Source organism: Anolis sagrei, chromosome 4 (genome assembly GCF_037176765.1).
Source record: "Anolis sagrei isolate rAnoSag1 chromosome 4, rAnoSag1.mat, whole genome shotgun sequence".
NCBI lineage: Eukaryota > Metazoa > Chordata > Lepidosauria > Squamata > Dactyloidae > Anolis > Anolis sagrei.
The window spans coordinates 168,891,877-169,031,329 of NC_090024.1; the positions used below are offsets into that span (position 1 = coordinate 168,891,877).

General features: G+C 41.4%; 4 protein-coding genes across 4 annotated transcripts; all 4 read left to right on the plus strand.

The window, feature by feature from the left end:
• Positions 1-3,825: 3,825 nt before the first annotated feature.
• On the plus strand, positions 3,826-12,397 carry LOC137096976 (cytochrome P450 2J1-like). The gene is made up of 4 exons (XM_067467860.1): positions 3,826-3,929; positions 4,457-4,644; positions 6,859-6,997; positions 12,115-12,397. The coding sequence occupies exons 1-4, from the start codon at positions 3,905-3,907 to the stop codon at positions 12,288-12,290; spliced, it is 528 nt and encodes a 175-aa protein (XP_067323961.1). The 5' UTR covers positions 3,826-3,904; the 3' UTR covers positions 12,291-12,397.
• Positions 12,398-30,001: 17,604 nt separating this feature from the next.
• On the plus strand, positions 30,002-64,635 carry LOC132773987 (cytochrome P450 2J2-like). Its single transcript, XM_060773608.2, has 9 exons — positions 30,002-30,288; positions 32,308-32,470; positions 35,577-35,726; positions 40,517-40,677; positions 43,865-44,041; positions 46,302-46,437; positions 46,897-47,084; positions 48,791-48,929; positions 64,329-64,635. Exons 1-9 carry the CDS (start codon positions 30,088-30,090, stop codon positions 64,502-64,504), a joined length of 1,491 nt encoding a protein of 496 aa, XP_060629591.2. The 5' UTR covers positions 30,002-30,087; the 3' UTR covers positions 64,505-64,635.
• Positions 64,636-88,214: 23,579 nt separating this feature from the next.
• Positions 88,215-94,611, plus strand: LOC137096977 (cytochrome P450 2J2-like). The gene is made up of 5 exons (XM_067467861.1): positions 88,215-88,404; positions 89,933-90,068; positions 90,528-90,715; positions 92,429-92,567; positions 94,305-94,611. The coding sequence occupies exons 1-5, from the start codon at positions 88,252-88,254 to the stop codon at positions 94,478-94,480; spliced, it is 792 nt and encodes a 263-aa protein (XP_067323962.1). The 5' UTR covers positions 88,215-88,251; the 3' UTR covers positions 94,481-94,611.
• Positions 94,612-99,011: 4,400 nt separating this feature from the next.
• LOC132772700 (cytochrome P450 2J2-like) lies at positions 99,012-129,537 on the plus strand. Its single transcript, XM_067467098.1, has 10 exons — positions 99,012-99,209; positions 104,226-104,388; positions 108,769-108,918; positions 111,132-111,292; positions 114,269-114,445; positions 115,072-115,207; positions 115,722-115,909; positions 118,419-118,557; positions 123,922-124,017; positions 129,269-129,537. The coding sequence occupies exons 1-10, from the start codon at positions 99,012-99,014 to the stop codon at positions 129,373-129,375; spliced, it is 1,515 nt and encodes a 504-aa protein (XP_067323199.1). The 3' UTR covers positions 129,376-129,537.
• The last annotated feature ends 9,916 nt before the right edge of the window (positions 129,538-139,453 follow it).

Consider the following 139,453-nt stretch of genomic DNA (forward strand, 5'->3'; position numbering starts at 1 on the left):
CCTGTTCCCTTTACCTTGACATTGATTCCTCTGAAGAATCACTTCAAATCAACCCTCATTTATACTTAAGAAACTATGTCTTTTTCCTTGAAAACTCTGAGGAGGGACCCTCTTAGATAACAGACTCTGAGAGCGGTGGCTCCCTTCGGCCACCTATCTCTGCTGAAAAATTTATTCCTTCTATCTAACTCAGGGGAGTCAGATGGATCTACATCCGACCTAGGTTCTCTTGGGAAAGCTAGCTCAGGCCTGTCAGCCTCTGAATCTGTCTAACTGAACATCCCCTATTGGCCCAACAATCCCAGAATCTATTATAGAAGACTTTCATGGCCAGAATCACTGGGTTGTTGTAGGTTTTTTCGGACTATATGGCCATGTTCTAGAGGCATTCTCTCCTGATGTTTCGCCTGCATCTATGGCAAGCATCCTCAGAGGTAGTGAGATCTGTTGGAACTAGGAAAATTGGGTTTATATATCAACATCAGGAAAGAATGCCTCTAGAACATGGCCATATAGCCTGAAAAAACCTACAGCAATCCAATCCCAGAATCCTCAGTGCCATTAGGAACAACACCAGACTTCTGTCTAGAATCCCCATTCTCAGACTCCTGTAGGTCTGCAGAAGTTTGTTCACTGTTCTCTAAAATCTCAGGCAATGAAATAATCACAGTCTGAACCACAACAGAGCACTCCAGAGGTCTCCCAGCCACCACATACCTACCTCGCTTGTCCTTTCGGCATAAGGACATGGCAAACAATGGATGGGGAAAATTCGAAGGGCAGGGCATAAACATCCAGAGGACCGTGTCCAGCCCTTGGGCCTTAGTTTGCCTACGCCTGCTCTAGGTTCAGGGCTTCCCTGTTCTTGGTTTCTTTTATTTATCATATCAGCAGCAAACCAATGTATTTGAGAAAACATAAAGTTTAAAAACTTGACATTCTATTAAATGTCCTTTGACCAGTAGCTGGCAACTTGGAGTGCCTCTGGTGTTGCTATAAGAAGGTCCTCCTTTGTGCATGTGGCAGGGCTCAGTCTGCATTGTAATAGGTGGTCTGTGGTTTGCTCTTCTCTACACTCACATGTTGTGGATTCCACTTTGTAGCCCCATTTCTTAAGGTTGACTCTGCATCTCATGGTGTCAGAGCACAGTCCGTTTAGTGCCTTCCAAGTTGCCCAGTCTTCTGTGTGCCTAGGAGGGAGTCTCTCATTTGGTAGCCATGGATTGAAGTATTGGGTTTTAGCCTGCCACTTTTGAACTCTCACTTGCTGAGGTGTTCCTGCGAGTATCCCTGTAGATCTTAGAAAACTATTTCTTAATTTAAGACATTGACATGCTGGCTGATATCCAAACAGGGAATGGCCAAGTGGTGTTACTGCCTTGGTCCTTTCTTGGTGTTTATTTCACATTTTTTAAGGTTAGCTTTAAGAACATCTTTAAATCTCTTTTGCTGTCCACCAACATTCCATTTTCCATTCCTGAGCTGCTTTGAAGGACAGTTATCAGACATTTGGACAACATGGCCAGTCCAGCTAAGTTGATGGCAGAGAATCATTACTTCAATGCTGGGTTGCTTCTTCCAGAATACTGACATTTGTTTGCCTGTCTTCCCTGGATATTTTCAGGATTTTCAAAAGCAATGCTGATGTAATTGTTCCAGAAATTGAGAGTGATGTTTGTAGATGGTCCATGTTTCAAAAGCATACAACAGAATTGGGAGAACAATAGTTCTTTAAACAAGCATCTTTGTGTTCTAATAAATCATCTCATCAGCATCTCATCTTTAATTACTTATTAATCGCCCTCTATCTGAGATGCTCCAGGTGATTTACACTGCAGAAATTACACAGGATAAAACACATACATACAAATATTAAAATTAACATGAGTCAAATGCTCCAGTAAAAAGCCAGGTCTTAAGCGCCAGGACAAAACACCCCAAGTCGCGCATGGCTCTCAAATAGGGAGGCAAGGAATTCCACAAGGCAGGGGCAGAAATAGAGAAGGCCCTGTGTCTGGTGCTTTCCAAGTGCACTTCCCTAGGACCCAGTATATAGAGCACATCGCATTGGGATGGTCGTGGCGACCTCTGATGATGGTAGAAGGAGAGACGGTCTCTAAGATACAATGGACCCTGGCCATATAAAGTTTTAAAGGTCAGGACCAGCATCTTATACAAACCACGATACTCAATTGGGAGCCAGTGTAGATGCCGCAGCACTGGTGTTATATGGCATTTCATGGGCGTTTTTGTGAGTAACCTGGCTGCAGCATTCTGGACAATACAGGGCTTTCGGGTCATAGAAATAGGAAGGCCAGCATACAAGGCATTACAATAGTCCAACCTAGATGTGACCATGGGCTCCAAGCACAACAGGAGTTGGGTGTCGTCCGCATATTGATAGCAGTCCAGGCCGAATCTCCGAACCAAACTGGCAAGGGGTCTAACATAGATGTTGAGAAGAAGAAGGGAGAGAATTGCACCTTGGGGTATCCCGCATAGGAGGGGGGAAATTTCGGAGACTTGGTCCATATATTCCACGCACTGACTCCATAATGTGCCAATCCTTGAACACTCTCTTCTTCATTTGAAAAAATGCTGTACTCACAGAGCTCAGACGGTGTCATATTTCAGCATCAATTTTTTGTGGAAAGCTGGCTGCCTAGGAAGCGGAAATGATCAACATTTTCTAGCGTTACGCCATTAAGTTTTATTTCTGGACTCCCACATGCAACCACTGAAAACAGTTCTGCTTCATTAGATAGGACCCATGGGAGTCCGTCTTTGAAGTGTGTAGAAACAGAAGAGGAAAAGAGTCTGATATTGTCTCTTTCTGCTGGCTGCTAATTCCATTGCAACAGACTATGCAACTTTGAGGGAATACTCTCAGGACAAATGGAGGAACCATTTTATTTCATTCCCTACCACTTTTCCCTGTCCTAAGAGAAAATAAGGTTTCCTTATTTTCTCTCCTGCACATCATCTAATTTTTCTTTTTGTCTACCAGCTGTACAATATTTTTCCAGCTCTCATGAAGCAATTGCCAGGACCCCATCAAACTATTTTCAAAAACCAGGAACAATTGAAATGCTTTGTGAGAAAAATAATCAAAAAGCACCAAGAAAACTGGAATCCACCTGAAACAAGAGATTTCATTGATGCTTACTTAAAGGAAATGGCCAAGGTAAATAATAAATTAGTGGGTGGGACAAAATCCATTTCTTAATTTTTAGGTGAAGATAGACACACACACAATCTAAGACACTTATCAATGCTATTGCAATGCCTTCCAAGTTGAGTCTTTGAAATCACATAGTATAAGCGTATAGGAGGGTGGAAAGGTATGTACAGTACATGCATATTAAAACGTATTATTTAGAGAGCTGCATTGTTTATGTGGTGCCATTTGTCCACCACAAATATATCATCTTTTGGTTATTATGTTTCAAAACCAACAATTAGAGAACACAGCTGGTAAACTTTGGCCTGCATAAGAATTTCCATCATCTCTTAGCATTTCCCGTGCTGCCTGAGACTTCTGGGAATGGAAATCCAAAACAGCTGGGTGTTTTATGTAATCTGCAATCACATGTGTTTTAAAATACCTTCTCTGGGCCTTGAAGTCCCCATATTCATTCTTATTTCAAGCTTCCATAATAACGAGATTTGATTTGATCCTAGGAAGAGAGAAATTACAGAGACTGGAAATAATGTGACAAATTGACAGATACTACTGAGATTGAAATAATAATTTCACTTAAAATTCAGATATTCCTTCTTACTTTCGTTTAAGGAGAAAGTTTCTTCCAGTTTTCATGAGGAAAATCTCCTACAGTCAGCAATAGATTGGTTTATTGCTGGAACAGAAACAACTTCTACAACCTTGCGCTGGGCTTTGCTATACATGGCTATTTATCCAGAAATTCAGGGTAAGATTGGAATTTTTCTCTGTCCCGATCTACATCTTACTTTGTAAAAAGAGCAAATAGTCCTTAATTTCTAGGCTGTTGTGATAATTTCATGACACTTTGAAAAGGTTTCTTGTAGTGACTCAGGAGAACAGGATAACCTAAAAGTAAGATAAGTGAATTTAGTTCCAGGGTTAAACTTGGATTATTTTTCAAGCAATATAAAGAATGTCTTAAGCATTTCAGTGCAATATTTTGTTATTCTTGCTTTTCACCCCTCTACACAGAGAAGGGAAAACGTTAAAGCACAGTACTCACATTGACATGTGGATAAGTCAAACCAGTTTTTTTTTTTGGGGGGGGGGTGATTTTTTGACTACATTTTTTAGACTTATACATGAGTTTATAGGGTACCTGTTTTACTCAGATAAAATATGCATGGTATAGATCCAGCACTCTTGACAGTCCTATATTTCTTGGGAAATCAATGCTTGCAACAATGTTCATATTAACCTTTTTTGTACTGACAGTAAATATTATTTTTTTAGCAAGAGTTCAGTCGGAAATAGACTCTGTTATTGTCCAGTCTCGCCCCCCAGCTATGGCTGACAGGGACAACCTGCCTTACACAAATGCAGTTATTCATGAAATTCAAAGAATAAGTAACATCCTGCCTTTAAGTGTTCCTCGACTGGCAACTAATAACACAGAGATAGCTGGGTTTCATGTGCCCAAGGTAAGGAAATATATCTGCTATATCTTTGTTTCCCTCCCCATTTCCCTTTTCCAGAAACAAAGCCTAGTTTTTATTCCGAATTACATCACAAAACTTGTCAGTGATGAGGATAGTTCCATTGTGTTGGTTTAGTCATATGTAAACACATGGGATTACCACCTCATCACCCATCTCAAATTAAGTGTTCTAAGACACTTAGAGCCAGCTTGGGGGCTGGAGCACCACTGCAGCAATCAGATGACATTACCTGTGGCTCCACTCCCAACATCCCTCAACAAGGGTAAAAGTGTTACCAGACACTTTCCTTGGTCACACGGGAGAAATGCCGTGTTGCACTGGCTCTATTGGAACCAACATGGGGTGTCCCTGAGAGGGTGGCGCTTTCCCACATATGATGGGGAAAGCATTGCAAGAGGGAGCTGCACATGCGGTGACATATTTGCCCCACGGTTCCCTCTTTCCTCCCTTGGTTACTTTGCATCGACTTTATGATGAGGTCATTAGTGGGAAGGAGTAGTTTTCTTCCCCTGGAATTATTATCTACATAAACTAATGAAATCAGTGCAATGGAATGTGCAGCCTTTCAAGGTATGTGTGTATAACCTTCTAGCCTGTGTACTCTTGGTTTATATCCTGTGTTGCTCCACTGAGATGAATGTGATAAGAGATTGATGTAAGAAGGGCATGGCTCTCCCAAGTCACTCCTGGGACCTACCAAACATGCCCAATAATGCAAGGCCTGTTGGGCTTTTACTGGAGGTGTCCAAACGGCACATCAGGTAAGCCCTGTTTTGTCCCTAATTAATTAGATACCCCATTAGATCTGAGCTTTCTTGGGTCTGTTCTTATGGCCATCTCGAATCTTTTGGGCTCCTGGAGCTCAAAGGTGCAAGATGGCAGCTAACCCTTCCCCAAAACCCCCCAAATAAGCTCTTAAAATCTAAAAAACTGACCTGGCTGCCATTAAGGTAATGCCAAAGTCCTCCTGGCACATAGAAATGACACGCCTTGAGATAGTGGTGGGGGGAAGAAAATTGTTATTTTCCGCCTCCCCCAATCACCTGGCATGTCATTTCTATGCTCCAGAAGGACTCCAGCAGTACCGTAATGGCAGCTGGGTAAGTTTTTCTTTCTTTTAAGGGCTTGTTTTTGGGGGCTTTGGGGTGGTTCCATTCCATGTCCATAGTTACTGCAATAGCATGGGAACACCCCCACCAGGAAAGCCCTGGTTTTAGTGTGTGTACAGGGACTCAAATACATGCCAAAGTGGCTTTAAAAAACCCACTTTGGCACTGATTTGAGTGCTGTCTGGAAGCACCCTCTGACTCCGTTACCATTCCACTGGTTTTCTTGAGGCTGAGAATGGCTGATAAATCATAATCATAATCATCTTTATGTATATCCCACTTTATCTCTCCCACAGAAGACTCAAAGTGACTATTAAAATATGAACACATAATTTAAAATATACAAATATGCAAACATTAAACCAGAATTAAACATAACAGTATTGAAATTCAAAGTTTAATTCCATTAAAACATATACAAAACTAAAAATCATTGTACCCCCTTACTTGCTCTTAAAATCCATCTTCTTTAAAAGCCTGTCTGAATAAGAAGGTTTTAGCGTGCTGCCAGAGGAAAGCAGGGAAGGGGCCATTCTGGCTTCCCTGGGCAGGGAGTTCCAGAGTTCCAAGAAGGTCCACTCTTTCGTTCCCATGAACCAAGCTTGAGATAGAGGTGGGCCTGAAAGAAGGGCCTCTCCTGAAGATCTCAGAGTCCAGGCAGCTTCTTACAAGTGTATGCAGTCAGCCCAATAACCTGGCCACAAACCATTTAGGGCTTTAGTGGTGGTAACCAGCTTCACCTCATGAGTTTCAAAAAAATAGTGGAGACTTGGGCATGGCTCTCTCAAATCCCCCTCTGATTGTCTAACCACTTCACTGGTTCTCCTGCAAACTTTTTATAATGGACTGTTTCAATGGAAAGTCTGTGACTTATCCCCCCATGGATACAGGGGTCATCCTATGTATCTTATAGTTATCTTGTAAACTATTTCACTGGAAAATAAATTAATACATTACAAGGAAAAATGAATAGATTATCTTACATCCAGAAGATATGCTTTCTCAATGTGCTGTAGAAACAGAGTTACTTTCACATTTAGGAGGCTTGTTGTATTGTAAACTCAATGTTTCTATGTTTCATTTACAGGGAACTATTTTAATCTGCAACATGGCATCAGTGTTGTTTGACAAAGATGAATGGGACACCCCACAAAAGTTTAATCCCAATCATTTCTTGAGTAATGGTCAATTCAGGATTAGGGAAGCCTTCATACCATTCTCTGCAGGTAAGGGTAGGGGAAGGAATATCAACAGTTTTCTTAAAAGTTCCGCCTGCTTACTTTTGAATAAAAAGAAAAAATCATGTAAGGCTTGAAGGTTCCATCCTATATCTTTCCCTGATTAGGCTAATTGGTTTGAAAGACAAGCTTTTATTTGCTTTTGATAGAGAAATAAATCTGTGTTTTTCTGCTTTGCACATATTGAGCCAAGCCTCCTGCAAATGTAAAGGGGCGGGACTGAGTGCATTCCACTCTATTAAAACTGTCAAGTGTGGAGGAGAGTTCCCTCTTGTGGTTATCCTGTGTTTCAATTCCAAAGAAAGAAATGGTGTCAGCATTAGAGCCCCGGGTGGCGCAGTGGGTTAAAACCCTGTGCCGGCAGGTCGCAGGTTTGAATCCGGGGAGAGGCGGATGAGCTCCCTCTAACAGCTCCAGCTCCTTGTGCGGGGACATGAGAGAAGCCTCCCACAAGAATGATAAAAATATAAAGTCATCCAGGCTTCCCCTGGGCAACGTCCTTGCAGATGGCCAATTCTCTCAAACCAGAAGCAAATTGCAGTTTCTCAAGTCACTCCTGACACGACCAAGAAAAGTTCACAGCTATAGGGTTTCCATTCCCTGGAGAGCTTGTGGTTGCAGAGACTTTGATTAAGCCAGTTATGTGCTGCACTGGGCACAACACAGCCTATGAATGCCCGCTACAAACTGTTTTTGAATGGGATCCAGGCTGGTTGTTCTACCAACAGCAAAGGAATTCTGCATTGATCCCTGACTTGATCTTCATCAGGTCCTTTTTCTCCTAGCTTCTCCTGTTTGGTTTTCCACTCCACTAGAATGCCTTTTCAGAAATCATGGGGCTGTTGGTGCAGAGAGATATGGTAAAAAATAGTGAACCCATTCTCTTCCTCTATTACAAATGGAAGACATCTATTGCTAATGTAGATTCATTCTCCTTGATCTTGATCTTCATCAGGTCCTTTTTCAAATACTAATATATATTAGCTCTTTTCCATAATTTTTTTGTGAAATCTGGGGAATGAAGACCAGAGCCATGGGATAAAAACTTTAAAATAATAACAATGACATTTTTTTACCCGCCTCTCCTCATGACAGGTCACAACCAAAAGTACACAATCTTCTAAAACATTCTACAAAACACATATTAAAACACACAGAACAAAGATTAAACATGTTGCAAGTTTGAAATTCATGATTAAAATTGGCTGGGTAGACCTGATAAAAGAGTTCGGGTTTTGAATGATTTTTAAATTCCGAGAGCTCATTTAGCTGTTAAAGCTCTTCCAGCAGATCATTCCACAATCTTAGGACAGCTGATGAAAAGGTCATCTGAGTGATTGTTGCCAGTTGGGTTCTGGTAGGCTAAAGTTGACATCCCCCAGAGCAGTGGTTCTCAACCTGGGGTTCCCAGATGTTTCTGGCCTACAACTCCCAGAAATCCCAGCCAGTTTACCAGCTGTTAGGATTTCTGGGAGTTGAAGGCCAAAAACATCTGGAGACCCCAGGTTGAGAACCACTGCCCCAGAGGACCTTAGTGTTTAGGGTAGATTGTATGAGAGAAGGCGATACTGTAGGTAATCTAGACCCAAACTATGGAGGGCTTTAAAGGTCAATACCAACACCTTATATTTTGTTTGGAAACTAATAGATCAATAAGTGTGCACAACATATTTCATGCATCATGTTGGCCACAGGCATCAATGTGAATTACCCCACATGTGCATCAGGTGCATATTTGCAAATCCAATAGCATTGTCCTTTGCAGTCTTGTTGTGTTTTAAGTATTCTGCTAGCCATGTTAAGTAAGGAATGCATGTCATGCATAAGAGACCAAGGGGGGCATGAGAGAAGCCTCCTCACAGGATTGCAAGACATCCGGGCATCCCCTGGGCAACGTCTTCGTGGACGGCTGATTCTCTCCCTCCAGAAGCAACCAGAAGCGACTTAAAACATGCAAGCAAGCAAGCAAAACAACCAACGGACCTTTTCAGGACCAACCATGGCAATAATCTCAATCAACATTGAAGGCATGTCAGCTGCCAAAGAACAACTGCTCTATGAAGTGTGCTGAGATCAGAAATGTAATGTGCTGTGTGTCCAAGAAACACACAGGGATGAACAACAGAAACGACCAAAAGTTCCAGGAATGGTCTTAGTAGCAGAAAGTCCACATGTGCATTATGGAAGCATTGTCTTTGTAAAACCAGGCCTCCAAGTCAAAACTATACTTCGGATTGTTTTTGATGGATATAATATAATATAATATACAATAATATAACATAATAATCATATTATAATAATATAATATATAATAATATAATATAATATAATATACAATAATAATATAATATTATTGTATATTATATTATATTATGTTATTATATATTATGTTATTATATATTATATTATATTATATTATATTATAATTGTATATATTATATTATATATATTATATTATATATTATATTATTATAATATTATTATATTATATTATTGTATATTATATTATATTACAATTGTATATTATATAATATATTATATTATATTGTATCGTATTATATTATTATAGTATTATTATATTATAATATTATATATTATATTATTATTATAACAACAAAAATAGCTAGAAGCACTTAATTCAGTGTATCTTCTTCTAGTATCAAGAACTAAAGTCTGTAGCAAATTGCTGTGCCAAAAACGTAATTTAGCAAATAATCCAGATTATCCTGGTATATAATCTGGGATAAGAGAACGTTCAAGCAAACTGCTTCAGAATCACAGGGTTAGAAAACACAAGAAACATTGGGTGGAAGCAAGGAAAAGTGTTCTCAGAAAACTGTCCCAAGCCCATAGCATGCCCAAAAGCAGAAGATTAAGTCAGAATGAGATGTCCATCCAAAAACAATCCGATGTAATTATATTAATATAATATAATAATATACAATTAAAACATATAATGTAATATAATAATATAATATAATAATATAATATACAATAATAATATTATATTATTGTATATTATATTATATTATGTTATTATATTTTATATTACTATATTATTATTATACTATATTATTATATTATATTAATTGTATATTAAAGCACCCCTGACATATGTCCATCCATTATTAATAATAATGATATGATATGATATTATATTATATTATATTATATTATATTATATATTATATTAGAATAGTTTTAAGCTGCTGGCCAAGGAAGACGTTTAGCTGGGTTAAGACAAGCCGTTTCAAAGCGGTTTAAAGACTGGATTCTTACTTCGGATTGTTTTTGGATGGACATCTCATTCTGACTTAATCTTCTGCTTTTGGGCATGCTATGGCCTTGGGACAGTTTTGCATAGAATTATGGAAAAAATAGACCCATGTCTGATTCCACAGCAAGCTGGCTTCAGAAAAGGCAAAAGCTGAACGTCGCAAGTGCTGAGCCTGACTCAGCACATAGAAGATGACTTTGAAAGGCAGCAGATCACAGGAGCTGTCTTCATAGATCTGTCAGCGGCTTATGATACCGTAAACCACTGCCTCCTCCTAAGAAAAATGTATAATATCACAAAGCACTACCGTCTCACCTGCCTCATAGAAAACCTGCTACAAAAGAGGAGCTTCTTTGTTGAGTTCCAGGGCTAGAGAAGCAGATGGCGGAAACAGAAAAAAACGGCCTGCCTCAGGGAAGCTTGCTTGCCCCATTCATGTTCAACATCTACACAAATGACCAGCCACTGCCAGAAGGGACAGAGAGCTTCATGTATGCTGATGATCGTGCCATTACTGCTCAAGCAGGGAGCTTTGAGATGGTTAAACAGAAGCTCTCCAAAGCTCTACCTGCTCTTACTGCCTATTACAGGGAAAACCAGCTGATCCCTAATCCATCTAAAACACAGGCATGTGCCTTTCACCTTAAGAACAGGCAAGCATCCTGAGCTCTGAGGATCACCTGGGAAGGAATCCCACTGGAGCATTGCAGCACACCCAAATACCTGGGAGTCACTCTGGACCATGCTCTTACCTACCAGAAGCACTGCCTGAACATCAAGCAAAAAGTGGGTGCTTGAAACAATATCATACAAAAGCTGACTGGCACAACCTGGGGATCACAACCAGACACAGTGAAGACATCTGCCCTTGTGCTATGCTACTCTGCTGGTGAGTATGCATGCCCGGTGTGGAACACATCTCACCACGCTAAAAGAGTGGATGTGGCTCTTAATGAAACATGCCGCATTATCACGGGGTGTCTGCGCCTGACACCACTGGAGAAATTACATTGTCTAGCCTGTATTGCACCACCTGACATACGCCAGGAAGTAGCAGTCAATAGTGAAAGGACCAAGGCAGTGACATCTCCATACCCATCCCTTGTTTGGGTATCAGCCAGCACGTCAATGACTGAAATCAAGAAATAGTTTTCTAAGATCTACAGAGACACTCGCTGGAACACCCCAGCAAGTGAGTGTCCAAAAGTGGCAGGCTCAAACCCAGAACCTCAATCAATGGCTGATACCAAATGAGAAACTCCCGCCTGGGCACACAGAAAACTGGGCGACTTGGAAAGCACTGAACAGACTGCGCTCTGGCACCACGAGATGCAGAGCCAACCTTAAGAAATGGGGCTACAAAGTGGAATCCACAACATGCGAGTGTGGAGAAGAACAAACCACAGACCACCTGCTGCAATACAACCTGAGCACATGCACAATGGAGGACCTCCTTGCAGCAACACCAGAGGCACTCAAGTGGCCAGCTACTGGTCAAAGGACATTTAATCAACTACCAGGCTTGCAAATTCTGTGTTTTGTCTGTTTATTTATTTGTTTTTGTTAAAAATGTAATACAAATCTCTGGTTGCTGATGACATGATAAATAAATAAGAGACCAAGAGGATTACAGCCATATTTCTGCAATACAAATATGGAATCTGGGCTGAAATGCTATTTTTAATCTCAACAAGAGTAGAACATTCACTAAAAATGTTTGTTTGCCATGCAATTTAAAGATATTTTAAAGGTATTTTGCTCTGGTTTACAATAGTGACTTGTCAACATCTCATAAGTTTTCTGTAGCCATTTTTTTCTTCTCTTCCAGGAAAGAGAGCCTGCCTTGGAGAACGGTTGGCTAGGATGGAACTTTTCCTTTTCTTCACAGCTTTGATCCAGAAGTTGTCTTTCCAGGCTCCGAAAGGCGTGAAGCTAAGTCTAGACAACAAGATGAACATTACACTGAGTCCAAACGAATACCATATATGTGCCATCTCACGTTAAAAATATTCCATGTTGCAGTCAAAATAGGTAGGGTTAGGTTATAATAATATGGCTATTAGACCTGTTGGTTTTTTTTTTTTTGGTTTTTTTACGATACTTGTTTTACTAGCATGGCTGTTTGTGGCACTTGTGATCATTACACATTTGCCAAAAAAAAAAAAAACCCAACCAAACTAAAAGTTTCTGCAGCCCTGCCTATTTCTCATAATACACCAAATGTCACAAGAAGCTGAGTGGAGATGAAAAATCAAGATATTACACCATGCATTTTGACTTATTAAGGTCAAATCGTTAGTTTAGGTGTGCCACGAGCAAGGCGGTTTTTTTTGTTTGTTTGTTTGTTTGTTTCTAGTAGTATTTTTTCCAGGTTTTTTCTGCATAGCAGCAGGCAAGACATGGGTGGCAGGGAAGTGGAGTTCCAGAGTTCTATCATGATCCCATTCCCATGATAAGACAGAATAGGGCTTCTATTGCTCAACAGTCTCCCTTTTTGAGCTATCTGGAATGGTCTCTGTAGATAACCTGGACCCAAACCATGTAGGACTTTAAAGATCAAAACCAACATTTTGTGCTGGTCCAAGATCTGAGGCTAGAATGTTAATTGGGACTAGTTGCAGGGAGGGCACAATTCCCCTGTTGCAGCAACTGTGGAGTGATTAGGATAGGTGTAATATGCACACTCCTGGGTGTTGCTGTGACCAGTATGGCTCCTGTGTTTTGAACTAATTAGAGTTTCCAAACTTGGTACAGAGGTAGCATTGCAGAAATCCAACCTTGAGGTTACCAGCACATGCACTGCCATCTTTAAGTCCTCCAAATCTAGGAAGGAGCACAGCTGGCATATCAGCTGAAGCTGATAATAAACACTCCTGGCCGTCACTGCTACCTTGGCTGACATTTGGAGAGATAGATCCAGGAGCACTCCCAAACTGCTAATAGTCTTGAACTGGTTGACACACCTCCTGAGAGGTATGACTGGAACCACTGCAGTACAGTGCCACTGATTCCCAACCCAGGCATTTCAGAAAGATACCATGGCCAATAGTATCAAAAGCCACTGAGAAGTCTAAAAGCACCAACAAATACATACACCCTTTGTCAGTGTTAAGACAGGGATAATCCACTAAGGCGACTAAAGCAGTCTCAACTCCGTATCCTGATCCAAAGCTGGTTTGAAATGGATCGAGGAAATGTGTGTTACGCTGGAGTTGGAGGCACTATTTCACAATTATTTATTTATTTATTTACAGCATTTATATTCTGCTCTTCTCACCCTGCAAGGAACTCAGAGCAGATTACAATATACACATATATGGCAAACATTCAGTGCCAATTAGACATACAACGTATATAGACATACACAGAGGATATTTTAATTTTCTGGCCGCCAGCGGAGCTGTCGCTCTCATCGTCCATCTGTGACACTAATTAAGTACTTCCGCATTCCCCGCATGCTTTTCTGGAGTGCTTTTTGCTGGAGTCTTTTTTATGGCATCATAAATTAGTTAAATTAGTCTCCCCACACATAGATGGTACCTAATTTTTCCTACTTGACAGATGCAACTGTCTTTCAGATTGCAAAGGTCAATAACAAGCTACACAATTGGTCGGACACTCACTCCGGCCCGGGCCGGCTTCGAACTCATGACTGGTCAGAGTGATCTTAATGCAGCTGACACTTAGACAGCTGTGCCACAATCCCGGTGCTTGGCTTCCTGGCAGTGATAGTGATAGGGATTCTTGTTCGAGCCCCTGACTCTTAATTCTGTTGCTCTATTTTGTTCCCCATGCTTGAGATCACCTGGACTTTTGGGGTGTGGCAGCATCTATTTGAAGCTGACATCCAGCTTTACTGAACCTTTCTACCTAAAACTGAGGAAACCATCCTAGTCTTGAAGCAGTGTCTGTCATAGAATCATAGAATCAAAGAGTTGGAAGAGACCTCATGGGCCATCCAGTCCAACCCCCTGCCAAGAAGCAGGAATATTGCATTCAAATCACCTCTGACAGATGGCCATCCAGCCTCTGTTTAAAAGCTTCCAAAGAAGGAGCCTCCACCACACTCCGGGGCAGAGAGTTCCACTGTTGAACGGCTCTCACAGTCAGGAAGTTCTTCCTCGTATTCAGATGGAATCTCCTCTCTTGTCGTTTGAAGCCATTGTTCTGCGTCCTAGTCTCCAAGGAAGCAGAAAACAAGCTTGCTCCCTCCTCCTTGTGGCTTCCTCTCACATATTTGTACATGGCTATCATATCTCCTCTCAACCTTCTCTTCTTCAGGCTAAACATGCCCAACTCCTTAAGCCGCTCCTCATAGGGCTTGTTCTCCAGATCCTTGATTATTTTAGACGCCCTCCTCTGGACACATTCCAGCGTGTCAATATCTCTCTTCAATTGTGGTGCCCAGAATTGGACACAATATTCCAGGTGTGGTCTAACCAAAGTGGAATAGAGGGGTAGCATTACTTCCCTAGATCTAGACACTATGCTCCTATTGATGCAGGCCAAAATCCCATTGGCTTTTTTTTGCCGCCACATCACATTGTTGGCTCATGTTTAACTTGTTGTCCACGAGGACTCCAAGATCTTTTTCACACGTACTGCTCTCGAGCCAGGCATTGTCCCCCATTCTGTATCTTTGCATTCTGTTTTTCCTTCCAAAGTGGAGTATCTTGCATTTGTCACTGTTGAACTTCATTTTGTTAGTTTTGGCCCATCTCTAATCTGTCAAGCTCGTTTTGAATCCTGCTCCTGTCCTCTGGAGTATTGGCTATCCCTCCCAATTTGGTGTCATCTGCAAACTTGATGATCATGCCTTCTAGCCCTTCATCTAAGTCATTAATAAAGATGTTGAACAGGACCGGGCCCAGGACGGAACCCTGCGGCACTCCACTTGTCACTTCTTTCCAAGATGAAGAGGAAGCGTTAGTGAGCACTCTCTGTGTTCGTCCACTTAACCAATTCCAGATCCACCTCACCGTAGTTTTGCCTAGCCCACATTGGACTAGTTTCCTTGCCAGAAGGTCATGGGGGACCTTGTCGAAGGCCTTACTGAAATCCAGGTACGCTACATCCACGGCATTCCCCGCATCTACCCAGTTTGTAACTCTATCGAAAAAAGAGACCAGATTAGTCTGGCATGACTTGTTTTTGATAAATCCATGTTGACTATTAGCGATGACTGCATTTGTTTCTAAGTGTATGCAGACCACTTCCTCAGCAATCTTTTCCAGAATCTTGCCTGGTATCGATGTGAGGCTGACCGGACGGTAATTGTTTGGGTCATTCTTTTTTCCCTTCTTGAAGATTGGGACCACATTGGCCCTCCTCCAATCTGCTGGAACTTCTCCCGTTCTCCAAGAACTCTCAAAGATGATTGCCAATGGTTCTGAAATGACTTCCGCTAGTTCCTTCAGTAGTCTTGGGTGTAGTTGATCTGGCCCTGGGGACTTGAACTCATTTAGAGTGGCCAAGTATTCATAGACGACTTGTTTCCCAATTTGGGGTTGGATGTCTTCTAATCCCTCATTCACTCCATCTTGTCATTAGTACTGAAGTGGATGAGTGTAAACCATTTGAAACTTAATCCAGATATTCTTCATCAGTTGGAGTACAGATGAGGGAATGTAACCTCATTTAGCCTGTTCTAGATGGGGTTACATTCTCCCTGAAGACAGTCCCACTACCACTGCAACCACAGTTGGTGGTGTCACAAGATAAAGCCTTCTTGGTGGCTGCCCCTAGTCTCTGGGACTTTGTGTCTTGAGAAGCCGGAAAAGCCTCTTCCCTGCTGTCCTTCTGATGCCAGACTAAAACTTTTTTATTTAGGCAGGCTTTTAAAGGAGGAGGTTATAAAGAGTAAATTATGTGCATATGTGTGTACATGCTGTAATGTATTTTGATTAATTTAACAGTTTTAAGTGTTTTTAATTGAATTGTATGATTAATTATAGTCTAATATTTGTATGTTGTGATCTGCTTTCTGCCTCAGTAAATAGATAAAAGGGAGATATTAATAAATAAAAATAATAGGTGTACTGTTGCCACATCTGTTTTATGATGCCATTATCATCAACTGTCTTTATAAGTCTACATTAAATCATAAAGTTAAGTGCAAAATATACTTAGTCTTATATTGACCTTAGCAACGCTACAGATGGAGCTACTAGTTAATTATGTAAAATAATTACGTAAAATTATGTAAAATAATGGAAGACAACAAAATGGTAAAAAGCACAAACAGCAAATTAATACGATGGAGTTTAACCTTGCAAGACTTTGATTTTGATGTTAAACATATTAAAGGTACCCAGAATGTAGTTGCTGATGCTTTGTCAAGGATAATTGCCTAAGGTATGCAGGTAATGAAAACTGTTAATGGAAAATGGTAAAGTATGCATTGTATAATGTAATGTAATGTTTTGAAATGTTTAACCTGTTTTATTGCAGCTATGCGAAATGTATTTTGGGTAATTGCATTATTGAAAAATATATGTATTCCTTGCAATATGTGTAATGTATGAACGCAATTTATAGAAACGTGGTAGGTATATGTGTTTTGCAGTAAGGTATTGTATTGTGCAAAGTTACTGTGTAAGTATAGGAATGTTTATGTGTAAGTATAGAAATATTTAGATTGATTGTTTACAGGAAAGGGAGACAGTTAAAGTAGTCAACTTAGCAATAGCCCCTTTGTCTACAAAGAGAAGTAAAACCTCTCTTTATCCAGAAAGGTTTCTTAGGGCAGGGAGGTAATGTAATGACTCTTACCTAGTAGGCCGGAGTAGAAGCCTGGGATAACAGTAAGGCAAACCTCCATTTTGAGAGGGTCTGCCAGTAAAACAGCCATCTTGAGAGAGGAAAATTAGAAGATGGGAGGAGCTGGAGGTCTCCTGGGATTGGCTAGAGCAGATGGGAGGAGCCAAGTCTTGGGAGGGAAAAGGTTTCAGCTTCTGAGAGAGAAGTGGAGTTGGGATTTGAGAAATGAAGGAAGAAGAAGTGCTTTTGAGACTAGGTTTTTCTGAGAGAGAGCATTTGTCTCAGGCAGGGCTGCATAATTGGCAAGAAGGGTCAAGTGGCCTCCTGATTACTTGTGGGAGACAACACAAGGGGTTTGCTCTCTAGGTGGAGTAAATTAGCTGTAAAGAGTTAGCTAATTGCTCAGAAGACAGCCTGGGATAGGTTAGTCAAGAACTCATTGCTATTTCACTGAAATAGAGTGAGGGATTTTGTTTGTAACCAAGTCAAGAAACTCTTTTTAAGCAACCATTAAGATATTGTACTATAGTAACAAGTCAAGCATTTGTGCCTCTTAAAAGAAGAAGTCAGTTGTCTGTTTGGTCTTATAAATAAATCTTTTCTCTATTCAACTTTTGAAGAAGCCTCTATTGTTACTCATTCCTGTGGGATAATTCTAGTTTCTTTAACATCCTAATATCACAGAAAGGTCTCTTATCCAAACAGTCATTTTAGGAGCTAAGGGAAGAGCTGTGTTGGCAGAGAAGGGAAAAGGTTACCTCAGAAACTCATTTTAAAATCCTAAGGCAGCTTGGGTGGTGGCAACAATAAGCCAAAAGAAGACTGAAGCAGTGTTCACTCTACCAGTACACATCTAACATCATATCGCTACCACAATATAGATCAGCTGGGGCCTGATTGTCCAGTAGTGTGAGATTACATATAATCCTGTATACTGGTGTCCAGCTGCGCAATATACATTGATATCTGATGTTAGATCATAAGGGGGATTACCTTGTTACGTTATACTGAAGGCAAATGATGAGATTCATAATAAGGTAGTCCTTAATCCTTTACAGTATACATTAGAGAGGTTATTCTAACTGGAAATATAAAGCATTTGACAATATAAAGCTAATTCTAAACTGGAAATATAAACTTACATCTACCATTTATTCTTATTAAAAGAAAATGTGAATATTGCCTACAGTTATATGGCCCTAATCAAATTCTTACTGGAGAAAAATGGACGTTTCATTTTGAAGAGAAACATGTCATTAATTATATTGGATGTGTTCACCTGGTGACAAAGATATCTTAACCTAAACTCTTTTTTCAAAGTTCATGGTTTTTAAAAATAATTAAAAGTACATATCACATCATAAGTATAGCATCAAGTCATAAAATTGTTACACAAAGAATGTGCTTTTGAATCTAATGGGAAGAACCATTCAGTAGATACAGGAAACAAACGCCACCTGGATTAAATATTCTGTATAAAGCTAAATAATATAGATTTGTTTCATAGTTTAGACTAATTCATGTATTTTGCTTTGCAAACCAAAAATTTCAGCACAATTTCTTTTTACCTGATTACTAGCCTACAAAATCAGTTGGTAACTTTTAAGATTGGGAACTACTTATGAACTGCATCCACTCTGTAGAAGCCTTAACTGATGCTAACGAATCATCCAGTGGCAAAGTGCCTGTAACTTTTTTCTGCAAACACAAAAAAAAAAAACAATATAATTTTGTATAAAACTCTTATAAGTAATACACAGAATCCATTCTAAGCTTAATACAGTAATGCATTATTTTTTCATCCTAAACATTTAAATTCAGGACAGTTTTTTCTGGAGTGAACCATTTTTAAAAACTTTGGTGGCAATAATCAGTAGTTGTTCATTCGTTCAGTCATCTCCGACTCTTCGTGACCTCATGGACCAGACCACGCCAGAGCTCCCTGTTGGCCGTCACCACCCCCAGCTCCTTCAAGGTCAGTCCAGTCACTTCATGGTCAGTCCAATCAGTAGTATAACAAGTTTAATGGATGATTGCATGTTGTTGCCAGTCTTTTTCCTTCACTGGACCACAGATAACCCCTAAAACTGTGAGTATATATTATTTTATTTTAACCTAATGACCACTAGATTCCTGGATGAAAAGAAAATCAACGGCACCTCATTGTCATCTAGTTGGAATACTGTAATTATGTACAATAGACTTGCTCAATAAATGTTAGATTTTAATTAAAAGTGTCCTGCTTTCATTGTTTCTTAAGTGGAAACCCTTTAAAATTCTGGTTTCATTTCTGTCAATCATATGTGTATAGAGAGAGCTATAATTTTTCTATTTTCAGAAAAGGCATTTGATACTGTTAAAACTCACCAGTGGAATCCTAAATGATACTTTAAAAATCTTATTATTTAAAAATCTAATATTATTTTTACTGGACATTGATCAGATGCCCAACCCTACCCGTCATGGATGCATTACTATTACATCTGTTTTATGAAGCCAAAACCAGCAACTGTCTTCATAAGTCTATATTTGTGTTTTTATACTTTCTCCTTGTACTCTAAATTAGGCTTGATTAATGTATTATGCTTTACAATACTACAGATGGATCTACAAGTTCATTATGTGAAATAACTAAAAACTACAAAACTTATGTCAAAAACTTTTGATGTGAATAAAAAATAATATTTCTTACATTTTTTTCACATTTTTACAAATGTGCAAAATTGTTTTTCATCTTTTTATACAGCATGTTTGTTCTTCAAAAACTTAAGTAGACATTAAAGAGACAAGACTTATCACTATTCTAATCAATGTAATCTCAAAGCTACCACTACTTCTTATTAAAGGAAATATTTATTAAAGGAAAACATTACCATCACTTACATTTTGTTCCTAGAGAAAAAAATTACATCCTTAATTGTGAAGAGAAACATATGTATTGTACTGAAAGAGTTAGCCTGATAGCAAAAAGCTCTTAAATGAAATTCTTTTTTCCATGTCCATGATTTTTTTAAAATACGAGGGGTATTTTTAAAGTAAGGTCCGTTTGAACATAAGTACACAACGAAAGTTTATTTCAAAAAAGTGAATTTATTTTCAGAAAGTACATACTTCACTCTATTTTTTGAACTAGTTGCCGAATTTGTTCAAACACTTATCATACCTCTGAACCAATTTTAAAATACCCTCTTCATAAAAACTTGCTGCCTGCTCCGATAACCAAGAGTTCACTGCCATTTTCACGTCGTCGTCATTGACGTTGTCACAGCCATCTTTGAATTGTCGTACCCACTTACGCACTTTGCTTTCACTAATAACAGTATCACCGTACACTTCACAAATCTGTCGATGAATTTCTGCAGCAGGCAGGTTCCTTGCTGACAAAAACCGTATCACTGAGTGAACCTCACATGCGGTGGGTGAGTTGATAGTCTTAAACAATTTTAAAGCACAGAACAGAACTGAACAGGTTAGCTACAGAGTGGAAACTGAGCACAGTTGTTCCTGAGGCATGCCGGTACACGACACACATGCTCGTTGCGGTATGTGTGTGAACTACTAGTGTCTCCAACAAAATGGACCTTACTTAAAAAATACCCCTTGTAGTTAAAACCACATATGCCACAATTAGGTGTAATATCAAGTCATACAATTGCTATACAAAGAAACTGCTCTTGAATCTAATGGTAAAATGTTGAATTGTCACAGGAAGAAATCATTACAATTTTACCTTGCTATCAGCCTGCCTGCAAGAACAGGAGAGGGTCGGCGTCCTGGCTGCATCTCCCCCACACTGGTGAGAAAGCAAGCCAGGAAAGGAGGCTTTAAGAACTTCTGTCTCCCAGCTACACCCTGCTATCAACCTGCCTGCAAGAACAGGAGAGGGTCGGCGTCCTGGCTGCATCTCCCCCACACTGGTGAGAAAGCAAGCCAGGAAAGGAGGCTTTAAGAACTTTCTGTCTCCCAGCTACACCTTGCTATCAGCCTGCCTGCAAGAACAGGAGAGGGTCGGCGTCCTGGCTGCATCTCCCCCACACTGGTGAGAAAGCAAGCCAGGAAAGGAGGCTTTAAGAACTTCTGTCTCCCAGCTACACCTTGCTATCAGCCTGCCTTTCTAGGCTCTACTCGTGATGTTGGCCTATGTTGTTGCTCCCTGGAGAACTATTGTGTAGCTGCTTTTTGTGAACACAAAAAGCCCTGCTGCGCCGAGCTGCCGCGACCTCGGCGTCCCTGCTGCCGCGCGGCCGCGCCTGGTCTTCCAGAGGAGGCGGGCCGCGATCCTCCATCTGTCGCAGCCGGGGCCTAATGCGTGGTCCGGCCTGCTCCGCGGCCCGTCTGCAGTGAGGCGCCCGCAGCTGCAACTCCGGTATTTTCCGGCGTCCTGACGCCCTTTGAGACCCCCTGTCCCCCGACCTTCGAGACCCCCGTCCTCCATCGCACCGGCCCTCTGCTGGTTCAGTTCGGCCTTCATCGGCTCCGGCTTGAGTCGGCCCTGTTTTGATTGAACTGTGTTGTCATCATCAGGCTGTGTGACTGTGTTGATTGAGTCTGTGTTGTACTATCTGGCTGACTATTTGTTCTGACCAAGTTTGTGTTGACCGAGCTATATTATTTCCATCTGGCTGACTGACTATTTGTGCCGACCGAGTTTGTGTTGATCGAGTTGTATTATTTCCATCTGGTTGGCTGACTGCATTCTCCAACCTCCTGTTACTGGCAAGTTTGCCTTAGGAAGAGTACCTACAGCAGCCCTGTGCCGACCGACTATTGAGACTCCTATATTCTTGTGTTGATTACTAAAACTCTCGGCCGAGTATTGTCATCCTGTGAGGGGGGGAGGGGTGGTCTGCCCGCCATCAGGCGCGAGCCGCCCACCATCGCGGCCGTTAACTTAGAGCCCACCACCTCCGGAAGACTGAGTCGGCCACCTGTGACCAAATTACTGCCACCTTGCATCTCGCTGATCCAATCCTGGACAAACTGTGCTGTTTGTTGTTAAGCTCGAGTTTTCACCATCTCGTCGAGCAATCCATCAAATTCGGAAGACTGTGTGGGCCACCCTCTGTTTTGGTTTGATTATTGCCATCTCCCGGCATCTCACGGTCTCCAATTTTGTGGGATACTAGTATTTATACTATCAGCACTTTAATCTATTACATCAGTGGACTATTACTTTATTGAGCCTAAGCACCTTAATCCTTTTAATTTTGTCAACCATTTATTGAGTGTGTTAATCATCTCTGATGGTGCTAATCATCTCTGCTTTTATTGACTACTATCGGAATCTATGCTGATCATCTTAATTGTGCTGACTGCTCCTGATGGTTGCTAACTAATTTTGACTCCATGACCAGTTGGCTACATCGAGTATTTTATTAATTGTTGTGATCTTAGCACTTTATGCCATTAGCACTTTAAATTACCTTTTTGTGGCACTTAACCAACTATAGCACTTTAATTGATTTGATAATTGATTTGATACATCCAGTGTTGAATCAGGCCTCCATGACGCACCTTATCTAACACCTTGGGTTAACTGTCAAGCCATCGCATTTAATTGTTGTTCTACTGTGTTGTGCTGAATAAGTCTCCATCTGTACTCCAAGAGCTTATTCTTGCCCCTGACTGTGCTTAACAACTACTACCCATGTTACCACCCACTCCTTGGCATCTGTTAATTTGGTTGCTAATTGCATATGTGGGTCATAAGAAATGGAATAGCACGGGGGAACTCGAATATAATTCAACAGGACCGGGGAACACTTGGAAAACAAAGCCATGGCAAACTGAAATTGTAACATGGCATGCAAACCGCAATGATCCTTGGTTTATTATTATAGGTATCAAATGCGTCATGGAGGAGGGAGAGGCTTCCGTTAACCGAGGAGTCCCCATAGAAGTCGTGGTGGGGAAGGGGAGATACGGGAAAGGGAGACCTTTAATTCGGCCTAGGGAACGTAGAACAACATTAGTAATTCCAAATCGGTCTCCTGATACGGTAAGTAGGTGTAACCAGGATGGCGGTCCCTCTGGATTGAAAGTGGTGCTGTTGAACGCCAGATCTGTCAACGGTAAAACAACTTTCATCCAGGACTTAATTCTGGATGAACGGGCAGATCTGGCGTGCATCACAGAGACCTGGCTGGACGAAGCGGGAGGTGTAAATTTGACCCAGCTTTGTCCACCCGGGTTCTCTGTGCAGCACCAACCGAGATCCGGAGGGCGGGGAGGCGGAGTTGCAGTAGTCTACAGAGATTCCATTTCTCTGACCAGGACCCCCATCCCGCAGTCAACAAATTTTGAATGCGTCCACCTGAGGGTGGGTGACCGGGACAGATTAGGGATTCTGTTAGTGTACCGTCCACCTCGCTGCACTACAGTCTCCCTACCTGAGCTAGCGGGGGTAGTCTCGGACCTGGCATTGGAGTCCCAACGGCTGCTTGTGCTGGGGGACTTCAACGTCCACGCCGAGGCTGCCCTAACGGGAGCGGCTCAGGACTTCATGTCTACCATGGCGACCATGGGGCTGTCCCAACAAGTATCTGGCCCCACCCACAGTGCTGGACACACATTGGACTTGGTTTTCTGTCAGGGATGGGAGGAAGGTGGCGGTGTTGAGGAGTTATCCATCTCTCCGTTGCCATGGACCGACCACCACCTGGTCAGCTTTAGACTTACTGCACCCCCTAACCTCTGCAGAGGTGGAGGACCCATTAAATTGGTCCGCCCCAGGAGGCTTATGGATCCGGAAGGATTCCTGATGGCTCTTGGGGATTTCCCCGCCACCTCGGTTGGTGATCCTGTTGATGCCCTGGTCACTCTCTGGAATGGGGAGATGACTAGGGCAATAGACACGATCGCTCCAGAACGTCCCCTCTCAAGTAGCCGAACTAAACCAGCCCCTTGGTTTACTGAGGAGCTGGCGGTGTTGAAGCGAAAGAAGAGGGAACTAGAGAGCGTGTGGCGTTCGGATCCGAGCGAGCCAAACCGAACACGGTTTGTGTCCTTTTTAAGGTCATATGCCGCGGCAATAAGAGCCGCAAAGAAAACTTTCTTTGCGGCCACTATTGCGTCTGCAAAGAACCGTCCGGCTGAACTGTTCCGAGTTGTCAGAGGCCTATTAAAACCCACCATTCAGGATGGGTGCCCTGATGACTCGGCAGCTCGCTGTGAAGCTTTTGCTCAGTTCTTTGCAGACAAAGTCGCTTTGATCCGCTCTGGACTGGACACCACATTAACGGCAGTCTCTGAGGATGTAACACGAGCATCTGCTTGTCCAATTTTGATGGATTCTTTTCAATTGGTTCAAACCGAGGATGTGGACAAGGTGCTTGGAGGAATGAGAGCTACCACATGCATCCTAGACCCCTGCCCATCCTGGCTTCTAAAGGAGGCCAGAGGGGGATTGGCCGAGTGGGTTAAGGTGGTGGTTAATGCCTCCCTTCGGGAAGGCATTTTTCCAGCCAGCTTAAAGCAAGCTGTGATAAAACCGCTGTTGAAGAAACCATCACTGGACCCCACTCAATTGGTAAACTATCGGCCTGTTTCCAATCTTCCCTTTTTGGGCAAAGTCATGGAACGTGTGGTGGCCTCACAACTCCAGGCATTCTTGGTAGACACGGATTATCTAGATCCGGCACAGTCTGGCTTTAGGCCGGGACATGGTACCGAGACAGCCTTGGTCGCCTTAGTGGATGATCTCCGTCGGGAGCTCGACAGGGGGAGTGTGTCCCTGTTGGTGCTACTCGACCTCTCAGCGGCCTTCGATACCGTCGACCACGGTATCCTTCTGGGACGCCTCGCAGGAATGGGTCTCGGAGGTACTGCTCTGCAGTGGCTCCGGTCATTCCTCGAGGGTCGGTCTCAGAAGGTGTTACTGGGGGACTCCTGTTCTACCTCACAACCTTTGTTTTGTGGGGTTCCTCAGGGTTCAATACTGTCCCCCATGTTGTTCAACATCTACATGAAGCCGCTGGGCGAGATCATCCGGAGTTTCGGGGTGCGGTGTCATCTGTACGCAGATGATGTCCAGCTCTGTCACTCCTTTCCACCCGCTACTAAGGAGGCTGTCGAAGTCCTGAACCGGTGCTTGGCTGCTGTGACGGTCTGGATGGGGGCGAACAAATTGAAATTGAATCCAGACAAGACAGAGGTACTCCTGGTCAGTCGCAGGGCCGAACAGGGTATAGGGTTACAGCCTGTGTTAGACGGGGTCGCACTCCCCCTGAAGACACAGGTTCGCAGTTTGGGTGTGATCCTGGACTCATCGCTGAGCCTGGATCCCCAGGTTTTGGCGGTGACCAGGGGAGCATTCGCACAGTTAAGACTCGTGCGCCAACTGCGACCGTACCTTGGGAAGTCTGACTTGGCCACGGTAGTCCACGCTCTGGTTACATCCCGCCTTGACTACTGCAACGCTCTCTACGTGGGGTTGCCTTTGAAGACGGCCCGGAAGCTCCAACTAGTCCAACGGGCGGCAGCCATGGTATTAACAGGAGCAGGGCGCAGGGAGCATACAACTCCCCTGCTGTACCAGCTCCACTGGCTACCGATTAGCTACCGAGCCCAATTCAAAGTGCTGGCTTTGACCTTTAAAGCCCTAAACGGTTCTGGTCCTACATACCTATCCGAACGCATCTCCGCCTATCAGCCCACCAGGACCCTAAGATCTTCGGGAGAGGCCCTTCTCTCCATCCCGCCTGCTTCACAGGTGCGGCTCGCGGGTACGAGAGATAGGGCCTTTTCTGTGGTGGCCCCGCAGCTTTGGAATGCCCTCCCTACTGAAATAAGATCAGCCACCTCGCTAATGGCATTTCGGAAAAAACTGAAAACTTGGATGTTCCAGCAAGTTTTCGGCTAACCCGACGTGATGATGTTTTGATCATGGATTAGCAATCTCGGACAACGAATTGGATTGTGACTTTAATTATGAGATGTTCTGGTCTGTATTGGTGGCCCAATACTATGTATGTATATGTATGTATTTTATATTTTAATTTTATATTTTAAATTGGAATATTGTAGTTTTAAATATGCTGTAAACCGCAATGAGTCGCCGTATAGGCTGAGATATTAGCGGTATACAAGTGTACCAAATAAATAAATAAATAAATAAATTACACACCACCTGGAACAAATATTTTGTATTAAGTGAAATACAATATGTTTAATCCATAGTTTAGGATAATTCGTATATTTGTTTTTCAAAAACACAACTATTTCAGAACTGAAGAACAATTTCTCTTTACTTTAGCTTGTTAGCTAAACATATGCTGGTGATCCAAATATGGTACTGCTATTGATTCTTATTAGTCAAAAAAGTGGTTTGAAATATGGACAGTTGAACACCTGTGCTATACCAATTAGGCAAAAACCACAAAGACTATTGCATCTGGAGTTGCTAGGTCCAGTTACAAATGTATCATAGCACACTTGTAATATTGTATTATGTTGAGAAACAATTGCATATGACTGTTCAGCTGTATAGCCTGTGCATCTGTTCCTGGTTTGCAAATCTGCAGTAATTATCACACTTATAGTCAATATACTGTATTTACTCAAGTATAATATACCATAAGTGCGTAGTGCAAAAAAAGAAAGGAAACATTTTTGGTCAAATGTAAGGCATGGCTTCTCCTTTCCTGTCAGCTGTTCCACTGCCTGCCTTAGAATAACCAAAGGGTAAAGGGATGCCATGTTTGTCTGTCAGGCCAATGCTACCCAATTGGCCTCATTCATGAGATTTTTGAAATCCTGAGTGAATGAGGCCAATTGGAAAGCCATGGCTCTTTATCAAGTTGAGACTAGTGAGTTCTAATGTGCACCTCACTTTGGGCCATGTAATTTAGCCTTAAAAGGTGAGCATTAGATTTGTGCTGATATGGTAATTAAAATGAAGTCTTGATTTTTAGATATATCCTTAGCAAACTCTGCCCTGGATAAAGACAGGAAAAATATTATCACTCATTTCTTAGCCAAAAATGGGTCTCCTGGGATTTGGGAAACTTGGTTAGGAAGAGTAACACAGAGGTAAGTATTTATCTGGCAACACCTACCTGTTAGGTCTTAGGCTGGTTGTTACAGCATCTTAACAAAACCAGTAAATCATAATGAATTTAATTTCTTTTCAAGGACCTGGTGACAACTACTTGAGATCAACATGGGCATTGATGTCTGACTTTCTTGTTCTTGTAGAAATCGTACATAGTGTATTACTAATAAAAATTACTAGGAAATCTTCTTATACTTATGAATAGCTACTCATTGCATTAATTGATTCTAAGAAAATATAAAATTATCCTATCATTTACCACTACCACAAACTCCTCATTAATGGTTTCTCCTTGAAAATGCAGACTAAGGAAAAAGTTCAAATAGCAGTTACACACACAAGGAGTACAGATATTAGAACAGAACCAAATGAAAAATCAGGCATAACCAACACATACAGAAAATGCTGAAAAACAGAAGGACTGCATGCTCTGTCAGTCCCATGCTTAGCTGTAAACCTAAACACATTTAGGTCCTGAAGCCAGGTGACAGCAGGGGCTTTGCCAGGCAGGGCTTGTGAGAAGGATGAAGATGAAAGGGATTTTCACCAGCATCTGAATCAAAGGCAAACATAGAGCAGCCTGACACTGAGAACTTACAGCAACCTCAAGGAAGTAGGGATACAGAGTCAGGACAGGATCAGGAGCTTCAGGAAACAGAACAGGAGCTAAGTATTCCAGCTGGGCTGCACTAAGTACTATGCTATTCAACTGGGGAGATCTAATCTGTTGGATCGGAAGAGGGGCAACAGGCAAAAGCACTTAGGAAGTGGCATATGTAGTGGGAGTCTGGATCAGTTAGCGGTTGGGAGTCATGCTGGTATAACTATTACAATGGGAACCTCTGCTATTGAAGTTTTTATTTTGGTGAGTGGATTACATTTCGGATTATGGTTTCTGTGTTTGGTGAGATTGCTTGGGAATAATGTTGGTATAACTTACAGCTGGAACCTCTGCTGGTGAAGTTTTGATGGAATCTTGATTTTGGTGAGTGGAATACATTTTAGTTTACAGCTTCTGTGTTTGGTTAGATTGCTTGGTATTGCAGTTATTGGAAAGTTATACTCCCATGCTTCACCCTTGTTTGAACTGACTACTGTGTATGACTGGACTGCCTTTTGACTATGAGATGGCGAGTGGCTGTTTTAGCAATAATTCTGAGAGGAATTTGACAGGCAGTGTGGTGAATCAGTGGGGCAATGGGAGAAACAGTTGCCCCAATCCCCACATCGCAATCTGCTTTCTCCATTACACAGAAGAAAGTGTCACTGCCCTGCTCCCCTTACCCCCTGCTGTCCCCATTCTATCTAATGAGAACACGGGAAGTCTCCCATGTTCTCTAGGCAGCATCCTAGGATGCTTCCAGCAACCCACTGGAAGTGTCCATGTATTGTATGATGGCCTCCAGCAAGTCCGTCTTAGAAGTGTCCTAGGATGCTTTCTGAAGTCAATGTGATGAGGTCCTTACTTGGAATCAAGTTCTACTGAATTTAGTAGGACTAACATATGAGTAGACTTGGATAGGCCCACACTGTGATATAACAGCAACAAGAATAGCTGGATGGAAGTAATACTGCAGTTTAAAAAACCTCATATTTTAGGTCAGTGTTAATAAAATGAAAACTCTGAACTGTAGCTTCACATTATTTTGAGTCCACCAAGCTGAGAAGAAGAGAAACTCTTCATGATTCAAGCTCTTATCTGCAGTTGTTAAGCAAAATTGCCATATTTTATAATATAGTAGGGCAAAAAAATTACCTGTAATCGAGACCTGACAACTGATACTTCAAGAGTGTGATTTAATGTTTACAATAATCTTGTAACAAATGCCCATCTGGAATACCAGTTAATCATTAACATGTGTTATTAATCATTTCTTGAAAATGACAAGAAGAATGCTTGCAGCTTTCAGACTGGAGAGATCAGCTTATAAAGGCAACTGGTTGCAAAAAACAAAATATAGCATCCGTATCCATGTTTGTGGGCTGCACTAGGTTGTCCAGTTTGATTCTTTGTTATGCTTCCTGCCCAATACAGTGAAAATATAGGGTTAATATTATTTACAGGTATCCAAAGGAGGTCTTGGGAGTTATCCTCCCATCGACACAGTTGTACTGTAATCACTTCTTGTTCACCACTAAAAAGGCACAATAAGATCACATTACAACAAAAATGTGTAATTTCACTAAATGGTGGGAGAGGAAAATCACATGTGTCAAATCATGACTTCTACCATGCCTTCCCTTGTTGCCTTCTGCCCTGATGTGAGCACTAAGGCACTGGTGGACAGAAGCTCCTTCACACAGGTGCCCTGTTTGTGGTATATGCAGGCATGAATTCTTATTATGCAAATATATGTTCTTTGAAGAGTGTTGCAAAACAAAGTGACTTTGTGCCAAAATCACTCTCCTTGCATAGTTAACCAATTGGCTTTTGGTGTACTCTTTCTAAAGGCATAGACTCACAGGGAAGATAGGGCCACATGGTGCACTGGGTCATATTTCTGTGGTTGGATGCAGAAAAAAAATTGTTTCTTCCTATGGGAGGAAGTTTAGGTACAGTTCCAACAAACTAATGCAAGATCAAGGTAGTTTTTTTAAAAAAATGCAAGTAATTTTTTTTTTAGAAATGGGAAACTGAAAACAACATTATAATGCAACTATAACAGCAGGCCATTATTTGGATCTTGGAACAACCTGCTTTATTAATTAAGTTTGAAAGATCACTGTTGAAGCTGTAAAGTAGAAAGAAGAACATCCAACCACAAAAAAGCCTTCTCTCCCCTCTCTCTTCAACATACTAAAAACAGAAAATCCCTTTTCATATGTCAAACTCCTAGTTAGACATTCTCAATTACATTTGTATTTGTGCTATATTGATCTGTGGCATTTGAACTTTGACCTCGTTTGTTTGAACAGTGTTGAGAAATCAGGCAAGCTGACTAAGAGAGACATCAGTCAGTCCCAGCTTGACAAGATTAATTGAGTCCGATAATGTTGTTCCATTGCTTTGCTGTCTTGTGGAAGTCTTTATCCCTGAAGATTGCTCTTGTGTTCTTTGCTACATTTCTTATGGTTGCTGACTATGTAAGACGGAGACGTTCCAGGGACTTCCCTCCAGGGCCCATGCCTCTTCCTTTTCTGGGTAATCTGCTTCATCTTGATGCCACTAAGCCTCATTTCTCTACACAAAAGGTAAGTAGGAAAACCACACTGAGCACCCAGATAGTGCCTATCTCCTTTAAGCCCACCTGAAGGCATCTCCACTATTGAAATAGTTCTGAATATTGCTACATGTTGGTTTGTGCTGTCAAGTAGGCTTTGGTGTATAATGACCCTATGAATAACAGCCCTTCCAAAGATACTGTTATTAACTGCAGTGTTTGGTTCTCACAATATTAGGGCTGCAGATTCCTTTATTCAGTCAATCTTGCTGCAATGTAGTTTTCTTTTCTCCTGCTGCTCATTTCTCATTTTATAATGAAACAATCAAAAGCCAAGTTCTGGGTTCTGTACTTTAAAAGGAATGGCACAAGTTCATAGAAGGGCAGATAAAAAAGACAGAAATTTGGAACATTTGTCATGACCACTTGAAGAAGCATTTAAAAGCTTCATTTTAAAGTTATTTCATTCACAACGAGAAAGAGTATACCACAGAGCAATTCAGAGAAAGGAAGTAGACATACCGACTATATACTCCTTTAGCCCTTGAAGACTGCTCAGAAGCTTCAAATGGTCCAGCGCTCGGCAGCCAGATTACTAACAGGAGCGGCTCTCAGGGAGCATAGCACTCCTCTGTTGCGCCAGCTCCACTGGCTGCCAATTTGCTACCGGGCACAATTTAAAGTGCTGGCGTTAGCCTATAAAGCCCTAAATGGTTCCGGCCCTACTTACCTCTCCGAACGCATCTCCACCTATGAACCAACCAGGACATTAAGATCATCTGGGGAGGCCCTGCTCTCGGTCCCGCCTGCATCACAGGTGCACCTGGCGGGGACGAGAGACAGGGCCTTCTCGGTGGTGGCCCCTTGGCTGTGGAATGCCCTACCTGCAGACATCAGACAGGCCCCTTCGCTGTTGGCGTTCCGGAGGAAGGTGAAGACCTGGCTCTTTGAACAAGCGTTTGGCTAATCAGTGCAATGGAATATAGGAACACGGTGGAATCGAACATAGGAATATGGAACAAAGGATTACGAGAATGGATTCTGATTTGTTGTTGAGGCGCTATGATTATGATAATGATTGTCTTTTGATATTGATTGTTATGTAGAATGTATAATGTGTTTTAATCTGCCTATGATATTGTCTTGTGATAATTTGTATTATGTAAACCGCTTTGAGTCGCCTAAGGGCTGAGAAAAGCAATATAGAAATAGAGTAAATAAATAAATAAATAGGATACACAAACTAAGGGAATATTACATTTTAATTCAGTGATGGTGGTGGTAGAGAGAACAGGGGAAGGTAACATTTGTTTTCTTTTGTCCCAGAAGTGATGATTAAATCTAATGTATGTAATTAACAGGAGATAAGGTTTCATGTAAAATGAGAAAAATGTTCAATCATAAGAATATTTCATTGATGGAATTAATGCTTACAGAAAGAACTGGCTTCTCTATTCTACAGACAAATCTGAGTAACCATACTTTGAGAACATTCAAGAATTTCTCCAAAGTGGTAGGTTAGCTAAACATAAATGACCTCCAAGATTCTTTTGATGTCCTTGATTCTACAAACTCCCTCATTCAAGCACTTCATGAGAACCAAGCACATAAATTTATAAAGAAGCTGAGATTCTGCATTATGAGGCATCTTGGAGTGTTCCACTTGGACAAAAGCAATACAACTTTCATTTTGCATGATGCACTTTCCTCTGCTTAGAGCCAGAAGAAAAATTAACAGCTTTGGAAAATTATTTAACCAAGTCTAAATGGCCAAATGCCAATGATTATGTCACCTTTTGGGACTTTCAGATAATCCCCAAGAGGTTTTGAAGGCTGTTTTTGTCATAATTGAATCCTCTGGTATTCACTGACCACTAAATGACTATTTAATCCACACAGAAGAATGGTGGGTCATAAATGATTTTGGTCATGCATGAGGGAATCAACACCTCCTCCCTCTGGAATGACCAAAAGTTCATAACATCTTTCTTCAACAGGAAGTCATCAGTATTTATCATCTCTATTACATTCTGCTCCATTCTCCTTGCAGCTTACAGACATATATGGCAATGTCTTCAGCTTGCAGTTAGGAAACCTTCAGTTTGTAATTGTAAGTGGACTGGAACTGGTGAAGGAAGCTCTTATCCATCAAGGTGAAAACTTTCTAGATCGACCAAAATTCCCTATTATATATGACTTTTCTAAGGCATTTGGTGAGTGTTTTTTCCTAAAGTATTCCTCTTTCATTTTTTAATTTTTACAAAGGATCTTTCCTAATGGGGAACCATCTTTAAATTAATTCACCAGATTAAATACTGAAGGGCAGTGCTTCGATTATAGTTTGTATTACATCCATCCATAAATCAGAGTTGTTTTTGTAGGAATACACCAACCTAAAATCTCCAAATGGCTGTTTCTAAACAATTTAGTATATAGTGCCAGCATTTTGAGAATAAACAGTAGTTATGTTACAGGTCTTGAATAATTTTAGTTTACAACTCCTTATCCAGCGCATAAACAAAGTATTTTTATATTTTTAAATAAGAACCTATGATTAATGACAGTGTTTGCCCATTTTCCCATCTTAGAATATTATTATTTATTATTTATTTACTTACTTTACTTCTATACCGCTGTTCTCAGCCCGGAGGCGACTCACAGCGGTTCACAGCACACAGGAAACAGCAAAATTCAATGCACCAATATAAACCTAATCTAATACACAGTTAGTACACAATTACTATAATAACCATTCACTAGCATCTCATCACTAAAAAACACGATCCAGATTCGTCATCCATTGTTCCATTCCTATGTCATTACCAATCATTGCACTAAATTATTCGAACGCCTGCACAAATAACCAGGTCTTTACTTTTTTGCAGAATACCTTTAGAGATGGTGCTAATCTAATGTCTGTGGGAAGGGCGTTCCACAGCCGGGGAGCCACCACCGAGAAGGCCCTATCTCTCGTCCCCGCCAGCCGTGCTTGTGAAGCTGGCGGGATCGAGAGCAGGGCCTCCGCGGAAGATCTCAAAGTCCTGGTGGGTTCATAGGCTGAGATACGGTCGGATAGGTAGCATAAAAGACTATAGGTACATAAAAGACTATAACTTTTAAATTTTTCAGATAAGTAAAGAATGTCAGGTGTTTCTTAAAGTAAGCCAAAAGCACAAAGAATTATCTCAGGTTATCATGCAAGTAATTATATAAGAGAATGGGTGGTAGGATGTCTGCAGAAGGTGGGGTATACACTAGACCAGTGGTTCTCTACCTTCTTTTTGATCAGGGACTATTTAAACCAGGGACCACTCTCAAAGATAGTACCAAAAAGATTACAAATCAGTTTTTGGTCAATTTTAGATTTGGTTTGGTTATTTGGGGGTGATGATTTAGAAAATTGAATTGGATCAGCTCTAGATTCTGATATAGAATGTATACCATCCAGTAGTTGCCATCTGTTCACCCACAGAAAACCATATTTAATATTCTAGATCTGATGTAGTCTATCCCATGCCATTTTCTGAATCAGCACCCCAAATAACCCCAGAAACAGGCCTAAAATCAAAGACACAAGGCGACCCTGCTTCCAGGCACCACATGGAATAGCTGTGCTCAGGGGAAGGGAAGATGAGGACAAGCAGCATTCAGGAGGCTTGCTGTCATGCCTTTTGTGGATAGTCATCCTCTTCCCTCCCGACACTCCTGTTGACTCGGCAGTAAGAGGGTTTTGCAAGACTTTCATTGCAACAGTGTGGTAACAGTGAGGACACAGACCATATTTTAGTTCTTGGGCACCACTGGTGGCCCATGGACCATAGGTTGGGGACCACTGCACTAGACTCAAGAGTCAAACAAATATGCAGGATACAGATATTTGATTGGGTTACAAAGGCACTAAATGGGTTTCCAAAGAGAATAAAAAAGCTAAATTAGAATCATGTAGAAGGCAATGATGAGCCCTTCCTGATAAGCTCTGAAATGCTACCCTAAAATTCTACCCTAAAATGCTAATTCTACTAAAGGTAAGAGAGAGGACCCATCTACACTGCCATATAATCCTGTTTCATAATGCAGATTAACTGCATTGAACTCATAAAACCCAGTTCAATGCAGTTTATTCTGCATTATATGAGTCTACACTGACCATTATAATGCAGTTCAAAATGGACTATATGACAGTGTAGATAGAGCTATAAATACTTAATGCAGTTAAGACTTGTTTAAGAAAAGATTATAGCTTTACCCTTGAATGCCTGTGTTTCACAAAAGCCTTTAGGGATTGTCTTTATAACGAGTAAGCAGATACAGTGAATCAGTTATATGCCATTTGACTTAGAAGGTTACTATCCCGACATGCATTTCACTTTGCCAAGTCTGGGTTGTTGTAATTACTTCGGACTGTGTGGTCATGTTCCAGGAGAGAATGCTTCTGGAAGATGACCATACAGCCCAAAAAACTTACAAAAACCCAGTGATTCTCAGCCATGAAAGCCTTCAACAATACATTGCCAAGTCCCTCCATGCATGTCCTGATAAACACCTAGATTGCCATATGACCTAATATAAAAATGCCTTATGGAGTTTAATGGAGCTGAAATGCAAGGTCTTTAACCTGCTCTGCCAAATATTGGTGGCTTGTCAACAAACTACAACTTAGGTGATTCCATAGCTCTGATCCATGTCAGTTAATGTGCTGTCAAACTGAATTAACTTTACAGTATAGATTCAGTACAGACAGATATCTGTTAAAACAGGAAGAAAGCACCTATGGAAGCAACACATTTTAATTTCACTACCAGCTCATTGTGAAAAAACAAAACAATTCCCTAGCAGCACCGAAAGAATTTGTCATGCTATTTAACCGTAAATGCTCAACACAGAAGCAAATTCACTATTTCCCAGGTACCTATGTTTAACAAGTTTTAGCAAATTGTGGCTCCATCTGGCCCACATGGCCATTTCTTTTGCCCCCATGGATTCCCCCTGATGCCCTACAGGTAAAATAAATAATTAAATAATAGATCTGTCCAAATGTTTTTCTTTGTTGTTTTCTCCCATCCCATTCAGTGCTTTATTCAGTGGTCATTCAAGGATATTTTGGTGGCTTTTACAGGTTTAGAGGGTAAAGCTTTCAAGCTTGTCTGTTGCAGGCCAGGCATGCACTGGTATAAAGAGTACAGGAATCCTCCTTATTCAAGTATATAAGATGTACAATTAACTATGCAGGGTTTCTGGCTAATATTATTTTGTTATTTTAAAAATTTACAGGAATTTATTAGAGTGCTTAGTGATGTTATGTTAACTTTTCCCTTTAAGGGTTGGTCATGTCTAATGGACTTCCCTGGAAACAACAAAGACGATTTGCCTTGTCAACACTAAGAAACTTTGGTTTGGGCAAAAGAAGCTTAGAAGAACGAATACAGGAAGAGAGCAGGTTCCTCACAGGTGCTATTGAAAATGAGAAAGGTAACAATACATTAGCCATGCTTAAAAATTCAACGATCCTTCATTGAGGAAATGTAGCTTTTCCTGAGCTATGAGGCTATTACAGAAAATAAGTAGAAATCTGTACTCTGGCACATACGACGTAAGGTGTATATACCTTTAGTGTATTAAAAATAATAAGAAAAAATAATATGGAGCACACAAACATCCTGTAATGTTTTTTAAGAATCTTGTGTGTGTGGGAGGGGGGGATACTAAAAAGTTGTATCTCTGCCCATGTAGTTTTAATTTACAGATGCTGCTGGGAAAGCAAGAGTCCATTCGTAAGTATTGATGATATTGCTCCAGCAAAGGATCACTGCCTTGTCATGGTGCAGGAGCTTGAGCATCTCAATGATGCCATGAACGAAACTGTGAAGGGACACCCAAGACGGGATGGTCACGGCAGAGAGGTCAGACCAAATGTCGATCCCTGGAGAAGGTAATGGCAACCCACCCCAGTATTTTTGCCAAGAAAACTAAATGGATCGGTACAACCAGAGATATGTCGGTATGCCATTGGGAGATGGGGCCCCCAGGTCAGAAGATGGTCAAAATGCTACTGGGGAGGAGCAGAGGATAAATTCAACCAGCACCAGATGTGATGATGCAGCTAGTTCAAAGCCGAAAGGAAGGTTAGTGGCCGATGGTGCTGGAGGTAAACAACAAATCCGATGCTCTAAAGATCAACACACCATAGGAACCTGGAATGTAAGATCTATGAGCCAGGGCAAACTGGATGTTGTTATTGGTGAGATGTCAAGACTAAAGATAGACATTCTGGGGGTCAGCGAACTGAAATGGACTGGAATAGGCCACTTCACATCAGATGACTACCAGATCTACTACTGCGGACAAGAGGAACACCGAAGAAATGGAGTAGCCTTCATAATTAATAATAAAGTCACTAAAGCAGTGCTTGGGTGTAATAAAAAAAATGACAGAATGATCTCAATTCAATTTTAAGGCAAGCTATTTAACATCACAGTGATCCAAATATACGCCCCAACCACAGCTGCTGTAAAGCAGAAGTAGATCAGTTCTATGAGGATCTGCAGCACCTACTGGATAATACATTATTTTCATTACATGCTAAGGTGGGTAGTAAAATGACAACTGGGATCACAGTCAAGCATGGTCTGGAACAACAAAATGAAGCAGGACATAGGCTGATAAAATTTTGCCAGGAAAGCTCACTGCTCACGAACACTCTCTTCCAACAACCTAAAAGAAGGCTTTATACATGGACTTCACCAGATGGTCAACACCAAAATCAGATTGACTACATCCTTTGCAGCCAAAGGTGGCAGACATCCATCCAGTCAGTGAAAACAAGACCTGGGGCTGACTGTAGTTCAGATCACAAACTTCTTACTGAACAATTTAGAATCAGTCTGAAGAGATCAGGGAAAACACTCAAACGAGTTAGATATGATCTCACTAACATTTCTAGCAAATATGCAGTGGAGGCGAAGAACAGGTTTATAAATAGAGTACCAGAAGAATTATGGACAGGAGTCCACGACATTGTTCAAGCGGTGGCAACAAAGTACATCCCAAAGAAAAAGAAAACTAAGAAGGCAAGATGGTTGTCTGCTGAGACACTGGAAGTAGCCCAAGAGAGAAGGAAAGCAAAAGGAAACAGTGACAGGGGGAGATATACCCAATTAAACGCACAATTCCAGAGCTTTACCAGAAGAAGAAATTGAACTATGCAAGCAATGCATGGAAGTGGAAGACAACAGAATAAGAAGAACAAGAGACCTCTTCCAGAAAATTAGAAACATTGGAGGTAAATTTCAGGCGAAAATGGGCATGATAAAAAACAAAGATAGCAAGGACCTAACAGAAGCTGAAGAGATCAAGAGAAGGTGGTGAGACTATACAGAAGATCTGTATAGGAAGGATAATATTATCAAGGATAGTTTTGATGGTGTGGTGAGTGAATTAGAATCAGACATCCTGAGGGGCGAGGTTGAATGGGCCTTAAGAAACATTGCTAATAACAAGGCAGCAGAAGACAATGGGATTCCAACTGAACTGTTTGAAATCTTGAAAGATAATGCTGTCAAGGTGATGCATGCCATATACGAACAAATATGGAAAACACAAGAATGGCCATCAGATTGGAAAAATCAACTTACATCCCCATACCAAAAAGACTGCTCAAACTTTCATACAGTGAAACTTATTTCACATGCCAGTGAGGGAATGCTCAAGATCCTGCAAGACTCCAGCAGCACATGGAGAGAGAGCTGTCAAATGTACAAGCTGGGTTTAGAAAAGGCAGAGGAACGAGAGACCAAATTGCCAATATCTGCTGGATAATGGAGAAAGGCAGGGAGTTTCAGAAAAACATCTGTTTTATTTACTATTCTAAAGCCTTTGACTGTGTGGATTATAATAAATTGTGGCAAGTTCTTGGTGGTATGGGGATACCAAATCACCTTTTCTGTCTCCTGATGAATCTGTATAATGACCAAGTAGCAACAGTAAGAACTGACCATGGAATAACAGACTGGTCCAGGATTGGGAAATGCGTATGGTTGTATACTCTCACCCAACCTATTCAACTTGTATGCAGAACACATCATGTGATGTGCGGGGCTTGACGAATCCAAGGATGGGGAGAAAATTGCTGGAAGAAACATTAGCAACCTTAGGTATGCAGATGACACCACTTTGATGGCCATAAGTGAGGTGGAGCTGAGGAGCCTTCTAATCAAGGTGAAAGAAGAAAGTGCAAAAGTTGGGTTGCAGTTAAACATAAAAAACATCAAGATTATGGCAACAAGAATGATTGACAACTGGAAAATAGAGGGGAAAAATGTGGAGGAAGTGACAGACTTTGTATTTCTAGGTGCAAAGATTATTGCAGATGCAGACTGCAGCCAGGAAATCGGAAAACATTTACTTCTTGAGAGGAGAGCAATGACCAATCTCGATAAAATAGTGAAGAGTAGAGACATCACACTGGCAAGGAAGATCCACATAGTTAAAGCAACGGTATTCCCCATAGTAACTTATGGATGTGAGAGCTGGACCATAAGGAAGGCTGAGCGAAGGAAGATAGATGCTTTTGAACGGTGGTATTAGAGGAAATTTCTGAGAGTTCTTTGGACTGCAAGAAGATCCAACCAGTCCATACTTCAGGAAATAACGCCCAACTGCTACATTGGAGGGAAGGATAGTAGAGGCAAAGTTGAAGCACTTTGGCCACCTAATGAGAAAGCTTAGAGAAAACAATAATGCTGGGGAAAATGGAAGGAAAAAGGAAGAGGGGCTGACCAAGGGCAAGATGGATGGATGCTATCCTTGAAGTGACTGGCTTGACTCTGAAGGAGCTGGGGGTGGTGATGGCCGACGGGGCTCTGGCATGGGCTGGTCCATGAGGTCACAAAGAGTTGAAAGTGACTGAATGAATAAACAACAAGAAGATATTCCTCAATGAAAGCATCTGCTACTTTGGCACAATCTCTGTACAAATTCTATCAGAATTGTTATGCTGTTGTGTGACTTCTTCTCATTTCTGATGTACAGATGCCAGGTTTTCAGGTTTTCTTGTCCTTTGACATCCTCTAAGGATGAGACAATGTGACTTTCCCAACATCATCCAGTGGTTTCCATGGCTGAGCAGAGATTTTTAACGCTGTCTCTGAATCCAGTATTCAAACTGCTACACCACAAAGGCCCTCAATAAAGAGATTTGCTTGAGAATAAAATTCTGGAGAATGTCCCGCCCACAAACATATATTGGTTCTCAGGAGTCTGTCCTACAACGCTTCCAGGACGGAACCCTGCCGAAAGTAGCCCTGTGTCATGTGAAGGGCCCTGTTGGGCTCCGTCCTCATATGATGAGGTCCTTAGAAGTCTGAATTTAAATTATGTACTAGTAGTAGTTCATGTGAGTGTGTGTAGTATGTTGTTTTTAATTTAATTTAGTATTTTTTTGTAATTTTTAAAATCATGTTTACATAATATTTTTATGTAATTCTTTCTAAACTTTTCTAAAATAAAATTTTAATTTAATCTTATTTGAAATTACTAGAAGTCATCCTGGTTTCTATTTCAGGTCATGGACAGGGTATACATGGGATAAAAATAAAAAGTTAAGGAATGGCAGTAGGGTTTCAAGCATAGGCAGACCACTGATTCACAAATCAACACAACTGTGCTAATGAAGAGAGGTGTTATATCAAGGTCACTCAATATTGTATATATCCACTATCAATGAAAATGAGACTGAAATAGAATCATGTAATAAACCTGAGTTTGTATAAACTCAGGTAAAAATATAGAAATGTTATTCAAAAATTGACTCAAAAAGTCTGAGTTACAACTCAATGTATGTACTGTACCTTAGGAATCATCTCATGGCTTGGCCTTGAGAGAACCCAAAGTACATTTCCTTTTACTCTCTCTGCCACTGAGCAATTTCTGGCAATTTTCAATACCTGGGGAAAAGACCAGTTGCCGCTGAGGTGATGACTCTTTCTCTTCATCCCAGAATGACTCCCAACTCGTCCACAAGTCATAGCGAAATCCATAATTCTGGGCCAAAAGCCATCCTCACTTACACACAAGGTTAATTTATGTATGGAAGTTGTTTTTGCAGAAATATATCAACACTGCAACCTCACACTGCTAGTTAAAATACATTTACTCATGCTTGTTTCAATATAAAATTTCCCCATGTTTTCTGATGTATTTTTGTAGCATAAAAGCTGTAATTATTCCAATTCTTCCTCTGCCAACATTGTTTTTCTTTCCAGGGCAGCCATTTGACCCACACTATCAAATTAACAATGCTGTTTCAAATGTCATTTGTTCTGTCACTTTTGGGAACCGCTTTGATTACCATGACAGTCAATTCCAGAAGTTGTTGCATTTGATTAATGAAACAGGAGTGCTCCAGCGAAGTATTTGGGTCCAGGTAAGGACTGCTTGTGATCTTATGGGAAGCAAGGGTCAAAACTGTCTGCTTCTGGATAAGATTTTGTAATCCCAACATTTGGCTGCTTTCTTCTTTCGTGGGTCATTCAGTTATCTAATTCTATATACTCTTTCCATCTGATTTTTTATTTATTGTATGGGTGTTTTGGGGGCCCCATCTACACTGGCTGATAAAATCCAGATTATCTTCTTTGAACTGGATCACATGACAGTGTAGATTTATATAATCCAGTTCAAATTAGGTAATCTGGTTTATCTGCTTTGATAATCTGGATTATATGGCAGTGTAAATCTAGGCTCAATTGATAAATGGATTTGGGTGCAGTGTGCCTGGATGGAAATCGTATTGTACTGCATTGCATTGCACGCCCCCTTTCTCCTGAAGCGGAGCATGAAGAAGATCAGAAATGAAGGAGGGAGGGGGGAAATTCCAACCTTACAATTCTGTTCTGAAAACTATTAAAATCCTCAGTCTGAAATTATTTTAAAACATATAAAATGTTGAAAAAATAAAGAAAAACATCTTTGCAACCTCTCTTTTTATACATTAAAGTCTTCTGAAGCAAAGGCATCTTAGCCTGCCAGCAACAGGAAAACAGGTAGGATGGAAAGGTGTTTGAAAGGGCAGGAGTCACCATGAGAAGGTTCCCTCCTACGTTTTCACCAAGTGAGCAAGTGATTGTGATGAGACTGAGAGAAAGATTTTACCCATGTAATTTAAGAGACTAGCAAGTTCACATAGGAAGGTACACTCTTTTGGATAATCTGGATTTAAGCCATATAGGGCGTTATAGGTCATAGTGCACTTTAAATTGTGCTCAGAAATGAACCAGTAGCCAGTGAATCTGTATTAATAAGGCACTTGTTAAATGTTCTTTTTGTGATATGGTGTTGGTGTCTGTATTAATGTAAGCAAATAGATATTTATTACAATTGTATGGAAGTATGGCTATGAAATTGATGTGTGTGATTTTGATGATATATAAAAAGGGCAAGGGGAAAGCAGGACAAACAGAGAAACTGTCTTATTTCATTCCCTACCATCTTTCCCTGCCTTCTGGGATGGTCGGCCTTCCCACGTCATTTCTGGTTGATGGGGCTCTCATCACGAGGGAATGAGAGAGAGGGCCTTCTGATTGCTCCTTGGCTCTGGAACTCCCTCCCTACAGAATTAAAAAATGACCCCTCCCTCCTCTCCTTTAAAACTTCTAGAAACATACCATTTGCACTTTAGTTTATAGAGAGGAGGACTAATTACACTTTATATACACTCCACCTGTTTTGTTGAACATCTACCTTTGTTAATCTGCTGTGTACCATCTTGCTATTTCATCACACTAGAGAATGAATCCACTTTAAATCCAATTTCTGCCTCCTGTTGAATTCTGGGGTTTGTATTTTATGAGGTTGTTAAAGGCTTCTCCCTAAACTACAAAAGCCAAAATTCTCTAGGAGGCAGCAACCGGATTTAAAGTGGATTCATTCTCTAGTGCGATGAGGTCCATGATTAGTCCTAATAAATTTAGTTGAATTTTAAGGATTTTTAAAGATTTAAAATGTTAAAAGTGTGATCATATTATGTCTTGTTTATTTAAGCTGTTTTTGATTGGTTATTTGTACTTCTGGCACTGAATGTTTGCCAATGTGTTTTATTTGCTGTAAGCCACCCTGAGTCCCCCTTGGGGAGAAAAGGCAGGCTATAAATAAAGATGATGATGATAATGATGATTATTATATCCCCACTTCCTCCCCAATTTCTGCAGTTAAGAATGGGATGCTACCCGACTCCTGACTTGAATCCCTACTCTGCTATGTTTGCAAAAGTCAGGTGCTACCCGACTTCTGAAAACTTGAGTTTTCTCTCAATTTTCACGTGCTGCTAACATGGATGCCCTATTAAACTGCACTCATCCACAGTATTAATAGTGTTAAAATTATTTTTCATTTGTAGTCACTAGAGGAGGGTGAGGCTTTGGAGCTCCCTTGGCCCTTGCCTGCCTCCTTCCCCAGGCCAGGCTTCTCCCAGCATTAGGATGGGGCCACGCCTCTCCTGATGCCAAAAGAAGGGAGGGGAGGTGGTGGGTGAGTGGGCTTTCTCCTGGGCTGGTCTTTTCTCATCATTAGGACAGGCCCTCGCCTCTCCCCATGCCAAAAGAAGAGCAAGACAGGCAAGAGCTGAGGGGGCTTTGGAGCCACCTTGCTCACCACCTATCTCCTTCCCTGGGCCAGGCTTCTCCCAACATCAGGACAGGGCTGCTCACCCCACCATTATGATGGGAGGAGGGCCTGAAGAAGGAATGTGGACTGAGAGCACTCCAGAGGGATCTCAGCCACTGCAGGTCTTCCTCCCTTGTCCTTTTGGCATAAGGATATGGCAAACCATGGATGGAAAAAAAATGGAGGGCTGGGTGTAAGCATCCAGAGGGTCGTGTTTGCTTATGCCTGCTCTGGGGTCAGGGCTTCCCAGTTCTTGATATTTATTCAACATTTTTAGATTAGTTTTAAGCCTATCTTTAAATCTCTTTTGTTGTCTACCAACATCCCATTTTTCATTTTTTGAGCTGCTTTGAGGGACAGTGATTGGACTTTTAGACAACATGGACAGTCCAGCTAAATTGATGGCAGAGAATCATCACTTCATTGCTGGTTTGCTTCTTCCAGAATGCTGATATTTGTTTGCCTGCCTTCCCAAGAGATTTGCAAGATTTTTCAAAGGCAACACTGATGGAATAGTTCTAGAAATTGAGAGTGATGTTTGTAGATGGTCCATGTTTTGAAAGTGTACAACAGAATTGGGAGAACAATAGTTCTGTAATCAATCAAAATACTGCACTCACAGAGCTCAGACAGTGTTATATTTCAGCATAGATGTCGATTTTTGTGGAAAGATGGCTGCCTAGGTAGCAGAAATTTTCTGGCATTACACCATTACGTTTTATTTCTGGACTCCCACATGCAACCACTGGAAACAGTCCTGCTTCATTTGATGGGGTCCATGACAGCCCATCTTTCAAATGTGTAGAAATGGAAGAGGAAAACAACCTGATATAGTCTCTACTGGCTGCTAATTCCACTGCAACTGACTATACAACTGCAATCAAATATTCTCCAGAGGTTTCCTTATTTTCTCTCCTGCCCATCATCTAATTTTTGTTTTTGTCTTCCAGCTGTACAATATTTTTCCAGCTCTCATGAAGCAATTGCCTGGACCCCATCAAACTATTTTCAGAAACCAGGAACAATTGAAAAACTTTGTGAGAAAAATAATCAAAAAGCACCAAGAAAACTGGAATCCACTTGAAACAAGAGATTTCATTGATGCTTACTTAAATGAAATGGCCAAGGTAATAATTTTTTTAAAAAAAAATTAATTTCTTCATACAGATAACAAAACAATAAACTCTAAAAGATAACATCAAAAACTGTTTAATACTTTGGGTGATTTCTAGTTCTTTCGATGTTAGATTCTTATGGAGAATTTCTGTTTACCTAAGTTAATTTCAAGCTCTGAGATTTCCCCAAATTCCTTTATTAATTTGACCAGTGAACTTAGCGACTTTTTCACCTCACTTAAAATTATCATGGCGTCGTCCGCATAAAGGTTTATTTTTTTTTCTTATTTTCCCGACTTCTATCCTTTCATAGTTTGGTCCTGTCTAATTAAATTTGCTAAAGGTTCAATGGTCAATGCAAATAATATTGGGGAGAGTGGGCATCCTTGTTTAGTTCCACTCTTAATATTAATTTGTCTCGAATGGAGCCCCTGGTGGCGCAGTGGGTTAAAGCCCTGTGCCGGCAGGACTGAAGACCGACAGGTCACAGGTTCGAATCCGGGGAGAGGCGGATGAGCTCCCTCTATCAGCTCCAGCTCCTCATGCGGGGACATGAGAGAAGCCTCCCACAAGGATGATAAAACATCAAATCATCCGGGCGTCCCCTGGGCAACGTCCTTGCAGACGGCCAATTCTCTCACAACAGGAGCAACTTGCAGTTTCTCAGGTCGCTCCTGACACAACAAAAAAAAATTGTCTCGAATCAAACCCATTTACATTTATGACTGCCTTATTTCCGCTGTATATCTCTTTTATTACTTTGCATATTTTTCCCCCATTCCACTTGCCTCACATATTTTATTCAGATATTTATGGTTTATTGAGTCAAATGCTTTACAAAAGTCAAACTTTACTATAAGCAGTTTGGATCTATTAACTGTGGCGTGATTTAGAGTGTTTAGAATGATCCTGATAGGGTGGGCAAGACAAATTCACTGTGAAGGTGGACAGACACATCATCTAAGACACTTCAAATATTATTTTATTATTATTATTATTATTAACTTTATTTGTACCCCGCTAGCATCTCCCGAAGGACTCGATGCGGCTTACACAGGCCGAAGCCTCAAAACACAATACAATAGAAAACATAACACAACAATAAGCAAAGCAAAACAAAACAATTAAGCAAAGTAACCACAATAACAATACATCAAGACACTATTAAAACTGGTTCGGCCAGCGCAATGGGGTACAGGGTTAAAAGTGCTGAGATGGCAGGAGGAACGTAGGATTAAAGTGCGGTGTGCAGCAACATTAGTTGTGCTGAAGTGCATCTAGGACTTGGGATGGGGATTCCTAATCTGCGAAGGCACATCGGAACAGCCAAGTTTTTAGGTTCCTTTTGAAAACTGCTAGAGTAGGGGCCTGACGGAGCTCTTTTGGAAGGGCATTCCAAAGTCGGGGGCCGCCACGGAGAAGGCTCTGTCCCGCGTCCCCACCAAGCGCGCTTGCGACATAGGTGGGATCACGAGCAGGGCCTCCCCAGATGACCGGAGCGAGCGTGTGGGTTCGTAGATGGAGATGCGGTCAAGCAGGTAGGGTGGTCCCAAACCGTTCAGGGCTTTGTAGGGTGAGCACCTGCACCTTGAATTGGGCTCGGAAAATAAATGGCAGCCAGTGGAGCTCCTTGAACAAGAGGGTTGACCTCTCTTGATAATGAGCTCCAGTTAGCATCCTAGCTGCTGCCCGCTGGACCAACTGAAGTTTCCGAGCCGTCTTCAAGGGCATGCTATTTTAATGCCTTCCAAGTTGTGTCTTTAAAATCACATAGTATGAGGGTATAAGAGGGATGGAAATATATGTACAGTGCATGCACATGAAAACGTATCATCTAGAGAGCTGCATTGTTTATGTGGTGCCAATTGTCCACCACTAATAGATCATCATTCGGCTATTATGTTTCAGAATCAACAATTTGGGAACAGAGCTGGGAACCTTTGGCCTGCATAAGAATTTCCATCATCTCTTAGCATTTGCCATGCTGCCAAAGGCTTCTGGGAATAGAAGTCCAAAACAGCTGGGTGTTTTATGTCATCTGCACTCACATGTGTTTTAAAATACCTTCTCTGGGCCTTGAAGTCCCTATGTTCATTCTTATTTCAATCTTCCATAATTACCAAATTTGATTTGATCCTAAGCTTTCTTTAGGAAGAGAGAAATTACAGAGATTGGAAAACATGTGACAAATTGACAGATACCACTGAGAGTAAAATAATGATTTCACTTAAAATTCAGATATTTAGATATTCCTTCTTACTTTCCTTTTAAGGAAAATGTTTCTTCCAGTTTCCATGAGGAAAATCTTCTACAGTCAGCAATAGATCTGTTTATTGCTGGAACAGAAACAACATCTACAACCTTGCGCTGGGCTTTGCTGTACATGGCTGTTTATCCAGAAATTCAGGGTAAGATTGGATTTTTTTTCTGTCCCAATCTACATCTTACTTTGTAAAAGGAGCTAATAGTCCTCAGTTTCCAGGCTGTTGTGATAACTGAATGCCACTTTAAAGAGCTTTCTTATAGTGACTCAGGAGGAACAGGATAATCTGAAAGTAAGATAAGTGAATTTAGTTTCATGGTTAATCTTGGGTTATTTCTCAAGCAATATAAAGAATGTCTTAAGCATTTCGCTGCAAAATTTTGTTGTTCTTGCTTTTCACCCCTCTACACAGAGAAGGGGAAGGTTCTTATCTTGACAAGAGCTTATACATGAGTATATAGGGTATGTGTTTTACTCAGACCAATAAAATATGCATGGTGTAGCTCCAGCACTCTTGACACTGTCCTGTATTTCTCGGGGAAATCAATGCTTGCCACAATGTTCACGTTGACTTTTTTGAACTGACAGTAAATATTATTTTTAGGAAGAGTTCAGTCAGAAATAGACTCTGTGATTGGCCAGTCTCGCCCCCCAGCTATGGCTGACAAGGACAACCTGCCTTACACAAATGCAGTTATTCATGAAATTCAAAGAATAAGTAACATCCTGCCGTTAAATGTTCCTCGACTGGCAACTAATAATACAGAGATAGCTGGGTTTCATGTGCCCAAGGTAAGGAAATGTATCTGCTATATCTTTGTTTCCCTCCCCATTTCCCTTTCCCAGAAACTAAGCCTAGTTTTAATTCTGAATTACATCACACAACTTGTCAGTGATGAGGATAGTTCCATTGTGTTGGTCAAATCATAAGTTAGAGCCATCTTGGGGGCTGAAGCCCCACTGCAGGCATCAGACAGTGTTGCCTGTGGCTCTGCGCCCAAGATCACTACTGCTGGAGTCCTCCCGGAGCATAGAAATGACATGTCAGGAGGTGGGAGAGAGAGAGAGAGAAAATTGGTCTTTGCCTCTCACTGCACCCCCATCCCCTGTCTTTGGCATGTCATTTCTATGCACCAGAAGGACTCCAGCAATATCTTAATGGCAGCTGGGTAAGTTTTTCTTACTTTAAAGGACTTATTTTTAGAGGCTTTGGGGTGGTTCCATGCCATCCCTTTAGTTAATGGGATAACATGGGGACATCCCCACCAAGAAATTCCTGGTTTTGGAGGGTGGAGATGGGGATTCAAATCCACACCAAATTGGGTTGTAAAAACCCGCTTTGGCACAGATTTGAGTGTTGTCTGGAAGCACCTTCTGACTCCCTTACCACTCCACTGGTTTTCTTGAGGCTGAGAATGGCTGATAAATCAAAAAAATCATAATCATAAATTTTTTTATTTATACCCAACTTTATATCTCCTGAAGGAGACTCAAAGTGAATTACAATTAAAAGTATGACCACATAATTTAAAATATGCAAATATGCAAGCATTTGGAGCCCTCGATGGTGCAGTGGGTTAAAGCACTGAACTGCTGAACTTGTTGACCGAAAGGTCACAGGTTCAAATCCGGGGAGCGGCGTGAGCACCTGCTGTTAGCCCCAGCTTCTGCAACCTAGCAGTTCAAAAACATGCAACTGTGAGTAGATTAATACGTACCGCTCCGGCGGGAAGGTAACGGCACTCCTTGCAGTCATGCCGGCCACATGACCTAGGAGGTATCTACGGACAACACCGGCTCTTCGGCTTAAAAATGGAGATGAGCACCACACCCCAGAATCAGATATGACTGGATTTCATGGCAGAGGAAAACCTTTACCTAACCTTATGCAAGCATTAAAACAGAATTAAGCATTAAAACAGAATTAGACAAAACAGTATTGAAATTCGTATGTTTAAATCCATTAAAACATATACAAAGCTAAACATCATAGTACCCCCTTACTTTTAGTGTGCTGCCGGAGGGACAGCAGGGAAGGGGCTTCCCTGGGTAGAGAGTTCCAGAGTCATGGGGCAGCCACCAAGAAGGCCCGCTCTCTTGTTCCCACCAACCGAGCCTGAGATAGAAGTGGGCCCGATAGAAGGGCCTCTCTTGATGATCTCAGGACCCGGGCAGGTTCATACAAGGGGATGCGGTCAGCCAGATAGCCTAGACCTGAACCATCTTGGGCTTTAAAGTTCATAGCCAGCTTCACCTCAAGAATTTCAAAAAATAGTGGAGACCTGGGTATGGCTCTCTCAAACCCCTCTCTGACTTTCTAACCATTTCACAGGTTCTCCTGCAAACTTTTTATAATGGGCTGTATCAATGGAAAGTCTGTGACTTATCCCCCCATCCAGAAGATATGTTTTGTCAATGTGTTGGAGAAACAGATTTACTTTCACGTTTAGAAGGCTTGTTGTATTGTAAACTCAATGTTTCTATGTTTTCCTTTACAGGGAACTATTTTAATCTGCGACATGACATCAGTGTTGTTTGACAAAGATGAATGGGACACCCCCAAAAAGTTTAATCCCAATCATTTCTTGAGTAATGGCCAATTCAGGCTTAAGGAAGCCTTCATACCATTCTCTGCAGGTAAGAGTAGGGGAAGGAATATCAACGTATTTTTCAAAAGTTCTGCCTGCTTACTTTTCAATAAAAAGAAAAACTCATGTGAGGCTTGAAGGTTCCATCCTACATCTTTCCCAGATTATGCTAATTGGCTTGAAAGTTAAGATTTATTTGCTTTGGAAAGGAAATAAATTTGTGTATCTTTGCTTGGCACATACTGGCACACAATCGTCAGAAACATTCTACAAAATACACATTATAAAACGTATTTCTACAAAACACATATTAAAACATTAAGAACAAAGATTAAACATGTTGCAAGTTTAAAATCCATGATTAAAACTGGCTGGATAGACCAGCCAGAAGAGATAGGGTTTTAGATGGTTTTTAAATTCCGAGAACTCATTTAGCTGTTAGAGCTCTTCCAGCAGTCTTAGGGTAGCTGATGAAAAGGTCCTCTGAGTGATGGTTGCCAGATGGGTTCTTGCAGGCTAAAGTAGACATCCCCCTCAGTGTTTGGGGCGGATTATAGGGAAGGTGATCCTATAGGTAACCTGGACTCAAACCATGTAGGGCTTTATACCTTATACTTTGCCTGGAAACTAATAGATCAACAAGTGTGCACAAGTGATATTTTGTGCATCATGTTGGCCACATTCATCATTTGCATCAGATGCATATTTGCAAATCCAATAGCATTGTCTTCTGCAGCCTTGCTGTTATTTGAGTATTCTGCATGAGACAAAAATGGCTAGCTGTATCAATTGAGGAATACATGCTATAAAAAGACTTAGTCGATTAACAGAGGGAACCCAAAAATCTTTCTGCAGGGCCACCAGAATTAAAGAACTGATGATTGAATGGGCTTCCACCAAAATTAAAATGGTTGTTTGAGATTTAAACGGAGTGTGCTGAAAGTACATTGAAATTGTTTGAATTCGAACTCGGGGCACAGTAACATGGAGGGTATAAATTCCAATGTCTTTCTAATAGTGCTGCCACCAATTATAAAATATTCTTCCCCAGTCTTGATATGGGGATTCTTGGCCAGAGAGACACACAGGAGCACTGGTTGTTTTAACAATAAAGAAAGATGTTTATTTGTATTTTCAGAACAGGCAATAAATTGTAATGGTTGCAGAGATGTATGGAGCTTAATGGTTACGTGGCATAGTTCAATGCTTAAAACTTCAGGTTACAAATTAACTTTCCAAGTTCACAGGAATCTAGTAGACTACTGCTAACTAGAATCTAGTCTTCAAACAGACTTTTCCCGGGTCCGTTCTAACCTATTATCAAACTACTTTTCCTCCACAACCGCTTACTGAACTTCACTAACTAACTCCTGGCTTCGATGCTTCCAACCACTCTCTCTTGTAGGGGCAAAAACCAAAAAGATAATCCACAAATCCAAAATCCAAGAGCAGATTGCCCCTTCCCAAGGAGGGCGAGGAAGGACACCACGAAAGTTGAATCTTTAAAACTGCAAAATGCTATTTATTGCGCAGCTGAAGCAATAGTGACAAACATGCATATGGGTATGCAATAAAGGGGTTTGTCCAACCTAAAGTTGGTTGCATTGATTATTTATGACTTTCATTAAAACAGTTTGATTGGTACATAGAAATCAATCATCTCATTGGTTCCCAAAGACAAATCATTTCATTGGTCTAAGCTAGTTATGCAGTTGTTCATTAGTTGTTTATGATTTTGATTGACATTATAGCACAAGTGGGATCCTAACAATGGCACAACTATAACATAACTATGGTCCATTGTTCTCTGACCATGACTGTATCTTATCCGTTAGTCTGTTGCAAACATGGCTTCAGAGCGACTGGGAAACTTGGGAGTTCTAACTAGCCAAGAGCTAGCTGGTTTTGTCCGGATATGTTGTTACCCTTGAATAGTAACTTCTTCTTTGGAACACTGATTTCTCAAACAATCAGCATTTTCTGTGAACAAAGGTCTACTGCAGAAATAGGCCAATATGGCAGTAAATCATGACATATGGGCATTGGGGAAATATATGAAAATTCGCTTTTTAAAATCACGTCCCCCCATTCCACACTTTTTCTTTTTTGCTGAGATGAAATCTTTTCAGCGAAGCAAATCAAGCAGGTTTTACAAAAGCGGAGCAAAGAAGCAGTTAATCTTATTTCTGCATAATGACCCCCTATTTTTGACCAATCGATTGTGTCCACTTAGGATGTTTCTTTTACCCTAAGGATGTATATTCTGTTGTCATCCTAACTGGGTTGACATCCAAGAGTTCTATCTGTTCAGTCTTTTTAGGGGCCAAGGCTAAGGGCAGCATAACTCTACAAGCACATGTTATCAAAGTGAAGCAACACAATAATATCAACAACATCATGATAATTGCAATTTCAGACATGACTAAATCTTTTAACCATTGCAAGTCAAGCAACCATGATGTGAGCCACCCCTGCCAATCTGAGTCTTCAGTGTATGTGAAACTGATTGTGTTGACTATTTGGTGTATCTTGGAAACATTCTCATTTTGCAACAAACTGCATAGACCTCCTTCTCTGAACAGGTGGTCTATTGCCAATCTGTGTTGCATTTGGGTGTCTTATTTGGAGGGATTCCAATCCTTTTTATTGCGTAGTTTGCCAGTTTATCTAGTTGCGCAGAAATGCGCCAGTTAGTGCTATCCCAATCTATGGAAACAAGATTGCACCAATTCTTTGTGATTCTGTCAAGTATGTTGTATTGTTATGTGTCACTGTGTGCTCCTTTAAACTCTGGCCCATCCATATTGTTTTGTCTCATGCCCCAAGTGGCTGTTGTATATCAAAAAATCTCAATCTCGCAGGAATCAGGGATTTCAGTTGCACATGTGCCATTCCAGACTGGGGCAGTATCTTTCCTTTCTGCCCAACTTCTGCAAATACAATAGTGTCCTGGCCAATCTTGCCAGCGACTTTGTATGCATGTTGCAATGTAATGCGGAATCGTCTGCACATGTCAAATTCTATTTGGTTGTATACGTCTGTGTCCTGTATATCTGACAGGAGTACTGTGGTGTCGCATCTAGGGTATTGTCCCACTTGGACATGGGGCATGGTCATAGTAAGATGTCTTTGTAAGTGATGTTTGGACTGAGCTAAGTGGTGCACAAAGGTGTACACAGGGGCAAGGGGGGTGAAGACCTCCCCTTCTTCAAAATGACTTAACTGGGGTCATCTGTATGATCAGTTGTCTGTTGTGTGGTGTTTGGAAGGCGGGCTGATTGCAGGTAACATACTCAACAGTCCCGTGCTTGTAATTTTTCTGCAATCGCATTTACCAACTGGTGGAGTGTGTCCTTCTCCCATCCTGATGTAATGGGGTGTGGCATCAGGCTGTAAATGACATCATCTCTGGCTCTTTCCAAAACATAATTCTAAACACTTGGCTGAAATAGCACAAACAAATAAAAGCTTATCAAGCTAGCAATCAAAACTAAATGGTGACAATAACCACTTTAACAATTCAGCAACAGAAATCAATCAATTTGAGAAAGGATATAGTCTTCAGTAAAATTTTGATCAAGTCCAGTTCTTGCTGTCAGAGGCCTAAATGTGGCCATGCACATATGTATCAAACTTTCATGTCCTTTCAGTCTCTGGCATACAAAAGCAATCTGAGTGAAACTGGGGGTGTGTTCCCCTTCTTGATTGAAGAAATGAGTCTATTAAATTCCAGGTAAAATGAAGAAAGTCTCTAAGTCTCAAAAGTCTCTGTGTAAAACGGCTGCTGAGGCAAGAAAACCCAGCAGAGAAACTAGAACAGAGAAACAAAGGCTGCAGCGATATCAACAACTGACTCCCCAGCTCGCCGCACCAGACCCCAGGCAAAACCCTTCGGCGCCCCCTCGACTCACCCTCGGTTCCCGCCTCCACCTCCGCTGCGGACTTGGACAGACCGGGCAGAGGTGCGAACGGCCGGCCCCCTTTTGGGACCGGGAGGGATACGGCCTGACCGGCGGCGCGAGGGACGGCGTCCGGCCCCCTCGAAGGCCCGGGGGAGACTGCGAAAGGAAGAAGGAAAGAGGGGACGAGCCAGGAAGTCTCGCGAGAAGAAGCAGAGAAGGCGAGAAGAAACGGGAGAAGGTGAGAACTGGGTAATACCGCGAGAAGACGCAAACAGAACAAGGAAATAAGGAAGTAAACAAAAAGAAGAAATAAAATATAAGGAAAAAGGGAAACACCAAAGGCAAAGAGAGACAGAGAGAGGGAGACTACAGAGGAATAAGGGACTGAGGAAAGAAGCGAAGGAAAGAAAGAAAGAAAAAGAAGCTAAGAGAAGTGGAAGAACCGGGCTAATTTTCAATAAATAAGATTCAAGACCAAGAAAATAACAACAGAAGATAAGTAGAAAGGATACACAACAACTAGAAAACAACAAGAAACAACTAGAAAGCAGGTAGAGGAAGACCAAAGAGAATTTGGAAAAACTTAACAAAAAAAAAAAAAGATGTCGGCACAAAAAAAACCCGAAAGGGACAAAGACAAGGACAAAAAAGCGGGCAACAAAAAAGACGCCCCGGGAGAAGAATCAAACACCAAAGATGTACTTGCAGAAATAAATAAACTATTCCTCCTGGTGCAAAATATGCAAACCAAACAAGACACACAAAATGCCGCCCTGAAAAAAGAAATAAAAGAAGAATTAAAAGAAATGAAGAAAGACCTTAAGGAAGAACTACATGTGGCCATCAAGAACGAGCTGAAAGAAACGAAGGAGGATATCACAAGACTGGCACAAGAAAACAAAGATCTCAGAAAGGAGAACGAAAAGTTGAAGGACCAACAACTAGATTTAAGAAAGAAGGTCAAAACCATGGAAGGATCAATTACAGCTCTAAAATTACATCAAGAACTACAAGAAAAAGAACTACAACTCAGATTCCGCAACGTTCAAGAAAATGACCAGGAAAACATCAAAGAGTTAATTACGAATTTAATAGCCAACATATGCAAGACCACCAAAGAATCAACGGAAAAAAATATAGACAGGGTCATGAGGATCAACTCGAACTATGCAAAGAAGAATAATGTACCGCGGGATGTGTTGGTCTCCTTTACAAAGAAAGCTACAAGAGACGAGATAATTAAAGAAAACGCCAAAAATCCCACAATGTACAAAGGCAACAGAATAGTGATTCTTAAAGAACTACCAATGACAATATTAGAGAGACGAAGAAAATACCAATTCTTAACGGATGAACTGAAAAGAAAGAACACCCGATTTAGATGGGAAAAAACAGAGGGACTGATGGTCACATGGAACAACACTAAACATTGGTTAACAACGGAAGAAAAAGCTAAAATCTTCTGGGAGAAAACATTTCAGAAGGAGTCTCCAAATGAACCAGGGAAAGGAGAAGGAAAAAGAGAAGACCCAAAATCACCTATGACAGAAGGAGGAGCCAGTGAGAACGAAAGCAGCGAGGAAACCTCCCCGACACAGACGGAACAGAATAAGAAGAAAAGGAAAAGAGCGAGGAAAAAATCGCCAAAACAACTCAACCAGGAGACAGAGCTGGAGGGGAATAACCATAGGACGGCTGATAAGGTAATAAAAAATATTTTTAATGGATTCAAAGTTTAAAATCAAAATAATATCGCAGAATGTAAATGGAATGAACTCCCCGGGGAAGAGAAAAAGAATATGGCACTATTTAAGAAAAGAAGGATGTGAAATAACATGTCTCCAAGAGACACACATCATTAAAAAGCATGCACATTATCTAGAACAAAATACTCTAGGGAATTTATTCCAGGCATCTAGTATAGAAAAGAAAAGAGGCTTAGCCACCTACGTTAAAAATAATCTAACAGCCAAATTAGCCTTCAGAGATGGGGAAGGGAGAATCTTAGGGGTATTGGTGGATATATACGGGCATAACACATTAATCTGTAACATATATGCCCCTAACGGGGGGAAGGCCAAATTTTGTGAGAAACTCCGTAATTTTATATTGGGAACAGAATATGACGAATTGATGATTGTAGGGGATTTTAACGGAGTAATAGATACTGATAGAGACAAATCAAAAAAAAAAGGGGCAAAACTCACTCCAATCCTCTGCACTCCCAAAAATATGCCTCCAAACGTTAGAAGAACTGGGAACAATAGACCTATGGAGAGCCCAACACAGGAACGAAGTGGATTACACCTTCTTCTCAAACCGCCACCAAACATGGTCACGGATAGATATGGTGTGGTGCTCCAAGTCATTAGCAACAAGAGTAAGAAAATCAAAGATACTACCCATTCTAACCTCAGACCACGCCCCCATTCTCACAATAATACAAGAAACCACAACCCCAAGAACATCACAGACATGGAAACTAAAGGATTACCTAATTAAAGGGGAAAAAAATATAAAAAGATACAAAGAATTGATAGAAGAATTCTTCACCCTCAATATAGAGAAAGAGACCCCGATAGAAGTAATCTGGGATGCCTCAAAAGCCTATGTCAGAGGATTCCTTATAGAACAGTCCATCCGAATAAATAAAGAGAAAAGAGAAGAACAAGAAAAACTTAAGAAAGAGCTAGAAGGGAAAGAAAAAACAGCGAAGCTGAACCCAGACAACAAAAAACTACAATATCAGATATCCATTCTAAGGAAAAAAATAACAACTCTACACCTAGAAGAAATGGAAAGAAAACTAAGATATGTGAAACAAGACTACTTTGAAAACGCAAACAAAGTGAGTAAATGGTTGGCAAGGAAATTAGCTATAAGAAGGCACTCCCGAATTATCACACAAATTGAGGAAAAAGGGGAATTCTTCAATCAAACATCTGAAATAATCAATCAATTCACAAAATACTATAGAAATCTATATGCTGACGACAACATCCCAAAAGAAAAGGTAATGCAGTTCCTAGGAAAACAAAAAATAACGAAGATAACAGAAGCCCAGAGAGAGATATTAAATAGAAAGATATCCAAAGAAGAGATAGGAAAAGTAATCCAAAATTTACCACACAATAAGGCGCCAGGCCCGGACGGCTTCACGGGAATCTACTACAAAACATTCATAGATCAACTAACAACACCTCTCCTAAAAACAATGAATAAAGTAATGGAAGAAGGGAAAATCCCGGAAACATGGAAACATGCGAATGTGACTCTGATCCCGAAAGAGAACACGGACAAGACCCAAACCAAAAACTACAGACCGATATCACTTCTGAACCAGGACTATAAAATTTTTACCAACATACTAGGAAACAGATTAAAAGAAATTCTAAGTGAAAAAATAGAAGAAGAACAAAAAGGGTTCCTACCCAAACGCCAACTTAAAGAGAACATACGCGTAATAATAGATGCAATCGATTACTATGAAAAGAAGATACAAAAAGAAGTTGCATTTTTATTTTTGGACGCAGAAAAGGCGTTTGATAACGTCAACTGGTTCCTGTTCAAAGAAACACTTAAAGAAATGGATATCGGATACAACTTTTTTAATGCCATAGAAGCTCTATATTCCAAACAATATGCAAACCTAATAATAAATGGCCAAAAATCAGAAACAATCACAATTCAAAAAGGAACAAGGCAGGGATGTCCCCTATCCCCCTTGATATTCATTCTTACCCTTGAATTACTTCTATGCAATATTAGAAGAAACGAAGAACTGAAGGGACTGAGAATTGGAAAATACTCTTTCAAGATCCGGGCATACGCCGACGATCTCGTATGCATTATAGAAGACCCAATAAACAGCATAGACAAATGGTGGCAAGAAATAACCAGATACGGAGAAGTGGCAGGCTTTAAGATAAATAAAGACAAAACTCTAATGCTGACAAAAAATATAACGAAAAAGAAGGAGGAAGAATTACAAAAAAGAACCTCAATTAAGATAGTGAAAAAAGTGAAATATCTAGGAATCGTAATAACAACAAAAAATATACAATTATATAAAAACAATTATGAATTGAAATGGTCCAAAATTAGAGAGAAATTGAAGAGATGGGAGACATTAAACCTCTCTTTGATGGGAAAAATCGCGGCAATCCAAATGAACATCTTGCCAGATATACTCCATCTGTTTCAAGCAATACCAATAATAAAGACAAAAACAATCTTTAAAATCTGGCATAAAGATATAACAAATTTTATTTGGAAAAGAGGCAGGCATAGAGTCAGCTTCACCAATATGTGTGATAGCAAAAAAAGAGGAGGCCTGGCTCTGCCAAACCTACAGTTATACCACGACGCAGCCGCCATCTGCTGGATAAAAGACTGGATAGGACTCAAGGAGAGGAAACTATTAGCCCTAGAAAGTTTTGATTTAATGCAGGGTTGGCACAACTACCTTTGGAGAGGAAAAACAAAAGGTGAGAGTAACTTCAGAAATCACTTCGTGCGGGACCCTCTAATTCAAATCTGGGAAAGATATAAAACGAAAATTTATCAAAAAACACCGCTTTGGTTCTCTCCCAATGAAGCAAGCCAAATTAAAGGGACATCGAGAGAAATATGGTTAACATATAAAGAAATACTGAAAAACTCCCCCCAAGGTCTTTCAATTAAAACTCAAGAAGAACTTAAACTGTATGACCCCACACTCTCCTGGTTCCAATATCACCAAATAAATGAAAGCTATAATCAACACAAACTCTTAGGCTTCGAAAAAGAAGACACGATATGTGAGAAAATCCTAAAAACAGGAAGCAAACAAATTAAAAAAGTATACCAGCAACTACTAACATGGGAAACGGAAAAAGAACAGATAAAAGACAACATGGTTAAGTGGGCCAGAGACATAGGCCGACCCATTAAACTAGAGGAATGGGAGGAATTATGGACAAAGAAGTTAAAAATTACCTATGCAAATGAAATTAAAGAAAACTGGTATAAGCTTTACTTTAGGTGGTATCTAACACCGGAACAGATAGCTAAATTTAACAAAGGAAAAATAGAGGGGAGGTGTTGGAAATGCCAGAAGGCCAATGGAAGCTTCATACATATGTGGTGGAGCTGTAAGAGGATTAAAACCTATTGGCACCAGATTTGTAGGGAAATTGGAAAAATTCTCCAAATAAAAATCAAACTGAAGCCAGAATATTTTCTACTTGGTATTTTAGACTTCAAATTGGAAAAAAATGAAAACAAGCTTTTTTTTTACCTTTCTACAGCTGCCCGAATTAAATTAGCACAACATTGGAAAACCAACGAAATACCGACAATAGAACAATGGATCCTGAAAATATATGATATAATGAACATGGACTTATTGACGAACAAACTCTCAAGCAACCTAGACAAATCCAAAACTACGGACTGGGACAATGTCTTGAAATATCTCCAGAACACACAGAGATGAAAGTAAAGAAAGATCGAAACTGTCTACACAACAAGAAAACAGGAACAGAAATTAAGAAGAGATGAAAAGCAAGATATAACTAGCTTAGTTTCACAGACCTACGTGGAAGTCACCGCCCTTTACCCTCCCCTGTATTCCCCTCACCCCTTATCCCTTCAGGCAGGAGAGAATGTGGCATTCGGGTATAGGATGCAGGAACGAGTGAAAGTAACCCCCCCCCCTCCCTTACCACCTAGGTGTGCATGGACCCTCCCCCCGCTTATCCCCATCTCCCATCTGCCCTCACTGTTCCCCCCCCCCAATACGCACCCCCCCCCGTACTTTTTATACCTATGTATTTAAGAAAAGCCTAATAAAAATATTTAATAAAAAAAAAAGTCTCTGTGTAAAGAAAGTCTATATCCAGGAAAGTCTGTAAAATAAAATCTTCATATCTCACAAGTCTTTAGCTCATCCTACCCAGTTGGTGGTGTTTTGGCTCCTGAGTTTTACACTCCTGGTTTGGGTGGGCTTGGTTCCTGTGTTTTGGACTCCCATTAGGCTTTCCAGGCTGGCAGTGGTGCCTTTCAGGTCTCGCTCTACCCAGTTGGTGGTGGTTTGGGTAGGCTTGGCTTTCCAGGCTGGCAGTAGTGCCTTTCGGAGATCCAATTTAGGAACAGGGTTTCATCCAATTTTAGGAATGGGGTCCCATACAGGAGCTCAGGAGCTGAAAGAGATAAGCAGAAAGATAGTGAGAGGAAAAGGGGGAGGGGGATACTGATTACCCATTTGTTGAAGTCTTTTTGGCCAGTTCTGTCATCAGCTCCATCAACATCCGTCAATATCCGCCATGGGCAGGCCTCTACGATCTCTCACTCCAAAGTCCTCTCGACCAATCTCCATCCTTTTTAAACAATTCTCCACGGTTTTTCCCACGATTCATCTCATGGTTCCTCTCCACGATTTATCTCATAGTTCCTCCATCCATCTGCTGTAAGCAATCCTTTAGCAATGTATACTGGCACTCTCGGTTGCCCATTCCATCTGCGACCTGCTTTTCCAACTTAATCAAAACAGTAAACTGTAAAAATGTCTCTTGAGCTGTTAACTGGCAATGTCTCTCAAATTTGGCAAAAATCTCTGGGGCCTTTTGCTAGGCATTGTCTCTTAAATCTGGCAAAAATCTCTGGGCAAGCTGCCCTATCTACCTGTTCTAATGTCCCGTTCCAGAATTATCTCTTCCAATAACTTTTGTAGAGGAATTTGGACCATAGTAGCAAAATTTGTAGAGGTACTTTGCCCTATGTTTGAAGAAAAGCTGTGAAGTTAGTCACTTTGGGCTAAGAACTATAACTCATGTCCAACGTTATTGTATCCACATAAAAAATCAATTCTGCTGTCAAAATCAATTATAAGCTTTCTTCTGAAGTAAATATAAAACAAAAACAATGTAAAGAGTTCTGTTATTTCTAACATAAAAGTATTATAGTCATTTCATAGCCATCTGAAGAAAAGGCCATCCTCCAATGACAACAGAGGATAGGGAAGGAGGGGTTGGATTCTCCTTCAAACCAAAAACTTTCTGGCACAAAGCAATTTTAAACACGAATCCTGTGCCTCTTTCCAAGAAAAGGTTGCTGGGAAACAAAATAAAACTTTTGTCAGGAACGACTTGAGAAACTGCAAGTCGCTTCTGGTGTAAGAGAATTGGCTGTCTGCAAGGTCGTTGCCCAGGGGACGCCCGGATGATTTGATGTTTTTATCATCCCTGTGGGAGGCCTCCCCCATGTCCCCGCAATGGGGAGCTGGAGCTGATAGAGGGAGCTCAGTCCTGCCGGCACAGGGGTTTAACGCACTGTGCCACCGGGGCACCTTGAGGATACTTGCCATAGATGCAGGCAAAACATCAGGAAAGAATGCTTCTGGAACATGTGAAAAACTTATAACAACCCAAACTTTAAACTTTGTCCACACACAGATGTAACTTTCCCCTTTCGGCACAAGCCTCAAAATGTCCCAACCTGCAAGGAGTTAATGTCCAACAGCAGTTCATAAAGGAAGGGAGGGCAAAATGAAGCATTTTCCCCTTTGAACCAGAAAGCTGCAAGGAGCTCTGATAAGCATTCATAAATTTGAACACAAAAAATCCAAAACGGTATTAGATATTTTTAAAATGTACCATTCATAACCATTGTTCTCTCTTCTGCCAGAGAATGGCACGAGAACACCATGTTCTTTTCAGTTATCTCTCTTCTGGCTCTGTAAAACAGGAGCCCTCCACATAGCATCCATTTTAAAACAGCTCTTAAAAAAACATTTTAAAACTCCGGCACATGATATCACTCTCTCATGACATACAGTTGCTTTAAACATAAGAATTATTTCCATTTTCTTGAGCAAAAATAAAGTTAGAACTTCATTTTTTTAAAATGCACTCTTAAAATACAGTCAATTTCATTTGATCTCATCCTGGCTGGTACCAATCTAAGTTCTTATCTCTATAACATACTGTACATTCAGGGCATTGTAAAACATCAGTATCTAACAGTTCTTAAACAGCCTGCTTTTAAACATTTTTAACACAGACAATGAGTTTCTATCAGTCTTCAAATTTTCATTTTGATGTGCCCTGGCCTCTTTCAGTGCTTGAAAAACTCTTTTGGCCAGTCACAACCCTCTTCACAAAAAAGCCCTTGACATCAGGTTTTTGCTCTTTTTCCCCACACAGTTATTTATACAGCCCATGCGGGCAAATTTTCATGTTTTCAAAAGATACATATTCATAATGCAAGACTTATTTTTTCCATAGACACAGAACAAATCAGGATTTTTAACCATTTCAGAAAATGTCACATGGCATAATATTCATTCTCCAAATTCACACACATACAGCTGGTTAGTGATTAGTGGTTAGGCCCTTTTACACATTCGCACACAAAGAGAGAAACCTCGTTCACACACATAAACATAAAAATTCAAAACAATTATTGAAAACATCAAACTTTTAAAGATCACCCATTTTGTCATAATACACATTCTTCTTACATTTTAAGAACACAGCTTTTCAAATTGCAGCATTAGGGGTGTGTTGCTAAATATCAAAAAGACGCATTTCGAACATAAATTCATTTTCCACAATTAACATTCTATATTTACTTTTCAACTCAACATGTCTGAGTGTCTCTCGTTCCCAGCCTTCATTTCATCAATGGAATATACAGAATTTCAAACTCAGTCCCGTGTCATTTTGGCACACATACAAGGTCGAAATAGCCAAATCACCTGCCAACTTTTCAGGCAGTCTTACTTTTTATATATATTTTTCCGTGCCAAAGTTCAGGACACAAAGCTCTCTTTTCACACCATTTGAAACAATAATAATCAATCTACACAAAACAGTTCTCAGTTTCTCTTTAAAATCTTTTCATTTAGCACTCTTGGAAAACTAAATCAGGTACTCATTCTTTTTACACAGCAGTGCTTGCACAAATCTCAACCCATTGTTACAACACATAGATAATCTTTGCTGCCACTCACTCAGGATCACATGTGCACATCACAAATACCTCCAACAACACAAGGTCTCACAGAACCTAGTTTCCAGGGAATTTCACACAATTGACAATTACCAGGGAGTATCACATAATTTTCTCAAATCTTTTTCTCAAATCGGGAAGTGATTTTTCAGGGGCATCTGTTCACTCTCCCACACAGCTCTAGTCCAAAGTCCCATACTGACTGACTGCATCTGTAGGTGACTTCCTTGGGGTTTTGATGGTAAAAGGAAGCCAGTGCTACTGTGCGACAGAAGCCACTTTGGAGCTTGTGGAAGCTGCAGAGGGCTAAAAATACAAAAATCATGCCTTTTATAAATTCTCTCTGCTCCTGTCACCTTTGACTCAAGGAAACACAAATACTTTTTCTCCTTTTCAAACAGGTAACTAAAATCCACAGCTTTTTGCAGAAAATTCAAATCACACAACACAACATCAAAACAGCTTCTCTCATTCTTTCCTTTCCAGAATCACTGAGGCGAAGCCCTCTCCAGCCTCAGAATGCACACTCAAGATTTAACACAGCACCTTTGCAACCAAATCAGCATCTCAACACAATTTAACAGTTTGTAATAACATTGAAATCAGTATAGATGAATTTGAAATCTCAGCATTTGCAATACATTTCAACACAAAAGTTTAAGACATCAAGATTAGTGAAAAACATCAGCATAGGCAGTTTGTCATTTTTAACTCGACATCACATCAATCTTAAATCCCCCTCACATAAGTGTGGAAACAAGACATTTTAGACAGGTGGTGTGAAGACAAGACAGCCTTGTGCACATGGAAACGCACACACAAGTGGCCATTCACCCCACGTTCCTATAGGATTTTGGCTGGGTTTTGTTTGATGGATTTTTTTTTGTTTTTTCTCCAGCCAGTACAAAAAGTTAGTTTCTTTGGGAAGTGGAGTCAGAGCATCCGAGTCCACTCTCCCCCACACTCCAGTCCAAAGGATGTTTTGTTACTGCAGATAATAGAAACTTCCCGCTAACTATACTAATGTGGTCTCAACAAAATCACCAATTCAATTCTCATAGCTTCAACAAATTCAATTCATCTCATAATTACCCTTCCCCGAAGCTTTTGCAGTAATTCAACCGGGCTCGGCCCACTCTTGGGCGGCAAGCCAACAGACGGAGATCCGGCGGCTGGGCCCAAGCACACACGCAGATGACTCCTTCCCTTCTCTTGCCGCCAAGAGATAAGCACCTGAGCCGGAGGCCCCAAATGCCTCTCTCGGCTAGTGCCTTCCAAAAAGAACGCCCTCAAATATGCAACATCTCAGTGGAACCTCCAGAAAATGTAGGGGCAAAAACCAAAAAGATAATCCACAAATCCAAAATCCAAGAGCAGATTGCCCCTTCCCAAGGAGGGCGAGGAAGGACACCACGAAAGTTGAATCTTTAAAACTGCAAAATGCTATTTATTGCGCAGCTGAAGCAATAGTGACAAACATGCATATGGGGATGCAATAAAGGGGTTTGTCCAACCTAAAGTTGGTTGCATTGATTATTTATAACTTTCATTAAAACAGTTTGATTGGTACATAGAAATCAATCATCTCATTGGTTCCCAAAGACAAATCATTTCATTGGTCTAAGCTAGTTATGCAGTTGTTCATTAGTTGTTTATGATTTTGATTGACATTATAGCACACGTGGGATCCTAACAATGGCACAACTATAACATAACTATGGTCCATTGTTCTCTGACCATGATTGTATCTTATCTGTTAGTCTGTTGCAAACATGGCTTCAGAGCGACTGGGAAACTTGGGAGTTCTAACTAGCCAAGAGCTAGCTGGTTTTGTCCGGATATGTTGTTACCCTTGAATAGTAACTTCTTCTTTGGAACACTGATTTCTCAAACAATCAGCATTTTCTGTGAACAAAGGCCTACTGCAGAAATAGGCCAATATGGCAGTAAATCATGACATATGGGCATTGGGAATATATCTGAAAATTCGCTTTTTAAAATCACGTCCCCTCCACTCTCACTCCCTTCCTCCAACTCTACTATTCCCCAACTGACACTTTCCAACTGTCAGAATTCAAAAATTCCACTGGTTCGTTTTTTTTCTACACTCGACCAAGCTCAGCTCACTTTCTCTCAGGTAATCAAAATGGTTCTCCACATTTCCCTGGGCTGCCTTCAAGCTCCGCCCCTTTTTAGAAATGTCTCTAACCTAAAATGGCTGCCTCCAACTTCCATACAAAATGGATGCCAGCTATTGGGCCTATTTCTGAGCTAACCCTGGTCTTCTAAGGTATGGAAATTCATCACACATGCCATGCATAAGACACTAAGAGGATTCTAGCCATATTTCTGCAATACAAATATGGAATCTGGGCTGAAATGCTATTGTTAATCTCAGCAAGAGTAAATCATTGGGTAAAAATCTTTGTTTCCCATGAAATTTAAAGATATTTTAAAGGTATTTTGCTCTGGTTTACAATAGTGACTTGCCAAATTTGTTGATGTCACCTCAACATCTCATAAGTTTTCTGTGTCCATTTTTTCTTCTCTTCCAGGAAAGAGAGCCTGCCTTGGAGAACGGTTGGCTCGGATGGAACTTTTCCTTTTCTTCACAGCCTTGGTTCAGAAGTTCTCTTTCCAGGCTCCAAAAGGCGTGAAGCTAAGTCTTGACTTCAAGATGAACATTACACTGAGCCCAAACGAATACCATATATGTGCCATCTCGCGTTAAAAGTATTCCATATTGCTGTCAAAATATGTAGGGTTAGGCTATAATAACAGGGCTATTAGACCCTGTAGAATTAACACAAATTAACTTTTTTTAGAATGCAAATATTTTATTAAACTTACCAACAATTTTAAGTCTTTGTTGTTGTTTTTGGTCTACAAATACTACACAAAGGTTTCCTGGTCATGCTGTCTCTTCAGAAGCTTTTTCAGACTTGGGCCTTCCTACTAATAGCACTCTGAACTCCACCAAAGATGGAATTGGACCAGACTTGGCACACAGAGCCCCCGTGATCAGTCAAAAATACTGGAGCTCTTTGGGGAAAAATTCACCTTGATTTGGGTGAATTGTAGTTCACCTACACCCAGAGAGCTCTGTGAACCCTCACTGATGGATGAGGACCAAACTAGGCACACATACCTGATATGTTGAAATTTGATTACTGGAGAGGTTTGGGGGGAACTGACCTTTCTGGGAGTTGTAGTTCACCCAAAACCAGAGAAACTGTGACCTTCAACAATGATGGACCTGGTTTGAACTTGGCACACAGAATTCCCATGACTAACTCAACCTACTGGAGGGGTTTGAGGGGACTGACTTACCATAGTGGGAGTTGTAGTTTACCCTACAGTCAGAGAGCATACTGAAACCCACCAATGCAGCATCTACAGCAAACTTACCCAACATAGCCAACTTTAAGTACATATAGTAGTATACAGTAAAGACAATAGAAAAGAGAAAGAGCTCATCACAGGAAGATTGGCACAGTCAAGGAAGCCATGCCCCTGAGTTTGCAATACCTGAGCAGGGCTATAAGTAAAAGGATATCTAATTAGCAGGGCTGCCATGAAGCAAAGCTGATTTGACAGCACATAATAACAACTCCAAATGTATTTTCCCCAAGCTGTGCATAGCACAGCATGTCATCTGGGCTCTGTATGAGCCGATAACATTGAAAACAAATCAATGACATAACATCACACAATGACGCAATTAAAATCAATGGCAGGGCCAAATGTAATAATTAAGGATAAAAATGTGCTGGGCGTGACCAGGTGGAGTGTTTGGAGGGGGATGGGCAAGCAGATATCCTAGATCTCTGATAAAGTGCGTTGGGACATAATGCTAGGAGTTTCCTTATTCTGGGAAGGCACACTGGAACAACCACGTTTTCAAGCTCCTCCTAAAGATTGCTAAAAAACAAATACAATGAAAGTACGCTTTATTCTCATTTTCTGGAAAGAGGACATACATTTATCAATGTCAAGTTTTTCATTATAGAAAAAATCCACACTAAGCCACACATGGAATTAAGCCACTAAGAATTATCTTTTGCAAAGGGAAGCTTTCTGGATTTTTAAGTTAAATACAGTGTTTCCTACTGGTCTTAATGATAGACTGGATCTCAACTGTTTTTTGTAATAGGCCCCATTATCCACCTTATCTGCTTGGAATTTACATTTCAGCTGACTGTCTGCAATTAGCCCTGCCTTTAAATCCTCACTTCTGTGTTCTTGCATTGCTCACTATCGAGAACTAAACTGCAGGGCGAACTTCATACTGTAGATAATGTAAGTAATAACATGCATGTAATCTATCTTATTGGAATGTATATAATTACTTTATTGGGCTGATATGAGCGGGGCATAAATAATGCAAATAAATAAATAAGTATTGAATGTTTGCTTTGGGTGCCTTTTTCGACATATCTATTATGTTGTTTGTCCCATTTAGGGATTTATTGTGAAGTCCCTCAAAACAAGGCATCTCAACCCGGGGATCCTTGTCGGACAGTATTTTGAACTATATGGACATTATTTTGGACTTCAGTTTACTTTCTCAAGGACTACTCCAGTGTTCAATTCATCACTTCAAAGACTGTATAAATATTTTCTTAATACTTACTATTTGTTGTGAGAGTTAAAACAAAAGAGTGAAGATGCTTACTACCATCACAAGAAAAAGGAATATATATCATTTGGAAGAGTGAATGTATAACTCTCAAGTCTCGAGAAAACTCTAGAGGGAAATTACTTAGTAGCATTTAGACTTATACCCTATGCATTTTCTTTGTTATATTTATGTGCAGTTTAATGGTAGGTTACATATCTGTGACCATCTTTCTTCGAGTGGTGTTTTGCGAATTCACACTTGTGGAGAGACTGCGCCTGCGCGGGCTCCAACGGAAACTTCTACAGTTTAAACTTTTCAAGTTTTGGCAGTAACCCCGCCCAGCCCCGGCAGGGGATAAAAGGGCGCCCCGCACATACCGACACAATTCCTACGCCGCTACGGCAGCGAGAAATTGGAGGTTTGACTGAGGGGAGGCTGGGTGGGTTAGTGTGAATTCGCAGAGCACCACTCGAAGAAAGATGGTCACAGGTATGTAACCTACCATTTTTCTTTGTGGTCTCTGCGAATACACACTTGTGGAGACTAGCAAGCTCAGGTCCCGGAGGCGGGAAAAAGGCAAACCGACCTATAAAGCCAAGGGCCAAACAATTTTATTAAGTGCAAACAGTTACTTAACAAGAGATTGCAATCACTTCCGAAGAAGGGCACAGTGCATAAAACTTATGGGAGTACGTGATCCTCCCGGCCACGTGAGGGTGGCCAATTCACAGTGAAAGACACTCAACAAGTGAGGGCGTTCTTGAACAATTTTATAAACTTTTGACCCTTGGAAACAAACAACATAGCCATTGTTGAAGACATTCATTGCAATGAGGGCACATTAAGTAGTTACACAAAACAGTTTTGTCAACAAGTGCAAAAAACACATTTGCAAGGCAAAATGGTCGATAGAGAAACAAAGCACTACCCGTAATGAGCCTCACGAGGCTATAGTGCAAGGTTGCCTGCACCTCAGGCAAGAAAGGCATCAAGTATACAGGTGCAATTACATTCACCATCATCGGTAAACAGTTCTATTCGAGCAAACACATGGTAATAACATTCACAACAATATACGTTACCGAAGAGGTTCATGGTACCGACACAACAAAAAACTTTGCAAAGTTCTAAGGCGGACACGACCCCAGAATTGCCCTCCCAAAGGCCATGTCAGGTGTATACCTGGTATTCAGTCTGTAATGTGAAACAAATGTCTGAGGGTTCTTCCAAATAGCCGCCTTACAAATAGCGTCCAGAGGAATCCCCTTAAGGAAGGCTGTCGATGCCGCCATCGCCCTGGTTGACCGAGCCCGGACAACCGAGGGAGGCTGTTGTCGAGCCAGCTGGTAACAAAGCTCGATGGTCGAGGTGATCCAATGAGACAAATGTTGCGCCGTAATCGGCAAGCCCACCTTATCATGGGCATATGCCACAAACAGGCGTTGGGTTCTCTGAGCCTGAGCAGTTCTGTCCCTGTAACACAGTAACGCTCTCCGTACATTGAGCATATGGAGTCTTTTCTCCGTCGGGGTAGAGGGAGATTGACAAAACGAGGGAAGGACAATGTCCTCATTAACATGGAAAGGGGATACAACTTTAGGGAGGAATGTCACGTCTGTGCGGAGAACTGCCCTGTCCTCGTGGACAACAAAGTACGGTTCGTCCACACGCAGTGCCGTGAGTTCCGACTGCCTACGGGCCAAGGTGATCGCTACCAGAAAAGCCACCTTCCAAGACAGAAGTCGGAGGTCGATCGACGCCAAAGGTTCAAAGGGCGTTTGCGCGAGCCGAACCAGCACAAGGTCGAGGTCCCAACCTGGAGTTGGGGAGCGGACTGGGGGATGCAGGTTGTTGAATCCCCACAGGAAAGACTTCACAAAGCTATCCTTGAACAAGGAAGCTTCTCCTGTGCATTGAAGCTGCCAAGAGATGGCCGCTAGATGAGACTTGAGCGACGATAGCGACAAGCCCCGTTCGGTAAGGTGCAGTAAGAACAAGAGAATTGACGGTACTGAAGGCTTATGATCGTCTAGCCCTTTTTCAGAGAGGAAGGCCTGGAAGCGGTTGAGGCATGCTGAGTAGCATTTCTTAGTTGCTGGCTTGTGAGCTGCAGCCAGGATCTGGAGAACCCCAGGGCACAGGGACCTCAGAACTCGATCCTCCACGCCGAAAGATGAAGAGAAGCGAGGTCGGGGTGGAGTAGCTGACCGTCTTCCCGGGAAAGCAGATCCTGCCGAAGTGGAAGGTGTCTCATCCGTCCCTCGGACAGCTGGAGGAGGACTGAGAACCACGGTTGTCGTGGCCATTCCGGCGCTATTAAGATGCAGTTCGTTTGCGCCGATTGGATCCTCTCGATCACCCTCAGGATGAGCGGGAAGGGTGGGAAGAGGTAGAGCAGATGTCTCGACCAGTCTAGGAGGAACGCGTCTCCGAGACACCCCGGTACCGTGTTCGGAGCAAGTCAAGCACCGAACTGCGGGAGCTGAGCGTTTTGCGGCGATGCGAAGAGGTCTGCAGCTGGAAGGCCCCAATCCCTAAAGATCTTGGCCAGTTCATCGGGGTTCAACCTCCACTTGTGTGAGGTTGACTTGGTTCTGCTGAGTGCATCCGCCTCGACATTGGTCTCGCCCGGAAGGTGCAGAGCTGTTATCGACACCGACCTGGCCACACACCACTCCCATAGTTCCAATGACAGCTTGAGCAGTTTTCTCGAGCCCGTTCCGCCCTGCTTGTTCACGTAGAACATTGCCACCATGTTGTCCGTAAGGATTTGGACAGACTTCCCGGTGACCATGAGGGCGAATGCCCTCAGGGCTTTGAAGATCGCCAGCAATTCCAAGTAATTTATGTGGCATTGTCTTTCCTGTGGAGACCAGAGGTCGTGTACCGAAAGTTCTCCTGTATGGCATCCCCATGCGAACATCGAGGCGTCCGTCGTGATCGTGATGGCTGGGGGCTCTGGGTGAAAAGGAATGCCCTTGCAGACATGCTGGCGGTTCATCCACCAGTTTAGAGAGTCCTTCACTGACCTCGGGACCAGCAGGTGTTTTGCGGCACTGTCCCGCATGGGGTTGAAGCGGTCCAAGAACCATCTCTGGAGGGGACGGAAGCGGAGCCTCGCCAATGGAGTCACCATCACCGTGGAGGCCATGTGCCCGAGGAGGACTTGTATCTGCTTCGCTGGAACTACTCGGGATCGACGAACTTTGACCGCCTCGGCACGAAGAGCTCTGAATCTCTCCTCCGGGAGGAACACCGACTGGGAGAGAGAATCGAACATGGCGCCTATGAACTTTATGCAAGTGGTGGGTTCCAGATGAGATTTCTCCTCGTTCAGCTGGAGGCCCAGGTTTTCGAGGAGAGAGAGTGTCCTTGCCACCTGGATCCGCAGGAGGCCTGGGGAACATGCCGCCAACAACCAATCGTCTAGGTATGGGAAAATGCGGATTTTTTCCATTCTGAGGGCTGCTGCGACCACCGACATGCATTTGGTGAAAGTTCTCGGTGCCGTTACGAGCCCGAATGGAAGCATGTTGAAGGCATACGTCTGACCTGCTACCCTGAAGGTCAGGAAGCGCCTGTGGTGTTTTCTGACTGAAATTTGGAAATAAGCGTCCCGGAGATCGACGGACGCGAAGAAGTCCCCGTATCTGAGGAGAGGGAGTATGGATGATACCGTCACCATCTGGAACTTTTGGGGTTCGATGAAGGAGTTTAAGTCTCTGAGATCGAGGATTGGGCGGAGGGAACCATCCGGCTTTGGGACAGTAAAGTATCTGGAAAAGAAGGCTCTATGGTTTTAAGAGTCCGGTAGAGGGGAAATGGCCCCTTTCAGAAGCAAGGTCTCGTCTTCTGTTAGAATTGCTGAGGATGGTTCGGTATCGACAATATGCCCCGTTGGTGGGAGCTCTTCGAACTCCAATGCATAGCCTTTGTCGACAATCTTTAAAACCCATGCATCTGAGGTGATATTTTCCCATGCAGGGAGAAAGTTTGTCAGGCGATCCCCGAATGGTGTCGAGCCGGATGGAAGGATGAGGGCGGGTACCATTGGGAGGGACATGAGAACAACATCGGTAATGGAACTGCAAACGGTATCGTCCATTAGGGCGTCAAATGCGGCGCTTGGCCTGGTTGCCTCCTGAGGCCTGGCGGGATCGTGAACGCTGTTGCTGGTGCTGCCTCCATTGTTGTTAGGGTTGTTGAGGGTGGGTTTGCTGGGAAGCATGCAAAGGACGGGCTGGCTGGCAGTACTGGATGGTGTGGTACGGGACCGTGTGCCGACGCTTATACTGGAACCATCTGGTTCTCTGTGCCTGGTTCTGATTCTCGAACCCGCACTTGGCAGCCAAAGTCTTGAAGTCATGATTTGACTTTAGCTTGTCGTCCATTCCGGCATTAAAGAGTCCCAAGGTATCGAACGGGAGGTCCTCGATGACCTGCCTCGATGATGTTGAGAGGCCAGAGGATCTGAGCCAGGCATGCCTCCTGATTGCCACAGCGTGGGCGATCATCTTGCCCGCAGTGTCTCCTGTGTGTTTGGCCATCTGCATCTGGTGATGCGCCAGAGAGTTCGCCTCCTGAGCCAGGGTGGAAAGGGCAGCGCGATCTTCATCAGACATCCTCTGGAAAAACGGTGCCGCTTTTTCCCAGAGAATTTGCTGGTATGCGCCCATACAAGCACCATAGTTGGCCATGCGGGCTAATAAGAGGGCACCAGAGTAGAGCTTTCTGCCCACTGCGTCGAATCTCTTCCCCTCCCGATCAGACGGCGTTGACGATTGCCTCCCAAACGCCTGAGCCGCCTTCACGACCACCGAGTTGGGATCGGGGTGATGTTTGAGCCACTCCAAACCCTCATCGTCCGTTCTGTACCATGATTCAATTTTCTTAGAGGTTGGAGGGATGGAGGAGGGGGTCTTCCAAGAGCCCTGGATCACCTCGAGGAGGTAGGGGAGGAAGGGTAGAAGAGGAGCAGGTGGAGATTCTGATTGCACCCTCTTAAACACCGGGTCTTGTACTGCCTTGGAAGTCTGCTTGACCTCCAAGCCTAGGGCATCAGCCATGCGAGCCATTTGATCCGCAAAGGCTCAGACATTGTCCGTGGGAGATGGTGGATCAACTTCATATGCATCATGAGTGGGTGATCTCCCGATCCCGAGAGAAAACACCGATCCCGAATGTACCGATGTCGGCAACTCGCCATCTTCCTCTTCATCATCAGCAGTAACGGATTGGGGAGGAGGGGATGAGGAAACATCCCGAATCGGACGTTGTGGTGGAGCCGCTGGAGGGGCTTTTGAGGCCGAGGCCTGAATGGTGTGGGCCAATCTCATAGTCTGTCTGCCCCTTTCTGGAGTCTCCATCACTGGAGAAGTCTCCTGTCTTGCCGTCACAGTTGTCACGGTCTCCTGTGTGGTTGTCACAGACCGAAAAAGCTCCTGTCTGGCTGTCACATGTCGAGTTGGTGCCTCGATCACCATGTCCACCGAAATCACCGGGGACGCGGGCTGTTCCAAAGGCAGCTCTGGCAACGGCTGTGGCTCCCAAGCAGGCTGAGGGGCCAGCTGGGGTTGAGCAGGCTGCAACGGCGATGACCTCGCCGACGATGTGGCCGAGGAGGCGGTAGTCTGTTTTCGGGAAGAAGAAGAAGACGAGGATGGAGGCGGCATCGTCTTCTTCTTCTTCACCGGCGGCTGTGCTGTCTTCGACAGAGACTTGCCCGGGGTGGGCAGGACGGAGGATGAGGTGGAAGCACGCCGAGATTCCTCTTGAGACCGGCGAAAAGCGATGCGAACCGCCGTGGAAGATGGCGGAGTCGCCAATGTCGACCTTGTGGACCTAATCGATCTCACCGACGCCACCGAGCTGGTCGAGGAGTGTCGGATGCGTACGGTCTCAGTCGTGACCGTGCATGGAGCCTTCTGCTTCGTAGGCTTTGCGGCCTTAGAAGCTGTCGACACCGAGGCCTTAGAAGCTGTCGACATAGCTGGACATAGCTGGAACTCTCGGTCTTTTCTGCGCCGCCTTTCTCGCCCTTGTCTGGCGAGGCTCGGCCTGAGTTGAGGGATCGACGGGTTTCGATGTCGATGCCCCCTTCGACGTCGATGTTGATGTCGATGGCTTGGATACCGCGGCTGACGTCGACGCCGATGTCGATGTTGAAGGTACCGGAGTCAACGTCTGCTGGTACAAGAGGTATCGAAGCCGATGAACCCGGTTTTTACGGGACTGTGCCATCAACGATTGACAATGACGACACGAGGAGGTGATATGTGCCTCTCCGAGACACAAAAGACAAGCGTGCTTGTCCGAATCAGGGATCTTCCTCGGACAATTCGCGCATCTTTTGAAGCGAGTTGTTGACATAATATTGTCGAACAACTCAAAGAAAACTCTATCCAAAAATCGCTAGTAGAATCTCTATCCAAAAATCACCAGAAGTATCGAAGCGAGCCATGCGGCGGAAAAAAAGGAATTGTGTTGGTATGCGCGGGGCGCCCTTTTATCCCCTGCCGGGGCTGGGCAGGGTTACCCCCAAAACTTGAAAAGTTTAAACTGTAGAAGTTTCCGTTGGAGCCCGCGCAGGCGCAGTCTCTCCACAAGTGTGCATTCGCAGAGACCACGAAGAAAAAACTAATTTACACAGTTAATGTTAACATAGCTCTGTGCAGATAACAGTTTACAACTTGCGTTTTGCTTTCTCCATTACACAGAAGAAAGTTTCAGTGCCCTGCTCCCCCCCCCCCCACCACCATGCCAATTGGATCTAATGAGGACATAGGAAGCCTCCTATATTCTCTAGGCAGCATCCTAGGATGCTTCCAGAACCCCACTGGAGGTGTCCATGTATCGTATGATGAGCTTCACCAAGCTCCATCTTAGAAGTGTTCTAGGTTGCTTTCCGAAGTCAATGTGATGAGATCAGGCATGTAGCCGGGGGGGGGGGGGCTTGAGGGGCTTCAGTCCCCCCCCCCCGAAATTCTCATGGTGGTTCGCGAAAAGGCCTTACTGGTGCATTATTTAAACTGTTATGTTTATTCATATCATGATCTGATCACCATACTCAATATATCCCATATGCATGGGGGTATTGGGGTAATGATACAAAAGGTTTGCTAGGCTAGACCCTCTTTCACTCAGACTCAGCCCCCCCCCCGAAACTCAGCCCCCCTTCAAAACCCCCCCTGAAAAAAATTCAGCCCCACCCAAAACGAAATCCTGGTTACGGGCCTGGATGAGATCCTTACTAGGAATCAAGTTCTACTGAATTTAGTAGGACTGACATATGAGGAGACCTGGATAGGCCCACACTGTGATATAACAGCAACAAGAATAGCTGGATGGAAGTAATACTTCAGTTTAATAAACCACATATTTTAGTTCAGTTTTAATAAAATGCAAAATATGAACTTTAGCTTCAGGGAAGAAGAGCAATTCTTTGTGATCCAAACTGTTGTCTGCAGTTGTAAAGCAAAATTCCCACATTTCATAATACAGTAGGACAAAATTATCTGTAAGTGAGATTTCACAACTGATACTTCAGGAGTGTGATTTAATGTTAACAATTATCTTGTAAAAAGGTCAATCTGGAATACCAGTTAATCATTAATATTTGTTATTATTTCTTGGAAATTACAAGAAGAATACTTGCAGATTTCATATTGGAGAGATCAACTCATAGAAGTAACTGGTTGCAAATACACAATATAGCACCTGTATCCATGTTTGTGGGCCTCACTAGGTTGTCAAGTTTGATACTTTGAGATCGTCCGGGGAGGCCCTGCTCTCGATCCCGCCTGCCTCACAGGCACGCCTGGTGGGGACGAGAGACAGGGCCTTCTCGGTGGTGGCTCCTTGGCTGTGGAACACCCTTCCCATGGACATCAGACTGGCTCCTTCCTTGATGATATTCCACAGGAAACTAAAGACTTGGCTGTTCAAGAAGGCGTTTGAACAAGAAGTGCAATAATTGGTAATGACGACAGGAATAGAACAACGGAAAATGATACTGGATTGTGGTTTAACGAGGGGACGACGTGAATGGCTTTTTGTATTACTGATTTTGTTGATGTTTCTGATGATGATGTCTTGGTTATTGCTAGATTGATATTTTAGATTGTGTCTTGAATTTGAACCTTGTTCTCTCTATGTTGTACACCGCTGTGAGTCGCCCCCGGGCTGAGAACAGCGGTCTATAAGCAAAGTAAATAAATAAATACTGTGTTATGCTTCCTGTCCAATGCAGTGAAAATATAGGGTTAAATATGATCTACAGGTATCTACAGGAGGTCTTCGAAGGTATCCCACATGGACACAGAAGTTGTACTGTAATTACTTCTTGTTCACCACTAAAAAGGCATAATAAGATTACATTACAACAAAAAAATGTGTAATTTTACTAAATGCTGGAAGAAGAAAATCACGTGTCAAATCGTGACTTCCAGCATGGCTTCCCTTGCTGCCTTCTGCTCTGATATGAGCACTAAGGCACTGATAGATAGAAGCTCCTTCACACTGGTGCCCTATTTGTGGCATATGCAGGCATGTATTCTTATTATGCACATATATGTTCTCTGAAGAGTGTTGCAGAACAAAGAGACCTTCTTTGTGCCAAGGTCACTCTCCTTGCATAGTTAACCAATTAGTGGTTGGTGTACTCTTTCTAAAGCCATTGACTCACCGCAAAGAAAGGTCCACAGGGAGCACTGGGTTATATTTCTGTGGTTGGAACTTTATGTTCCAACAAGCTAATGCAGGATCAAGATACTTATTTTTTAAAAAAAAATGTAAGTAGTTTTTTTTTTTAGAAATGGAAAACTAAAAACATCATTATAATGCAACTATAACAGCAGGCAATTATTTCAATCTTAAAACAACCCATTGAAAGATCACTGTTCAAGTTGTAAAGTAGAAAGAAGAACATCCAACCACAAAAGAGCTTTCTCTCTCCTCCCTCTTCAACATATTTAAAACAGAAAAACCCCTTTCATGTTGCAAAATCAGGCAACCTGAGTCAGAGAGATACCAGTGAGTTCTAGCTTGACAAGATCAGCTGAGTCCGATCATGTTCCACTGCTTTGCTGTCTTTTGGGAGTCTTTATCCCTGAAGATTGTTCTTGTGTTCTTTGCTACATTTCTTATTGTTGCTGACTATGTAAGACGGAGACATTCCAGGGACTTCCCTCCAGGGCCCATGCCTCTTCCTTTTCTGGGTAACCTGCTTCATCTTGATGCCACGAAGCCTCATCTCTCTATACAAAAGGTAAGTAGGAAAACCATTCTGAGCACCCAGATAATGTCTATTTCCTTTAAGCCCACCTGAAGGCATCTCCACAAAGGAAATAGTTCTGAATACTGCTACATGTTGGTTTGTGCTGTCAAGTAGGCTTTGATGTATGATGACCCTATGAAAACAAACCTTTCAAAAGAAAATTTTATTAACTGCAATGTTTGTTCTTGTAAAATTAGGGCTGCAGATTCCTTGATTCAGTCAATCTTCCTGCAAATGTAGTTTTCATATCTCCTGCTGTTCATTTCTCATTTTAAAATGAAACAATTGAAAATCAAGCTCTGGGTTCTGGACTTTTAAAAGAATGACATAAGGTCATAGAAGGGCAGAGAAGAAAGGCAGAAGTTTGGAACATTTGTCATGAACTCTTGAAAAAGCATTTAAAAGGTTCTTTTATTTGGGTTGTAGGTTTTTTCAGGCTATATGGCCATGTTCTAGAGGCATTCTCTCCTGACGTTTCACCTGCATCTATAGCAAGCATCCTCAGAGGTACTATAGATGCAGGCAAAACGTCAGGAAAGAATGCCTCTAGAACATGGCCATATAGCCCCAAAAAACCTACAACAACCCAGTGATTCTGGCCATGAAAGCCTTCGACAATACGTTCTTTTATTTCATTCACAATGAGAAAGAGTATACAACAGAGCAATGCAGAGAAAGGAAGTAGACACACCAACTATATATTCCATTAGGGTACACAAAGGGAATATTATATTTTTATAGAGCATTCACAGACATAAACATTAATTCATCATCATGCATAATTACCATCTCATCTTCCTTCTCCTGCAAAAGAGAATATTTACTATATTTGTATACTGCCTTTCTCAGCCCATGAGTGACTCAAGGCGGTTTACAGAGGCAAGATTCAATGCCTAACAACATAAAACATTTAAAAACATTTAACATTAACATATAATATATAATCATAGTAAAAATCAATAAAACATAAAACATTTCCGCCTCCTAGTTAAAAACAAATTCCAGTCTCATCATCCAATCGTTCCATATTCCTATGTCTGTTATACTGCCTTAAATTACGCTCTCTTATATTGAAATATTTCTTCTGAAGTTTTTCTGAAAGTTGTAAATGAATGACAGGTTTTTTCCAGTTAAGACATCCTAACTCCACAGAGGTTGGTTTTTCTTATTTAACTGATAAATGGTTTTCCTTCTTAAGTAAGGAATCATTGTAAACACTTCCTTAATTTAAAAGAGTCATTATCTCTGGTAATGTAAACATATTGTTTTCCACCAATATGTTTACATTACTGTATCTGTTCACTGTATCTGATCATGCCAGCAGCTTTTAATTACAGTCCATCAGTTCAGTAGTTTTCCAGACCTCAATCTTAGGATGGCATCTCTAGCCTCTGTAGGTCCCAATACGATTTCATTCAATTTCATTCAATCCATACATTATATATTTCTTCATTTTATTGTGTATTTTATATTGTATTTAATAATCTGGTGCTCATGTATTTATTTATTTATTTGACTTGCCTTGTATGTGAAAGACCTATGGTCTAAGCATCGAATAAACTACTACTACTACTACTGCCTATATATATATATACATATATATATATATATATATATATATATATATTCTTCATCACACATTGGTTCTATAAGAAAAAGTGGGAGAAACTGGAGGTATTAATCTGAAAAAAGGAAGTGAAGAGCTTAAATACCTGAAAGGTAGGGGAAGAGAAGTACAGCAGTGGTTTTCAACCTTCCTAATATCTGACATCCCCTCATGACCCCCCAGGGGTCCCAACCCCCAGTTTGAAAAACGATGAAGTTGAGGGAGGAAGAGGAAGAGGAGGAGGAGGAGGAGGAGGAGGAGGTGATGGTGGTAGAGAGGACAGGGGAAGGGAACATTTGTTTTGTGTTGTCCCAGAAGTGAGGATTAAATCTAATGGATGTAATTAACAGGGGATAAGGTTTCAGGTAAAATGAGGGGGGGAAATTCAATGATAAGAATAGTTCATTGATGGAATGAATGCTTACAGGAAAGACTGGTTTCTCTATCCTTCAGGCAAATCTGAGCAATCATACTTTGAGAACATTCAAGAATTTCTGCAAAGTGGTAGCTTAGCTAAACATAAATGACCTCCAAGATTCTTTTGATGTCCTTGATTCTACAAACTCCTTGAAGGCTGCTTTTGTCATAATTGAATCCTCTGGTGTTCACTGACCACTAAATGGCAATGTAATCCACACAGAAGAATGGTGGGTCGTACATGATTTTGGTCATTCATGAGGGAATCAACACCTCCTCCCTCTGGAATGACCATAACATCTTTCTTCAACAGGAAGTCCATCAATATTTATCATCTCTATTACATTCTGTCCCATTCTCCTTGCAGCTTGCAGACATATATGGCAATATCTTCAGTTTGCAGTTGGGAAATCTTCAAATTGTATTTCTAAATGGACTGGAACTGATGAAGGAAGCTCTTATCCATCAGGATGAAAACTTTCTAGATCGACCAAAATTCCCTATTTTGTATGACCTTTCTAAGGCAATGGGTGAGTGTTTTTTTCCTAAAGTATTTCTCTTTCATTTCTTTAATTTTCAAAAAGGATCTTTCCTAATGGGGGAACAATCTTTAAATTAATTCATCAGATTAAATGTCTAAGGGCAGTGCTTTGATCATAGTTTGTATTACCTGTATCCATAAATCAAATCCATCCATCGTGCCCTTGGTCAGCCCCTCTTTCTTTTTCCTTCCATTTTCCCCAGCATCATTGTCTTCTCTAAGCTTTCCTTTCTTCTCATGATGTGGCCAAAGTACTTCGTCTTGGCCTCTACTATCCTTCCCTCCAATGGGCAGTCAGGCCTTTTTTCCTGAAGTATGGACTGGTTGGATCTTTTGGCAGTCCAAGGCACTCTCAGAACTTTCCTCCAACACCACAGTTCAAAAGCATCTATCTTCCTTCCCTCAACCTTCCCTATCATCCAGCTCTCACATCCGTAGGTGACTATGGGGAATACAATTGCTTTAACTATGCGGATCTTTGTTGCCAGTGTGATGTCTCTATTCTTCAATATTTTATCGAGATTGGTCATTTCTCTCATCCCAAGAAGTAAGCGTCTTATGATTTCCTGGCTGCAGTCTGCGTCTGCAGTAATCTTTGCACATAGCAAAACAAAGTCTGTCATTGCCTCCATGTTTTCTCCCTCTATTTCCCAGTTATCAATCATTCTTGTTGCCAAAATCTTGGTTTTTTTATGTTTGGCTGCAACCCAGCTTTTGTGCTTTCTTCTTTCACCTTGATTAGAAGGCTCCTCAGCTCCTCTTCTCTTTCAGCTATAAAAGTGGTATCATCTGCATATCTAAGGTTGTTAATGTTTCTTCCAGCACTTTTCACCCCCACCCTTGCATTCATTAAGCCCCGCACATCACATGATGTGTATACAAGTTGAATAGGTTAGGTGAGAGTATACAACCCTGCTGTATGCTTTTCCCAATCTTGAGCCAGTCTGTTGTTTCATGGTCAGTTCTTACTGTTGCTACTTGGTCATTATACAGATTCCTCAGGAGAGAGACAAGGTGATTTGGTATCCCCATACCACCAAGAACTTGCCACAATTTATTATGATCCACACAGTCAAATGCTTTAGAATAGTCAATAAAACAGAAATAGATGTTTCTTCTGAAACTCCCTGCCTTTCTCCATTATCCAGCAGATATTGGCAATTTGGTCTCTCGTTCCTCTGCCTTTTCTAAACCCAGCTTGTACATCTGGCAACTCTCGCTCCATGTCTTGCTGGAGTCTTCCTTGCAGGATCTTGAGTATTACCTTACTGGCATGAGAAATAAGGGCCACTGTACGGAAGTTTGAGCAGTCTTTAGCATTTCCCTTTTTTGGTATGGGGATATAAGTTGATTTTTTCCAGTCTGATGGCCATTCATTCTTGTGTTTTCCATATTTGCTGGCATATGGCATGCATCACCTTGATAGCATCATCTTTCAAGATTTTAAACAGTTCAGCTGGAATCCCATCGTCTCCTGCTGCCTTGTTGTTAGCAATCCTTCTTAAGGTCCATTTAACCTCACTCCTCAAGATGTCTGGTTCTAATTCACTTACCACACCGTCAAAATTATCCTCAATATTATTATCCTTCCTATACAGATCTTCTGTATAGTCTCGCCACCTTCTCTTGATCTCTTCAGCTTCTGTTATGTCCCTGCCATCTTTGTTTCTTATCATGCCAATTTTTGCCTGAAATTTACCTCCAATGTTTCTAATTTTCTGGAAGAAGTCTCTTGTTCTTCCTATTCTGTTGTCTTCTTCCACTTCCATGCATTGCTTGTTTAAAAATAGTTCCTTGTCTCTTCTGGCTAACCTCTGGAATTGCGCATTTAATTAGGCATATCTCCTTCTATCACTGTTTCCTTTGCTTTCCTCATTTCTTGGGCTACTTCCAGTTTCTCAGCAGACCACCATTTTGCCTTCTTGGTTTTCATTTTCTTTGGGACATACTTTGTTGCTACCGCTTGAACAATGTCGTGGACTCCTGTCCATGGTTCTTCTGGGACTCTGTTTACTAAATCTAGTCCTTTAAATCTGTTCTTCACTTCCATGGCATATTTGCTAGGAATGTTAGTGAGATCGTATCTAACTGATCTGTGTATTTTCCTTGATCTCTTTAGTTTTATTCTAAATTGAGCAATATTATTATTGAACAAAACTAAAACAATTTAGTATACAGTGCCAGTATTCCGAGAGTAGACAGTAGTTACTATGTTACAGGCCTTGAAGAATTTTAATCTACAACTCCTCACCCAGTGCATAAACAATTAAAGTATTTTTATATTTCTAAGTAAGAACCTATGATTTATGACAGTGCCCAGGTTCCCTCTTAGAATAAATAAAAAACTATAACTTTTATGTATTCAGATGATACTTAAAGAAAGAAAGCCAAAAGCACAAAGAATGATCTCAGGTTATCATGCAAGTAAGTATATAAGAGACATCAGAGAATGGGTGGTAGGGTGTTTGTAAAAGGCTGCACTAGATTCAGCTGTGTCAAACAAAACTGCAGGATACAGATATTTGACTGGACTACAGAGGCACTGAATGGGTTTCCAAGGAGAATAAAAAAGCTAAATTAGAATAATGTAACGAAGCATTTGAGGTATTCCCCCAATGCTTGGTAAAGAAGGAAATGATGAGCCCTGCCTGAGGAAGGTTCCTGAAAAGTTCTGAAATGGTTCTGAAATGCTACCCTAAAATGTTAATTCTAATAAGGAGAAGAGAAAGGCCCCATCTACACTGCCATATAATCCAGTTTCATAATGTAGATTAACTGCACTGAACTCATATAATGCCTGGTTGTAAGCTGCCTTGAATCATCTTCGGGTTCAAGAAAGGCGGGATAGAAATATCGAAAATAAATACATAAATAACATAATCCATCTCAATGTAGTTCAATCTGCATTATATAAGTCTACACTGACCATTATAATGCAGTTCAAACTGGACCATATGACAGTGTAGATGGAGCCATAAATACTTAATGCAGTTAAGATCCATGCATGTCCTGATGACTATATGACCTAATAAAATGCTTTATGGAGGTTAATGGAGCTGAAATGCAAGGTCTTTAGTCTTCTCTGCCAAATAGTGGTGGCTTGTTAACAAGCTGCAACTCCTGTGATTCCATAGCTCTGATCCCTGTCAATTAACGTACTGTCAAACTGGATTAATTTTACAGTATAGATGCAGCACAGACAGATAGATATCTGTTAAAACAGGGAGAAAGCAACTATGGAAGCAACACATTTTAATTCCACTACCAGCTTACTGTGAAAAAACAAAACGGTTTTCCAGCAGCACTGAAAGCCTTTGCCATGCAATTTAATATAGTAAATGTTCAACACAGAAGCAAATTCACTATTTCCCAAGTTTAACAAGTTTGGGCAAATTGTGGCTCCGTCTGGCCCACATGGCCATTCCTTTGCCCCCATGGATTCCCCCTGATGCCCTAAAGGTAAAACAAATATTTAAATAATAGACCTGTCCAAATGTTTTTCTTTATTGTTTTCTCCCATTTAGTGCTTAATTCAGTGGTCATTCAAGGATATTTCAGTGGCTGTTACAGGTCTTGGGGGTAAGCTTTTACGCTTGTCTGTTGCAGTGCAGACATGTAGTGGTATAAAGAATCCTTCTTATTCAAGTATATAAGATGTACAATTAACTATGCAGGACTTCTGGTGAACATTTTTTTGGTTATTTTTGAAATTTACCTGAAATTATTTGCGTGCTTAGTGATGTGATGTTAACTTTTCTCATCAAGGGTTGATCATGTCTAATGGACTCCCCTGGAAACAACACAGACGATTTGCCTTGTCAACACTAAGAAACTTTGGTTTGGGCAAAAGGAGCTTAGAAGAACGAATACAGGAAGAGAGCAGGTTCCTCACAGGTGCTATTGAAAATGAGAAAGGTAACAATACATTAGCTATGCTCAAAAATTGTATGATATTTCATTGCAGAGATGTAGCTTTTCCTGAGCTGCAAGGATATTACAGAAAGTCAGTAGAAAGTTGCACTCTGGCACATATGATATAAGGTGCATATACCTTTAGCGAATTCAAAATTAATATGGAACACACACACACACACACCATTTAATGTTATTTGAGAATCTTGTTTTGGGGTGGTGGATACTAAAAAGTTGTACCTCTGCCCATGTAGTTTTAATTTATAGGTGCTGCTGGAAAAGTCCATTCATATGTGTAGATCAGTGGTTCTCAACTTTATTTTGACCAGGGACCCCTTTGACCAGGGACCACTCTCCAACATTAGTAACAAAGGGTTATGGATCAGTTTTTGGTCAAGTTTAGATTTGGGTTGCGGTGCTGATTCAGAAAATTGCATTGGACAGCTCAAGTTTCAGATACAGAACATATGCCATGGTCAGCGGCAGAGAAGGAAAGGCAGGCAGTTACAGGTCAGAAATAAAATAAAAGGAGCAGAAATAAAATAAAATAAAATAAAATAAATAAAGAGGAAGGAGGCTTGCTGACCAAATTTTTATCCCAACAACCCACTGGCGGTCCATGGCACATGGGTAAAAACCACTGGTGTAGATAATATCTCTCATTAAAACCATCTGATGCTTTGCCACAATCCCTGTACAAATTCTAACAGACTTTCTATTGCTGTTGTGTTCCTTCTTGTCATTTCTGACTTACAGCCACCCTAAGGTAAATCTATTGCTAACTTTTCTTGGCCTTTGACATCCTCTAAGGAAAATAAAATGTAACTTGCCCAACATCATTCAGTAGTTTCCATGGCTGAGCAGAGATTTGAACCCTGTCTCTGAGTCCAGTATTCAAATTACTATACCCCAATGCTCCTCAATATAGATAGATACTTGCTTGAGAATAAAGTTCTGGATAATGTCCTGCCCACTGGTTCTCAAGTTTAAATAATTAGAGACCACATCACATGGAAGTCTTTAAACCAGGGGACAGTGGGGAAAGCTATTGGGCAGCAGGGGAAACTGTAGTTAAGTGCCCTGCATCACCCACTTTCCCATCATACAAGAGAAAATGTTACTGCCTGGGTTCCCCTCATGCTTTCCCCCACTTAGTCAATAAGAACATGGGTAACTCCCTGTGTTCTCAGGGCTGCATCCTACTACGCTTCCAGGATGGAGTCCTGTTGCAAGCAGCCTTGTGCCATCAGCTCCACCTCCCATGTGATGAGGTCATTATCTACTATCTTCAAAAGTCTGAAATTTAAATTATGTATTAATAGTAGTTCATGAGAGTATGTGCTGTATGTTGTTTTAAAGATTATTTAGTAATTTTAACATTATTTTTACATAATATTTTTATTTAATTCTTTCTCAACTTTTCTAAAATACAATTTTAATTTATGGTAATCTTATTTTAAATTACTAGAAGTCATCTTTATTTCCATTTCAGGTCATAGACAGAGTACACATGGAATAAAAATAAAATAAAAGGTTAAGGAAAAGCAATAGTGTAGAATGGCAGGGTTGCAAGAATAGGCAGTAGTAGGATCGTGAGACACAGATTCATAAATCAACACTAATGAAGGGAGGTGTTTTATCGAGGCTGCTCAATGTGGTATATATCCACTATGAATGAAAATGAGACTGAAATAAAATAGCAGGTTCGTGTAATAAAGGCCTTTATTGTATATACTCGGGGGGAAATCTAGATATTTTATTCAAAAAATCAGAGTCACTTGATCTGCAAGTTAGTGTATGCACTGTACCTTAGCTCTTGCCAAAAGGAATCCTCTTATAGCTTAGCCTTGGGAGAACCTAAAAGAAGTACATTGCCACTGAGCTGTTTCTGGCCATTTTCAATACTTGGGGGAAAATAAACCAGTGGCTGCTGGTTCCTGATGTGGTGATGGCTCTTTCTCCTCTTCACAAAATATCTCTAAGCTCCTCTATGTGACATAGTGAAATCCATCATTCTGGACCAAAAACCATCCTCACTTACATACGAGGTTAACTTATGTATGGACGTTGTTTTTGTAGAAATCGATCAACACTGGTACACCCCACTGCTAGTTTAAATGCATTTGCTCATGCTTGTTTCATTATAAAATTCCTCATCTTTTCTGATGTATTTTGTAGCATAAAAAAAGGGTAATCTTTCTCATTCGTCCTCTGCCAACATTGTTTTTTCTCTCCAGGGCAGCCATTTGACCCCCACCATGAAATTGACAATGCTGTTTCAAATATCATTTGTTCTATCACTTTTGGGAACCGCTTTGATTACCATGACAGTCAGTTCCAGAAATTGTTGCATTTGGTTTATGAAGCAGGAGCCATCCATCAAAGTATTTGGGCTCAGGTAAGGCCTGTTTGTGATCTTATGGGCAGCAAGGGTTCCCTCTTAGCTTTTCACCAAGTGAATCAGTGATTTTGATGGGACTGAGAGAAAGACTTTTCCCGTATATTTTTAAGATGCTAGCAAGTTGGATAATCTGTACCTAAGCCATTTAGGGTTTTATAGGTGATGTAATGAGTAGTGGATTGTCATCCGTTTTCTTGTTTTTCTGTCCAGATCATCCAGCTCTGCTTGCATCCAGTTCACAATTCTAGCAGTATATCTAATGATGGGGATAGCCCAGGTGTTAATAGCCTTGATTGTATTTCTGCCATTTAATTTGCTCTTCATAACCTTTCTGACTCTTTGGACATATTCTTTGCTAACGACATTTTTCACATGCCCATGCTTGATATTGTCCAACTGTATGGTTTGACTTATTATTATTATTATTATTATTATTATTATTATTATTATTATTACATGGTTTGCATCCATGTTTCCTAAAGGATGATCTTCTCCCATACAATCGGCCCCATACACTTTGGTGTTCTGGGGCGCATCTGCTCCAACCAACCAGAACTCGACAGGCAACCACAACCCAGAGGACCTTTTCATTGGCCACCCCAAGGCTGTGGAACGACCTCTTGGTAGAGCTCCTACAACTAAATCAGCTGTCGGAATTTAAGACACAAGTGAAAACCTGTATCTTCTGGCAGGCCCACCCAGACAGTCTTTAAACATGAACATGAATTTTAATGCATGTCCTTTGTTTAATCTCTTTTTTGTCTGTTTAATATGTATTTCATGGAGATACATTTTGGTATGTAACTTTTCTGGAGGTACATTTTAGTGTGTGTATTTGTAGTGGTTTTGCTATGTTTATGTATTTTAATTGTTTTGAAACCCACTTTGAGCTATGAGGAGAGGCAGGTAAAATGATGATGATGATGATGATGATGATAAGGTATATTTTATATTTATTTTAGATTTATTTGTTTAATTTACTTCCAATGAATTAACTAGGACCCCAACCTATTATATTGCACTCATCCCCATTATTAATAGTGTTAAAATTATTTTTCATTTGTAGTCACTAGAGGAGGGTGAGGCATTGGAGTTTCTTGGCCCTCGCCTCCCTCCACCCTCAGGCCAGGCTTCTACTGGCATCAGGATAGGGCCTCGCCTCTCCTGATGCCAAGAGAAGGGCAAGGCAAGTGGGGGATGAGTGGATTTTGAGCCACCTCACCCACCACATGCTTTTTCTCTAGGGTCGCGCTCCTCCCAACAGGGCCACTCACACCATCCTTATACCAGGAGGGGAACCCAAGGAAAGCATGCAGCAGGCTGAGAGCATGCCACATACCAGGACTGGAAAGGCACCTCTGAACCAATCTCACACTCTAGAGTTCAGTATAAAAACAAAGCAGTTTATTAAAAGATAAATGAAACCTCACCAAAAATAATGTAAGAATTTAAAAGTCATACAAAATATAGTCCATGTAAAAAGGTGACAATCCAGAAGACCAAGGTACAGACAAAACCTTTCAAACTGGAGTCTTGGCAAGCATAATAATCCTGAGGATCAAAGGTACATGACAGGCATAGCAAAGATCCAAAAAACTATATGAGTCCATGAAACCACTTGAATCTAAGAGCAATACAAGAAGCCATAAAAAACACTTGATATTCAAAACATGAGTCCAGGAAAAACCACATAGGAAAATCCAAGACTTGGGTCCATGAATCTTGAAACAAGAGAGAGGAATGTAGGCTTCTTCCCTTTACCTAGACATTGATTCCTTTGAATATTCACTTCAAATCAACCCTCCTTTATACTTAAGAAATTATGTCTTTTTCCTTGAGAACTCTGAGGAGGGCCCCTCTTAGATAACAGTCTCTGAGAACGGCGCCTTTCTTCGGCCACCTGTTTCAGCTGACAAGTTTCTTTCCTTCTATCTAACTCAGGGGAGTCAGATGGATCTACATCTCCAATTAACACATTCTGATCAAATTCCGACCTGGGTTCTCTTGGGAAAGCTAGCCCAGGCCTGTCAGCCTCTGAATCTGTCTCTAACTGAACATCTCCTGTTGACCTAACAATCCCAGAACCCTCAGTCCCATCAGGGGCAACACCAGATTCCTGCCCAGAATCCCCATTCTCAGGCTCCTGTGGGTCTGCAGAAGCTTGTTCACTGTTCTCTGATATCTCAGGCAATGAAACAATAACATTCTGGACCACAACAGAGCACTCCAGAAGGCTCCCAACCATACCTACCTCCCTTGTCCTTTTGGCATAAGGGCATGGCAAACAATGGATGGGGAAAATTTGGAGGACTGGGCATAAGCATCCAGAGGACTGTGTCCAGCCCATGGGCCTTAGTTTGCTTACACTTCTCTAGGTTCAGGGTTCTATGTTCTTGGTTTATTTTATTTATCATATCAGAAGCCAACCAATATATTTGAAAAAACACAAAGTTTAAAACTTGGCATTCTATTAAATGTCCTTTGACCAGTAGCTGGCCACTTGGAGTGCCTCTGGTGTTCCTATAAGAAGGTCCTCCTTTGTGCATATGGCAGGGCCCAGGCTGCATTGTAATAGGTGGTCTGTGATTTGCTCTTCTCCACACTTGCAAGTTGTAGACTCCAGTTTATAGCCCCATTTCTTAAGGTTAACTCTGCATCTCGTGGTGCCATAGCGCAGTCTGTTCAGCGCCTTACAAGTTATCCAGTCTTCTGTGTGCCCAGGAGGGAGTATTTTATTAGGTACCAGCCATGGATTGAGGTGCTGGGTTTTAGCCTGCCACTTTTGGACACTTGCTTGCTGAGGTGTTCTTGCAAGTATCTCTGCAGATCTTAGAAAATTATTTCTTGATTTAAGGCACTGGTGTGCTGGCTGATATCCAAACAGAGAATGGGCCAGTGATGTCACTGCCTTGGTCCTTTCTTGGTGTTTATTCCACATTTTTGAGGTTAGCTTTAAGAACATCTTTAAATCTCTTTTGCTGTCCACCAACATTCCTTTTTCCATTCTTGAGCTGCTTTGAGGGACAGTGATCAGACATTTGGACAACATGGCCAGTCCAGCTAAGTTGATGGTGGAGAATAATTACTTCAATGCTGGTTTACTACTTCCAGAATGCTGACATTTTTTTTCCTGTCTTCCCGAAAGATTTGCAAAACTTTCAAAGGCAATGCTGACGGAATTGTTCCAGAAATCAAGAGTGATGTTTAGAGATGGTCCATACTTCAAAAGCATACAACAGAATCGGGAGAACATTAGTTGTTTAAACAAGCATCTTTATGTCCTAACAAATGTGCCAATCGTTGAACACTCTTCTTCATTTGCAAAAATGCTGCACTCACAGAGCTCAGACAGTGTTGTATTTCAGCATCAATGTCATTTTTTGTGGAAAGGTGGCTACCTAGGGAACAGAAATGGTCAACATTTTCTAGCATTACACCATTAAGTTTTATTTCTGGACTCCCACATGCAACCACTGGAAATGGTTCTGCTTCATCAGATGGGACCCATGGGAGTCCGACTTTGAAGTGTGTAGAAACAGAAGAGGAAAAGAGTCTGATATTGTCTCTTTCTGCTGACTGCTAATTCCATTGCAACAGACTATGCAACTTTGAGGGAATACTCTCCAAAGGTTTCCTTATTTTCTCTCCTGCCCATCATCTAATTTTTGTTTTTGTCTTCCAGCTGTACAATATTTTTCCAGCTCTCATGAAGCAATTGCCTGGACCCCATCAAACTATTTTCAGAAACCAGGAACAATTGAAAAACTTTGTGAGAAAAATAATCAAAAAGCACCAAGAAAACTGGAATCCACTTGAAACAAGAGATTTCATTGATGCTTACTTAAATGAAATGGCCAAGGTAATAATATTTTTTTTTAAAAAAAAATTAATTTCTTCATACAGATAACAAAACAATACAATCTAAAAGATAACATCAAAAACTGTTTAATACTTTGGGTGATTTCTAGTTCTTTCGATGTTAGATTCTTATGGAGAATTTCTGTTTACCTAAGTTAATTTCAAGCTCTGAGATTTCCCCAAATTTCTTTATTAATTTGACCAGTGAACTTAGCGACTTTTTCACCTCACTTAAAATTATCATGGCGTCGTCCGCATAAAGGTTTAATTTTTTTTCTTATTTTCCCGACTTCTATCCTTTCATAGTTTGGTCCTGTCTAATTAAATTTGCTAAAGGTTCAATGGTCAATGCAAATAATATTGGGGAGAGTGGGCATCCTTGTTTAGTTCCACTCTTAATATTAATTTGTCTCGAATGGAGCCCCTGGTGGCGCAGTGGGTTAAAGCCCTGTGCCGGCAGGACTGAAGACCAACAGGTCACAGGTTCGAATCCGGGGAGAGGCGGATGAGCTCCCTCTATCAGCTCCAGCTCCTCATGCGGGGACATGAGAGAAGCCTCCCACAAGGATGATAAAACATCAAATCATCCGGGCGTCCCCTGGGCAACGTCCTTGCAGACGGCCAATTCTCTCACAACAGGAGCAACTTGCAGTTTCTCAGGTCACTCCTGACACAACAAAAAAAAATTGTCTCGAATCAAACCCATTTACATTTATGACTGCCTTATTTCCGCTGTATATCTCTTTTATTACTTTGCATATTTTTCCCCCATTCCACTTGCCTCACATATTTTATTCAGATATTTATGGTTTATTGAGTCAAATGCTTTACGAAAGTCAAACTTTACTATAAGCAGTTTGGATCTATTAACTGTGGCGTGATTTAGAGTGTTTAGAATGATCCTGATAGGGTGGGCAAGACAAATTCACTTCTTAACTTTTAGGTGAAGGTGGACAGACACATAATCTAAGACACTTCAAATATCAATGCTATTTTAATGCCTTCCAAGTTGCGTCTTTAAAATCACATAGTATGAGGGTATAAGAGGGATGGAAATATATGTACAGTGCATGCACATGAAAACGTATCATCTAGAGAGCTGCATTGTTTATGTGGTGCCAATTGTCCACCACTAATAGATCATCATTCGGCTATTATGTTTCAGAATCAACAATTTGGGAACAGAGCTGGGAACCTTTGGCCTGCATAAGAATTTCCATCATCTCTTAGCATTTGCCATGCTGCCAAAGGCTTCTGGGAATAGAAGTCCAAAACAGCTGGGTGTTTTATGTCATCTGCACTCACATGTGTTTTAAAATACCTTCTCTAGGCCTTGAAGTCCCTATGTTCATTCTTATTTCAATCTTCCATAATTACCAAATTTGATTTGATCCTAAGCTTTCTTTAGGAAGAGAGAAATTACAGAGATTGGAAAACATGTGACAAATTGACAGATACCACTGAGAGTAAAATAATGATTTCACTTAAAATTCAGATATTTAGATATTCCTTCTTACTTTCCTTTTAAGGAAAATGTTTCTTCCAGTTTCCATGAGGAAAATCTTCTACAGTCAGCAATAGATCTGTTTATTACTGGAACAGAAACAACATCTACAACCTTGCGCTGGGCTTTGCTGTACATGGCTGTTTATCCAGAAATTCAGGGTAAGATTGGATTTTTTTTCTGTCCCAATCTACATCTTACTTTGTAAAAGGAGCTAATAGTCCTCAGTTTCCAGGCTGTTGTGATAACTGAATGCCACTTTAAAGAGCTTTCTTATAGTGACTCAGGAGGAACAGGATAATCTGAAAGTAAGATAAGTGAATTTAGTTTCATGGTTAATCTTGGGTTATTTCTCAAGCAATATAAAGAATGTCTTAAGCATTTCGCTGCAAAATTTTGTTGTTCTTGCTTTTCACCCCTCTACACAGAGAAGGGGAAGGTTCTTATCTTGACAAGAGCTTATACATGAGTATAGAGGGTATGTGTTTTACTCAGACCTATAAAATATGCATGGTGTAGCTCCAGCACTCTTGACACTGTCCTGTATTTCTCGGGGAAATCAATGCTTGCCACAATGTTCACGTTGACTTTTTTGAACTGACAGTAAATATTATTTTTAGGAAGGGTTCAGTCAGAAATAGACTCTGTGATTGGCCAGTCTCGCCCCCCAGCTATGGCTGACAAGGACAACCTGCCTTACACAAATGCAGTTATTCATGAAATTCAAAGAATAAGTAACATCCTGCCGTTAAATGTTCCTCGACTGGCAACTAATAATACAGAGATAGCTGGGTTTCGTGTGCCCAAGGTAAGGAAATGTATCTGCTATATCTTTGTTTCCCTCCCCATTTCCCTTTCCCAGAAACTAAGCCTAGTTTTAATTCTGAATTACATCACACAACTTGTCAGTGATGAGGATAGTTCCATTGTGTTGGTCAAATCATAAGTTAGAGCCATCTTGGGGGCTGAAGCCCCACTGCAGGCATCAGACAGTGTTGCCTGTGGCTCTGCGCCCAAGATCACTACTGCTGGAGTCCTCCCGGAGCATAGAAATGACATGTCAGGAGGTGGGAGAGAGAGAGAGAGAAAATTGGTCTTTGTCTCTCACTGCACCCCCATCCCCTGTCTTTGGCATGTCATTTCTATGCACCAGAAGGACTCCAGCAATATCTTAATGGCAGCTGGGTAAGTTTTTCTTACTTTAAAGGACTTATTTTTAGAGGCTTTGGGGTGGTTCCATGCCATCCCTTTAGTTAATGGGATAACATGGGGACATCCCCACCAAGAAATTCCTGGTTTTGGAGGGTGGAGATGGGGATTCAAATCCACACCAAATTGGGTTGTAAAAACCCGCTTTGGCACAGATTTGAGTGTTGTCTGGAAGCACCTTCTGACTCCCTTACCACTCCACTGGTTTTCTTGAGGCTGAGAATGGCTGATAAATCAAAAAAATCATAATCATAATTTTTTTTATTTATACCCAACTTTATATCTCCTGAAGGAGACTCAAAGTGAATTACAATTAAAAGTATGACCACATAATTTAAAATATGCAAATATGCAAGCATTTGGAGCCCTCGATGGTGCAGTGGGTTAAAGCACTGAACAGCTGAACTTGTTGACCGAAAGGTCACAGGTTCAAATCCGGGGAGCGGCGTGAGCACCTGCTGTTAGCCTCAGCTTCTGCAACCTAGTAGTTCAAAAACATGCAACTGTGAGTAGATTAATACGTACCGCTCCAGCGGGAAGGTAACGCACTCCTTGCAGTCATGCCGGCCACATGACCTAGGAGGTATCTACGGACAACACCGGCTCTTCGGCTTAAAAATGGAGATGAGCACCACACCCCAGAATCAGATATGACTGGATTTCATGGCAGAGGAAAGCCTTTACCTAACCTTATGCAAGCATTAAAACAGAATTAAGCATTAAAACAGAATTAGACAAAACAGTATTGAAATTCGTATGTTTAAATCCATTAAAACATATACAAAGCTAAACATCATAGTACCCCCTTACTTTTAGTGTGCTGCCGGAGGGACAGCAGGGAAGGGGCCATCCGGGCTTCCCTGGGTAGAGAGTTCCAGAGTCATGGGGCAGCCACCAAGAAGGCCCGCTCTCTTGTTCCCACCAACCGAGCCTGAGATAGAAGTGGGCCCGATAGAAGGGCCTCTCTTGATGATCTCAGGACCCAGGCAGGTTCATACAAGGGGATGCGGTCAGCCAAATAGCCTGGACCTGAACCATCTTGGGCTTTAAAGTTCATAGCCAGCTTCACCTCAAGAATTTCAAAAAATAGTGGAGACCTGGGTATGGCTCTCTCAAACCCCTCTCTGACTTTCTAACCATTTCACAGGTTCTCCTGCAAACTTTTTATAATGGGCTGTATCAATGGAAAGTCTGTGACTTATCCCCCCATCCAGAAGATATGTTTTGTCAATGTCTGGAGAAACAGATTTACTTTCACGTTTAGAAGGCTTGTTGTATTGTAAACTCAATGTTTCTATGTTTTCCTTTACAGGGAACTATTTTAATCTGCGACATGACTTCAGTGTTGTTTGACAAAGATGAATGGGACACCCCCAAAAAGTTTAATCCCAATCATTTCTTGAGTAATGGCCAATTCAGGCTTAAGGAAGCCTTCATACCATTCTCTGCAGGTAAGAGTAGGGGAAGGAATATCAACGTATTTTTCAAAAGTTCTGCCTGCTTACTTTTCAATAAAAAGAAAAACTCATGTGAGGCTTGAAGGTTCCATCCTACATCTTTCCCAGATTATGCTAATTGGCTAAGAACAAAGATTAAACATGTTGCAAGTTTAAAATCCGTGATTAAAACTGGCTGGGTAGACCAGCCAGAAGAGATAGGGTTTTAGATGGTTTTTAAATTCCGAGAACTCATTTAGCTGTTAGAGCTCTTCCAGCAGTCTTAGGGTAGCTGATGAAAAGGTCCTCTGAGTGATGGTTGCCAGATGGGTTCTTGCAGGCTAAAGTAGACATCCCCCTCAGTGTTTGGGGCGGATTATAGGGAAGGTGATCCTATAGGTAACCTGGACTCAAACCATGTAGGGCTTTATACCTTATACTTTGCCTGGAAACTAATAGATCAACAAGTGTGCACAAGTGATATTTTGTGCATCATGTTGGCCACATTCATCATGTGCATCAGATGCATATTTGCAAATCCAATAGCATTGTCTTCTGCAGCCTTGCTGTTATTTGAGTATTCTGCATGAGACAAAAATGGCTAGCTGTATCAATTGAGGAATACATGCTATAAAAAGACTTAGTCGATTAACAGAGGGAACCCAAAAATCTTTCTGCAGGGCCACCAGAATTAAAGAACTGATGATTGAATGGGCTTCCACCAAAATTAAAATCGTTGTTTGAGATTTAAACGGAGTGTGCTGAAAGTACATTGAAATTGTTTGAATTCGAACTCGGGGCACAGTAACATGGAGGGTATAAATTCCAATGTCTTTCTAATAGTGCTGCCACCAATTATAAAATATTCTTCCCCAGTCTTGATATGGGGATTCTTGGCCAGAGAGACACACAGGAGCACTGGTTGTTTTAACAATAAAGAAAGATGTTTATTTGTATTTTCAGAACAGGCAATAAATTGTAATGGTTGCAGAGATGTATGGAGCTTAATGGTTACGTGGCATAGTTCATTGCTTAAAACTTCAGCTTACAAATTAACTTTCCAAGTTCACAGGAATCTAGTAGACTACTGCTAACTAGAATCTAGTCTTCAAACAGACTTTTCCCGGGTCTGTTCTAACCTATTATCAAACTACTTTTCAACCACAACCGCTTACTGAACTTCACTAACTAACTCCTGGCTTCGATGCTTCCAACCACTCTCTCTCACTCCCTTCCTCCAACTCTACTATTCCCCAACTGACACTTTCCAACTGTCAGAATTCAAAAATTCCACTGGTTCGTTTTTTTTCTACACTCGACCAAGCTCAGCTCACTTTCTCTCAGGTAATCAAAATGGTTCTCCACATTTCCCTGGGCTGCCTTCAAGCTCCGCCCCTTTTTAGAAATGTCTCTAACCTAAAATGGCTGCCTCCAACTTCCATACAAAATGGATGCCAGCTATTGGGCCTATTTCTGAGCTAACCCTGGTCTTCTAAGGTATGGAAATTCATCACACATGCCATGCATAAGACACCAAGAGGATTCTAGCCATATTTCTGCAATACAAATATGGAATCTGGGCTGAAATGCTATTGTTAATCTCAGCAAGAGTAGATCATTGGGTAAAAATCTTTGTTTCCCGTGAAATTTAAAGATATTTTAAAGGTATTTTGCTCTGGTTTACAATAGTGACTTGCCAAATTATGAAAACATCTCATAAGTTTTCTGTGTCCATTTTTTCTTCTCTTCCAGGAAAGAGAGCCTGCCTTGGAGAACGGTTGGCTCGGATGGAACTTTTCCTTTTCTTCACAGCCTTGGTTCAGAAGTTCTCTTTCCAGGCTCCAAAAGGCGTGAAGCTAAGTCTTGACTTCAAGATGAACATTACACTGAGCCCAAACGAATACCATATATGTGCCATCTCGCGTTAAAAGTATTCCATATTGCTGTCAAAATATGTAGGGTTAGGCTATAATAACAGGGCTATTAGACCCTGTAGAATTAACACAAATTAACTTTTTTTAGAATGCAAATATTTTATTAAACTTACCAACAATTTTAAGTCTTTGTTGTTGTTTTTGGTCTACAAATACTACATAAAGGTTTCCTGGTCATGCTGTCTCTTCAGAAGCTTTTTCAGACTTGGGCCTTCCTACTAATAGCACTCTGAACTCCACCAAAGATGGAATTGGACCAGACTTGGCACACAGAGCCCCCGTGATCAGTCAAAAATACTGGAGCTCTTTGGGGAAAAATTCACCTTGATTTGGGTGAATTGTAGTTCACCTACACCCAGAGAGCTCTGTGAACCCTCACTGATGGATGAGGACCAAACTAGGCACACATACCTGATATGTTGAAATTTGATTACTGGAGAGGTTTGGGGGGAACTGACCTTTCTGGGAGTTGTAGTTCACCCAAAACCAGAGAAACTGTGACCTTCAACAATGATGGACCTGGTTTGAACTTGGCACACAGAATTCCCATGACTAACTCAACCTACTGGAGGGTTTTGAAGGGACTGACTTACCATAGTGGGAGTTGTAGTTTACCCTACAGTCAGAGAGCATACTGAAACCCACCAATGCAGCATCTACAGCAAACTTACCCAACATAGCCAACTTTAAGTACATATAGTAGTATACAGTAAAGACAATAGAAAAGAGGAAGAGCTCATCACAGGAAGATTGGCACAGTCAAGGAAGCCATGCCCCTGAGTTTGCAATACCTGAGCAGGGCTATAAGTAAAAGGATATCTAATTAGCAGGGCTGCCATGAAGCAAAGCTGATTTGACAGCACATAATAACAACTCCAAATGTATTTTCCCCAAGCTGTGCATAGCACAGCATGTCATCTGGGCTCTGTATGAGCCGATAACATTGAAAACAAACCAATGACATAACATCACACAATGACGCAATTAAAATCAATGGCAGGGCCAAATGTAATAATTAAGGATAAAAATGTGCTGGGCGTGACCAGGTGGAGTGTTTGGAGGGGGATGGGCAAGCAGATATCCTAGATCTCTGATAAAGTGCGTTGGGACATAATGCTAGGAGTTTCCGTATTCTGGGAAGGCACACTGGAACAACCACGTTTTCAAGCTCCTCCTAAAGATTGCTAAAAAAAAACCACAATGAAAGTACGCTTTATTCTCATTTTCTGGAAAGAGGACATACATTTATCAATGTCAAGTTTTTCATTATAGAAAAAATCCACACTAAGCCACACATGGAATTAAGCCACTAAGAATTATCTTTTGCAAAGGGAAGCTTTCTGGATTTTTAAGTTAAATACAGTGTTTCCTACTGGTCTTAATGATAGACTGGATCTCAACTGTTTTTTGTAATAGGCCCCATTATCCACCTTATCTGCTTGGAATTTACATTTCAGCTGACTGTCTGCAATTAGCCCTGCCTTTAAATCCTCACTTCTGTGTTCTTGCATTGCTCACTATCGAGAACTAAACTGCAGGGCCAGCTTCATACTGTAGATAATGTAAGTAATAACATGCATGTAATCTATCTTATTGGAATGTATATAATTACTTTATTGGGCTGATATGAGCGGGGCATAAATAATGCAAATAAATAAATAAGTATTGAATGTTTGCTTTGGGTGCCTTTTTCGACATATCTATTATGTTGTTTGTCCCATTTAGGGATTTATTGTGAAGTCCCTCAAAACAAGGCATCTCAACCCGGGGATCCTTGTAGGACAGTATTTTGAACTATATGGACATTATTTTGGACTTCAGTTTACTTTCTCAAGGACTACTCCAGTGTTCAATTCATCACTTCAAAGACTGTATAAATATTTTCTTAATACTTACTATTTGTTGTGAGAGTTAAAACAAAAGAGTGAAGATGCTCACTACCATCACAAGAAAAAGGAATATATATCATTTGGAAGAGTGAATGTATAACTCTCAAGTCTCGAGAAAACTCTAGAGGGAAATTACTTAGTAGCATTTAGACTTATACCCTATGCATTTTCTTTGTTATATTTATGTGCAGTTTAAACCAATTTACACAGTTAATGTTAACATAGCTCTGTGCAGATAACAGTTTACAACTTGCGTTTTGCTTTCTCCATTACACAGAAGAAAGTTTCAGTGCCCTGCTCCCACCACCACCATGCCAATTGGATCTAATGAGGACACGGGAAGCCTCCTATGTTCTCTAGGCAGCATCCTAGGATGTTTCCAGAACCCCACTGGAGGTGTCCATGTATCGTATGATGAGCTTCACCAAGCTCCATCTTAGAAGTGTTCTAGGTTGCTTTCCGAAGTCAATGTGATGAGATCAGGCATGTCGCCAGGGGGGGGGGGGGGGGGCTTGAGGGGCTTCAGCCCCCCCCCCCCCGAAATTCTCATGGTGGTTCGCGAAAAGGCCTTACTGGTGCATTATTTAAACTGTTATGTTTATTCATATCATGATCTGATCACCATACTCAATATATCCCATATGCATGGGGGTATTGGGGTAATGATACAAAAGGTTTGCTAGGCTAGACCCTCTTTCACTCAGACTCAGCCCCCCCCCCCCCGAAACTCAGCCCCGCCTTCAAAACCCCCCCTGAAAAAAATTCAGCCCCGCCCAAAACGAAATCCTGGCTACGGGCCTGGATGAGATCCTTACTTGGAATCAAGTTCTACTGAATTTAGTAGGACTGACATATGAGGAGACCTGGATAGGCCCACACTGTGATATAACAGCAACAAGAATAGCTGGATGGAAGTAATACTTCAGTTTAATAAACCACATATTTTAGTTCAGTTTTAATAAAATGCAAAATCTGAACTCTAGCTTCAGGGAAGAAGAGCAATTCTTTGTGATCCAAACTGTTGTCTGCAGTTGTAAAGCAAAATTCCCACATTTCATAATACAGTAGGACAAAAATTATCTGTAAGTGAGATTTCACAACTGATACTTCAGGAGTGTGATTTAATGTTAACAATAATCTTGTAAAAAGGTCAATCTGGAATACCAGTTAATCATTAATATTTGTTATTATTTCTTGGAAATTACAAGAAGAATACTTGCAGATTTCATATTGGAGAGATCAACTCATAGAAGTAACTGGTTGCAAATACACAATATAGCACCTGTATCCATGTTTGTGGGCCTCACTAGGTTGTCAAGTTTGATACTTTGAGATCGTCCGGGGAGGCCCTGCTCTCGATCCCGCCTGCCTCACAGGTACGCCTGGCAGGGACGAGAGACAGGGCCTTCTCAGTGGTGGCTCCTTGGCTGTGGAACACCCTTCCCGTGGACATCAGACTGGCTCCTTCCTTGATGATATTCCACAGGAAACTAAAGACTTGGCTGTTCAAGAAGGCGTTTGAACAAGAAGTGCAATAATTGGTAATGACGACAGGAATGGAACAACGGAAAATGATACTGGATTGTGGTTTAATGATGAGACGACGTGAATGGCTTTTTGTATTACTGATTTTGTTGATATTTCTGATGATGATGTCTTGGTTATTGCTAGATTGATATTTTAGATTGTGTCTTGAATTTGAACCTTGTTCTCTCTATGTTGTACACCGCTGTGAGTCGCCCCCGGGCTGAGAACAGCGGTCTATAAGCAAAGTAAATAAATAAATACTGTGTTATGCTTCCTGTCCAAAGCAGTGAAAATATAGGGTTAAATATGATCTACAGGTATCTACAGGAGGTCTTCGAAGATATCCCACATGGACACAGAAGTTGTACTGTAATTACTTCTTGTTCACCACTAAAAAAGGCATAATAAGATTACATTACAACAAAAAAAATGTGTAATTTTACTAAATGCTGGAAGAAGAAAATCACGTGTCAAATCGTGACTTCCAGCATGGCTTCCCTTGCTGCCTTCTGCTCTGATATGAGCACTAAGGCACTGATAGATAGAAGCTCCTTCACACTGGTGCCCTATTTGTGGCATATGCAGGCATGCATTCTTATTATGCACATATATGTTCTCTGAAGAGTGTTGCAGAACAAAGAGACCTTCTTTGTGCCAAGGTCACTCTCCTTGCATAGTTAACCAATTAGTGGTTGGTGTACTCTTTCTAAAGCCATTGACTCACCGCAAAGAAAGGTCCACAGGGAGCACTGGGTTATATTTCTGTGGTTGGAACTTTATGTTCCAACAAGCTAATGCAGGATCAAGATACTTATTTTTTTTTAAATGTAAGTAGTTTTTTTTTTTTTTTAGAAATGGAAAACTAAAAACATCATTATAATGCAACTATAACAGCAGGCAATTATTTCAATCTTAAAACAACCCATTGAAAGATCACTGTTCAAGTTGTAAAGTAGAAAGAAGAACATCCAACCACAAAAGAGCTTTCTCTCTCCTCCCTCTTCAACATATTTAAAACAGAAAAACCCCTTTCATGTTGCAAAATCAGGCAACCTGAGTCAGAGAGATACCAGTGAGTTCTAGCTTGACAAGATCAGCTGAGTTCGATCATGTTCCACTGCTTTGCTGTCTTTTGGGAGTCTTTATCCCTGAAAATTGTTCTTGTGTTCTTTGCTACATTTCTTATTGTTGCTGACTATGTAAGACGGAGACATTCCAGGGACTTCCCTCCAGGGCCCATGCCTCTTCCTTTTCTGGGTAACCTGCTTCATCTTGATGCCACGAAGCCTCATCTCTCTATACAAAAGGTAAGTAGGAAAACCATTCTGAGCACCCAGATAATGTCTATTTCCTTTAAGCCCACCTGAAGGCATCTCCACAAAGGAAATAGTTCTGAATACTGCTTCATGTTGGTTTGTGCTGTCAAGTAGGCTTTGATGTATGATGACCCTATGAAAACAAGCCTTTCAAAAGAAAATTTTATTAACTGCAATGTTTGTTCTTGTAAAATTAGGGCTGCAGATTCCTTGATTCAGTCAATCTTCCTGCAAATGTAGTTTTCATATCTCCTGCTGTTCATTTCTCATTTTAAAATGAAACAATTGAAAATCAAGCTCTGGGTTCTGGACTTTTAAAAGAATGACATAAGGTCATAGAAGGGCAGAGAAGAAAGGCAGAAGTTTGGAACATTTGTCATGAACACTTGAAAAAGCATTTAAAAGGTTCTTTTATTTGGGTTGTAGGTTTTTTCGGGCTATATGGCCATGTTCTAGAGGTATTCTCTCCTGACGTTTCGCCTGCAGCTATAGCAAGCATCCTCAAACGTCAGGAAAGAATGCCTCTAGAACATGGCCATATAGCCCAAAAAAACCTACAACAACCCAGTGATTCTGGCCATGAAAGCCTTCGACAATACGTTCTTTTATTTCATTCACAATGAGAAAGAGTATACAACAGAGCAATGCAGAGAAAGGAAGTAGACACACCAACTATATATTCCATTAGGGTACACAAAGGGAATATTATATTTCTATTCAGCATTCACAGACATAAACATTAATTCATCATCATGCATGTGTGTTGGCCTGGTGTGGGATTCCTGTGAGAGCATAGCCTTTCTGCTGGTGTACCGTGCGCCCAGCGCACCAGCGGACAGCCTATCCCAGCTGCTTGAGACTGTGTCGGAGTGGTCCCTGAGGTTCCCCAGACTTATCGTCTTGGGGGATTTCAATATCCACGCTGATGCTGATTCTTGTTCATTAGCGGCTGTGGACCTAGTGTCTACCATGGAGACACTAGGACTCTCCCTCTGTACTACTGGGCCCACGCATCGGGCGGGGCACACGTTAGATTTGGTTTTCAGCGCAGGAATTCAAGTGACCCAAGCCTCCACAATAAAGGTTCCATGGTCGGATCACTGCGCCCTCAGAGTCCGGTTGGAGCATGCCTACCCACGCTGCCAGCGCGCCGAGCCAATTTGGGCTCGCCCAAGGAGACTTATGGAACCCAGTAGGTTCCAGAATGCTCTGAGGGATCTGGAGCCTGCCAGCGACTCGATCGATGTGCAGGTGGACACATGGAACATCAGGCTATCCAATGCACTCGACGAGATCGCCCCTAGACGCCCTCTCAGACCCCGCCGAAATCGGTCTTGGTTCACCGAGGAACTTCGACTGATGAAGCGGGAAAAGAGACAGCTGGAGGGCGTGTGGCGAGAACTCCGTGACAGAGCATCGAGATCAGCTTATGAGGCATTCAGGGAATCCTATGAGCATGCTATCACTGAGGCAAAGCGAGTATATTATGCTTCTTTGATAACGTTTGCTAGCTCACGCCCGGCAAAATTGTTCAAAATAATTCGATCTCTAACGACCGTTCCTACCATCCCAAAAAGTGGTAATCAGGCCCCTCCAGCCGAGGTTTTTCAGAGCTATTTTGCAGACAAGATCTCGCTACTTCGCCGGGACCTCCCTGCCACAACTGATACAGTGAGAGAACTTGAGACCCCATGGCCACTTGCTGGGCCCATCCTCGACCAGTTCATCCCGCTGGATTCAGGGGCTGTCAATAGGCTCATAGCTGCAGCTAGACCGACCACTTGCTCCCTCGATCCGTGTCCCTCTTGGTTGGTGAAATCCTGCTTGGAGGGATTACGTGACCCTCTGTTGAAGATCATAAACAGCTCCCTTGAGCAAGGAGTCTTTCCAGAGGGTTTAAAAGAGGCGGTGGTCTCTCCTTTGCTGAAGAAACCAGATTTAGATCCCTCGGTTCCCTCCAGTTACCGCCCAGTTTCAAATCTCTCGTTCCTGGGCAAGGTGATTGAGAGGGCAGCAGCAGAGCAGTTGCAGCAATTCCTAGACAACACAGCCAGACTAGATCCCTTGCAATCTGGCTTCCGTGCAGGGCACGGGACAGAGACTGTGCTGGTCTCCATCACGGATCACCTTCGATGCCAGCTTGACTAGAGCGGGTCAGCGCTGCTTGTGCTATTGGATCTCACAGCAGCATTTGACACAGTCGACCACAATCTCTTGACCCACCGCCTTGCTGTTGCTGGAGTCAGGGGGACAGCTTTAAACTGGCTGTCCTCCTTTCTTCACAACCGTGGATAGCGAGTGGAGAGGGGAGGCCTGGTCTCTGAGAGGTACCCTCTATCTTGTGGGGTTCCTCAGGGGGCCATTCTCTCCCCTCTGTTGTTTAACATCTATATGCAACCACTTGCTCAGCTGGTTCGAGGTTTTGGGCTTGAGTGTTATCAGTATGCCGATGACAGCTGGTGCTGAAGATGGAAGGCCGACCGGACTCTGTACCCGATTGTTTCCATCAGTGCCTCGAGGCCGTTACTGGATGGCTGCGTGCCAGCAGGTTGAGGGTGAATCCAGCAAAGACGGAGATCCTATGGCTGGGTGGACCGGGCAGTGGGGACATCCATCTGCCCACCCTGGATGGCGAGACGTTACGCCCGTCAACATTGGTAAAGAGTCTGGGAGTCCTTTTGGACCCTCTGCTGACAATGGAGGCCCAGGTCTCCGCTGTGAGCAGAACCGCCTTCTTTCACCTGCGGCAGGCTAGACGGCTAGCCCCCTACCTGTCCAGGGACGACCTAGCTACGGTGATCCAGGCCACGGTCATCTCAAGGCTGGACTACTGTAACGCCCTCTACATTGGCCTCCCTCTGTCGGTGATTCGGAAGCTCAAGTTGGTACAAAACGCAGCTGCTCGGCTTCTTGCGGGAATTCCGATGAGATGCCACATAACACCAATCTTACTACAGCTGCATTGGTTACCAATTGAGCACCGGATCACTTTCAAAGTGATGGTACTCACCTTTAAGGCCTTGCATGGTCTGGGGCCAATGTATCTAAGGGATCGTCTCACCCCCTACCAACCCCAGAGATCCCTCCGCTCTGAGGACCAAGATCTATTGGAAGTCCCTAGTGTCAAGACCTTGCGTCTAACGGCAACCAGGCGCAGAGCCTTCACAGCAGTGGCGCCATCAGTCTGGAATGCTCTGCCACCTGAAGTTCGTGCCCTGCGAGACTTACCAGCTTTCCGCAGGGCATGTAAGACATACCTGTTCCGACAGGCTTTTAATGTTTGATACTGTTGTTTTTAAATTGTTTTAAATTGCTTTTAAACTTTGTTAGATTTTAGCTATTCTTGTAAGCCGTTCCGAGCCCCACGGGAGTGGCGGCATATAAGTTTAAATAATAAATAAATAAATAAATAATTACCATCTCATCTTCCTTCTCCTGCAAAAGAGAATATTTACTATATTTGTATACTGCCTTTCTCAGTCCATGAGTGACTCAAGGCGGTTTACAGAGGCAAGATTCAATGCCTAACAACATAAAACATTTAAAAACATTTAACATTAACATATAATATATAATCATAGTAAAAATCAATAAAACATAAAACATTTCCGCCTCCTAGTTAAAAACAAATTCCAGTCTCATCATCCAATCGTTCCATATTCCTATGTCTGTTATACTGCCTTAAATTACGCTATCTTATATTGAAATATTTCTTCTGAAGTTTTTCTGAAAGTTGTAAATGAATGACAGGTTTTTTCCAGTTAAGACATCCTAACTCCACAGAGGTTGGTTTTTCTTATTTAACTGATAAATGGTTTTCCTTCTTAAGTAAGGAATCATTGTAAACACTTCCTTAATTTAAAAGAGTCATTATCTCTGGTAATGTAAACATATTGTTTTCCACCAATATGTTTACATTACTGTATCTGTTCACTGTATCTGATCATGCCAGCAGCTTTTAATTACAGTCCATCAATTCAGTAGTTTTCCAGACCTCAATCTTAGGATGGCATCTCTAGCCTCTGTAAGTCCCAATACAATTTCATTAAATTTCATTCAATCCATACATTATATATTTCTTCATTTTATTGTGTATTTTATATTGTATTTAATAATCTGGTGCTCATGTATTTATTTATTTGACTTGCCTTGTATGTGAAAGACCTATGGTCTAAGCATCGAATAAACTACTACTACTACTACTGCCAATATATATATATATATATATATATATATATATATATTCTTCATCACACATTGGTTCTATAAGAAAAAGTGGGAGAAACTGGAGGTATTAATCTGAAAAAAGGAAGTGAAGAGCTTAAATACCTGAAAGGTAGGGGAAGAGAAGTAGAGCAGTGGTTCTCAACCTTCCTAATATCTGACATCCCCTCATGACCCCCCAGGGGTCCCAACCCCCAGTTTGAAAAACGATGAAGTTGAGGGAGGAAGAGGAGGAGGAGGAGGAGGAGGTGCAGGTGGAGGTGATGGTGGTAGAGAGGACAGGGGAAGGGAACATTTGTTTTGTGTTGTCCCAGAAGTGAGGATTAAATCTAATGGATGTAATTAACAGGGGATAAGGTTTCAGGTAAAATGAGGGGGGGAAATTCAATGATAAGAATAGTTCATTGATGGAATGAATGCTTACAGGAAAGACTGGTTTCTCTATCCTTCAGGCAAATCTGAGCAATCATACTTTGAGAACATTCAAGAATTTCTGCAAAGTGGTAGCTTAGCTAAACATAAATGACCTCCAAGATTCTTTTGATGTCCTTGATTCTACAAACTCCTTGAAGGCTGCTTTTGTCATAATTGAATCCTCTGGTGTTCACTGACCACTAAATGGCAATGTAATCCACACAGAAGAATGGTGGGTCGTACATGATTTTGGTCATTCATGAGGGAATCAACACCTCCTCCCTCTGGAATGACCATAACATCTTTCTTCAACAGGAAGTCCATCAATATTTATCATCTCTATTACATTCTGTCCCATTCTCCTTGCAGCTTGCAGACATATATGGCAATATCTTCAGTTTGCAGTTGGGAAATCTTCAAATTGTATTTCTAAATGGACTGGAACTGATGAAGGAAGCTCTTATCCATCAGGGTGAAAACTTTCTAGATCGACCAAAATTCCCTATTTTGTATGACCTTTCTAAGGCAATGGGTGAGTGTTTTTTTCCTAAAGTATTTCTCTTTCATTTCTTTAATTTTCAAAAAGGATCTTTCCTAATGGGGGAACAATCTTTAAATTAATTCATCAGATTAAATGCCTAAGGGCAGTGTTTGATCATAGTTTGTATTACCTGTATCCATAAATCAAATCCATCCATCGTGCCCTTGGTCAGCCCCTCTTTCTTTTTCCTTCCATTTTCCCCAGCATCATTGTCTTCTCTAAGCTTTCCTTTCTTCTCATGATGTGGCCAAAGTACTTCGTCTTGGCCTCTACTATCCTTCCCTCCAATGGGCAGTCAGGCTTTTTTCCTGTAGTATAGACTGGTTGGATCTTTTGGCAGTCCAAGGCACTCTCAGAACTTTCCTCCAACACCACAGTTCAAAAGCATCTATCTTCCTTCCCTCAACCTTCCCTATCATCCAGCTCTCACATCCGTAGGTGACTATGGGGAATACAATTGCTTTAACTATGCGGATCTTTGTTGCCAGTGTGATGTCTCTATTCTTCAATATTTTATCGAGATTGGTCATTTCTCTCATCCCAAGAAGTAAGCGTCTTATGATTTCCTGGCTGCAGTCTGCGTCTGCAGTAATCTTTGCACATAGCAAAACAAAGTCTGTCATTGCCTCCATGTTTTCTCCCTCTATTTCCCAGTTATCAATCATTCTTGTTGCCAAAATCTTGGGTTTTTTTTATGTTTAGCTGCAACCCAGCTTTTGTGCTTTCTTCTTTCACCTTGATTAGAAGGCTCCTCAGCTCCTCTTCTCTTTCAGCTATAAAAGTGGTACCATCTGCATATCTAAGGTTGTTAATGTTTCTTCCAGCAATTTTCACCCCCACCCTTGCATTCATTAAGCACATCACATGATGTGTATACAAGTTGAATAGGTTAGGTGAGAGTATACAACCCTGCTGTATGCTTTTCCCAATCTTGAGCCAGTCTGTTGTTTCATGGTCAGTTCTTACTGTTGCTACTTGGTCATTATACAGATTCCTCAGGAGAGAGACAAGGTGATTTGGTATCCCCATACCACCAAGAACTTGCCACAATTTATTATGATCCACACAGTCAAATGCTTTAGAATAGTCAATAAAACAGAAATAGATGTTTCTTCTGAAACTCCCTGCCTTTCTCCATTATCCAGCAGATATTGGCAATTTGGTCTCTCGTTCCTCTGCCTTTTCTAAACCCAGCTTGTACATCTGGCAACTCTCGCTCCATGTCTTGCTGGAGTCTTCCTTGCAGGATCTTGAGTATTACCTTACTGGCATGAGAAATAAGGGCCACTGTACGGAAGTTTGAGCAGTCTTTAGCATTTCCCTTTTTTGGTATGGGGATATAAGTTGATTTTTTCCAGTCTGATGGCCATTCATTCTTGTGTTTTCCATATTTGCTGGCATATGGCATGCATCACCTTGATAGCATCATCTTTCAAGATTTTAAACAGTTCAGCTGGAATCCCATCGTCTCCTGCTGCCTTGTTGTTAGCAATCCTTCTTAAGGTCCATTTAACCTCACTCCTCAAGATGTCTGGTTCTAATTCACTTACCACACCGTCAAAATTATCCTCAATATTATTATCCTTCCTATACAGATCTTCTGTATAGTCTCGCCACCTTCTCTTGATCTCTTCAGCTTCTGTTATGTCCCTGCCATCTTTGTTTCTTATCATGCCAATTTTTGCCTGAAATTTACCTCCAATGTTTCTAATTTTCTGGAAGAAGTCTCTTGTTCTTCCTATTCTGTTGTCTTCTTCCACTTCCATGCATTGCTTGTTTAAAAATAGTTCCTTGTCTCTTCTGGCTAACCTCTGGAATTGCGCATTTAATTAGGCATATCTCCTTCTATCACTGTTTCCTTTGCTTTCCTCATTTCTTGGGCTACTTCCAGTTTCTCAGCAGACCACCATTTTGCCTTCTTGGTTTTCATTTTCTTTGGGACATACTTTGTTGCTACCGCTTGAACAATGTCGTGGACTCCTGTCCATGGTTCTTCTGGGACTCTGTTTACTAAATCTAGTCCTTTAAATCTGTTCTTCACTTCCATGGCATATTTGCTAGGAATGTTAGTGAGATCGTATCTAACTGATCTGTGTATTTTCCTTGATCTCTTTAGTTTTATTCTAAATTGAGCAATATTATTATTGAACAAAACTAAAACAATTTAGTATACAGTGCCAGTATTCCGAGAGTAGACAGTAGTTACTATGTTACAGGCCTTGAAGAAATTTAATCTACAACTCCTCACCCAGTGCATAAACAATTAAAGTATTTTTATATTTCTAAGTAAGAACCTATGATTTATGTCAGTGCCCAGGTTCCCTCTTAGAATACATAAAAAACTATAACTTTTATGTATTCAGATGATACTTAAAGAAAGAAAGCCAAAAGCACAAAGAATGATCTCAGGTTATCATGCAAGTAAGTATATAAGAGACATCAGAGAATGGGTGGTAGGGTGTTTGTGAAAGGCTGCACTAGATTCAGCTGTGTCAAACAAAACTGCAGGATACAGATATTTGACTGGACTACAGAGGCACTGAATGGGTTTCCAAGGAGAATAAAAAAGCTAAATTAGAATAATGTAACGAAGCATTTGAGGTATTCCCCCAATGCTTGGTAAAGAAGGAAATGATGAGCCCTGCCTGAGGAAGGTTCCTGAAAAGTTCTGAAATACATAAAAACTCCAACCATCACCCAAGTCAAAAAAGAAGCACCATTAAAGCCTTGGCAGACCGTGCAAAAAGAATCTGCGAACCCCACCTCCTCCAAGATGAACTGAACCACCTCAACTGGGCTCTCCAGGCCAATGGATACTCCACCTCAGACATCAGAAGAGCTGCAAGACCAAGAACAAGCCACGAGAGTAAAGACGAAGATCCACCCAGAGGAAAAGTGTTCCTGCCATACATCAAGGGAACCACTGACCGCATAGGGAAGCTGATGAGGAAACACAACATACAAACAATCTACAAACCCACCAAGAAAATCCAACAAATGCTGCGTTCAGCAAAGGACATAAGGGATCCTCTCACCTCTGCAGGAGTCTACCGTATACCATGCAGCTGTGGACAAGTCTACATAGGGACCACCAAACGCAGCGCCCAGACACGCATCAAGGAACATGAAAGGCACTGCAGACTCCTTCAACCAGAGAAGTCAGCCATAGCAGAGCACCTGATGAACCAGCCTGGACACAGCATACTGTTTGAGAACACAGAAATGCTGGACCACACCAACAACCACCATGTCAGACTACACAGAGAAGCCATTGAAATCCACAAGCATGTGGACAATTTCAACAGAAAGGAAGAGACCATGAAAATGAACAAAATCTGGCTACCAGTATTAAAAAAACTCTAAAATTATAACAGCTAAACAACAGAGAGGAAAAAAACCAGGCACAGATTAACACCTCCCAGCAACAGATTTTCCCAGGCGCAGGCAGGCCTTCAAATGCTAATGAAGGTGATCAGCTAACATTCACACCTAACTGCAGCAGGGAAGAGCTCCTTGCCCCACCCCAGCCATTCCACAGATATATATAAACCCATTGTCCTAATTCCAACAGACCTCTACCTCTGAGGATGCTTGCCATAGATGCAGGCGAAACGTCAGGAGAAATGCCTCTAGAACATGGCTCTATAGCCCGAAAAAACCCACAAGAACCTAGTGATTCCAGCCATGAAAGCCTTCGACAATACAGTTCTGAAATGGTTCTGAAATGCTACCCTAAAATGTTAATTCTAATAAGGAGAAGAAAAAGGCCCCATCTACACTGCCATATAATCCAGTTTCATAATGTAGATTAACTGCACTGAACTCATATAATGCCTGGTTGTAAGCTGCCTTGAATCATCTTCGGGTTCAAGAAAGGCGGGATAGAAATATCGAAAATAAATACATAAATAATATAATCCATCTCAATGTAGTTCAATCTGCATTATATAAGTCTACACTGACCATTATAATGCAGTTCAAACTGGCCCATATGACAGTGTAGATGGAGCCATAAATACTTAATGCAGTTAAGATCCATGCATGTCCTGATGACTATATGACCTAATACAATGCTTTATGGAGGTTAATGGAGCTGAAATGCAAGGTCTTTAGTCTTCTCTGCCATTTAGTGCTTAATTCAGTGGTCATTCAAGGATATTTCTGTGGCTGTTACAGGTCTTGGGGGTAAGCTTTTACGCTTGTCTGTTGCAGTGCAGACATGTAGTGGTATAAAGAATCCTTCTTATTCAAGTATATAAGATGTACAATTAACTATGCAGGACTTCTGGTGAACATTTCTTTGGTTATTTTTGAAATTTACCTGAAATTATTTGCGTGCTTAGTGATGTGATGTTAACTTTTCTCATCAAGGGTTGATCATGTCTAATGGACTCCCCTGGAAACAACACAGACGATTTGCCTTGTCAACACTAAGAAACTTTGGTTTGGGCAAAAGGAGCTTAGAAGAACGAATACAGGAAGAGAGCAGGTTCCTCACAGGTGCTATTGAAAATGAGAAAGGTAACAATACATTAGCTATGCTCAAAAATTGTATGATATTTCATTGCAGAGATGTAGCTTTTCCTGAGCTGCAAGGATATTACAGAAAGTCAGTAGAAAGTTGCACTCTGGCACATATGATATAAGGTGCATATACCTTTAGCGAATTCAAAATTAATATGGAACACACACACACACCATTTAATGTTATTTGAGAATCTTGTTTTGGGGTGGTGGATACTAAAAAGTTGTACCTCTGCCCATGTAGTTTTAATTTATAGGTGCTGCTGGAAAAGTCCATTCATATGTGTAGATCAGTGGTTCTCAACTTTATTTTGACCAGGGACCCCTTTGACCAGGGACCACTCTCCAACATTAGTAACAAAGGGTTATGGATCAGTTTTTGGTCAAGTTTAGATTTGGGTTGCGGTGCTGATTCAGAAAATTGCATTGGACAGCTCAAGTTTCAGATACAGAACATATGCCATGGTCAGCGGCAGAGAAGGAAAGGCAGGCAGTGCAAAAGGAGCAGAAATAAAATAAAATAAAATAAAATAAATAAAGAGGAAGGAGGCTTGCTGACCAAATTTTTATCCCAACAACCCACTGGCGGTCCATGGCACATGGGTAAAAACCACTGGTGTAGATAATATCTCTCATTAAAACCATCTGATGCTTTGCCACAATCCCTGTACAAATTCTAACAGACTTTCTATTGCTGTTGTGTTCCTTCTTGTCATTTCTGACTTACAGCCACCCTAAGGTAAATCTATTGCTAACTTTTCTTGGCCTTTGACATCCTCTAAGGAAAATAAAATGTGACTTGCCCAACATCATTCAGTAGTTTCCATGGCTGAGCAGAGATTTGAACCCTGTCTCTGAGTCCAGTATTCAAATTACTATACCCCAATGCTCCTCAATATAGATAGATACTTGCTTGAGAATAAAGTTCTGGATAATGTCCTGCCCACTGGTTCTCAAGTTTAAATAATTAGAGACCACATCACATGGAAGTCTTTAAACCAGGGGACAGTGGGGAAAGCTATTGGGCAGCAGGGGAAACTGTAGTTAAGTGCCCTGCATCACCCACTTTCCCATCATACAAGAGAAAATGTTACTGCCTGGGTTCCCCTCATGCTTTCCCCCACTTAGTCAATAAGAACATGGGTAACTCCCTGTGTTCTCAGGGCTGCATCCTACTACGCTTCCAGGATGGAGTCCTGTTGCAAGCAGCCTTGTGCCATCAGCTCCACCTCCCATGTGATGAGGTCATTATCTACTATCTTCAAAAGTCTGAAATTTAAATTATGTATTAATAGTAGTTCATGAGAGTATGTGCTGTATGTTGTTTTAAAGATTATTTAGTAATTTTAACATTATTTTTACATAATATTTTTATTTAATTCTTTCTCAACTTTTCTAAAATACAATTTTAATTTATGGTAATCTTATTTTAAATTACTAGAAGTCATCTTTATTTCCATTTCAGGTCATAGACAGAGTACACATGGAATAAAAATAAAATAAAAGGTTAAGGAAAAGCAATAGTGTAGAATGGCAGGGTTGCAAGAATAGGCAGTAGTAGGATCGTGAGACACAGATTCATAAATCAACACTAATGAAGGGAGGTGTTTTATCAAGGCTGCTCAATGTGGTATATATCCACTATGAATGAAAATGAGACTGAAATAAAATAGCAGGTTCGTGTAATAAAGGCCTTTATTGTATATACTCGGGGGGAAATCTAGATATTTTATTCAAAAAATCAGAGTCACTTGATCTGCAAGTTAGTGTATGCACTGTACCTTAGCTCTTGCCAAAAGGAATCCTCTTATAGCTTAGCCTTGGGAGAACCTAAAAGAAGTACATTGCCACTGAGCTGTTTCTGGCCATTTTCAATACTTGGGGGAAAATAAACCAGTGGCTGCTGGTTCCTGATGTGGTGATGGCTCTTTCTCCTCTTCACAAAATATCTCTAAGCTCCTCTATGTGACATAGTGAAATCCATCATTCTGGACCAAAAACCATCCTCACTTACATACGAGGTTAACTTATGTATGGACGTTGTTTTTGTAGAAATCGATCAACACTGGTACACCCCACTGCTAGTTTAAATGCATTTGCTCATGCTTTTTTCATTATAAAATTCCTCATCTTTTCTGATGTATTTTGTAGCATAAAAAAAGGGTAATCTTTCTCATTCGTCCTCTGCCAACATTGTTTTTTCTCTCCAGGGCAGCCATTTGACCCCCACCATGAAATTGACAATGCTGTTTCAAATATCATTTGTTCTATCACTTTTGGAAACCGCTTTGATTACCATGACAGTCAGTTCCAGAAATTGTTGCATTTGGTTTATGAAGCAGGAGCCATCCATCAAAGTATTTGGGCTCAGGTAAGGCCTGTTTGTGATCTTATGTCCTTTGTTTAATCTCTTTTTTGTCTGTTTAATATGTATTTCATAGAGATACATTTTGGTATGTAACTTTTCTGGAGGTACATTTTAGTGTGTGTATTTGTAGTGGTTTTGCTATGTTTGTGTATTTTAATTGTTTTGAAACCCACTTTGAGCTATGAGGAGAGGCAGGTAAAATGATGATGATGATGATGATGATGATGATGATGATAAGGTATATTTTATATTTATTTTAGATTTATTTGTTTAATTTACTTCCAATGAATTAACTAGGACCCCAACCTATTATATTGCACTCATCCCCATTATTAATAGTGTTAAAATTATTTTTCATTTGTAGTCACTAGAGGAGGGTGAGGCATTGGAGTTTCTTGGCCCTCGCCTCCCTCCACCCTCAGGCCAGGCTTCTACTGGCATCAGGATAGGGCCTCGCCTCTCCTGATGCCAAGAGAAGGGCAAGGCAAGTGAGGGACGAGTGGATTTTGAGCCACCTCACCCACCACATGCTTTTTCTCTAGGGCCGGGCTCCTCCCAACAGGGCCACTCACCCCATCCTTATACCAGGAGGGGAACCCAAGGAAAGCATGCAGCAGGCTGAGAGCATGCCGCATACCAGGACTGGAAAGGCACCTCTGAACCAATCTCACACTCTAGAGTTCAGTATAAAAGCAAAGCAGTTTATTAAAAGATAAATGAAACCTCACCAAAAATAATGTAAGAATTTAAAAGTCATACAAAATATAGTCCATGTAAAAAGGTGACAATCCAGAAGACCAAGGTACAGACAAAACCTTTCAAACTGGAGTCTTGGCAAGCATAATAATCCTGAGGATCAAAGGTACATGACAGGCATAGCAAAGATCCAAAAAACTATATGAGTCCATGAAACCACTTGAATCTAAGAGCAATACAAGAAGCCATAAAAAACACTTGATATTCAAAACATGAGTCCAGGAAAAACCACATAGGAAAATCCAAGACTTGGGTCCATGAATCTTGAAACAAGAGAGAGGAATGTAGGCTTCTTCCCTTTACCTAGACATTGATTCCTTTGAATATTCACTTCAAAACAACCCTCCTTTATACTTAAGAAATTATGTCTTTTTCCTTGAGAACTCTGAGGAGGGCCCCTCTTAGATAACAGTCTCTGAGAACGGCGCCTTTCTTCGGCCACCTGTTTCAGCTGACAAATTTCTTTCCTTCTATCTAACTCAGGGGAGTCAGATGGATCTACATCTCCAATTAACACATTCTGATCAAATTCCGACCTGGGTTCTCTTGGGAAAGCTAGCCCAGGCCTGTCAGCCTCTGAATCTGTCTCTAACTGAACATCTCCTGTTGACCTAACAATCCCAGAACCCTCAGTCCCATCAGGGGCAACACCAGATTCCTGCCCAGAATCCCCATTCTCAGGCTCCTGTGGGTCTGCAGAAGCTTGTTCACTGTTCTCTGATATCTCAGGCAATGAAACAATAACATTCTGGACCACAACAGAGCGCTCCAGAGGGCTCCCAACCATACCTACCTCCCTTGTCCTTTTGGCATAAGGGCATGGCAAACAATGGATGGGGAAAATTTGGAGGACTGGGCATAAGCATCCAGAGGACTGTGTCCAGCCCATGGGCCTTAGTTTGCTTACACTTTTCTAGGTTCAGGGTTCTATGTTCTTGGTTTATTTTATTTATCATATCAGAAGCCAACCAATATATTTGAAAAAACACAAAGTTTAAAACTCGGCATTCTATTAAATGTCCTTTGACCAGTAGCTGGCCACTTGGAGTGCCTCTGGTGTTCCTATAAGAAGGTCCTCCTTTGTGCATATGGCAGGGCCCAGGCTGCATTGTAATAGGTGGTCTGTGATTTGCTCTTCTCCACACTTGCAAGTTGTAGACTCCAGTTTATAGCCCCATTTCTTAAGGTTAACTCTGCATCTCGTGGTGCCATAGCGCAGTCTGTTCAGTGCCTTACAAGTTATCCAGTCTTCTGTGTGCCCAGGAGGGAGTATTTTATTAGGTACCAGCCATGGATTGAGGTGCTGGGTTTTAGCCTGCCACTTTTGGACACTTGCTTGCTGAGGTATTCTTGCAAGTATCTCTGCAGATCTTAGAAAATTATTTCTTGATTTAAGGCACTGGTGTGCTGGCTGATATCCAAACAGAGAATGGGCCAGTGATGTCACTGCCTTGGTCCTTTCTTGGTGTTTATTCCACATTTTTGAGGTTAGCTTTAAGAACATCTTTAAATCTCTTTTGCTGTCCACCAACATTCCTTTTTCCATTCTTGAGCTGCTTTGAGGGACAGTGATCAGACATTTGGACAACATGGCCAGTCCAGCTAAGTTGATGGTGGAGAATAATTACTTCAATGCTGGTTTACTACTTCCAGAATGCTGACATTTTTTTCCTGTCTTCCCGAAAGATTTGCAAAACTTTCAAAGGCAATGCTGACGGAATTGTTCCAGAAATCGAGAGTGATGTTTAGAGATGGTCCATACTTCAAAAGCATACAACAGAATCGGGAGAACATTAGTTGTTTAAACAAGCATCTTTATGTCCTAACAAATGTGCCAATCGTTGAACACTCTTCTTCATTTGCAAAAATGCTGCACTCACAGAGCTCAGACAGTGTTGTATTTCAGCATCAATGTCATTTTTTGTGGAAAGGTGGCTACCTAGGAAGCAGAAATGGTCAACGTTTTCTAGCATTACACCATTAAGTTTTATTTCTGGACTCCCACATGCAACCACTGGAAATGGTTCTGCTTCATCAGATGGGACCCATGGGAGTCCGACTTTGAAGTGTGTAGAAACAGAAGAGGAAAAGAGTCTGATATTGTTTCTTTCTGCTGACTACTAATTCCATTGCAACAGACTATGCAACTTTGAGGGAATACTCTCCAAAGGTTTCCTTATTTTCTCTCCTGCCCATCATCTAATTTTTGTTTTTGTCTTCCAGCTGTACAATATTTTTCCAGCTCTCATGAAGCAATTGCCAGGACCCCATCAAACTATTTTCAAAAACCGGGAACAATTGAAATGCTTTGTGAGAAAAATAATCAAAAAGCACCAAGAAAACTGGAATCCACTTGAAACAAGAGATTTCATTGATGCTTACTTAAATGAAATGGCCAAGGTAATTAAATTAGTGGATGGGACAAAATCCACTTCTTAATTTTTAGTGAAGGTAGACAGGCACACAAACTAAGACACTTCAAATATCAATGCTATTTTAATGCCTTCCAAGTTAAGTCTTTGAAATCACATAGTATCAGGGTATAGGAGATATGAAAAGATTTGTACAGCACATGCATAAGACACATATTATCTAGAGAGCTGCATGGTTTATGTGGTGCCAATTGTCCACCACTAATACATCATCATTCAGCTATTATGTTTCAAACAATTTGAGAACACAGCTAGTAAACTTTGGCCTGCATAAGAATTTCCATCATCTCTTAGCATTTGCCATGCTGCCAGAGGCTTCTGGGAATGGAAGTCCAAAAAAGCTGGGTGTTTATGTAATCTTCACTCCCATGTGTTTTAAAATACCTTCTCTGGGCCTTGACGTCCCTGTGTTTATTCTTATTTCAGTCTTCCATAATTACCAAATTTGATTTGATCCTAAGCTTTCTTTAGGAAGAGAGAAATTACAGAGATTGGAAAACCCATGTGACAAATTGACAGATACCACTGAAAGTGAAATAATGATTTCACTTAAAATTCAGATATTTAGATATTCCTTCTTACTTTCCTTTTAAGGAAGATGTTTCTTCCAGTTTCCATGAGGAAAATCTCCTACAGTCAGCAATAGATTTGTTTAATGCTGGAACAGAAACAACATCTACAACCTTGCGCTGGGCTTTGCTGTACATGGCTATTTATCCAGATATTCAGGGTAAGATGGAATTTTTTTTGTTCCAATCTACATCTTACTTTGTAAAAAGAGCTAATAGCCCTCAGTTTCCAGGCTGTTGTGATAAATGAATGCCACTTTAAAGAGCTTTCTTATAGTGACTCAGGAGGAACAGGATAATCTGAAAGTGAGATAAGTGAATTTAGCTTCATGATTAATCTTGGGTTATTTCTCAAGCAATATAAAGAATGTCTTAAGCATTTCGCTGCAACATTTTGTTGTTCTTGCTTTTCACCCCTCTACACAGAGAAGGGGAAGGTTCTTATCTTGACAAGAGCTAAAGCACAGTACTCACATTGACATGTGGATAAGTCAGGGCAGATTTTGAGAGGTTGATTTTTGACTACATTTTCTAGACTTATACATGAGTATATAGGGTGCCTGTTTTACTAACACCAATAAAATATGCATGGTGTAGCTCCAACACTCTTGACACAATGCTTGCCACAATGTTCACATTGACTTTCTTGTACTGACAGTAAATATCTCTTTTTAGAAAGAGTTCAGTCAGAAATAGACTCTGTGATTGGCCAGTCTCGCCCCCCAGTTATGGCTGACAAGGACAACCTGCCTTACACAAATGCAGTTATTCATGAAATTCAAAGAATAAGTAACATCCTGCCTTTCAGTGTTCCTCGACTGGCAACTAATAACACAGAGATAGCTGGGTTTCATGTGCCCAAGGTAAGGAGATATATCTGCCATATCTTTGTTTCCCTTCTCATTTGCCTTTTCCAGAAATGAAGCCTAGTTTTAATACTTAATTACATCACACAACTTGTCAGTGATGGGGATAGTTCCATTGTGTTGGTTAAGTCTTATGTGAACACATGGGATTATGGCTCAAACTAAGTGTCCTAGGACACTTAGAGCTAGCTTGGGGGCTGAAGCCCCACTGCAGCCATCAGACAGAGCTGTCTGGATCTCCTCCCCAATATCCCCAACTGGGATAAAAGTGTCAAAAGAAGAGGCATCCCATGTTGCACTGGCTCTATTAGAGCCAACACAGGCCATCCCTTAGGGAGTGACGCTTTCCCCATATGATGGAGAAAGAGTTGCAAGAGGGAGCTGCACACAGGGTGACATATTTTCCCTATGGCTCCCTCTTTCCTTCCCAGGTCACTTTGCCTGGCCATTATGATAAGGTCATTAGTGTGGGGTAAGCGGTTTTCTTCCCCTGGAATGATTTATAAACTACATAGTCAGTGCAATGGAATGTGCAGCTTTTCAAGGTGTGTTCCTGTACGCATGGCCTCCTAACCTGTCTACTGTCTTGATTTATATCCTGTATTGCTCCACTGAGATGAATGTGATAAGAGCTTGATGTCATAAGGGTATGGCTCTGTCAAGTCGCAATTTAGGCCTTTCTGGTTAGGCCCAAAAATGCAGGGTTTGTCAGGTTTTTACCTGAGGCATCCAAATGACATCTCAAGTAAAAGAGTTAATTTGGGACAAAGCAGGTAACCCCTGCTTTATTATTAGATGCCCTATTAGATCCGGGCCTTTGTAAAAGGCTCAGGTCTAATGGGGTATTGAGTCTGTGGGGACTCACCCACAGGTAGTTTTGAGATTATCCGGAGGTGAGTCCCCACAGCCATCTCTAACCTTTTGGGCTTCTGGAGCTGAAAGGAGTGAGGTAGCAACCACCCTCCCCCCCCCCCAAAAAAGCTCTTAAAATCTAAAACAACTTACCTGGCTGCCATTACACTATTGGTGGAGTCCTCCCAGAGCATAGAAATGACATGCCAGATGGCGGGGGGGGGGGGGATTGGTCTTTGCCTCTCACCCCACCCCCAATTCCCCATCTCTTGGCATGTTATTTCTATGCACCAGAAGGACTCCAGCAATACCTTAATAGCAGCTGGGTAAGTTTTTTCTTACTTTAAAGGGCTTGTTTTTAGAGGCTTTGGGTTGGTCCCATGCCATCCTTGTAGGTACTGGGATGGCATGGGGACATCCCCATCAAGAAATCCCAGGTTTTTGGAGGTGGGGATGGGGACTCAAATCTGTGTTAAAGTGGGCTGTAAAAACCCGCTTTGGCACAGATCTGAGTGTTGTCTGAAAGCACCCTCTGACTCCCTTACCACTCCACTGGCTGATAAATCAAAATTATCATAATCATAATAATGTTTATATATACCCCACTTTATCTCTCCTGAAGGAGACTCAAAGTGATTTACAATTAAAAAGTATGACCACATAATTTCAAATATACAAATATGCAAACATTACAACAGAATTAAACATAACAGTATTGAAATTCACAGTTTAAATCCATTAAAAATATACAAAGCTAAAAATTATAGCACCCTTTTACTTGCTCTTTAAAACCATCTTTTTTAACACCTGTCTGAATAAGATTTTAGCCTGCTGCTGGAAGGACAGCAGGGAGTGGGTCATTCTGACTTCCCTGAGCAGGGAGTTCCAGAGTTGTGGGACAGCCACCAAGAAGGCCCACTCTCTCGTTCCCACTAGCTGAGCTTGAGATAGAAGTGGGCCCGAGAGAAGGCCTCTCCTGAAGATCTCAGGGCTCAGGCAGGTTCCTACAAGGGGATGTGTTCAGCCAAATAGCCTGGACCTGAACCATCATGGGCTTTAATGGTCATAACATAATGGTCATCATGTGTCATTGTTTTTAGTGTTTTATTGTTTTTGCTTGATGTTTTATTATTTGCTTATGAGTTTTACTGTTACATTTGTATGTTGTTGTTTGTTGGCGGCCTTGGCCTTTGTAAGCCGCATCGAGTCCTTCAGGAGATTTTGCAGGGTATAAATAAAGATAATAATAATAATAATAATAATAATAATAATAATAATAATAATAACCAGCTTCACCTCATGAGTTTCAAAAAATAGGCGGAGACCTGGGTATGGCTCTCTCAAATCCCTCTCTGACTGTCTAACCACTTCACTGGTTCTCCTGCAAACTTTTTATAATGGACTGTATCACTGGAAAGTCTGTGACTTATCTCCCCATGGATACAGTGGTCATCCTGTGTTTCTTATAATCACTTTGTAACCTATGCCACTGGAATAAATTAATTAATAAATTACAAGAAGAAATTAATATATTAACATATTATCTTACATCCAGAAGATATGCTTTGTCAATGTGTTGGAGAAACAAAGTTACTTTCACATTTAGGAGGCTTGTTGTATTGTAGACTCATTTTTTCTATGTTTTTATTTGCAGGGGACTCTTTTATTCTGCAATATAGCATCAGTGTTGTTTGACAAAGATGAATGGGACACCCCAAAAAAGTTTAATCCCAATCATTTCTTGAGTAATGGTCAATTCAGGATTAGGGAAGCCTTCATACCGTTCTCTGCAGGTAAGGGTAGGGGGAGGAATATCAGAGACTTGGGTTAAGCCAGTTATGTGTTGCATTGGGCACAACACAGCCTATGAATACCCACTACAAACAGTTTTTGAATAGGATCCAGGCTGGCTGTTCTATCAACAGCAAAGAATTCTGCCGTAATCCATGACTTGATCTTCATCAAGCCCTCTTTCTCCTAGCTTCACCTGTTTGGTTTTCCACTCCACTAGAGTGCCTTTTCAGAAATCATGAGGCTATTGGTGCAGAGAGATGTTGTAAAAATAGTCAACCCATTCTCTTCCTTTATTACAAATTACCTTTGGTACCCGGTGGTGCCCGTGTTATTTGATAAGGGTATTGTTTGTTTTTGGGTGTTTGGTAATATCAGTTTGGTAATTTGTGACACTATTTGTTACAGTCTTTCTTTTTGTTTGTTATGAATGCTCCCATTAGAAAAAGCATAAGGATGTGGGTGAAGTACAGTTCCCTAAAATCTTGGGTCAACCCTGCCCAAACTCCACTGCTATTCACAGTTGGCCATGTTCGGTCTGTGTGCCAAGTTTGGTCCAGATCAGTCATTGGTGGGGTCACAGTGGTGTCTGGAAACAGGTGAAGGTACTCCAAATCCCATCATCTGCTTTCCAACCTCCCTCAAACCATACCAGGATGTAAATCAGGTTACACAGTGTATAGATAGATTTATGAATTTGTACAGCTGATGTGGTGCAACTTCTATCAGCCCAAGAGCAACTTACTTATCTACTTAGTAAGTAATGAATTTTTTAATGTTATGTATTGGAATTTTTTTCCAATTTATAGCTGTAGGAATGAGTCAAGAAGAGAGGTGAAAAAACATTTTCTTGTTTATATCTCCCCTTTATAAAATAAATAAATAAATAAATCTTTATTTATATCCCACTTTTCTCCCTCATGGGACCCAAAAGAGCTTACAACATATCAAAATCATATAAGCAACAATCCAAATACAACAATAGTAAGTATAAAACATCATAAAATGAACAGTTAAAAATGACAATAATATGCATTCATGCTTGTGGCATCATGTCAGATCATATTGCATTTTACTCCAGTCCATAAGGTCAAAACCAGCACCTTGAGATGAGCTTGGATACAAATAGGCTGCCAGTGCAGATGCTGTAGCAGGAGGGGTGGAGTACTCTCTGGTTCTAGCACCTGGATGCAGCTCTTTTGACTAATAGAATTTTCCAGGCACTCTTCAGGGGCAGCTTAATTTTTTTTAAATGTCAACATGGGAGAATAGTGAATTTATTGTAAAACTACACAAATTATTTGGGGAATCTACTCTTGAACATGCCACATATAACTGTCCATGGGAAAAACACAGGGTGGGAACTAGAACTTTCCATTATAATAAAAAGGCATCATTAAAAAGAAAATAATCCTTATCTGGTGTATTTTTAGTAAAGTAAGTCTTTTTTTGGCACAATGTGGATCTAGGAAAATAGTGCCCTCTTTTGTGGTCTAAGATGGCAGTGCCAGCTTGCAAGGCCTTAACGGATTCATCAGAGGGGCCTAAGCAGGCCGAGGTGTGGGGTGGGGGCTAGACCTTTCTATTATCATAAAAAGGCATCATTAAAAAGAGAATAATCGTTATCTCTGGTGTATTTTGAGTGAAGTAAGGCCTTGTTGAAGGGCAGTGCTTTTTCCAAATAACCTGGCAAAAGCTACCTCAACAGGATGTAGAGTGGATAATACGGTCTCTGTGTGCCAAGTTTGGTCTTGATCTGTCATTGGTGGGGGCCAAAGTGGTCTGTGGTTGCCAAGCATTTTAAAGTGCTACAAATCCCATAATCCGTGGTCCACCTCCCCCAAACCGCACCAGGACGTAAAGTGGATCATGGGGGTTATGTGTGCCAAGTTTGGTCCTGGTCCATTGCTCGTGCACGTCACAGTGGCCTGTGAAAGTGGCAGCCAATCGGCACACTGCCACATAATACATACATACACACATACATACAAACATTCACTTTTATTATATACAAGACCTGGAGGTGCCCGGGTTATTTGCGAAAGGCATTGTGTGCCAAGGTTGGTCTTTATCAGTTATTTATGTGGCTCGCAGTGGTCTCAGGAAGTTAGTGAAGGTACTGCAAGTCCCATCGTCCATGGTCCATCCTCCTCCAAACAGCACCAGGGTGTAGAGTGGGTCATGGGGGCTCTGTGCACCAAGTTTGGTCTTGATCAGTCATTGGATGTGGCTCGCAGCGGTCTTGTGAAGTGAGTGGAGGTACTTCAAGTCCCATCATCTGTTGTCTGTCCTCCTCCAAACTGCACCAGGATGTAGAGTGCTTCATGGAGGCTCTGTGTGCCAAGTTTAGTCTTGATCAGTCATTCGATGAGGGTCGCAGCAGTTTCTGGAAGTGAGTGAAGGTACTTCAAGTCCCATCATCAATGGTATGTCCTCCCCCAAAATCTCACCAAGATGTAGAGTGGGTCATGGGGACTCTGTGTGCCAAGGTTGGTCTTCATCTGTCATTATTGGGGGCCACGGTGGTCTGTGGTTGCCCATGTGTTTTAAAGTACTATACATCCCATAATCCGTGGTCCACCTCTCCCAAACCACACCAGGATGTACAGTGGGTCATGGGTGTTATGTGTGCCAAGTTTGGTCCAGGTCCGTCGCTTGTGCACGTCACAGTGGCCTGTGAAAGTGCCAGCCAATCAGAAAGCTGCCACATACATACATATATACATACAATCATTCTCTTTTATTATATATATAGAAGACAGAGATAGAGAGATATAGAGATATAGAGATATAGAGATATAGAGATATAGATATAGATATAGATATAGATATAGATGGAACACATCTATTGTTAATGTAGATTCACTCTCTTTGATCTTGATCTTCATCAGGTCCTCTTTCCCCCAGCTTCACATGTTTCTTCTCCCACCCTACTTCAAATACTAATATAAATTTGCTCTTTTCAATATATTTTTTGTGAAATCGGGGGGGGGGGGGGAATGAAGAATAGAGTCATGGGATAAACACTTTTTAAATAACAACAACAAGAACAGTTTTATTTCTTACCCTCCTCTTCAAAATATGGACTTCCACCCCCCCCCCCCCAAAGCTGGCGGGAAGACACATCTCCATCCTGCTTTATTCAGATGATGCTGCTGTACTCTCTAGAACACCCATTGGGCTCAAAAGAGCTCTGAGAGCATTAATACAACATTGCAACACAGATCAGCTCCAACTTAATTACAATAAAACCAAAATCATGGCTTTCGCTAATAGGCTCAGGACTTACTCTTGGAGCATAGATGGTCATAAAATTGAACAGGTTACATCCTTCAAATATCTAGGTGTAGTTTTCCAATCTAATGGTAGCAGAAGAGCTCATGGGGATCAAGTATCCAACACCGCGCAGGGGAGCTCAATTGCCATTCTTAAATATCTTAGGACAAGAGGGGGCCACTTCACACCGGCAGCGCTCAAGCTGTTTGAAGCTAAGTCATTAACCCAACTCTTGTATGGTGCTCAGCTGGGCCCCTTCCCCAGTTTTGCCCCATTAGAGCTGGTTCAGTCAAAGTTTCTGAGATCGGCCTTGCAGGTCCCTAAATGCGTTTCTAATGCCACCATGTGACTAGACGGGCTTTATGAGAGTGGAGGCCAGGGTGTGGGTGGCCATACTCAACCTCTGGCTCAGACTATCAGGAGCACCCTTTGGTCTTGCCCCACTAACCATGAAGGATGACTTCCAATCCACATGGAAGCAGGTGGCAGCATCAAAAATCTCCTCATTGGGATTTTCTCCAGGTCTACTACTCGCTATGGATTACAATCAAGCCAAAGCACTTATTAAACAACGTATCACAGACACAGAGCGACAACTAGATCTGGCCTCGGTTCCAACCTTCCTTATAAATGAATTCAGCAGATATCTTGCCTCCCCTATGGCATATTTAACAAACTTAGAGGTTCCCATTCATCGAAGGGCTTTCACCCTGCCACGCTCTCCCATCAGCTGTACTCGAAGGCCGCTACCGGAAGATCCCTTTCCCAGAGAGACTCTGCCCCTGTGACTTGGATCATGTAGAAACAATAGAACATGTGCTCCTCCAGTGCCTGTTCTACAGGGATATCCGTGCCAGGCTTATCTTACCTCTGTTATACAAGCACCCAGGCCATTCAGGTCAATTTTATACCTCCATGCTACTTGCAGATATTAATTCAGCTACAACCTACAATGTTGCAAAGTTCTGTGCAGCAGCATACAAAATCTGTCAGGGAACGACTAGTCCCAAAAGTTAACTGTGTTTCCAGTAATCTTCTTCTCTGAATCTACAATTTGGTGATGGATCTGGGCATTGTGTTTTTACCCTGTTTCCCCTTCGCTTCTACTCCCTCACCCATACTGTGCTTCAGTAGTTATATTTATATTTATAATGTACCAAACATACCAAGTTTGTATGAAAATGTGACTATTTCCTGTGCTGGTCAATGACCGAAATAAATGATTTGATTTGATTTGATACCCTCCTCTTCTCGTGGCGGGCCACAACACTGCTAAAAACACAATCATCATAAACTTTCTACAAAATAAACATTATAAAACGTATTTCTACAAAACACACATTAAAACATACAGAATAAAGATTAAACATATTGCAAGTTAAAAATTCACAATTAAAACTGGCTGGGTAAACCAGAAGAGATAGGGTTTTAGATGGTTTTTAAATTCTGAGAGCTCATTTAGCTGTTAAAGCTCTTCCAGCAGATCATTTCACAGTCTTAGGGCAGCTGAGGAAAAGGTCCTCTGAGTGATGGTTGCCAGTTGGGTTCTGGAAGGCTAGATGTCCTCTAGAGGACCTCAGTGTTCAGGGCAGATTGTATGGGAGGTGATCCTATAGGTAACCTGGTCCCAAACCATGTAGGGCTTTATACCTTATACTTTGCCCGGAAGCTAATAGATCATCAAGTGTGCACAACTGATATTTCGTGCATCATGTTGGCCACATTCATCATGTGCATCAGACGCATATTTGCAAATACAATAGCATTGTCTTATGCAGCCTTGTTGTGATTTGAGTATTCTACATCAGATAAAAAATGGCTAGTCCTGTCAATTGAGGAATGCATGCCATGCATAAGACACCAAGAGGATTCCAGCCACATTTCTTCAATACAGATATGGAATTTGGACTGAAATGCTATTGTTACTCTCAACAAGAGTAGAACATTGACTAAAAAATTTTGTTTCCCATGAAATTTAAAGATATTTTAAATGTATTCTGCTCTGGTTTACAATAGTGATTTGCCAAATTTGTTGTTGTCATCTCAACATCTCATAAGTTTTCTGTAGCCATTTTTTTCTTCTCTTCCAGGAAAGAGAGCCTGCCTTGGAGAACGATTGGCTCAGATGGAACTTTTCCTTTTCTTCACAGCCTTGATTCAGAAGTTCTCTTTCCAGGCTCCAAAAGGTGTGAAGCTAAGTCTTGACTTCGAGTTGAGCCTTACACTGAGCCCAAAGAAATACCATATATGTGCCATCTTGCGTTAAAAGTATTCCATGTTGCTGTCAATGTATGTAGGGTGACATTATGGTAATAGGACTATTAGACCTGTGTTTTGTTTTTGTTTTTTTACTATACTTGTACTAGCATAGCTGTTTGTGACACTTGTGATCATTACACATTTGGAAAAAAATACAACCAAAACTTTCTGCAACCCTGCCTGATTCTCATAATACACCAAATTTCCACAAGGAGCTGAGTGGAGATGAAAAATCAAGATATTACATCATGTATATTGACTTATTAAGGACAAATAATTGCTTTAGGTGTGCCATGAGCAAGGCAAAGTTTTTGTTTCTACTAGTACTTTTTTCTAGTTGTTTCTATATAGCAGCAGGCAAGACATAGATGCAGGGAAGTAGAGTTACAGAGTTCTATCATGATCCCATTCCCATGATAAGACAGAATAGGGCTTCCATTGCTCAACAGTCTCTCTTTTTGAGCTATCTGGAATGGTCTCTGTAAGTAACCTGGACCCAAACCATGTAGGACTTTAAAGATCAAAACCAACATTTTGTGCTTTTTCTGGAAACTAATTAACACCACGTGTGGAGTGATTTTAGGATAGGTGTAATATGAACACTCCTGGGTGTTCCTGTGACCAATCTGGCTTCCATGTTTTTAACTAATTAGAGTTTCCAAACTTGGTACAGAGGTAGCATTGCAGAAATCCAACCTTGAGGTTACCAGTACATGCACTACCATCTTTAGGTCCTCCAAATCTAGGAAGCAGCACAGCTGGCATATCAGCTGAAGCTTATAATAAGCACTCCTGGCCATCACTTCTACCTTGGCTGACATTTGGAGAGATGGATCCAGGAGCACTCCCAAGATGTGACCAGTCTCTCAGGGAAAGTATAACCCCGTTCAGAACTGGTTGACACACTTCCTGAGAGGTATGACCGGAACCACTGCAGCACAGTGGCACTGTTTTCCAACCCAAGCATTCCAGAAAGATACCATGGCCAATAGTATTGAAAGCCACTGAGAAGTCTAAAAGCACCAACAAATAAATTCATCCTTTGTCAGTGTTAAGACAGAGATAATCCACTAAAGCAACTACAGCAGTCTCAACTCCATATCCTGTTCCGAAGCTAGTTTCAAATGGATCAAGGAAATGTGTGTTACCCTGGAGTTGGAGGCACTGTTTCACAATGGCTCAGTCCCTTCCTGGCAGTGATAGTGATGGGGGATTCTTGTTCAAGCCCCTTACTATTGGTTCTGTTGCTCTATTTTGTCCCGCATGCTTGAGATCATCTGGACTTTTGGGGTGTGGCAACATCTATTTGAAGCTGACATCCAGATTTACTGCACTTTCTATTTCAAGTTGAGGAAACCATCCTGGTCCTAAAGCAGAGTCTGTCAGCAGTACTGAACTGGGTGAGAGCAAACAATTTGGACTCATGCAGGTATTCTTCGTCAGTTGGAGTACTGATTAGGGAATGTTACCCCATTTAGCCTGTGCTAGATGGGGTTACATTCTCCTGAAGACACAAGTCTGCAGTCTCTAGTGTGCTTCTAGACTCAATATTGAACCTGGAGGACCAGATTTCTGTAGTAGCCTGGTATGCTTTTCAACATTTAAAACTTGTGTGCTGACTGCTCTCATTCTTTGACACATCAGATCTGTTCATGGTGGTACATGCCTTAGTGACATCCTGGTGGGATTGCTATAACATGCTCTACTTCAGTGGTTCTCAACCTGGGGTCCCCAGATGTTTTTTGGCCTACAACTCCCAGAAATCTCAGCTAGTTTACCAGCTGTTAGGATTTCTGGGAGTTGAAGGCCAAAAACATCTGGGGACCCCAGGTTGAGAACCACTGCTCTACTTGGAGCTGCCTTTGAAGAGTATTCAGAAATGTTAGCCGGTCCACGATCTGAGGCTAGACTATTAACTGGGACTAGTTGCATGGAGGGCACAATTCCCCTGTTGCAACAGATCCACTGGCCACCTGTTTTGTTTCTGGGAACAATTCAAAGTATTGTAATCACCCATATGGCTCAGGTCTAGGCTATTTAATTATCTCCTTGAACAAATCTGCATGGGCTCATCAGGAGACGTCCCTCTCTCAGTTCCACTACCATTGAAAGCACAGTTGGTGGTGTCACAATATAAAACCTTCTTGGTGGCTGCCCCTAGGCTGTGGGACTCTGTGTCTTGAGAGGCCAGAAAAGCCTGTTCCCTGCTGTCCTTCTGATGTCAGACTAAAACTTTTTTATTTAGGCCTGCTTTTAAAGGAGGGGGGCTTTAAAGAGTAAATCATGTGTGTATGTGTGTGCATGCTGTAATGTATTTTGATTATTTTAACAGTTTTAAGTGTTTTTAATTGAATTACATGATTAATTCTATTTTAATATTTGTATGTTGTGATCTGCTTTCTGCCTCAGTAAATAGATAAAAGTGAGATATTAATAAATAAAAATAATAGATGCACTATTGTCCTATCTGTTTTATGATGCCATTATCAACAACTGCCTTTATAGGTCTACATTAAATCATAAAGTTAAGTGTAAAACATACTTAGCCTTATATTGACTTTAACAATGCTACAGATGGAGCTACTAGTTAATTATGTAAAATAACTCAAGACAGCAAAACAGATGCCAAAAGGTTTTAAATGTGTATAGTATACAAAATAAAATTCTTGAACAAAGAATAAAACCATGTTTACAAATTAGTGAAATTGTTTTCTCACACACAATTTTATACAACCTATTTGCTTTCAAATCAGAGATGGTATACATTATAGAGGTTATTCTAACTGGAAATATAAAGCATTTGACAATATAAAGCTAATTCTAAACTTGAAATATAAACTTACATCTACCATTTATTCTTATTAAAAGAAAATGTGAACATTGCCTACAGTTATATGATCCTAATTTATTATTTATTTATTTATTTATTTATTTCATTTATTGACCGCCCCTCTCAGCCCGAAGGCGACTCGGGGCGGTGAACAACAACAAAGAAAGACAATATACAGTAAATCGTGACAATACAGACTGGACAATACAACATAACATATACTATACTAAAAATCCGCTTCGTCAAGTCCTGGGGTCATAGCCAAAATTCATAGTCCTAGTTCATTCCAGTGTCATTCCAAGATACACTCAGTTGAAGGCCTGCTCGAAGAGCCATGTTTTCAGGCTCCTACGAAAGGCCATCAAGGAGGGCGCCTGTCTAACTTCGGTAGGGAGGGTGTTCCACAGCCGGGGGGCCACCACCGAGAAGGCCCGCTCCCTCGTCCCCGCCAGACGTGCCTGTGAGGCAGGCGGGACCGAGAGAAGGGCCTCCCCGGAAGATCTCAAGGCCCTCGTGGGCTCGTAGGCCGAGATGCGGTCTGCAAGGTATTTTGGGCCGGAACCGTTTAGGGCTTTGTAGGATAACACCAGCACCTTGAATTGGGCCCGGTAGCAAATCGGCAGCCAGTGGAGCTGGGACAGCAGGGGCGTTGTATGCTCTCTGCGTCCTGCTCCCGTTAACAACATGGCTGCCGCGCGCTGGACTAGCTGAAGCTTCCGGGCCGTCTTCAAGGGCAGCCCCACGTAGAGAGCGTTGCAGTAGTCGAGGCGGGATGTGACCAAAGCGTGTACCACCGTGGCCAAGTCAGACTTCCCAAGATACGGGCGCAGCTGGCGCACGAGCCGAAGCTGTGCAAATGCTCCCCTGGTCACCGCTGAAACCTGGGGATCCAGGCTCAGCGATGAGTCCAGGGTCACACCCAAGCTGCGAACCTGTGCCTTCAAGGGGAGTGCGACCCCATCCAGCACAGGCTGTAACCCTATACCCTGTTCGGCCTTGCGACTGACCAGGAGTACCTCTGTCTTGTCTGGATTTAATTTCAGTTTGTTCGCCCTCATCCAGACCGTCACAGCGGCCAGGCACCGGTTCAGGACTTCGACAGCCTCCTTAGTAGCAGGTGGAAAGGAGTGACAGAGTTGGACGTCATCTGCGTACAGATGACACCGCACCCCGAAACTCCGGATGATCTCACCCAGCGGCTTCATGTAGATGTTAAACAACAAGGGGGACAAGATGGAACCCTGAGGAACGCCACAGGTCAACGGCTGCGGCGTTGAGCAGGAGTCCCCCAGTAACACCATCTGAGTACGACCCTCCAGAAATGACTGGAGCCACCGCAGAGCAGTGCCCCCAAGACCCATCTCTGCAAGGCGCCCCAGAAGAATACCGTGGTCGACGGTATCGAAGGCCGCTGAGAGGTCCAGGAGCACCAACAGGGACACACTCCCCCTGTCTAGCTCCCGGCGCAGATCATCCACTAAGGCGACCAAGACCGTCTCGGTACCATGTCCCGGTCTGAAACCAGACTGTGCCGGATCCAGATAATCCGTGTCTCTCAAGAGTACCTGGAGTTGTGAGGCCACCACGCTTTCCATGACTTTGCCCAAGAAGGGAAGATTGGAAACAGGCCGAAAGTTGTCCAATTTAGTGGGGTCAAGTGATGGTTTCTTCAACAGCGGCTTTATAACAGCCTGTTTTAGGCTCGCTGGAATCTTGCCTTCCCGAAGGGAGGCATTAACCACCACCGTTACCCACTCGGCCAATCCCCCTCTGGCCTCCTTCAGAAGCCAGGATGGGCAGGGGTCTAGGATGGACGTGGTGGGTCTCATTCCTCCAAGTACCTTGTCCACATCCTCGGGTTTCACAAACTGAAAAGAATCCAACAAAATCGGACAAGCAGGTGCTTGTGTCACATCCCCAGAGACTGCACTTAATGTGGCGTCCAGCCCAGAACGGATCAAAGCGACTTTGTCTGTAAAGAACCGAGCAAATGCTTCACAGCGCGCTGCCGAGTTGTCAGGGCTCCCACCTGAGATAGGGGGAGTTAAAAGACCTCTGACAACCCGGAACAGCTCCGCCGGACGGTTTTTTGCAGACGCAATAGTGGCCGCGAAGAAGGTTTTCTTTGCGGCTTTTATTGCCACGGCATATGCCCTTAAAAAGGACACAAACCGTGTTCGGTTTGGCTCGCTTGGGTCCGATCGCCACACGCTCTCTAGAACCCTCTTCCTTCGCTTCATCGCTGCCAGTTCCTCAGTAAACCAAGGAGCTGGTTTAGCTCGGTTACTTGAGAGGGGACGTTCCGGAGCGATCTTGTCAATAGCCCTGGTCATCTCCCCATTCCAGAGAGCGACCAAGGCCTCGACATGATCACCTACCGCGGTGGCGGGAAACTCCCCAAGAGCCGTCAGGAATCCATTCGGATCCATTAGCCTCCTGGGGCGGACCATCTTAATGGGTCCTCCACCCTTGCGGAGGTTAGGGGGCGCAGTGAGCCTAAATCTAATCAGGAAGTGGTCGGACCACGGCAACGGAGAGATGGACAACTCCTCCACACCGCCACCCTGCTCCCATCCCTGGCAGAAAACCAAGTCCAATGTGTGTCCAGCACAGTGGGTGGGGCCAGATATTTGTTGGGACAGCCCCATGGTTATTGGATTAAAATGGACATTTCATTTTGAAGAGAAACATGTCATTAATTATACTGGATGTGTCAGCCTGGTGACAAAGGTCTTAACCTAAATTCTTTTTTCAATGTTCATGGTTTCTAAAAATAAGTAAAAGCACATATCACACCATTAAGTACAGTATCAAGTCATAAAATTGTTACGCAAAGAAAGTGCTTTTGAATCTAATGGGAAAACTCATGCAGTCAATACAGAAAACAAACACCACCTGGATTAAATATTCTGTATAAAGCTAAATAATATAGATTTGTTTCATAGTTTAGGATAATTCGTGTATTTTTCTTTTAAAACCAACAATTTCAGGACAATTTCTTAAAAAATCAGTTTCTAACTTTTAAATTGGGGACTACTTATGAACTGCATCCACTCTGTAGAAGCCTTAACTGATGCCAACAAATCATCCAGTGGCAAATGCCCGTAACCCTTTCTTCTTTGCTGCGAGCACAAAAAAACATAATTTTGTATAAAACCTCTTATAATTGATACACACAGAATCCACCCTGAGCTCAAAACAGTAATACATTATTTTTCCCCCGAAGTTTCATCCTAAACATTTAAATTGGGGAAAGTTTTGCTGGAGCGATCCATTTTTAAAAACTTTGGTGGCAATAATCAGTAGTACAGGGTTAGTCAAAATGCATAGGCCAATAAGCCATTCAATTGAATGGCTTATTGGCCTATGCATTTTGACTAACCCTGTATAACAAGTTTAATGGATGATTGCACATTGTTGCCAGTCTTTTTTCTTCACTGGACCACAGGTAACTCCTAAAACTGTGAGTATACATTGATCAGATGCCCAACGCTACCCTTCATGGATGCATTACTATTACATCTGTATTACGAAGCTAAAATCAGCAACTCTCTTCATAAGTCTATATTTGTGTTTTTATAACTTATTCCTTGTACTCTTAATTAGGCTTAATTAATGTATTATGCTTTACGATACTACAGATTGAGCTACAAGTTCATTATGTGAAATAACCAAAAACTACAAAAATTATATCAAAAACTTTTGATGTGAATAAAAAATAATATTTCTTACATTATTTTTTCACATTTTTACAAATGAATGCAAAAATTTTTTCACCTTTTTATACAGTCTGTTTGTTCTTCAAAAGCATAAATAGTTAAACATTAAAGAGACAAGACTTATCACAACTCTAATCAATATAAACTCAAAACTACCACTAATTCTTATTAAAGGAAATTTTTATTAAAGGAGATATTACTATCAATTACAATTAAGTTATCCTAAGAGGATTGTTCCTAGAGGAAAAAATTGCATACTTAATTTTGAAGAGAAACATATGAATTACACTGAAAAGGTTAGCCTGACAGCAAAAAAAGCTCTTAAATGAATTTTTCCCCAAGTCCATTTTTTTTAAAAATAATTTAAACCAGAAGGTGCTCTTGAATCTAATGGGAAAATCTTGAATTGTCACAGGAAAAAATCATTGCACACTGCCTGGATTAAATATTTTGTATTAAGTGAAATACAATATATTTAATCCATAGTTTAGGATAATTCGCATATTTGTTTTTCAAAAACACAAATCTTTTGGAACTGAAGAACAATTTCTCTCTACTTTAGGTTGTCTCAGCTAAACATATGCTGGTGACCCAAATATGGTACTGCTATTGATTCCTATTAGTCAAAAAACGTGGTTTGAAATATGGACAGTTGGACACCAGTGCTATACCAAATAGGCAAAACACACAAAGATTATTGCATCTGGAGTTGCCACGTTCAGTAACAAATGTATCCTAGGACACTTGTGCATATGACTGTTCAGCTGTATAGCCTGTGCCTCTGTTTCTGGTTTGCAAATCTGCAGTAGTTATAGCATTTATAGTCAGTATACTGTATTTACTCGAGTATAGTATACCATCAATTGCAATGTGCACCTGAACTTTGAAGGTGCGCATTGCCAAAAAAAAAAAAGGAAAAGTTTTGTTGTCGAATGTAAGGCATGGCTTCTTTCCTGTCAGCTGTTCCACTGCCTGCCTCAGATCAACCAACAGTTAAAAGGAAGCCATGTTTCTCTGTCAGGCCAAGGCTTCCCAATTGGCCTTATTCATGAGACTTTCAAAATCCTGAGTGAATGAGGTCAATTGGAAAGCCATGCCCTTCCATCATGTCGAGACTGGTGAGTTCTAATGTGTACCTCGCTTTTGGCTATATAATTTAGCCTTTAAATGTGCGCATTAGATTTGTGTTTATATCATCATCATCATCATTTAATTACTTATTAATCGCCCTCCATCCGAGAATGCGCTAGGCGATTTACAGCTAAATTATAAAAGATAAAATACATACATTTAAAAATTAACAGAGATCAAATGCTCTAGTAAAAAGCCAGGTCTTAAGTGCAAGAGTAAAAGGCACTAAGTCACGCATGGCTCTCATGTAGGGCGGCAAGGAATTCCACAAGGCAGGGGCAGAAATTGAAAAAGCCCTGCGTCTGGTCCTTTCCAAGTGCACTTCTCTAGGACCCAGTATATGGAGTAAGTCACGTTGGGCTGGTCGTTGCAACCTCCGATGCTGGGAGAAGGAGAGGCGGTCCCTAAGGTACGATGGACCCTGGCCGTAAAGAGTTTTAAAGGTCAGAACTAGCATCTTATACAGGCCACGGTACTCAGTTGGAAGCCAATGTAAATGTTGCAGCACTGGTGTTATATGGCATTTCATGGGCGTTCTTGTGAGTAACCTGGCTGCCGCATTCTGAACAATACGAAGCTTTCGGGTCGTGGACATCGGAAGGCCCACATACAATAGTCCAGCCTAGATGTGACCATGGCATGGATGACAGTTGCCAGAGCCTCGGCAGATAGGTAGGGTGCCAGTTGCCTCGCTTGTCGTAGATGGAAAAAGGCCTGTTTGCTGGCAGCAGCGACCTGAGCTTCCATTGTCAGCTGTGAATCCAGGATGACACCTAAGCTCTTAACAGTGGTCGATGGAGATAGGGTAATGGACGAGTCAGACCTGCTGGGCGGCCATGCCAGAGAATCTCAGTCTTCACTTAATTATATGGTAATTAAAACAAAGTCTTGATTTTTAGATACAGCCTCAGCAAACATTGCCCTGAGAATAAAGACAGAAAAAAACATTATCACTCATTTCTTAGCCAAAAATGTGTCTCCTGAGATCTGGGAAACTTAATTAGGAAGAGTAACATAGACATAAGTATTTATCTGGCAACTCCTACCTGTTAGGTCCTGGCTGGTTGTTACGGTGCCTTACCCAAACCAGTAAATCATAACAAATTTAATTTCTTTTCAAGGACCTGTTGACAAGTACTTGAGATCACCATGGGCCTTGACGTCTGACTTTCTTGTTCTTGTAGAAGTCGTATATAGTGTATTACTAATAAAAAATTACTAGAAAATCTTCTTATGCTTATAAATAGCTACACATTGCATTACTTGATTCTAAGAAAATATAAAAATATCATATCATTTAACACTACCACAAACTCCTCATTAATGATTTCTCCTTGAAAATGCAGACTAAGGAAAAAGTTCAAATAGCAGTTACACACACAAAGAGTACATAACCAAATGAAAAATCAAAGGATAACCAACACATACAGAAAATGTTGAGAAACCGAAGGACTGCATGCTCTGTCAGTCCCATGCTTAGCTGTAAACCTAAACACATTTAGGACCTCATCACACTGAGGTCCTGAAGCCAGGTGACAGCGGGGGGATTTGCCAGGCAGTCTTAGGGCTTGTGAGAAGGACGAAGTTGAAAGGGGTTTTCAGCAGCATCTGAATCAAAGGCAAAAATAGAGCAGCCTGACACTGAGAACTTACAGCAGCCTCAAGGAAGTAGGGATACAGTCAGGACAGGATCAGGAGCTTCAGGAAGCAGAACAGGAGCTAAGTATTCCAGCTAGGCTACAATATGTACTATGCCTTTCAACTGGGAAGATCTAGTCTGTTGGCTCAGAGGAGGGGCAATAGGTGAGGGCACTTGGGAAAGTGGCATATGTAGCTGGAGGCTGGATCGGTTAGCAGTTGGGAGTAATGTTGGCATAACTGTAACAGCTGGAACCTCTGCTTGTGAAGTTCTGACTTAATCTTGTTCTTGATGAGTAGATTACATTTTGGATTACAGTTTCTGTGTTTAGTGAGATTGCTTGGTATTGCAGTTATTGGAAAGCACTCTGGACTACTCTTGTGACTCACCCTTGTTTGAAATGACTACTGTGTATGTTTCTGGACTGACTTTTGACTATGAGACAGTGAGTGGCTATCTTAGCAGGAATTCCAAGAGGAATTTGACAGGCAGTGTGGTGAATCAGTGGGACAATGGGAGAAACAGTTGCCCCACGCCCCACATTGCCTGCTTTGCTGCTTTCTGCATCACACAAGGAAAAGTGTCCCTTCCCTGCTCTCTTTATCTTCCCCCTCCCCCACCTGCTGTCCCCATTTTATCTAATGAAAACACAGGAAGCCTCCCATGTTCTCTAGGCAGAATCCTAGCTTGCTGCCAGGACACTTCCTGTACAGAACCCCACAGAGATCCCTTTTCATGTGTTAAAATCCTAGTTAGACAATCTCTATGATGTTTCTTTGTGTTTGTGCTATATTATGTGGAGCATTTGGACTTTGTCCTCATTTGGTTGAACATAGTCAGAGAAAGACCAGTCAGTCCCAGCTTGACAAGATCAGCTGAGACTAATCATGTTGTTCCACTACTTTGCTGACTTTTGGCAGTCTTTATCCCTGAAGATTGTTCTTATGTTCTTTACTACATTTCTTATTGTTGCTGACTGTAAGACGGAGACATTCAAGAGACTTTCCTCCAGGGCCCATACCTCTTCCTTTTCTGGGTAATCTCCATCTTGATGTCAAGAATCCTCATCTCTCTACACAAAAGGTAAGTAGGAAAACCAGCCTGAGCACCCAGATAGTGTCTATCTCTTTTAAACCCACCTGAAGGCATGTTCCACTAAGAAAATAGTTCTGAATACTGCTAAATGTTGCTTTGTGCTGTCAAGTAGGCTTTGATGTATGATGACCCTAGGAATAACAGCCTTTCAAAAGATAGTATTATTAACGGCAATGTTTGTTTGTTGTGAAATTAGAGCTGCAGATTCCTTGATTCAGCCAATCTTCCTGCAAATGTAGTTTTCTTTTCTCCTGCTGTTCATTTCTCATTTTATAATGAAACAATTGAAAATCAAGTTCTGGGTTCTGTACTTTTAAAAGAATGGCACAAGTTCATAGAAGGGCAGAGAAGAAAGGCAGGAGATTGGAACATTTGTCATGAACACTTTAAAAAAGCATTTAAAATTCTTTTATTTCATTCACAGTGAGAAAGAGTATACAACAGAGCAATACAGAGCAAGGAATTAGACACACCAACTATATACTCCATTGGGGTACACAAACAAAGGGAATATTACATTTTTATTCAGCATTAACTCACATAAACATTAATTCCTCATCATGCATACATTACTATCTCTTCTTCCTTCTCCTGCAAAAGCAACCCCACAGATAGACCAGATGGCATTCCCAGCAAATCTGCCATTCTGTGAATACACTATCTTCCTCTGTCATTTGGAAAAGATCAACAGGTGGACCAGACTCCTCTGGTCTGCCACAATTCTGGAATAGTAAAGTGTCTTTTATATAACAATATTTCTGCTGAAGTTGTTCTGAAAGTTGTAAATGAACGGCAGGTCTTTTCCAGTTAAGACATCCTAACTCCACAGAGGTTGTTTTTTCTTATTTAACTGATAACTGGTTTTCTTTCTTAAGTAAGGAACCATTGTAAACACTTCCTTAACTTAAAAGAGTCATTATCTCCGGTAATGTAAACACATTGTTTTCCACCAAGAATTAATCACTGTCTCTGGTCATGTCAGCAGCTTTTAATTACAGTTCATCAGTTCAGTAGTTTTTCCAGACCTCAATCTTAGGATGGCATCTCTAGCCTCTCTAGGTCCCAACCATGCATCTTTCATATAATTTCATTCAAACCAAACATCATATATTTATTCATCACACATATGTTCTATAAAAAAAGTGGGAGGAACTGGAGGTATATATCTGAAAAAAGGAAATGAAGAGCTCAAATACCTGAAAGATGGGGGAAGAGAAGAAGTAGAGGAAGGAGGAGGAGGTGGTAGTCGAGGGGACAGGAGAAGGGAACATTCGTTTTCTGTTGTCCCAAAAGTGAAGATTAAATCTAATGGATTTAATTAACAGGGGATAAGGTTTCAGGTAAAATGAGATAAAAATTCAATGATAAGAATAGTTCATTGATGGAATGAATGCTTACAGGAAAGACTGGCTTCTCTATCCTTCAGGCAAAACTGAGTAACCATACTTTGAGAACATTCAAGAATTTCTGCAAAGTGGTAGTTTAGCTAAACATAGATGACCTCCAAGGTTCTTTTGATGTCCTTGACTCTACAAACTCCTTCATCCAAGCATTCCCTGAGAACCAAGGGCATACATTTATACAGAAGCTGAGATTCTGCATTGTGAGGCATATTGGAGTGTTCCACTTGGACACAACATTCCTTTTGAAGGATGCACTTTCCTCTGTTTAGAGCAAGGAGGAATATGAACAACTTCGGAAAAATAAAATACTTGGCCAAGTCTCAGTAGCCAAATGCCAATGAGTATGTCACCCTTTGGGACCTCCCGATAATCCCCAAGATGTTTTGAAGGCTGCTTTTGTCATAACCGAATCCTCTGGTATTCACTGACCACTACATGGCTATATAATCCACAGAGAAGAATGGTGGGTCATACATGATTTCGGTCATGCATAAGGGAATCAACACCTCCTACTCTGGAATGGCCAGAAGTTTATAACATCTTTCTTCAACAGCAAGTCCATCAATATTTATCATCTTTTATGCAGAAGCTGGATGGCCATCTGTCGAGGTTGATTTGAATGCGATTTTCCTGCTTCTTGCCAGGGGGTTGGACTGGATGCCCCATGAGGTCTCTTCTAACTCTATGATTCTTTGATCCTATGATTCTATCTCTATTACATTCTGCGCCCTTCTCCTTGCAGCCATATATATGGCAATGTCTTCAGCTTGCAGTTAGGAAACCTTCAATTTGAAATTCTAAGTGGACTGGAACTGGTGAAGGGAGCTCTTATCCATCAGAGTGAAAACTTTCTAGATCAACCAAAATTCTCTAATATGTATGACTTTTCTAAGGTATTTGGTGAGTGTTTTTTCCTAAAATATTTCTCTTTCATTTCTTTAATTTTTACAAAGGACCTTTCCTAATGGGGAAACAATCTTCAAATTATTTCATCAGATTAAATGCCGAAGAATAATGTTTTGATCATAGTTGGTATTAGCTGTATCCATAAATCAGAGTTGTTTTTGTAGGAATACACCCACTTAAAATTTCCAAACGGCTGTTTCTAAACAATTTAGTATACAGTGCCAGTATTTTGAGATTAGACAGTAGTTACTATGTTACAGGCCTTGAAGAATTTTAGTTTACAACTCTTCACCCAGTGCATAAACAATTAAAGTATTTATATATTTCTAAGTAAGAACCTGGGGAGTCCCTGGTGACACAGTGTGTTAAACAGCTGAGTGCTGAACTTGCTTACTGAAAGGTCACAGGTTCGAATCCGGGAAGTGGAATGAGCTCCAGCTGTTAGCCTCAGCTTCTGCCAACTTATCAGTTTGAAAACATGCAAATGGGAGTAGATCGATAGGTACCACTCCGACGGGAAGGTAACGGCACTCCATGAAGTCATGCCAGCTACATGACCTTGGAGGTGTCTACAGACAATGCTGGCTCTTCAACTTAAAAATGAAGATGAGCACCAACCCCCAGAGTCAGACATGACTGGACTTTATGTCAGGGGAAAACCTTTACCTACCTACTAAGTAAAAGCCTATAATTTAAGACTTTAACTTTTAAAGGTTTCAGATAAGTGAAGAATGTCAGGTAATTCTTAAAGAAAGTAAGCCAAAAGCACAAAGAATGATCTCAGGTTATCATGCAAGTAAGTATGTAAGAGACATCAGGAAATGGATGAGAGGATGTCTGCAAAAGGTGGGTATGCACTAGATTCAAGTGTGTCACACAAAAATGCAGGATACAGATATTTGATTGAATTAAAGAGGCACTGAATCGGTTTCCAAAGAGAATAAAAAAGCAAAACCAACATCATGTAACACAGCATTTGAGGTATCCCTCTAATGCTGGGTAGAAAAGGAAATGATGAGCCCTTCCTGAGAAAGGTTCCTGATAAGCTCTGAAATGCTACCCTAAAATGCTAATTCTACTAAGGATAAGAGAGGCCCCATCTACACTACCATATAGTCCAGTTTCATAATGCAGATTTACTGCATTGAACTCTTATAATCCATCTTAATGCAGTTCAGTCTGCATTATATGAGTCTGCACTGACCATTATAATGCAGTTCAAAGTTGACTACATGACAATGTAGATGGAGCTTAATGTAATTAAGACTCCTTTAAGAAAGGATTACACACCTATACGCTATAGCTTTACCCTTTCTCAAAAGCCTTTCAGGATTGTCTTTATAATGTCTTTATAATGAGTAAACAGACAGAGATAATCAGTTATATGCCATTTGATTTAGAAGGTTGCTGTCCTGACATGCATTACACGTTGCCAAGTCTGTTAAAATGGAGCTCCCATTGGCGCAGTGGGTTAAACCCCTGTGCCGGCAGGACTGAAGACCGACAGGTCGCAGGTTCGAATCCGGGGAGAGGTGGATGAGCTCCCTCTGTCAGCTCCAGCTCCCTAAGTGGGAACATGAGAGAAGCCTCCCACTAGGATGATAAAACATCAAATCATCCGGGCGTCCCCGGGCAACGTCCTTGCAGATGGCCAATTCTCTCACACCAGAAGTGACTTGCAGTTTCTCAGGTCGCTCCTGATACGACAAAAAAAAAAAGTCTGTTAAAGGGCTGAACACATATATAGCTGCCCAGGCATGTCCCGATGAACTTTGATGGCTATATCAACTAATATAAAATGCCTTATGGAGTTTAATTGATCTGAAATGCTAGGTCTTTAGCCTACTCTGTGACATAGTGGTGACTTGTGAACAAACAACAACTCCTGTGATTCCATAGCTCTGATCCAAGTCAGTTATTGTGCTGTCAAACTGAATTAATTTTACAGTATAGATGCAGCACAGACACATAGATATCTGTTAAAACGGGGAGAAAGCAACTATGGAAGCAACACATTTTAATTCCACTTACAGCTTATTGTGAAAAAAACAAAACATAGTAAATGTTCTGTGTTGAACATTTACTATATTAAATAGCATGGGAAAGGCACTGAAAACCTTTGCCATGCTCCTTTAGTGCTTTATTCAATGGTCATTCAAGGATATTTCTGTGGCTCTTACGGGTCTTGGGGATAATGCTTTTAAACTCGTCTGTTGCAATGCAGGCACGTACTGGTATAAAGAATCTTCTTTATTCAAGTATATAAGATGTACAATTAACTAGGCAGGGCTTCTGGCCAACGCGTTCCCACTAGCTGAGCTTGAGATAGAAGTGGGCCCGAGAGAAGGCCTCTCCTGAAGATCTCAGGAACCAGGCAGGTTCCTACAAGGGGATGTGTTCAGCCAAATAGCTTAGACCTGAACCATCCGGGGCTTTAAAGGTCATAACCAGTTTCACCTCATGAGTTTCAAAAAATAGTGGAGACCTGGGTGTGGATCTCGGAGTCTAAGCAGCTTCTTACAAGTGGATGCGGTCAGCCAAATAGCCTGGCCATGAACCATTTAGGGCTTTAGTGGTGGTAACCAGCTTCACCTCGTAAGTTTTTTGTTTTTTTTAAAGTGGAGTCTTGGGTATGGCTCT

Bases quoted from the DNA above. Each gene is read 5' to 3' on its own strand.
- LOC137096976 (XM_067467860.1), top strand. From the start codon at position 3,905: ATGGCTATTTATCCAGAAATTCAGG. The intron at 3,930-4,456 runs GTAAGATTGGAA...TTATTTTTTTAG, and splicing joins TATTTATCCAGAAATTCAGG to CAAGAGTTCAGTCGGAAATA. The intron at 4,645-6,858 runs GTAAGGAAATAT...TTTCATTTACAG, and splicing joins CTGGGTTTCATGTGCCCAAG to GGAACTATTTTAATCTGCAA.
- LOC132773987 (XM_060773608.2), top strand. From the start codon at position 30,088: ATGTTGTTCCATTGCTTTGCTGTCTTGTGGAAGTCTTTATCCCTGAAG. The intron at 44,042-46,301 runs GTAATAATTTTT...TTTCCTTTTAAG, and splicing joins ACTTAAATGAAATGGCCAAG to GAAAATGTTTCTTCCAGTTT. The intron at 48,930-64,328 runs GTAAGAGTAGGG...CTTCTCTTCCAG, and splicing joins CTTCATACCATTCTCTGCAG to GAAAGAGAGCCTGCCTTGGA.
- LOC137096977 (XM_067467861.1), top strand. From the start codon at position 88,252: ATGAAGCAATTGCCTGGACCCCATCAAACTATTTTCAGAAACCAGGAA. The intron at 88,405-89,932 runs GTAATAATATTT...TTTCCTTTTAAG, and splicing joins ACTTAAATGAAATGGCCAAG to GAAAATGTTTCTTCCAGTTT. The intron at 92,568-94,304 runs GTAAGAGTAGGG...CTTCTCTTCCAG, and splicing joins CTTCATACCATTCTCTGCAG to GAAAGAGAGCCTGCCTTGGA.
- LOC132772700 (XM_067467098.1), top strand. From the start codon at position 99,012: ATGTTCCACTGCTTTGCTGTCTTTTGGGAGTCTTTATCCCTGAAAATT. The intron at 104,389-108,768 runs GTGAGTGTTTTT...TTTCTCATCAAG, and splicing joins TGACCTTTCTAAGGCAATGG to GGTTGATCATGTCTAATGGA. The intron at 115,910-118,418 runs GTAAGGAGATAT...TTTTATTTGCAG, and splicing joins CTGGGTTTCATGTGCCCAAG to GGGACTCTTTTATTCTGCAA.